This window comes from Amborella trichopoda, chromosome 9 (assembly GCF_054954075.1).
Source record: "Amborella trichopoda isolate Santa Cruz 75 chromosome 9, AtrichopodaSantaCruz75HAP2 v2.0, whole genome shotgun sequence".
Classification (NCBI taxonomy): Eukaryota; Viridiplantae; Streptophyta; class Magnoliopsida; order Amborellales; family Amborellaceae; genus Amborella; species Amborella trichopoda.
This window is the reverse complement of record NC_142344.1, coordinates 5,072,984-5,194,879: the sequence shown is the minus strand read 5'-3', so window position 1 is coordinate 5,194,879 and position 121,896 is coordinate 5,072,984. Positions and strand designations below refer to the sequence as shown.

Sequence of the window (121,896 nt, the reverse complement as noted above, 5' to 3'; positions counted from 1 at the left end):
GCCCCAGCTGCGTTTAAAAACATCAGCTGCATCGTAATATGGTTTTTTCGACAAAAATTGGGCAACTTTCGAAGGAAAAATCAGGCAAAAACATGTAAAAATTTCCAAAATTTGTCCTCCATGTTTAGTGGACGGTTGAGATTAAATAAAACTTTCTGATGCGCGCTATCTCAACCGTCTCCAACGCCCTATCCTGTATTTCAGTTAAGTGAGAAGGGTCTCCCTCCCCAAAAAGATAAGCAATGGCAATTGCTGCAACTGCATTCAACCCTAGAAAAACCATAATATCTACGAGCTTGCAGCTTCTCGGAGCGAATAAGAGAATAATTTGTCAGTCCTCTTCCTTTTGGTGTCCTAATTTCTGCAATTCTCGCGTTAAGGCTGGCTACGAATCTCGGGTTTTATCTGCTAAGCTTGCATCAGATGTCATAGTTCATGAACGAGTCTCTGAAACAGCTACAGGTTCTGATAATTTGTTAGGTCATCCATGAAATGTGCTTTATTTCTGTGAATTATGGTACTGTTGGCTCGTAAACTGTTAAATTCGATATCGAATTATTTAGTTCTGTAAATTCTCTATTCATTATTTCGTTTATTTGAACTGGTTGGTTTTGAGATGAGTACACTTGAGAGCACTATCAGCTACGTATTATGTGTTCATATGAATTAACATCTGTGAAATTCAGTCGTCCACAATGTTTTTTAACTCACCTTGGGCCTCGGAGTCAGCACTGGCCCGATGGGAGTAACTCGACCCTGGCCCGAGGGGAGTAATCCGGCTAAATCCAGTAAAGTACAGGGCCCAAATGCCCTAAAAGATAAAAAAATACAAAATTTGTTCAAAAATAAAATAAAAATTGTTCAAGTGAAACAAAACCAAAGGCAACATTAAAAGTCCAAACAACTAAAAAGAATTTAAACATGTATCCAAACAAAATTGATTTATGGTTGGAGAAATTTTAAAAAAATCCAAAAAAAAGAGGAAAATGTAAAAAAAAAAGGTACATGGCTAGAATAACTCATAAATCATTGTAAAAAATCCACATTGCATGTATTTTATATATTGATTCCACATTTTTATATATTTTTAAATTTTAAATTTTTTTAAGTGCCCTGAGTTGCGCCAAGTCCTCGGATTGGCAATGAGCAGAATATGAGTATCTTGGGCAAGTCCTAGTGGACTCGGCCAAGTTTTGAACCATTGCTGATGATATGCACAATAAACTGCTTGGGTAGTCAAATTTGTAGTGCCCATGTTTCTCTCAACCCAATATATGTGGGTCATAGAATTGTTGTTATTTTTTTGGGGGGGTTTTGACTCCTTTTCTTCATCTTCTTACTGAGTTTTAAAACTCTCTACTTGCTCACCTTCGTGATGCCGTAACATTGTTAGAGTTCTCAAGCATATTCCTTAATGAGCCGTAAATTAGGAAGGCAGTTTGTCAATTTTGGGAATCAGAGTCTGTTCTTTATTCTGAAATATGAGGGCTAATCTGAAAGCTTCAAGGTGATTGTCCAGTGGTCCCCTTTGCCATACATCGTTTTGAGCTTCAAGCGTTTGTCGATTCCCCTACATTCTCTCTGGAATAGTATTATTTCCATCGATACAAAGACATACTACGATGTATAAAACGGCTGCTATAACATGTAATACAGTAATAGGATCAACCATCCATTGTTCCTTGTTGCATACATGTTTCTCCTTTTGTATTCTCACTGGATGTTTACATCAATGCCTCACTTTTAATAAATTTATCATAGTGATGTAGTTGATATTGAACTTTATACACTCAGGTTGGAGAGAGTTTTGTGAAAATGTATCCGGTGAATGGGATGGGTATGGTGCTGATTTCTCTAGTGAAGGAGAACCCATAGAACTTCCAGAGTCCGTGGTTCCTGAAGCTTTTAGAGAGTGGGATGTAAAGGTTTTTGATTGGCAAACGCAGTGCCCAACCCTTGCTGAGACTGAAGAACCTAAACTTGTGTACAAACCGACCAAGTTACTCCCAACTGTTGGATGTGAAGCTGATGCAGCAACTCGTTATAGCATTGAGGAGAGATGGATAGGAGGCGGAAATAATGGGGCCTCTACCTTTTCATATCACCCTAGCGGTTGTTATGTAGCTGTTTGGCCAGTAGATAAACACGGTTTGCTTGAATTAGAGTATTGCTTAGTTGATCCTGGTAACCGAGAATCTCGAACAAGGATATCTCGAACAAGGATAATTCAGGTTGTCACTTTATTGTCCTTTGAGGTTTTTTTTGTTTTTTTGTTCCTTTTTTTTTTGCAACCGAAACAATAAGACAGACTGCAAAAAGGTTTCTAATAAATGGGTTGTCAAAATTCAGGTTGTAGAAGTGGAGAAAGATAATGGGGAGCAAAAGACTGTGATGAGGTTGAGGAATATAAAGGTTTTTAGTGAACAGTGGTATGGACCTTTCAGGAATGGAGAACAGCTGGGGGGATGTGCTATTAGTGGGTCTGGTTTTGCCACTACGGATGTTCTCAAAGACTCAGAAGTCACAGGCTCATGGGAGAGTCAAATATTTGTTGCCAGCTTCAAGAATTCTCAACATGTGAGTTTCTCTTGTCGAGCCGCTTTGCCAATTGATTCATTCTTGAAATCCATTTCAACTGCACTCTTCACGAGCAGTTTTAAGAACTTATGTTAGTTTCAAAATGTCTAGATTCTTTCCCTTTGTGTTTTCAATATTCAGTTGAATGCTTCCAAGTAAGTTTCAAGATAATTTTGAACTTGGAAATTTGGGCTTTCCCTTTCTATCTCTGTGTTTTATGTAGTTGGGTGACTGGGATGGGGACTGTGCCTGTATATGTGATACTAAAAGGCGAAAAGGGTGTACCTATTGGCAAAAACAAAGCAACACACTAACATGCGTAGAGACAAGCAAAATGTTTTAACATTTGTTGATACACAACCATTATCGCCTGCCCTTGAATGAGAGGTGGTTGGGCCTGCACAGTTCTTTGGGTTACTGAGTTTTCTGGTTTAGTAGATCCCTTCACATAACCTTACATTAAGGGTGGGGATCAGCCTCAAGAATAACAGATGTATGCTGTATTGCTAACTAGAGCTTTCACATTCAGGCTTGAAATATATTCCTTTCATTTTGGTACCATTGTCCCAGTAGTGTATATCACATTGTCTTATAAATTGAGGGTAACTAGGAAATATTTATTTTAAAAGCTTAAGATTCTGATCATTAGTTCCCACTTAATAATTGCCAAAATTATGGCTCTCTTAAATATACCTCTTATAACCACATATAAAAGAACAAGTACATATAGAATCCTGTTTAGTTACTTAAAATGTAAATGCTTTGTATTCCAAGTCTTCCAACACTTTTGTAGCAAAATTTCCAATGTTTTATGAACTTGCCTCCTGCTCTTTAAGTACAATGATGATATGATTTGTCCAGGAGTTATTTAGAGAACTTGTTGATCAAATGCCTCAAAAGGTGACTAGAGACCTGTGTGATCTAGTGTTACTGCCGAAGCAACTATGGTGTTCCTTGAAGGAAAATACAATTGGTGAAACTTGGGGAGAGGTTGGTTGTTTAGCTGGCCCTGGAAATGTGATTACATCTCGATGTGTCTTCTCCAAAAATGGCGTGTTACAGGTAATTGATCATTGCTGTATTCTATCCAATGTTTTTTTTGTGAAAGTATCGATGAGTTTTTTTGTGAAGGTGTCGATGTTTCTTTGATGGTTTGTCCACATGCTTTTCATTGATTGTTGGAAAGAGCTATCAGATGTCTTGCCTTTATTTAATCAACATGTTCCATGCTTCAAGTTGGTATGTCATTGTTTCAAATGTGTTCTGCCAATTATGAGGGTGATATATCTCAGACATTTATGTGTTGCTACTTCTTTAGAATTCCATGATTTCCATAAATTTGCTCCATCTGACATTTTCTACTGCATGTTAAAGCAAATTCTATATTCTTATGTTGCAACTTTCGTACTTTTAAGGAGAAAATCATCATGGACCTCACGGCACAGAGAGAGAGCTCCATTTTTACTTTAATTTCCAAGATATTTGTGGCCATTTGTGCGGCCTTAGATACATGAACTGCCTGTGCATATAAACGATTTGGCTATTTTCTTATGCTTCTCTTCTTCAGGAAATGGCTATAGGATATGAGAGCAGAAATTCAGAGATTGAAGAATAGTGCAGGGCCACACTGGGGAATATCAATGGCATGTTTCCTTAGTGGGTTACCTGCAGAATTGTATCATGTCGCTACCGAAAGGGTTGTCGCGTATTATAATTAAAAACCTGTGAATTCGTAATTTCTGAACAAAAAATACTAGAATTGTATAAATGTAAACCATATAGCATACAGTGGAAATGATTGGAGTGTATTGCTTATAAATGTGTAACGTTCCATTCAATCACACGCAGTGTTTCCAGTTCAAGAATGGTAATGGTCTGATACTTCAATCAACTGGCGAGACTTTCATTTGTGAACCATGTTTGACAAGTAAATTGATAGTCTTAATGAGCCAGCAAATTAGAAGGTACTTTTCAAGTAAGAAGCCCATTAAATCAAAGTCACATGAATGAATGAATGAATGAGAGAGAGAGAGAGACGCTCAAGGATGTCAATATAAATGAGCTAGAGAACCATGTATGAGAAGTAAATTTACTTAGTTTAATAAGCCAGCAACTTATAAGGTACTTGAACAAGAAACCCATTAAATCACATCACTTGTGCGTTTGTGAGAGAGAGAGTAGTTCAAGGATGTAAACAAGCAAGTGAGAGAGAGTAGCTTAAGGATGCCAATATAGAGAAAACTATTAATAATAAATAAGCAAGTGAGAGAGAGTAGCTTAAGGATGTCAATATAAAGAAAACTATTAATAATGCCCATAGACGAAAGTGTACAGTAATTTTGCCCCATGGTTGGCTCTCCACCCTTGAACTGTCACGGACCTATTTTGTCCATGACGCCACCACACTGGCTTTTATTAGAGCCCTTGCGGTCCACAACAGCTCTAAGAGAGCTAGTGCAGTGCCACATCTCCACTGTAGGCGAAAAATGAACGGCAGCATGCCCACTGTACAATTTCACCCATAGGCCTTGCAAAGTGCTTTCCCAATATAAATGAGCTATAGAGAGAGAGAGAGACTGAAGGTTGCCAACATCAATGAGCCAGTAAAAAAACACCCCTAAAAAAGTAACCAAAAAGTGTTTTAAGCTGTTAATTATAGTACTCTTGCGTCAATTAACTGGCCGAATTACAACATTAATGAGCCAGCAAAATAGCAACCCAAAAGTGCACAAACTCAACCAAATTCAGGCAAAAAAACAGGTACAGAGCGCAAGCCTTCATTAACTTAAATAATAAACAACCAAAACAGGGAACATGAAGAATGAAGAAACAAAAAGTAAAGAAGAGTCAGAAAGCACATAATTTAAAGGCCTCAAACTGATGAAAAGTTTTCAAATACTTATTTTCCTTTATCTCTCTAGCTTGGGTGGTGATGATCAATGGGAAGAGCAAATGCATGTGTAGAGCCACTCTCTACACTCATTCCTGTTTTGTAGATGGCTGAAATGGCAAGAGTAAGGGAGTCCCAAAAAGTCATTAAATCGGTTTCAAAAGGCCAATTTGATAGATGCCACCGGTCGCTATGTGTTCCAGTTCGTGCCTTCCTGTACAACCTGGAAATAAGAAAACGGTGAGCATTACGCATCGTACAAAACAAAAAAGAGAAAATACAATGTTTATGGCCAATATCTCATTTTCAGAATTCTTTGGGCATAACTTTCTATGTATGTTTCTTTTCTAGACATGTACGAGAATGCAAAGAAGTTACCAGTGATTGTTGCCACTTCTTCGAAAATGGCCAACAAATCCCACCCCCCTCTCTCTCTCTCTCTCTCTCTCTCTCTCTCTCTCTCTACAGATGACATTAATCACATTACTGGAAAAAATTCCAAAATGTAATACTGACCTATACAAGGGATGCATGAGGGACAAGAGATCAATGAGCACCAGGTGCATCTCGCATGCTCACATTAAGGCTGTTGCGCATAGTTCGTCTTCCAAGGCCCCCATTGCCCTTTAGCATCATGGCCACAAACTCATTGTAATCTATTCGTCCATCCTGCATAGAAACACAAAACATGAGAGAAAGAGAGAGAGATGTATGCCACAAAGAGAGAGAGAGAGAGAGAGAGAGAGAGAGAGAGAGAGAGATTGTTTTGCACACATTGTCTTGGTCGACTTCACGGATGATATCTTCAATGGGAACATCACTGATATTATGTTCAGAACACGCGTGCTGGAGTTCATCGACTGTTATGTAACCACTGCCATCCTTGTCAAAGTATGAAAAGGCAGCTACCAAGTGCTCTTCACGCTCCAGCTTATTCAAATGAACAGTTGCAGCAACGAACTCTCCATAATCAATAGTGCCACTATTGTCCACATCAGCCTGCAACAGATTCCTTCAAATTATCAAAAAATCCAATTTCTTGAATTATTAGGCACATTCCCAATGATCCAATTTTGAAATTTGGGGCAGTAAAACTAGGAAGCTCAAATTATAAACTGACAGAAGACTTGAATATTTCAAGAAATGTGCCATTCTACTCAAATGAGAAAAAAGATTAATTTTGAAATGATACAAGAGCAATATGTGAGAGACTCATCCACTGATTACAACAAAAATTAGCAAGAATAAGAACTGTTTATCTCCAAGTAGGGGAAAAAAGCAATCCTGAACATTCAATTCGATTATGCTACTAACCTATAAAAAACAACCTGAAATTTTTCTCCACCCACCCCTCACTCTAAAAGGAATTTGCATCACCAGTCTTGTGATGTCCTGTAAGAGGCTAATGAAAAATTAAATAAGCTAGCAAAGTTTGAAAGCTGCATAAAATATTGGGGTGGTGAATATTTATTTGTTCATAAGATTTGATGTGTGACCCAGCAGGGCTTGTTCTATCAGCATCATTAGGCTTCCTCACAATAAATGATGGTATGTCAAGATAAAAGATTAAAACAAAGTTATGATGCCTCTCCAAAGGGGCATATGTGCTATTCCCAGACCCATCCTGCATGATCTGCTCGGTTCTCTTTGGTATAACCTAGTTCGATGCCAACCTTTTTCGTTTTTTCTTTTTTTAGTGAAAAGTTGACCTATTATATCAATCATAATAGGAACAGCTTGGTGCCAACCTTACAACTCAATGTGTTTGGATTTTAAGCAAAATGAGGAGAATTCTCTAGAATCTTGAGACAACCCATAACCATTGGTTGTTGCCATAGAGAACAGATAAACAGGAAATCAAAGTCTGATATCTATAACTTGGGAAGATCCATTGGGGAAAGCACCTATCAGAATCTTTCAGTGTCTTATTTACTACTAGACTCTTACTTGTAATTTAGTAGAATTGCTATGAAGGAATTAAATTTAAGGAGAACCAGGTTAAGATTAGAGAAACATTATAACCAGATAGCAAAGTTATGATGCAAATTAAATAAATTAAAATGTGCATTGCTTCTTTTGCCATATAACAAAAAAGAAGTTTCAAGACAGAATGATAGAAGCAAATATTGATTGAATAGAAACAGAAAAGAATCAAATTCCAAGAATTATATTCTTTTGATGGGTTGAGTTGAAGTGTATTCCTTTGATAAGGAGAGTTGGAGTGCATCTGTATCATTCACAGAATAATTTACTACATAAAGGTGTCAAAAAATTTGATAAAACATACTCTACTTGACAGATCCAATTAGTTCATGGTTTTTACCAAAAAAAAGGAAAGAAACAAAGAAAGAAAGTACAAACAAATAAAATCAAGCCAATTTTCAGCACTAAATATGACTGGAAATCTAGATTATTCAACAAAAAGGGATTTTTTTTTTTAAAAGGAAAATCATATTGTCAACAGTGCAATAACTATCCACATGAGAGCCACAAAACTTTATCAATATCAACAAACAGATTCATACCGCATCCATAAGATCACGAATTTCTGACTCCTTCAAGTTGGACCCGTATCTTTTCAGACCAGCTTTAAGTTCATCAAATGTGATGGCACCACTATTATCAGTATCCATTGCCGTAAACATCTCTCTTAACCCAGCAATTTCCTCCTCCGACAAGCTTTCAGCTATCACCTGATAAAATAAATTCTTGTAAGGTATTCATGAATTAATCTCCTCAATGAAGGTAGAGTCAAGGTCCAGAAATAAAATATAGAAACTGCATAGAAACACTTAACTAATAATTTAAAATCCGGTGCATTATTATAGTACTGTATTATTATTATACAATATTATATAATGAACCCCATGAACAGAAGTTTTGGTATAAATTTCAGTAACTATGTATGGTTTGTCATCTCAAATCCCCCAAATCCCCAACCAAAAAGGGAAAATTACAATCTCCTTCAGGTCAATTTAAAAATATACAAGTAAAATAATAAAAAAAGATAGAACAAAAAGATGGCCATTCTCCTCTTCTTGGTTTATTAGTAAAGCCAGCCGAACTGTAACTTGAGTTAGGACAATAACCACAGCATTTGAAAGGCACATCCATCTCAAACGATTTTACTCATTTTTGAGCCACAAATTCCACGGGAAAAGTATACAAAGAGACCATTTACGTTTAATATAATGAGATCACAATCACTCGTGTCCGTCAGATTTCAAATTGGGTGGTTGTGAGCATGTCATTCACTAGACTCAAAAGTTAAAAAAAAAAAAATCTCAAACTTTGTGTGACACCCAAATCCATCCAATCTGAGACCTAATGGCTAGTAGCAATTGTGACCTCCTTGTAACATAAAAGGTTTCATAGTATACAATCCCAATCCTAAGTATGCATATGCCTTGTGGAAAATTGCCCGAGATAATGATACTAAATCTTCACTAAAAATTTTATCTTAATTAACGAAAACTTGTATTGGCTCAAGCCCAGAGTGTGGAATCCATAGATGTATTATGTTTTGCAAAAGATGTAATATTGTCACTTTTGAAAATTGGCAATGACTTGACCTGGATTCATACAATAATTTCAAATAATTCTTCACAAAATATTGAGTTTCTTTTTAAAGCTGAAAGCCAATGCACAACCCAACATATACGACAAGAACAATCTCAGATGAAGTATTAACAACTACAGGAAGGCATGTCTTTTGGCTATAATGTCAAGCGCATAAATTCCAATATTGCAGACTGGAAAGTCTCAATTAGATCCCAATCCCATAAGAAATATACAGAGTCCAAATCTATTTTCACGTGGCTGAAATTCAACCAGAAATTGCCTTAGCAAGCTTGTGAGTTGGGACCAATCGAGGAGCTTATAAAGACCACAAAAGCAATGGTGAAATAGCATAAAATATCGCCTTAACTAGGATACAAATGTCATACTAGATTTGGTAGAGGAGAGCCAAATTGTCTGGGTGATACATGTCCCACAGATAGCTCCATTGCCCTTCTGTAATCATGTGAATACTAGTGATGTGCATAATAAGGCAACACGCAATGCCTGGTTTTCACTTTTCTACAAGAAACAAACTATTTGTCGACTAATAAGGTACTTGTGATGCCGCACTAATATAACCATCTAAAAGTTCACCAATCAATAGATTTCTCATTGATGATACTCAAGCGTGATAGTCTCAGGAAATCAGATAGGAAACAGAAAGGTGACGACAATGAGTCTTTGGCTATTGAATCCATTACCAAAAGGAGCCAAAAGGAGAATCTAAATAAGGAGATGCTTCGAAGGTTTTGCTCCTTAATATCTAAGGAGATGCTTCGAAGGTTTTGCTCCTTAATATCTAGTCTAACCAGAGTTAACATTTCTTCAAAAAAAAAAAAAATATAGTCTAACCAGAAATTCACAAAACCCCAAAAGAAGTTGCAATTTAAGAGTTTTGACTTAAAAGACTACATATGGACTGGACAAATGATGGAGGAATTTTTTTACACCCGATTTGTGTCGTAGCACGCACCCGGATAAGTTTTCAAATATAGTTATTCAGAATAGGGTTGTCAAGAACAATAAAGGAGAAAATCACAGTATCTCCTATAGTAAGGAACCATGAGTGAGAAGCAGAGGCACTTCCATCCTAATATGTCAAGCTGTGCCTCTTCAAAAATTATCAAATTGAGCCATATAACATAACATTATCAAATTGAGCCATATAACATAACATTCTCTGCATAACTTTGTAGAGCAGTCCCCTGCTTCGATATTTTCCCATGAACTTGAGCGTCAAAATCTACTCCACCACAAAGTTGCAGAAGGTTGATAACCAACTGCTATTAATGAAACCATACATTACTAATCATAAAAAGCACACTACCAAAAAAAAAAAACAGATAAATCCCATAGGGATCAAGACCACAGACATTTCTCCCCATGCCGATAGAAAGATTGAAATTATTCCAAAATAAGTGTCAAGACCCAAAAAAAAGTAATTAAAGTTTTAAATCATGAGGAAAATTCAAAAGCAGATGACATTTCTCCCCATGCCGATAGAAAGATTGAAATTATTCCAAAATAAGTGTCAAGACCCAAAAACAAAGCAATTAAAGTTTTAAATCATGAGGAAAACACAGTAGTTGTTTGAACATATAATTAATATCCTTGATTACGTCTTCAAGTAGGCAAAAAGTTATCATAATCAATCATGTCACATGATTACCTAAATATGTTAAATAGCAACACAAACTTACTCGTAAAGCCATCTTCTTCAACTTATTCATTGCGGAAAATTGTTTAAGACGGGATAGCACAGCTGGATCCAATGGTCTGTCAGGAGCCACTCCATTTTCACATATCCAAGGATGACCTGACATATGACCAATTGCATAATTACTTCAAATAATGAAATAAGATAATATCAAGATGAAAACCACTTTTTATTCAACAAATAGACCGAGCAAAATTTAAGATAAAACAAAAATGAAATACTAGGATTATAGTGTAAGATTGCTAAACAATTTATATGAACTAAGTCGGAAGACATACATAGCACTTCATGGGCAGTCAAACGTTCTGAAGGACGCCAACAAAGCATCTTCTTAATGAGATCCTTGGCACTATCTGAGATAACAGGCCATGGATCTGTCTCGAAATCAATGACTCCTTTTAATACTGCATCGAAAATCCCTTGCTGTGTTTCTGGATATCATTAAGGACACTAAATCATTTTATCAAATGAACTAGACCAATCATTTATCAAAAAGAAAACTAAAAGAACCATACCAAGAAAACCCAATAAAAGTGCAGTAAGAGGAGATTCCAAACCTGCCCAAAATGGGGGCACCCCACTTAGCAATATATACAGTATAACCCCAGCTGTCCATACATCGGCCTCAGGTCCATAGTGTTTGCACAATACCTCAGGTGCGACATAGTACGGACTCCCAACCACGTCGGTGAAAACTTGGCCTGCACATATTTTACATCTTTTTTGTTCAACAGGAAGGTATGCGCACATAATTTCTAACTAAAAATAGGGTAAGAGAGACATTAAAAAAGGAAAAAGGGACCACGGAAAGAGTTCACATCATGGGTAAGTGTTGAGCTGGTAAACCCATTCACAATGACACTTATATCCAATAAAATCAACTGAGATGCAGGCAATCTTCATTTCAATAATTTACAGAACAAAAAAATATATTGATCGAGGAAGTGGGAACTATACTACTGAATAGTAAACAGCACTAAATACCAAAAAACAGTAACACTTAGGGTAATGCTTGTCTTTTTCTAATGAAAAACAACTAGGATATTTGATATTGAAAATTTACTCATTACAAAGTTATAGAAAAGCATATGAAATGTAGAGTAAAAAGAAAAGAAACTTGTTCTATCCGTTGTCTTAAACAGTATAAGTACTCTATTTCAATATGAAAAGTCCACAGCTTATGCAATACACAAAATGACATACAAATATGTTTGGCACACACCTGGCTTGAAGAAGACAGAGAGCCCAAAATCAATGGCTTTGAGAGAAGAGTCATCATCCTTGTTGACAAGCAAAAAGTTCTCAGGTTTCAAATCCCTGTGCATGACACCAAGCGAGTGGCAAGCCTCGACTACTCCCACTATGATTTTTGTCAACTCCGCTGCCTTTCTCTCACTATAGTGCCCCCTCTGAATTATCCTATCAAAAAGCTCACCACCCGAGCATAATTCCATCACTATATGAACAAATAACGAGTCTTCATAAGCCCCTTTTATTGTAACCACATTCTTATGACCCGAAAGGTGGTGCATAATTTGAATCTCTCTCCTCACATCCTCCACATCTTCTTTAGAGATTAGCTTCCTCTTAGAAATAGATTTGGAGGCATACTCCTTACCAGTAGCAATTTCAGTGCACAAATAAGTTGTCCCAAATTGACCCTGACCCAATTTCCTCCCTAATGTGTAAAGATCCCTTATATTCTCAGTCTTATGGCCTAAAACATAGTAAGTTTGGTTCTCACCTCCTCGCCTCATAATGTTATCTTTAGTAGAAAGGTCAAAGATATTGTTAGAGCCCGGGTTCCCTCTTTTTGAATTGTCTTTCGCAAATTCCTCGGCGATAACTTGAGAATTTAAGCTATGGGGTGAGTAATCAGAGTTGGATCGACCATCTACCGAACCGTTAGTCCTCCCCGATCGATCCGTGGGCTCTTTATAGCCCTGAATGACTGTGTTTCTAAAAGAACCCCGGCATGAATTGCCCATGAAACAAAGGATGGAACCCGATAACTAAACCCTTTTCCTCAAACAAATATACCCATAAATAGTACAGGAGACTTGGATCAAGGAGCCAAAGTTATGGATCAGAGCCATTTTCTATCCATGAGAGAACGATAAATTATTTGAATCTGTAATGAAAAGGAGGGAAGAATGTTAATACATGAAATATTTTTTTCGCCCGAAGCTCAAAAACATAAATTGCAATTTACAGTGCTAACATCTCAAAATAATCGATTAAAGGAAAGGAAATGACATCATAAACACTCTACAGGAAAACAAGAACAGCATAAATTTGGATTCGCATAAAACTAATAAATGAACATAAAAAAAAAAGAACACCAAAATATATAAACTAATTAGTACCCCTGAAAAAACCCAAAAATAGAAAGTTTCAGCTGACAATAATGATGAGGAAGTAACAACAACACCAAAAGACACAGCAGATAATCCCAAAAAATCAAAGCCGCCCCTCATTAAAAGAAAACCATGAATTCAAGAAACTAACATCAACAACAAAAAAAGAAGACAACTTTTAGATCAGAGCTACTTTTACAATTGCACCATTAATGAATAGTATAAACCTCACCACCTGATACATCCCCAAAAGATCCAAGCTTTCAAACTTATTCAAAAAATCATTCAAAACAAATACAAGCACCACCTCAAACTTCAAATGGACAGGATCAAATGATGGTTTCCAGAACTAAAAATAGTACTCGAATTACTCAACAAATTGAAACTATGACGAAAGCAGAGTCATCAAACAATATAACCATCCACATAAAAAGGTGGAAAATCCTTACTAGGAGAAAGGAGATGAAACGTTTAAAGGTGGTGGAGCTGGTTCAGGATCTTTCATGGACATTTCCGTGAGAAGGTCAGGATATTGTGGTAACCAAAGAAAATGTCTTATAGCAGTGGCTGTAATAAAAAAATGTTTTTGTTTTTTAAGTGACAATGACCATAATGGCCCAATCTTTTAGAAAAAGTCTATTTGCTGACAATAATTGCTTTTATACCCAAAAGGTCCTCCTATTGCGACAATGACCATATTGGCCCTCCCTGATTGTGCCTATAATCGGAATTCGGCAGGGTCTGATTCCAATTCCATGGCTGAACTGGAACATTCTTATCAAAAAAAAAAAAAAAAAGGTATAGAACTTAGGCAGTTTCAGTGTTTTTCAACCTAAAATTGTCGGCCTCACAATTCAATCTAACTCAAGGCGACTCTTGAGTCAAATAGGCGATTTTTAAATCACTGATGTAATTTTTTCCTCGAGACCAATGCTCAGCCTAATGGATTTCTAAACCTCTATTTTTCTCATTGAAAAACTTAGTTTGGTTTTAATATATGTTGTCACAAATTGAAATTTGGACTTGATTTTGTAGATATAATTGAGAAATTTTGATCTGATAATTGGTCAGAATAAAAAATTCAAGCAAAGTTTTATGAATATTTAATCATTTTATTTTCATTTTTGAAGCTATCGGCATTAGGGTTTCAATTGAATATGGGATATAATTGTCACTTTGGTGAAAATAAGTCACCTTTGGCATTTCAAAAAAATTAAGGGTATTATAGTTATTTCTTTAACATGGTGGGGACATTCTTGCCATTTATGAAAACATGATTGTCGGAATTGTAGTCAGTAAGGCGCCTGTTTGTTGACCAGCGGTTTCATATCGTGGGGAAGATCTATAATTCTTGCCTAATTACTAAAATACCACAAACATTTTTAGCAAATGACGCGCTTCCGAACAAATTCCGTTGATGGGTTCGAATCACGTTAACAATTTTGTTAGGGGCGTTTTAGTCATTTAGCATTTTAATTAAATTAATCTCTGGCTGCTGCGCGTAATAATGGGGGGACCTAGCGTTCCCCTCCTCTTTATCCCAATTTCTCGCCTAATAAAATTCCCGCGAAAATTTCAGGCAATGAAATTTCGGTGATAAATTTCGGGAACATCTGATTTTTCTTTATGGGATGTTAATCAAATTGCAGTTCAAGTATTTAATTTTTTTATACATTTTTTTTTTTTCTTTATGGGATGTTAATCAAATTGCAAATCAAGTATTTAATTTTTTTATACATTTTTTATTTAATTGAAAAGCTAAGACACTAATGATGAGTAATAATATTCGAAACTTAAGGTGTATTTTGATTGGGGTGAGGTAGATAAGGTGTCTTCCTTGTGGTGTGGAAGTAAGGCGGGCCTCCATATTTTGTCAACCTTTTTATGGCTTGTACAATTATTTTCATCTTTAATTAAAAAATTTAAATATATTAGTGATTGAGTATATGCTGCATATATTGTATAGAAGATACTTCTCATCCAGCCGTTCAATTTTGATCAAGTGAGTCACTGACTATTTGATCTAGATTTGACGCTTCATAGTACATTATTTTTCCCTACAAATTATATGAATATGAAATTTGATACATACCACCATCTCAATGGGGCGCACCTAAAAAATATTAAAAATATATTTTTGATAAAATAATGGCATTTTGATCATTTTATTTAATTGAAAATATTTTTTTTATTTTTTTTACATGTGTGAGTTTAAGAGAGGAGTGGACACACGAAATTTGGTGTAAAAATGTTATGTAGAAAAAATTAAAAGTAAAATAGTGTAAAGGCATGACCTTGTGATTTGAGTCATCTTCAGAATAAGGAGAAGTATATGAGTTTTATACACTAAGCGAAGTACAACAAGCTTACCTTGTCCTTTAATTATGTTAATCTTGAAAATAAATGGTCCAGATAATTTGTTACTAACACATGCTAATTTTAGAACTTGATATCTTCTATTTTTATATATATCTATACATCTTAAGGACGCGATAATCAATTTGATAGTTTACAATTATTAAAACACTCTCTTTTAAATGATTTTTTAGCTACACCTTGCTTCAATAGTATAATAATAAAGTTGATACCGTGTAAACAATCAAAAAAATGAAAATAAAAAATAAAATTGATACCATGTATAAACTTTTTCATGGATAAAATACGTACAACATGAAACAATTAGATACTTTGAGTGTGTTTTAAAAAATGGGAAAGCTTTCTATGTTCCCCTTACACCATATAAATTCTATGTTCCCCTTACACCATAGAAATTCTATGTTCCCCTTACCATCCAACCGTCCATTTTTTATCAAGAGAGCCACTCATCGTTTGATCTTAAATTCGACGTCTCAAATTATTTTATTTTTTATTTTTTTAATAGAATTTTTCTAAATATGAAATTTGGTACGTGCTATCTTTTCATTGGGGCGCACCTATAAAAAATATTAACAATAAATTATTGATAAAAATAATGACCAGAATACCTCTAGGAATTTTCAAAGTTATTTTGGTAATTTTATTTTATTAAAATTAATTTTTTTATATTTTTCGTTAGTGTAAGTTTAATATAAAAATGAAGGTTACAAATTTGGTGTCAAAATAATTTATAAATAAAAAATAAAAAATAAAAAAATATAGATACTGACGTTTTGATTGAGACAATCTTAACCCACCCATTCAAACATGAAAATTGGATAAGGGGGATGTAGAACTTATACGGTGTCAAGGTGGCATAAAAAAGCTTTCCCTTAAAACATTTCCTTTCCTCGGGACGTGGCAATTAAGCAGCAAACATGATGAAATACCAAAATAAAAGAAAAAGAGAGAGAGAGAGACGCTCTTCCTGGCGGTGCATTAAATGTTGAGTGAGTCGATGTATCCATTTTTAGGAAAGGCAAGTTACTTGTGTCGGGACTATAAAGTGCTTATAAAGCCTGGGCTTTATGAAAACAAAATAAAGTCTCATCTCAAATCTTTATTTGAAAAGCACTTTCACCAATAAAAATATTTATAATGGTTTTAAAATTAATTTTCAATACCGATAATAAAATTTAAAACTAAAAAAAAATATACATATCTTAATTTACTTTTTTAAGACGAGATAGACGGTCTAAATAATTTGTTACAATACTCATTTTTTAAAAACTTAAAATCGTAATTTTCTTTCGTAACCATGACACTCAAGCTGAGATGGATGGTGGATGTAGAGTTTTACGATACTTGAATTACAGTTTTTGTCGAGTTACGAGGTTGAAGTTTTATTTATTTATAGTAGGGGTGCAGCCGTATTGAATGAGGTTCCTAAACGATAAAGGCTGCCGTCCAAAGCAAGAGAGAGGGAACAGTGCAAGTGGAGAGAGAGAGAGAGGAAAAGAACGAGAGAGCAGACGTGGTTTCAAATATATCCAGGCTGTCATCGAAAGAGAGAGGTGGCAGACCATTTGGGTACGGTTCGGGGAAAACGCGGCTTCGCATTGCTGAAAAATGCTTCAATAATAATAATGGATACCCCCAATTTGTATTGGAAAAGTTTTTTGGTAGGTGAGCCTCGTAAACATCCATATTTAAGATGGGAATCTCCACACTCCTAAAGACTCCTATCTAATGGATATGGAAAAATTTTAAAATAATAAAATTTTATAATGGAAATCTATAATAAAAATAGATGTTAGAGGGAGCCTGCAAGATAATAGGATGAGTTAGTGGCGGTGTTTGTAAAATTAAATCGGGACGGTTAATCGGATATGGGCCCGGAAGCAGTTTAACCAATTTAACTGGTAAACCGGAATCGCTCTAACCTGGTAAGTCCCGGACGGTCAAACAATTGTTGAAAAAAATAAGAAAGATACAAAAAAAAATTATACTAAAAAATATAAAAGGCATATAGAAAAAGTTTATCTAAGGATGCAACCTTATATAGAAAAAGTTTATCTAAGGATGCAACCTTATAAAGTAGAAGTACGGATGCACCTCAAAAATCTATTGGAAAAAGGTAGTTTTAATGTTGAAAAACCCTTTGATTGATCATCTCGACATCGAGATGTAGGACCATGAAAAATAAAAAGATTTTAAGTCTCATAAATAGTGCATTTTACAACATATTATCTACACCATCCATTTTCAAGATTTCATATATTTATAGATCTTCTTGATTTTAACCAATTTTGAAATTTAAAATTTTATAATTAGATACAAAAATATATTTTGAGATAATCTTAAAAATATTTTACATCAAATTATATACCATGATAAATTTTAAAGGTGCACCTTACCTCTGCAGCTACTGATGCATCTGTATGCTAACTGCACCCTATAAAGAATGATTAAAACAAAACAAATTCAAATGAAGTTGAAAATTAATTAAAAAAATGGATTTTAATTAATTGATTTGTGCCTAGAGATATTTTTTAATTTTTTGAAAACGATGGGAAAATATAAAAGTGAGTATTAAAGATCAATTTTTTTTTTAATCTTTACCATAATATAATTAATATTAAAAAATACATTACAAAATAAATTCCTTATTTTTGGGAATATATATATATATATAGATTTTTTTTTTTTTAAATACAGGTCGATGTCCAAAACCGTCGAACCTGACGTTTGGCAGTTAGATCACTCGGTTTTGCCAACAATGGTCGGGGGAGTCATAAAAACGAGGTCCATTTGTATTTGGAAATAGTTTGATAGGGCTGCAGCCCTATCAAAATAAGTAATTCATCTCATAATTCATTGAAAATTTCAATTCAAGTATTTAAAAATATTTACATCGCTCATCTTAGCTTGAAAATTATAATTGTGGAAAAAAAATAGGATTTCAGGCTCTAAAAATAGTGTATATTATAACAAATTATTTGGACTGTTCATTTCTCGCTAAAAATAAGTGTTTATAGATCCGTAAGATCTGTATCAATTTTTTTAGTTCCAAATGTCATTCTCGATATTGGAAATTGATTTAAGAGTCCTTATGAAGATTTACGTTGCTGAGAGTGCTATGTAGATGACGATTTCGGGTGAGGCTTTCATTTGTTTTCATATCCTTTTACAAAAACCTCATCCTTTGTATTTTCTATGCATTCTTCCCCAACACTCTATACTGCTATTAAGACTCTCAACACTGTTTTTCATTTGCAACCATCCCTAGGTAAAAAAAAGAATATTTTTAGACTAAAATATATCTTCGTTTAATCCATGTTTCCAAAATATGACGCCCAACGTGCTTCGGTCCAGCACAAAAATATGTCTGACCGGCTTGTGTTTGGCACGAAATATAGAGCCAACCTGGTACAAAAAATGTATTGAATATAGAGCCAACCTGGTACAAAAAAATATTGAATATAGAGCCAACCTGGTACAAAAAATGTGTTGAACCAGTTGTACAGGTTGTAACCAGCACATCCAGCACAAAAATGTGAATATAGAGTAAGCTCTATATAAGTTGTGCCGGTCCAACACATTTTGTGTCAGATGGCTTAAAGAGAGAGTGGAAAACATTGTAAAAAAAATGAGTATTTTGGTCTAAAAAAAAGTCAATTTATATAAAAAAACAATATTAAAGTTAATAATATCGTATTAAAAGTGTTGGGGGCATACCTAAAAAGTACAAATTGGGGAATCCATAATTTTTTTTTATACAAATTGATCATTTCGACCTTAGATGTGAAAAAATATATAGATTTGTAAAAAAGTAATAGATAGGAGGCCTTGAAAATTGTCTATTTTGAAACAAATTTTTTCGATCCTTTATTTTTGGCATTCACATGTCTGCATTATTTTTTAGGCTTCCAATTTTGCAGTCAAGGGTAAAAGTGATTTTTTAGACTTCAAATTTCATAGTCAATGGCTTAGTGAGAATTATCATTAATGCTATATTTTTATCGAGAAATTTATTGGGATATTATCGATTGGGTCTTTTTTATCAGGTATTTATTAGATTTTTATCGAAAACTTAATATCTGAAAGTTATAGATTATGTGCAAAAATCATATGGTTTCTATGCAGATGTCATTTTTTTAGCGTTCCCAATTGAGCCAGGCCTCGTGCCGGGTTCTTGGCTCACCAGTCCGAAACAATTTTTGCACCGCTAGCCCAAGCCAAGCCTAAAAAGCTACCCTACCCATATTGTTGGTAGGGTTGCCAAATGGGCAGAACCCCAAACTGGGTTTGGAATACACCTGAAGGCTCTGGGCTCACTAGGCATGAAGAAGTTTAGGTTGCTAGCCCAGGCCAACTCTGAAATATTCTAACAGACACACACATCACCTAATACGATCCGAACTTGAGCCAATCCAATTCATGGATTGGAAAACCATGTTGGCCTAGATCTTGTAGAATGTTTGGAAAGAAAGAAACTTATGTATTTTAAAAGGTAGGTCAAGAGCTAAGGAGGAGCGTTGTCAAGCCATCCTATGTGATTGCTAATATTATCATCGCCAAATTGAATATACAATACATTAATATTATCATCGAAAGAGACTCAACTAATGTAATCGCTTGGTGTGAAGCCCTGGGGTTTCATTATAGATGATATCATATTTGCTCTCTGTGACAAAAAAGTGTCCTTCATCCATGCCAACCGAGAGAAAAATGGAGATACAGACGCCCTGCCCAAAGAAGCAACCTCTCATGCCTCTTCAATATCATTAATTAAAATTTGTTTTCCAACTTTTTGTATCTTTCTAAATAATAATAATAATAATAAAATTTATGTAACGGTGTCTTCTATATCATGAAACCTGGCCTTACATAATTTTCTTTAAATGAATATGACCCTTTTTTAATTAATATCTCTCCTCTGTTTGAGAGTAACACTGTACAAAACAAGATCGAGCAATCTCTATTATTTCATATTGAGAGAGCTTATCATGATCCATGAGACCACATGAAACATTCGATCATGCGGGCATCGCCATCCAATCAATAGATCGGACGAGGATTGGAGAGTGCAGTACCAAGGTGATGCTACACAATCTAGCCCGTTGAGCATATAGAGTGCTTACTTCATGTGGTCATGTGGACCACATTTACCTTCCCTTCGTGACTATGCCATTATATATGTGCCATAATCACAGTACATTCTCCTCGTTATTGTTGGGAAATGTATAATGTGATCCACATGGTTGTGATAAGAAGACGACGATAAGGATTATCACCGTCCAATCAATGGATTCGATATGTATGGAGGCAAGAGTGGAACATGCAAATGAATTAATGATTTTATTGGGAATCACTGTTCCCTCCATCAGAGCAGAGTGCAACCTGTTGATGAGACTGTGGATCGGTTGTTCAATTTCATACTGCATTTATGAATGTGTGTCTTTTGTTTTGGATAAGTTCCTAAAGCCACTCGGGCCAAGGAACATGGAACGGTATGGGCCGGATTACCTAAAGCAATTTGGACAATCGGCATTCACAGTAAATGGCAACATGTCGAGTTTTGGGTGTATATTTTTCTTTTCATTTTTACTTAAGAGCACCTAGATGAGGTGCACATTTAGCCAATTTTTAAGCTCTGATAGACTCATATAATCTTTCAAAAAGGAAAAAGTTTATATAAGATACTACCTTATAATGTAGAACTACGGATGGCCCCTCAAAAATCCATCAGAAAAGGTAATTTTAATGTTGAAAAACCCTTTGATTATTCATCGAGATGTATGATTATGAAAAATAAACAGATTTTAAGTCATTTTACAACATATTATCTACACCGTCCATTTTCAGGATTTTCATATATTTATAGATCTACTTGATTTTAACCATTTTTTAAATTTAAAATATTATAATTAGATATAAAAATAGATTTTGAGATAATCCCTGTAACATTTTACATCAAAGTTATATACCATACGGATGCATTGTATGCCAACTGCACCCTTTCAAAAAATATAATACTCAAGTCTCATCTATCCAAATCAATGAGACCCAATGAGAGCATGATAGAGGGAGGTGCACGAAGGTTTAACAAGGTTTCGAAACCCAATATTATGGATCGAGAATAATCACTGATCTAAAGGGGGAACTGGTCGGAGACAAGCACCATTCCAAAAACGTATCAATACCAGCCCGATCCCCACTCTGAACCCCACCCCAACATTTCTCTTGTCCCTCACAACATAATAGTTTTATTTGTTTTTTTATTAAGCTTATTTAGTGTTTCATGGGTGTGGCTTCTATAAGGTTGCAACCTTACTTGTAAAAATAAAGTTACGACATCTGACACCATCTATTTTAACTATGTGTACATTGGACACATCATTTAATACTATAAAAAATTGGCACATATTTAAAATAATGTCAAATATAGATTATTATAACTTTACTTCTATAGATAAGGTTGCAAGCTTATATAAAGTTTCCTAATTACCACCTAAATCTCTTATTCCATAGGCCTATATTTTATTTCTTTTGTTACTTTTTGTTTTTTATAGTTTTCAAATCACTAATTATGATCAATCAAATTATCCATATAAGCTGGACTACCCCCCTGGGCTTTGAAAGATTGGTTTAGCATGTGCACTGATAAGGTGGTCACGAAGAAATCAGGTCAAATAAGATAATGACTATTTCAAGGATGGAAACTATTTTTTGAAGATCTATTTGACTTAGTTTTATTATGTGTGTGTGGAATGAAAGAAATAGAAGAGTATTTGATAATATAAGTATAAATCTGTCTACATTAAAATTAAATGTTTTGGCAGTTGTAGTTGATTGGTTAATTACACGTAAAGATAGTGGTTTTATTCCTAAAAGTCTTATCATTAGCAATCCCTTGGTAATGATGACTATTGGTGTTACTACCAACATTCGTAGTGAGGTTGTTTGGATACTATTACTAGTGAGTTTCTTCAAACTTAATTTTGATGGAAGTTAACTTGGCAATCCAGGGCCAGTTGGTTATAGTGGACTCATCATAAATAATTTGGGTCACATTATATTGTTTTACTCGGGTCTTTGTGGTATCACAACAACAAATGAGGCGAAAGCACTAGGTTTATTAGAAGGTCTGAAATTGTCATGCACTTTGGAATAGGGCGGGATTATCGAATAAGACTCGGTGAATGTCATTGCCTGGAGTAAGAGAAATATCATATTCCTTGGAGATTAATTATTATTTTCGTTAAATTTGAGATATTTTGTCAACCTCTATGACAACGGTCCAACATTGTTATAGAGAGGCGAATGAAGATGTCGATATTCTTGCCACATGACGAGTCCATACTCCCTCTTTGTTGGTTATTTCATTTTAGTAATCTTGTGTCTTTGCTTGAACACCTTGTGTTTTACATTTGAATTAATGATAAGTTGCATGTTAACATTCAAAATAAATAAATACAATGAATACCACACTACATTTATATGCTCCCATGGGTGCGCGACATATTTTGACTAAGAAAAAGGCGTTCCATCAACATTCAATATTAAAAAGGGCTAGGCTTTGTGAAAACAAAATAAAACCTCATCTCAAATCTACGTCCATAAAGCCCATAAAGCACTCCGAAAATCTTCATGATGGCTTTAAAATTAATTTTCAATACCAAAAATAAAAATTGAAAGTAACTATTGAAGATCTAAAAACACTTATTTTTAGGAGGAAATGAATGGCTCAGATGATTTATTGCAATAGACACTGTTTTCAGAATTTGAAATCCTAAGTTTTTTACATAACCATAATATTTAAACTGAGATGATCGATTTAAAGGTTTTTCAACACTTGAATCGTAATTTTTGATGAGCTGCGATGTGAGGCTTTATTTTTATTTTTAGGGCTGCAGCCCCAACAAACTATTTTCCTTCAATCATCAATGGACTAAAGGGCAAGCTTTCTATGCTCCCCCTATAACATAGAAGTTATATCCTCCTCCTACCATCCAGCCGTCCAATTTTGATCAACAGAGTCACTCACCGTTTGATCTTAGATCCGACATCTCAAAATATTTTATTTTTAGTTTTTTTTATACAAATTGTATGAATATGAAATTTGGTATGTGTTATCTTTTTCATTGCGGCGTGTACCTATAAAAAATATTAAAAATAAATTTTCGATAAAATATAATGACAAAAAATATTTTATTAAAAATATTTTATTGATATTTTTCGTTAGTGCGAGTTTAATAGAGATATGGACGCTCAAAATTTGTTGTCAAAACAGTTTATAGAAAAAAAAAATTTAAAATACAATAGTGCAGATGTTGTGATTGGGGCAATCTTAGCACTCCATTCAAAATGAACGGTTGGATAAGGGGGAAGACGGAACTTCTAACCTGTCGGGGAAGCATAGAAACCTTTCCCTGGACTAAATACCATAGTCTTGAGTCTTTAGACATAATAAGTTAATAACGAGCTTCTCGATAGAGAAAGGAGTGTGGAGGACTGAGTTCAGAGGAGAAATAGAAATGGCGTTCATGAGAGGCAAGCCTCTGGTTGCCAAGCTCGCGAACATAGCGAAATTCGTGATTTTCCCAGCTGCCATGGCGGCCTCACTCTACTATAGCCCACCTCTACCCAAGAAAAAGAAATTAGAAAATCTCACCGATTGATCGGTACGGTCTTATGCAAATTAGGGTTTTAGTATTGACTTTGAATTCATCTACTTCTCGATTTCTAGGAAATAACTATCGGAAAGTGAATCGGTATGGTTTCTTCTGGTTATTTTTCCTCTGGTTTGGTAAGCGATTAGGGATAGACTCGATTATTGAGTAAACTGTTTACAATTAACATGGTTTTTTTTTTATATCAACGGGCATTTAAGGTTTAACTATTGACAGGTTATATGTTCTAAATTATCTCAGTGCAGTCTCTTTTGGCTAGACTAGTGATTGATGAGTGAATTTATTATGTTATCATTTGATTTTACCTGATTGATAATAGGTCTTATTTGTTGTTATTGGAACTTTAGGGCGCTTCATCTGACGATTTACAGTCTGATTTCTTTAGGTTTAGTTGAGTTTGAATGCAAGAGTAATCAAGGAGAATTTTTTTTAATGGGGTTTGGTTTATTGAAAAGGTTTTCTATGTAAAGTTTACTCATTTTGATTTGAAATTTAGGGTACATTTACCGGCAGATCAACCTTCTGGCTTCGTTAAATTCATTTTATCTCGTTTTTTATGGGTCTATCCTGTTTAGTTTATTTTAGTTTGGCGAGCAATTAAGGAGGACTTTGCCATATAGCTCTTTGATTTACACTAATATTGTTTCTAGGGCTCTTTATAATCACTGCTGTGAATGCGAATTAAGTACAGATTTCAGGGGAACTCGGGTTATTCCATTCTATTTATTTCTTAAAACCAAATACCTTACTCGTAGTCTTCCATTGGGTACATTGGAAATCTTTGACTACGCATGCTTTCAATTTCGCTTTGAAAGGAGTGAATTGATTCACTTTGGATTTGAAAGGAATGAATTGATTATTTGGTGCTAAGTATGGTAAGTTTGGGTCAACCTTTAATGGATAGCGTTATTAATGCTTTGATTATGGTTAAGGTGATCACCAAAGAAGTAGTTCCACTGGCCTGTGTTGATAAATGAATATACTTTCTTATGGTTGTGAACTTTTGATTCAGAGAGCAATATTTTCGTTGTATCAATTGATCTGGTAGCCTTATTGTGTTTTATATGTGGCCTCAGCATCATTGTTATCATATTAAGCTCGGGTTAACATGGGGGGAAGTTTGAAGTGGAATACCTTAATATGTGAAATAGTGTGATATAACGTTGTTTTTATTCATTAAGGGGTAGTCACTGTGTGCTTTTTTTAGATGGGGTGCCATACTACTCATGTGATGCTGATCTAGATGCATGGGGAAACAAACACACCTATGTAACTAGTGGTGTAATATTAACATGTCATGATGGTGGGGTGGTCCAGCGTAAGTGTCAAACCATGACACGTACCGATGGGAATCCTAGGGTTCTGAGATTTCAACAATTTAGATATACTGCCTCTCCAATAGTTTATAGAAGAATGCAATTATCCAACCTCAACTTATGATATGAATTTTACTTTCATGGAGGAGAGAGGATTTTACTGCAGTAGCCTTCCAGGAAGGAATAATAGATCAAGAAAAAGGTCGACAACACGGTTTTATGCATAGCGTGTGGGAGTTTTTTTCTCTCTTGTATAGACAGTTTCTTCATATTGGTGTGCTTCTTTTGTGTGGCTACAAAAGTGAATATTTGTGAATACATGCTTCCTTTTGTGATTGTTGTTTATGAATTGTATTTGTCCAACTTAAGATTCTTTTCTTTGTCTTTCTCCTTTTTCATCATTCCCAACCTAAGAGTATGTGAGCATTTTATTAAGGACATGCTCGTTTGTAATTTTTCATCCATAATTTGTTCCCCTTGGCACTATTGTGTGTTTGTGAAGAGATATTTGTGGATAGAAGTTTCAACTGGTTTTACTCTTGTCTTTGGAGGGAAAAAAATAGCTAAGATTGCTTTCATGATTCTCATTTAAGAGCCTTAGGTGCTGAATTTCACAGAGGAAAGAAAACTATACGAAGTCCTAAGTTTTGAATTTTTAAATTTCCAGAAACCTGATGGATAAAAGCACAGAAAACGGAAATAATGTGGAAATTTGAATGTTCTATTCTATAATTTGGGAGTTGTGCATTGAGTTCCAATTTGGTAGATTTGAATTTTTTTGAAGAGCTTTATAGTCTCTTCATTAACATGAGTCTATGCATGATGGTTAATGGAACTAGAAGCCATTGACTGAAGCTTGAAAATACAATCTACCGTAGGATGAGACCTGTTTGTAGAATCCTGAAATTAGGCTACATTCCTCCTACCAAAACAACTTACCTTGGAGGGCATATTTATGTATGTCTGGACATGTGTAACCATGTACTGATACATGCATGTGCTCATGCACAAACATGAGTTGTATTCATGTATGTCCATGTATGTCTATCTCTATGTTCTATACGCTTGTGAAATAAATGTTATGTAATCATTCCTTATATTCAATTGAAATTGTTCTCATGATATTATTGATATAAGGGAAAACAATGCATAAATAAATCTTATCTGATAAATCTTTCTGTACCTTTTGAGAATCTCTAATTTTCATGCATAGAAAATCGTAAAGGTTGCCACTTCTGCAAATGATTAGCTCAGAAGAAATAATCAGCAAACAAAATTATAGCTTATACCCTGACCTTATTCCATGTTTCTCTTTATTGGCTATATAATTTTTTATATGAAAATTTTTGGATTTTCCTGATGTAAGAAATGCCCGAATTTTTTGCAGGTCATTCGCTGGAGATGAATGTAAAAGTTTGCCCTTATGGAGATTTCTGGCATGCTGAAACCATGTCTGGAGTCTACTATTTGGCAGTAATAAATATGCCCTTGTGATTGTAATAGGAAAACATGGGTTATTTCCTACATTTAGATTGCTTTTGTATTTTTTGAGTCTGCTGCAAATTGGTTTTTTGGAAGTCAGGAATAGCTCAGTTTGCTTTGATGCTGTGCTGTGAAGAATGAACAGACACTATCTTAAAGGCTGATAAACATTGATTGAGGAATGTCATGGTAGAAATTATGGTTCATGAACTAATGCTACTTCTAAGCTATGTATGGTTGCAATTGAAGTGATTTGGACTGAAACTTGTGCGTACACCATGTGCGCACAAGTGATGCATGAAATTCACAAGGTGACGAGTTGAGAGAATTTCACGCATCACTTGGTAGAAGCATTAGTACTACTTCAGTTTTAAGCATTATTCTAGGAGCTCCCCAAACTATCAATGTCAATTAAGATATGTCTTCTTTGCTCAAGCAGATTTGTCTGTAGAGTGGGGGAGCTGAAAGTATTATGTTTCAAACAAAACATGTATTATATGACTAATTAGTATCATAACAAGATGGCTGAAACAAATTCGAAAATGAGGCGCAAGGAGCATTCCAACTTGTTCCAAACAAAGTTGGTTATGATGGGTGAATTTTGATAATTACCAGAAGTTAACGACTTTTGATAGTGGGAGGAACATACATTGCTTTCACATAAAAAGCTTCATTTTCCCCACCAATATACAGTGTTAGCATCCGGTTTAAATTTAGCATAACATGCTTGCAGCTCCAATACCATCAGGTTAGGACGATACCAGTTAGCCATCTATTGCTGATACCGGATGGTTATCAGAAAAGCTCCCCTTCTCTGGCTCATGTGGCTGTACTACAGTTCCATAGCTAATGAAGCTCAAGTAGGATCGACAGAAGCTCACCGAGGAACTATGGAAAATCAAGGATTACACAGGATCAGAAAAGCTCCCCTTCTCTGGCTTCATCAAGGATTACACAGGATCAGAAAAGCTCCCCTGCTCTGGCTCATGTGGTTGTACCATAGTTCCATAGCTAATGAAGCGCTCCCCTTCTCTGGCTTCTTCAAGGATTACACAGGATCAGAAAAGCTCCCCTTCTTTGGCTCATGTGGTTGTACCATAGTTCCATAGCTAATGAAGCGCTCCCCTTCTCTGGCTTCATCAAGGATTACACAGGATCAGAAAAGCTCCCCTTCTCTGGCTCATGTGGTTGTACCATAGTTCCATAGCTAATGAAGCGCTCCCCTTCTCGGGCTTCATCAAGGATTACACAGGATCAGAAAAGCTCCCCTTCTCTGGCTCATGTGGTTGTACCATAGTTCCATAGCTAATGAAGCGCAAGTAGGATCAGAAAAGCTCCCCTTCTTTGGCTCATGTGGCTGTACCATAGTTCCATAGCTAATGAAGCTCAAGTTTGAGCTTTGTTACAAAAACATGAACTGTTGCCATGTGAGGACCCAAAGTTGCAGAAAGGGATTCACAAAGTTTAGTAAAATAAGTTTAATCTACCCAAAGTGGCAGAAAGGGATTCACAAAGTTTAGTAAAATAAGTTTAACCTTATAGATTAAACTCTAGTCTCCGAAGAAAGATTAATGTTAAGAGGTGAGTGGATATGACTTGGTCATCCTTACTCGAAAGGAATATGGAGATCGATGGGTTGGCCGAAGTAACATTCAAACGAAAAAAAAAAAAGAAAAAGCAAAAAAATGGGTTGGCTGAAGTATTGAACTGCCAAACTGCAGGTGTATTTGATCCATTGAGGTAGAAATACATACTTAAAAAGTCTATAAATTATGTAAATTTGCACTCTCGTGCATTAAAAAAATATTAAAGATTGTATGCTAGGAGACTATTTATCTTTGTTACAAAGATGTTACAATTGTTTTTAGCCTCTAGATGTCAAATTGGATGGCTTAAAGTATGTTGAGAAGTAGGAATTTTTTTTTTTTAAACTTTGAGTTAAATCAGTAACACCTTCATAATCACTCAATTTTAAATCTGGCAAACATCAATGATTATTACTTCCTTCTATTCAAAATAGATGGTCTTTTTGTATACTTTATCAAAACATAAATGAAAAGCTCCGACTCCCCATTAAAAAAAATGAAAAAAAAAAAAAAAACTAGCATAGTTTATAACCTCTTCTAGATTTCAGATATTCAAAGCTCTCATTTCCTGAAAATAAAAAAAAATAAAAAAATGAAAAAAAAAAAAAAAAAGTACCACGTATCACCCTATTAATTAAGGGACTAAACCGTCATTTACGTCTTAATCCTGGTTAGTACAATATGATTAGAGCGAGTGGCATTCAGAAATTCATGAGAAACACAAAGGTTATTTTCATCGTCTCTCTCCCTATAAAAGGTTAGAAAAACCCCGCAACAGGGCTCGAACTCTTGCTTGTTCCCCCCATGGACATAGACGCCGAGTCTCTCTCTCTTATCCAAAGGAAACAGTCTCTCTATGTCTCTCAGGTAATATTATTCATATTATATTAGTAATATTATCCATTTCCATTTTCTCCCAATTTTTTTTGACATTATTCTTGGCCCAATAGATTATATTGGTTCATTTTCTCATTTTCCCTTTCAAAATTTGTAAATATTATTCTCTCCAATTTATAAAAATAATTCCATCTTTTTCTGTAATATTGGTGTTCACGTTATCTTCCATTCATTTCTCACGATTTACTCTCTCCATTCATTTCTCACGATTTACTCTCTCTAAAAGTTTTTATTTACCCCCTTCTCTCTCTAGGGAAACTGTTAGGTTTAAATTCTGTATACTTTTTGAATCAGTATCTCTAATTTTTACTCTTATTATTCTCTCACTAAGAATCTATAACTTCAGTTCGCTACTTCTAATGATGAAAAAAATGGCATTCTCCATTATACACAGGATGAGAGGTTTCTGCTTGGATTGCAGAAGTACAAGGGACAACAGTACAGTCACATATATTTTTTCCGCCTTTACAAAATGAGAGAGCAATTTCGATCGCTTATAAATCATCAGCACCCAAATTTGCCCGGTATCCTTTCGGAATTTCATTTCCTTTCAATAATTGATCATCAATAAGTGTTTCTTATTGAATTTGTATTTCTCATTGATGATAAACATTTGGAAAGGGGGGGATTTTTGTGCTTTTTCTGAATTTGGATGACAAGATTTTGCATTCTTGTCAGTGTAGAGCATTAGCATTAAAAACACTCGTTTTAGCTCAATATTAAGCATCATGAAGTGATATACTTCATCAATGGGCATCTTATTCCCACTACAGGTTAAAAATGGTGTAGCTATAACTTGGTTGTTCTTGACTTGACAACCTATGAGATCTTATTCTGTTATACTGTTCAGAAGTAACAACCTAGGTAGAAGAAGAGATTCAACCAATCTTTTCTCGAGTTTTGTGCATGATAGATATGGTATGGCTATATCCTTTCAAAATTTTCTTACGTTTTGCACATGATAAAAATGGTGCAGCTATTTTCTAGCTTCATCCTTCCTCATGCAGTAGATCTTGGAGTATAAAGTTTGTTACGGCTTGTTTGTATTTATTTCTGTATTTTGATCACAAATTAGTTGCTGTTTAAAGTTTGTTTCCACCTTTTCAAAAAAGTTTGGTTCCTTTTTTTTTTTCCTGATGATCATGTAATATGGCAACCTAGTATTATCTACTGATACAACCTCTGTAATTTGTTTTCTGGTAGTGTAAGAAGTAAAAAGAACATGCTTCATTGATGAAATGTGTAAAGTTCGTTTTGCTTTGGTTTGGTTAGTCTAAGGTGCTGTTTTAGGCCAGAATTAATGGAAGAGAGTTATATTGTCAGCCCAATTGATTCATTCTCTCTTTGACGCATGCCATTTTTATGCAGTTCACACGGTTTTAGGTCTTGAAGTAGGTAAACAGTGCATCATCGTGGGAACTTTATACAAACAAATGAAGTTAAAACCTTCTGTTCTTGATGAGTACTCTAAGGAGGTATGCTTATGGTGTTCTCTATTCTGCTGTACATGGGCCCATCCGTATATTCAAGATATCCAGTTGTGCATACATTCATTCATGCATATGCATCCCATTCTAAATTGTATAATCATGTAATCTGCATCAGTTTGTGTTGTCTTTTTATTTGCAGAGGTCTGCTGTTCCCCTTGTGAAACCTCATAATTTTCTTCACCCAGATGACCATCTCATTTTGGAAGATGAGAGTGGAAGAGTTAAACTTATAGGGGATGTGGTGAAACCATCTGACTATGTGACAGGTGTGTATATGAAGATATCAGACGAAGAAGAAGGGGAAACTATACTGAATGCTGATGAACTTATATGAAAACCATAGTCTGTTTTGTTCAGCAATGATTGATGTTGATGGAGAGAGTTAGTCTCATCATTGGGGTCATCTCCTGTTCTTGATAGCACTCTTCCCATCACCCTCCATCATTTCATTGGACAATGATGACCCATTGGACTGTGGCTTTCTATGGTGTCCTATAGTATATTATAGTTTTGAATCCACAGTATCTCTTACATATGCACACAATTCTCGACAAGCTAATGGAAAGTGCTGCCATGGTATATTGCTGCATTAATCTGGCACATATGATTGGAGCTTTTATGTTTTGGGTTCATTCTTGATTAGCAGGTGTTGTACTGGCAGTTCATGGGGAAGAAACCAGTGATGGTGATTTTCTGGTTCACAAGATTGTAGAAGCTGGATTACCACCACAGATAAAAATTCCACAAGAAGCAAGTATTATATCTAACTAATTTTACATCAGTTGCATGCTGTTATGACTTTCAATAACATGCCTATCATTCACCAGCTGGGTTTATGCCCCTCATTTGTCAGTATGTCTTTGTGAATGTCGAGTGCATTAATTTATCCAATGGAGGGGAATATGGAAATTAGCATAATATTATTCATTGGGGTCATCACCTTCCAATCAAAGGATGGATTGTGATGGATAGACTGTTGGGGTAATTTCCTATTCTGTGGTCTCTCTCCCCTCCCCCCAAAAAAAAAAAGAGAAAAAACAAAAAACCATTTACGATTGTTATTTCCCATCGCAAGTGTGCTTCACACATCTCTGATGATTCCAAATTAGTACTAGGATCACAAACATTTCTGTAATGAATGGGTATATTCATGGGTGAGGGCTTATAATAAACTCTAGTTCTTGAATTTGCAGTTGTTGCTGCTTCCTATATTGAATTTTTTTGTCTTTAGTCATAGTTGTCCTCGTGTGCTTGACAACAATTAAATTTTATCTTTTGATTAGCCAAAACATGGCATTCCTTGCACCAAAATATGGTTAACAAGTTCATTCTATGGCTGGAACTTACAGTACTTACCATACTGCATTTGAAATCGTAGGAAAAAAGAACATTGTGTCTGTGCATAATTTTCAAGAGTCTGAATCTTTTTTTTGGCTAGTTCAGAGAGGATGGGGTCCTCTACCATGGTAGGAATGGAAGTCAAGACATCATGTTATGATGCCCCACCACCTTGATCACCTAGCCTCAAGCCCATTCCTACAGGAGGCTGAATCTGTATTCTGTAATTGTGATTTGGCTGAACTGGATGAAGTCTTGGCAAAACTTATAAGTTTCTCTCTTTTTTTTTTAAACTAAATTCTATTTTTGTATGCCAAGTATCAGTTGCATTAAAGTCTGAAATCCAAACTATTGGTTTCAGCGCTCACCAAAATTATTACTACAAGGTTGAATATTGTCTAGAATTTAACTTAATCTTGAGGCCATGGAATTTTAATATCATAAATCATATTGAGTTGGCCTTTACTTATGTTTAGGTGGACACTCAACTTTTAGTCTTGGTAAAGCCTGTTTTCCATGTCTTTGGACATTACTATGTGGCTCTATAATCTTCTGTTTGTTGAAAGACAATTTTTGTTATTTCTCATGACGTTTGAAATTTGTGTAATTAACTTACAGAAGAAGATAAGTATGTGGCTTTTGTGTCTGGATTGAGTGTTGGGAGCATTAAGTCTAATCCTCTTCAGATTCAATTGCTGGTGGACCTTTTGACAGGACATCTAGGTGATGACAAGGTATGTTAGTTTCCTCATGGATTTATCTTTTAAGTAGCATTTTAAACTATATCTGCATCTTGTTATCTCATTGCACTGTCAACGATTGAAATTCCTAAAGTTTCCATTAAAACAGGAGCAAAATGTTGCATCTCAAATTACCCGTATTGTAATAGCTGGGAATTCTGTTGAACTTCAACAAGGACTCCTTGCAGGTCAGGTAATCTTATCTGCTTGGCTCGACATTTGTTGTACTCTTGTGCTCTTATGCAGTTTCTGTACTATTTTACATGCACAACAAATATATGTATACTATTCTTTCCAGTCATGGTTGTGGGGTTCTACTAGTGTTACTTCTTTCCAGATTGCTTATTTTTTCGTTGTTGCAGTCCTTGGCTTCAAAGGATCAATCCAAGCTCTCTGAACCGATTAAAGAGTTTGATCTTCTGTTAACTCAGGTTCTCAGTTGCAACTTTCGAGCTGTACAATGCATTTTAATATTCAATGAGTGCCCCCTCGCCCCTTTTTTCCCCCCCTCTTTTGATAGATAATTATGGGGTATTATTGGTTGGATTTTTTACTTGATTTCAATCATATTGTTGCATGTAGTATTCAAATATCATCACGAATGTCTTTGCAGCTTGCAGCAGCCATGCCTGTGGATATAATGCCAGGGCCTCATGACCCCGCAAACTACTCCTTGCCTCAGCAGGTTAGTGTTGCATAAATTTGAACATCCATCACTTATGAATATGCATTGCTGACATGTGTGGCACAAAAATAAAATAAAAGGATAGTGAGGATATTAAATTTTTTTGGAAAAAGACTCTGGCCTAACGGATTAAATGTATAAGAGAATCAAAGAGAGCATAATATATAAAAAAGGGTTATTTAGGCTACACCATTTGGTGGTGCAGACCCTTAAAGTGCTCAACATTTTTGGACACTAAAATACCCTTGAATTGTAATACAATTTTTTTCAAGTACGGGCATTTTTGGTCATTTAGAAGGGTAAAATGGATATTTTTATAAGAAAATAGTGGCATTTTATTAGTAGTTAAAAACAATTAATGCATCTTGTGGGTGATGTCACACACCATATCGGTGATGTCATTGTCCACTATTGTTAATAAATGTTTTTGTTTCTATTAAGAATTTCTTGTTTACCCTTGACTAATTACTTAAAATACCCCTAAACAAAAAGTTACTATACTATAGGATAAGGGTATCTAAATATCTAAAGATGTTGAGCACTTTAAGGGTCTACACCACAAGTGGTGTAGCCTAACAAAACCCTATAAAAAAAAAAGAAAAAACAAGCCAAAAAATTAGGAAGAATATTTCCATGACAAAATGCCTAAAAATAAAGTAGAAAGGAAAATAATGAAATAATGTGCAGAAAATAGAGTAAAAGAACTTAACAGAGGAAAGAAAAATATAAATTGGAAAGAGAAAAAGAAAGGTAGAATCTGAAGACTTAGAAGGAAAGAAAAAGAAAATAAAGAAAAATCTAGGACCAGAAAATAGAAAAAGGGAGTCGCCTAATCAACAAACATATCATTTTCCTAAGTGATTATTTTATTTCCACACTAACAGGGAAATGTAATGTAAAGTTATGCAAAAATTGGTTTCATAGTTATGGACTGGAAATTGCCAACACTTCCACATTTCTCGTCTGTCATGCCACAACTGACATGTATGTAAATGTGTATGTATGTTTGTGTGTGGCTCTATGCATGCATATGATGACCTCTCAACTGTAATCTTCTTATGTTTTGGTTCTATTTTCAGCCTTTGCATAAATGCCTCTTCCCTGGAGCTTCTGCATATAATACCTTCGTGTCCAGTCCTAATCCTCATTCATTCAACCTTGATGATGTCGGGTAAGTTCCATTATGACTTGAAGTGAACCCCCAATAGCCTAGTGGTTATTTTTTTTTTAACGTTAACTGTTAGTATGAGTTAGTAATTTTTGGAATCTATAGTAGTTTTCAAAAGGGATTAGCATTGGTAGGAATGGGAACCATGACCGGTAAGCTGAGTCACAGGTTGTGCTACCCCCTTGACCTCAACTCCATTCCTAATAGCCTAGTGGTTTGGAGATCTTGTTCTCATTCCTAAATTTGAGGGGTGAGACTCCATTTTACCAAAGAAGAGAAAGTATATTATTGTGGCTATGATTAAAATGAAGAAAAAGACACCTTTTCAAGATTTAAATGATAATGGACACAAGCATTATCAATGCTTTCAGGTTTCTAGGAACATCGGGTCAAAACATAGATGATCTTGCGAAGTATTCTGAAGCGAAAGAGAAACTTGATTTCATGGAGAGAACATTGAGATGGAGGCACTTGGCACCAACTGCCCCTGACACTCTCGGTATGTCATCACATTATGTCATTTCCCTAGCTTCTCCTTTTATATATTTTTTAGTGATCTCCTTTCCTGGCCCTTTTCTTAATTGGACTTTGCTTATATTCATATTGTACCAAACTTGATGTCTTTCTAGGGTGTTATCCCTTCACCGATCGAGACCCTTTTGTCGTTGAAAGCTGCCCTCATGTGTACTTTGTTGGGAACCAGAACAAATATGGTACTCAATTGTTGAAAGGTATTTTTTGCATGGAAAAAGTAAAGAGGCGAATGACATGGTCTCTCTGATGTGCCCAATCTGAGGAATTGATAGAAGCTCTTAATTTCATTGTCTTTAATGCTTCTTATGCAGGATCTGAGGGACAGTTGGCTAGACTGATCTGTATACCTAGATTTTGTGAGACCGGTGTTGCTGTCATGGTATGTATCTTGTTTTCAACTTGAACCTATATTTGGAAAAGTTTGGAAAATTGTTCCTTGGTGTCTTGTCAAAATGAGATGGAAACTATATATGAACATACACACATGCACAAATACATCACTTCTTTCGCGATTGGAATGTATCCTAGTGACTGATGGAACAGCCAGTCAGTTTTATTCTGCATGAGTTATGCACTGCACATGCAGATGATATTTTTTTCTTGAATGAAAATCCTTTATTACAGCCACCTATTTGCTGCATTTAGCACACAATCATGGATATATCTAGAGATGTAGAGAAAAAAAAAAAAGAAAGGTGTTTCTTTACTTTCTCTTACATAATTTGATGTTGTTTGTTGAGTATGTTTGTGCACATCTGCATGTGAGCTTTTGTTTTTTAATTCCTTTTTGTATGTTACTCTCCTTTTTATGTTTATTGGCAGTATTGTGTAATGTGCCTTTGGTATGCTTATGTTTTCTGTTTTGTCCTTCTTGTTTTACTTTGCATTTTCTTTCATAGCTTGATTCAGTTTTCTATAGTTTCCTTCCTTTTCTCTTCCATGGGTGCAGCTAAATTTTAGACATTTCATTCCTGATTGAAATGCATCTATTGACTGGTGGAACAGCCAGTCAGCTACATGCTGCATGAGTTGTGCACTGCATATGCAGAAGGCACTCTTTCTTGAATGGGAATTCTTTGTGACAACTACCTGTCTGCTGCATTTAGCAAACAATCAGGGATATTTCTAGAGACTCCAAAAAAAAAAAGAAAAAGAAAAGAAAAATTGGAGGGGTGTCTCTTTATTTTCTCTTGCATGACTTGATGTAGTTTGTGCTTATATTTGTGCACATCTGCAATTGAGTGTTATTTTATTGTCTTTTAATGCGATGCTCTCCCTTGTTTGTGTATTAATGGCATGCACATTTGGTGTGCGTGCGTTTTCTATCTTTTTCTTTCTAGCTTTGTTTTGCGTTTTATTTTATGGCTTCATTGTGTTTTCTTATAGTGCCCTTTATTTTCTCTTCCACGAGTGCAGCTAAATTTGAGAAATCTTGAATGTCACCCCTTAAGTTTTTCGTGTGAAACATGAAGCACGATGCTGACTCCAGCCAGGTAACTACTGCATTTTTAACGTCCTAAATGCTTGGCCATGTCAATTGTGTTTGTTATTATTTTACATATTAAGCCTCATATAGTAACGTGGTCTGGGAATTGGTGGTTAGGGGTGCAGATGCTTCACCATGACATCCTAGGCTCTGTTCCGGCACTTCCCCAAAAAAAAAAAAACAAAAACCATGGATAAGATTTTTACCTTAGAGAGAGAGTTTAGGGTACAATATCTATTAAGAGGACACTTAAAGGTAAGTTACCTCATTGGAAATTTAATCGGAAAACTATGATAGGAAATCTAATTCGAATCCTAATCCAATTCAAATAAGTACCTCATTGGAAATTTAATCGGAAATCTACGATAGGAAATCTAATTCGAAAAGGAAATTGTTATAATATATTTTTGGGAACTGTTATCCTCATGGGAAACCTAATCCTTAGGAAAATAACTTTCTTATACATTTTAAATGTCTATGCACGGCTATGGTTGATTTTACATTTGCTAGGGGGAATCTTGAGTCAAAAAGATATTCCAAATCATCTTCGCACAGGGACAACTAGCATTAACACCCATCTTTTGGGTGGCACAAATAAGAAATTCTGGGTGGATACATAAAACGTTGGTGACCTCCCTTCTTTCATATTGAAAGTCAGGTAGGGATGCCGTGACAATCTTGCATTTATTTAAGGGCATTTTGGTCCACTTTTGGGCTTTTATATTGAAAGGAGGGGGGGTGTGAAAAACTGTGGAGCACAATGGGATTCTTGTCATCCGTTATTTGTACCATTCCAAAATTAGGGTTTCGACGCTCGATTTCAAGACCAGCAGTCCAAAATCTAGGGTTTCAATGCTCTAATCCCCGGCTACATTTTGCTTCCATTCCTCCTTTTGAAGCTCATCTTAGGGTTTCGGCCTTCGGCTTTGGCTTGAGGTACTTGTATTATCTCTCTTATAAGTAAAAGAGTTTAATGTTGACTTTCCTTCATTGATACCATAGAGAGAGAGAGAGAGAGAGAGAGAGAGAGGGTGCTTGTTTTGTCAGTCTAGAGTACTCATTGAAGGGTGCTTGTTTTGTCAGTCTAGGGTACTCATTGAAGAGAGAGAGAGAGAGAGAGTGGGTGCTTGTTTTGACAGTCTAGGGTACTCGTTGAAAAACGAAGGGGTTTAGGGTTTTGCTGGTGCAATATCACCTCTCTAATATTGCTTGTGTTCTATTTGCCCTTCCAGTTTGGGATGTTTATGCTGCCTTACTTTTCCTGGCAGTGAAGTGCTACTTTTATTAAGATTTTTCCTTCCTTTTATTTGATAGCTGGACAAAATTATTTGAGAAAATTATAATTAAAGTTGTCAAATCATGCAAATTGGTCAATTGAAAAAGATCATCTCAATCAATAACCTACTCGACTATTTGCTAACAGTACCTAAGCTACCTCTAAGATTTGCGATCTTGTATGAGTAGTGTATTTTGGTAATTTGCAATGATTCGGAACCAAGTGAGTTGGGCCAGGTCCGGGTCCTTGTATTTTGGGCCGCTCAAGCCAAATAAAAGGTCGTAACCAAGTGCTGGTCCACCTACACAAGGTCTTGGGAGGGGTGAGCTAGGAAATGGTCATGACTTTTGACTTTTTATGCGTGGCTTCAAACCTATGCTCTTGCGTTGGCCACCCAAGCCCATGCCCTTGTCACCCGAGCCTTTTACCACCATAGTTGGCCCCTAAATAACTAAATAAAATCACCCATCTCTACTTATTTCTCGTCTTTTTCCTCTAAGTTTGGAACCTAAAACAAGTAGGATTGTTATATTATTTGGCTCAGTGGCCTAGATGAAACTACCTGCAATATATTATAAGTTCCAAAGATGGAACATGTAAATTTTTATTAAAATTCTAGTCTAGAATTCAAAACAAGAGGAAACGTTTTGATAATTTGGCTATGTAAACTATTTGTGGATTCCAAACCCACAAGTGGTTTTTTTTAATAAACATGAGAAACTACTTGGTGAAATGATCTTATCAAACGAATTGATGGATTTGTTGATATTACTTGTTTCTTTCTAATGTGTTGTGATTACTTAATGAGAATATCTTGATCCATATATTGTTGAGCTTATAAAGAAAAAAATAAAGCCTCATCTTGAAACCACATCTAGAAAACACTTTGCACATGAGAAATCTCTACGATGGCTCAAAAATTAATTTTCAATTGATTAGGAAATTTGTAGCTCAAAAAATGATGCAGATCTTACCGATACATAAACACTTGAAAATGGATGGTCAAAATAATTTATTGTTATAGACACTGTTTTAGGGCTCAAAATCTTAATAATTTCCACAACGTCAAGGTTGAGATGATTGATTTGAAGGTTCGCTAAATCCATGACTTTAATTTATTTATTTATTTTGTTAGTTTTGAGGTGCGGCTTCAGTTATTTTACTAGGCTGCAGCCCTAATACTTAACGATACTTAGTAGCCAACCCCCATCCCCACTGTGTTTTTGTTCTTTGGCTCCTACGGGCTCTTTTATTGGTAGTTTGGTATTGGTAGTTTGGTATCTTTGTTTAATCGAGTGCTTAAACATTAATTCATGAATTCTACATTAATGATAACTTTTTTACCCAAAACATACATATAAATTTCCACTATTAATCCATCAAAACACAAACCAGTATTCTTTAAACCAAATGATGGTTGGAGAAATGAGGAACGTGTCATTTCATTGCAAGTTCAAATGTTGTGTTTTCCATCACCTCCTCATTTCATTGAAAACCATATGATTAAAATCAACCATGCGATTAGTGTTCCCATGAAATACCCATCCTTATTTATAGTATAAAATTAACAAATATTTGCTTTGTTTGAAGCTTGATCTTGTAAATTTTTTCCTAAGCTTGAAAATAATTTGAACTAAGATTAATCTTGTACATGTTTCCACACTCCAGAGCTACTACTTTGGAACATAGGAGATCTCATAATATCAGGACTGCCCATATCATATGCGCTTTGGGCAATGGTCCTGATAGTGAAGGTGACAAAGGAAAAAGTGGAGGCAGCCAAATTCAGGCAAAGCAAGAAACTGATAGTGAAGCGGGGCCACCTTTGTCGACTATTTTGGCAGGGGTCTTTGTTTTCCTCTTGTTTCTTTGGATTGTGGGTTCCATAGTTATTTGGATATTTAGGCTCTTTATTAGATGATATTAGTTTTCTATGTTTCTTTTGAATTGTAGTGTTATTTATGTATGAGAAACTAGGACTGCAATGTTCCCCAATATGTTTTTCAGTTTCCTTTTGCTTTGCTCTTATCCACTGAAGGAACCATTATTTTGGGTGAGAGCTCATTGAAAGAACCATACGAGTTGCCAAAGTTGTGCTTTTATGTCTCATATGTATTCTTTGGCACTGTTTCGGAATTGGTTTTTGACTCACCAGGAATTTGATTCGGAGTTACTATCAACTTGGGCAATTCTTGTCAGATTGGGCTATATATTTAATGAAGAAATTCAAAACAAAGCCAGCTGAACCTGAGCTGATGGGTGATTCTAGTCTTCTAAAGCCCAAATCAAGTGGGTGGACAGGTCATCCAGGAAACTGGTCCGGATTGGTGAATTGCCGGTCCAAATCGATGATCCAACTGATTTGCTTGGTTCTCTAATAGAGTTGGCAAGGGAACTCGGTTTGTTTCCACCGATTCTCATTTTGGATCGTTGTTTTTTTTAACATTGGATGATTCCAAGTTTCTTAGGTATTTGCAAGACATTATTGTCTTGTTATTGGAAGGCGAGGTTTTATAGTGTGACCACAATTAACTTAGCAAATTGAGGTGATTGAAGTCTCCATCGAAAATATGGCTCATGTTTAAACACCAGTATAAATGTTCGCAATAATTGAATGATTAGAAAGAGCACAAAGGCCTCTCTCTCTCTCTCTCTGAATGCAACAGCAACAGTATGGCTCTTTAAAACCTGTGTGAACATGGCTGTATTGAAAGCTTGCTGGTTGATACTGTTCCTTGAAATACTTTCACTGCATTTGTTGGAGTCTGTAACATGCAGAACTCAGGCATGTGTTGGTTTTGGACCCCCTAAATTCTGCCAGGCATGTCATTTAAAGTCATGACAGCACTAATGAAAACTATGATAAGAGTAAGCTCCAATTATGCCACTGGTTTTTCGTTTACAAGAAGGCCAATGCTTGAAACGCTTAATAAATTAACCTGTACATATCTGTTTCAAATCTACTTCTAATAAAAGCACACACCAACACCAAATTCTTAGAAAGTAAAGAAGAAAGAATAGTGGTTACTTCATGGAGGCAAACTTTACCATCGCCATAAATTCTAGAGGTCTCTTGGAACGACGGCAAGAATGCTCCTGGCCGTCCATGTCTCCTTGCTAAGGTGTTCTAACGGTTCCATCATTTCTTTGACAAACACCAAAAGCAAACTCTGACAATCTGCAATGATCACCATAAACAAGGAGAATTAGTTTTAATAAATTATAGTCCACTGTAAAGTAGGTCTCCTTGGAAACAGATGATCTCACCCAAATTGGGTAAAAGCCCTTAAGTTCAGACCAGTCCTCTTCAAAGTGGAATTAAGCGGTTTCAACCTGGTCATGGTAGTAGGGGTGCGATGTGGATCTAGGGGAGCTCAGAATAGCTCAATTCACCTGCTTCTTTTTTGGTATCTGTATCCCGGCCCGAATTGGACAATTCGCCCAATTCAGACTGGCAAATCGGAACAGGTTCCCTAACGATCCAGTGTCTGCTTCCACTTACACACTAGTTCAAGAACGTCCATTCGAATGATTTCAAATTTGAAATGATTATTAAGGCCACAATGAGGATCAATTATTGTTCTTGCAAAGGAAACATACATCGATTTCAAATTTGAAATGATTATTAAGGCCACAATGAGGATCAATTATTGTTCTTGCAAAGGAAAGATACATCGCGATCCAGTGTCTGCTTCCACTTACACACTGGTTCAAGAACGTCCATTCGAATGATTTCAAATTTGAAATGATTATTAAAGGCCACAATGAGGATCAATTATTGTTCTTGCGAAGGAAAGATGCATCAGGCAGTAGGGATCTGTGTCCTTGTGATATCTTAGATTGGGATTTTAGTTATATTTGCAAACTTTTCTTTCAGTATTCTGTCTTTTCTTATATTCATGACCGGAAAATATACTATGATCTATATCACTTGGGAAATGGTATGGCTGCAGGTGACTATCATCAGCATAAGATTGGTTCATCATTGGTTTGAGCAGTACTGATTGCATAGTTGGTCCCAACAAAAACTACTCACCATCACTTTCCAACCCATTGATGGGACCTGATAACCCCATGACCATACTATTTCCATGAACATGTCTCATAGTATTACGAACTACTCATGACAAAAATGCATTGCCAATGCGTTTTATAGTTACAATCATTTGTATTGCAAAACTGATCATACCTGGATTATCTAAGAAATATGCTACAGAGAGAGAAGCAAGAACTTGGTCTTCCACCCGTTTTCCGTTCTCCAAGCTGCTTTTCAAACACGGCGCCAAAACTGAGAATGCTGATAACAAGAGCTCAGAATCATGCAATGAGGCAAGGGCACGCGTGATCCAAGCGACAGTGACCAGGCCCACACTGGACAACTGTGGAACCTCCTTTAATATACATTTAGAGAGTGAATCTAGGAATGGCTTCCGATCACGTAAAAGGGAAATGGCCATATTCTTTGAGTACTCTTCCCATGCCTTTTCCTCTTCAGCCTGGGAAGTAGTACAAATGAGTCATCATAATCTGATCATCAAAATTTCATCTTATTCATGAAGTGTAGTATATTTTCCTTTTTAATGTAATCATTAACAAAAAATGATGCATACCTTCTGCATGGTGTCATCAATTGGCAGAAGCTCATGAATGTCCTTTCTTGACTTTAAGTAGTCAGAACTGAAACCTGCTTGCTTCAACAACCAAGCTTCAATGGATGCTTCACCCAAGTAAGAAAAGCGACCTCCCAAGATTAGAAGAGCTCTGCATAACTGTGGCCGAACATTCTCGTCATTTAAACTGCAATTCAAAGCTGCAACAATGCCATTGATTGCCTCCTCTCTGTATATGCTATACCTTCTAGGCTCTCCCTGCAAGGCATGGAAAGCTTCTGATCAATGTAATACTAAATAGCCAATCTCTGTCTATTAATTGTTTTCGTAGTTTTATTCTTCTCAAAATAGTTGGTAATCAAACAACCCATGGTCGGGAAGGTAAACTGCCTGATGTTGTTGAACTCTGATAGATCATTTTTTAGGTTCAATCAAGGGCGTAGTGCCTTTGCAGAGATGATGGACAGGAATGGATATAATTTCTAAGTTCAATTTTCTTTTTAAAACTTGAAAGACCTGAGATGAGAAAGGATGTCCCAACTGGGCCCATTCCAATTTGTCTCCACAAGAAACCCCGTACATATTTGAAAGTTCACAATGTTCTGTCTCATAAAAAATGATAAAAAAACTCATAGGACTATATTTTTCAACTAAATCTTACGAGGGTATTTCTTTTTATAACATCAGAATTTTAATGGACTGGAACTTTCAGGACTTCGACAGGCAACCTAAGTTCAAACATTAGGCCACAGCATAAAACAGCTTGAAGACTTTGAATTCCATGAAGACCACCTTTTCCCTACAGACGTATCACTCTCAAGAGTATTCCAATTCAGGAGTAACAACTGTAGATGCCCTACCCAAAATCTTGAGAATATATGCAAACAGTCGATAAATATAAAACAGTATCCTTAAATTCTCCAATGTTTACAAGATATTTGAAATCAGCATTTACTGATTCGTATCTTTATAACATAACATTACATTGGTCATTGCATGAGGTTCATAAAACTTATTTGGAACTTGGAAGTATACCAGAAGATCAAGTTGCAAGAGAAGTGTTGCTACTAAAGGTCTTTGTTCAAGTGGGGATGTCTGGAGATAAACCAACAAAATATGCGTTGTATTTGGGACCCCCTCATTTTGGAAGCCCCTTAGAAAGGCTGTGATCACTGTCCTCCTGTCACATTTAGAGTAGCTAAGTGAAAGCTCGGGAAAGATTTAAACAAATATCACAGGGAGCTAAATGACTCGAAAAGTGTTTGCATGCAAAATATAGCGTAGACATTTCTGCATAAAATATATTGATAATCTTTTCAACAAATGAAATTTACAAAGGGAATAACAACATTAACTTGAATTCTTGTATATCAAAGTCAGCAAGATCATCTGTTTTAGAAAGCTCCATCACACTTTGCATTCTTCTACATCAAATGTCAAAATTAATAAATACTAATAATAATAATAATAAAGTACATCATTGTTTGGTATATGGATTACTCGGAGGCTATCTAAATCTTGGATAGGATATTCTCATGAAAAATGGGTATCAAGAGCATTAATTTAATCCATTGAATTGTAGTCATGATTTTCCAGTATATCACATTGCCCCCTTATCTTCAATTTTAATTAAACTAATTGGAAAAGTTTTCAATAATAAAATAAGATATTTCATAGGAGCATTACTGAGGATTGTATATTTGCAAAACTCAAGATCAATGTTATTAGATTCGCTTCGGGGGGTCTCTTCCTTTCAGCCAGAATAGGGAAGTGCTCTGGCTCTTTGGCAGATACGGGGGAAGCCTTAGAGTGTATCTTTTGAATTTAAAGAAAGCCTTTTTGAAAATTTCCATACATGAGGTATATTTTCCCAAATTTTGAATATCTCTGAAGCACTTTTCTTAAACTTTTAATATTTTAGAGTACTTTTATCAAATTTGAACTTTGGAACATTTTGGAAAATTTATAAATATTTCCATTTTTAACAGGGACTAGTTTGCTTCGTTTCTTTTCAGGGCCTGAAGCCGCAGTCTTTGGTCATCGGCCAAAGAGAAGAGCATCTGATAAATTGCTAAATATATACAGAAAAAAAATTGAAAAAAAAAACACTTAGTTATACAAATGGACGATCATCAATCATCCCATACCCATAGGAAGGCTTTCCTTTTTTGTGTGTGATAGGAATGCATAAAGTTACTGTAAGTTCTATGATCTGAAAGAAGAACTGTGGCATGCACCAAATGCCAAGTCTTGCAATCTGAAGCAATTTTGTTTCAACAAGAGGTTCAAGTATGAGTCTGCAGTTACGAAACCTCCACAAGGAAATAGGAAAAACACTGTAGCATATTTTATGCTTCCAATCTGCAAAGATTGGTGCAGATGACATGTGGCATGCACCAAATGCCAGGTCTTGCAATCTGAAGCAATTTTGTTTCAACAAGAGGTACAAGTATGAGTCTGCAGTTATGAAAACCTGACAAGGAAATAAGAAAACACTGTAGCATATTTTAGCTTCCAATCTGCAAAGATAGGCTTTTCACCAATTAAGGTGTCAAACACAACATGGAACAACAGAAAGCAAAAAAAATATAACCCACGTATACATCTAGATCTCAAGTTTATACATTTTGAAATGCCAATCAAATTAACACATCAATTATTTTCTCTTAGCAAGGACAATGGTTAAGCAATGATAATGGATAGCTATCAATGGAAAAAACAATGCTAGATTCAATATCTAATAATAATAAGCTGTAACTCACCTGTGAAGGCAAATCAGTTCAGTCAGCAGGGACACAACAATCGCTCTAGATCGGCTCTGCTTGCTCTGCAGAAGCTCTAGAATTAGTGAACCAGTAATGTTCTTGACCAAGTAGTCCCTGCAGCCTCCATCAGCCTTTATGCAACAGCAGAAAAGATATGCTATGATTGTTTTTTCTTCCAAATCACCGAATTCAAACCTTTCAATCAAAAACTCCAACCCCCCAAGAGAGATAAGGTGTTTGGCATTGTCAATGCTTTCTTCTCGGTTGGATCCGGTAAGAAGCTGTTCTATCACATGTACCGCCTCTGTATCCTTGGATTCTTGATTGTGCATTGACAAGTTTACTGATGGTTCGGTAACGCAGGTTATGTATCTATAATGTTCCAACTTCCAAGCATCTAAAACACGCTTCAAAACAAAGTTTGTACTGGGAACTGTTAGATATTCTAAGGCCTGCTTGGTTGTTGGGCACATTTTGTTTCCACGCCTCAGCCATTCCTCTATGGCGGAACGCTCAAACGTTTGCCCAGTCTCTAGAGTCACAGGATCCTCAAACAGCTGCCCTGTTAGTGGACAGATAAAATCCTTTGGTGTACTTTGAAAGAATGATCTGCACCCAAAATGTTTGCTTTTTGTAAAGCTGGACAATGAAATAGAAATACAACCACTAATCTCCATAGGAAGATAGAAACAAATAACTGGTTCTTAGCCAAATGTACCTAAAGCTTGCCTTGTTTGTATCAAAATTTGAGGACTCAGATGCGGATTCTGTTCCGCAGAGTTCAGATCTTGAATCAAATCTTATGTCCCTCTGCACCTCTCAAACAAAGATGAAATTTGAAGTTTTCAATGTTAATGTTAGATATCATAAATCATCATGAAGAAGTTATACGCTTTAGTATACCATATCACAATACCTTTGTTTCTATATCAGGCACATTGATAGGTGCCAAGGAATCCATTGTTTCATCGCTGTCTCGCATTTGAAATACATCTTTGGCTAACTTCTTTAGAATAAACTGATGAGGAGAAATGGCACCTTCAGTGGCAGCACTGCAACCTGGGATATTGTCCTCTTCTTCCTCGAGTTCTTTAATTACCCTAGGTGATCCCCAAGCTTTCAGAGGATTTCTTGATTGAGAATCAGCCTACAGTATTAAGAATAAAATCCCGAACTTTACAAATTCGACATTGAAGTCAAGTTTGATGTACTCAACTAGGTTACCATATGTAACTTGAGATGCTTGAATTTCTTTAAGTAGGCTAGAATCAGTTGATAAATTCATGGACGAGTGAGAGAAGAGAGATTATTACCCACCACCAAGCACAAGGACTCCACATGCAGTTAATATGCATTTGGTCCCATGTACACATATCAAGTTGAAACCATCTCCATATCAATGTTAAAAAACTCGGCCTGGGCTCAGGCAGCCCCTGCCCGAGCCTAGTAACTCAAGTAAGTCCAAGTGGACTGGCCTGAGTCCTGTTTGAGCCCAAACATCACCAAAGAAAATAAAAAAACTTTAAAATAATTGAAAACCATAAGCAAAATAAGTTATAAACACTAGTAGAAGTCTATAAAAGATGAGAAAAAGTAGATAAGATGGATTATAAAAATTTTGATTTAAAGATTGAAACAATTCAGAAAAATCCGAAAAAAGGAAACATAGAAAATTAGAGCATTTAATAAGAAATATTAATCACCATAAAAAATAAAAATTATCTTAGGCATATTTTTCTATCATTTATTAGTAATTAAACAAACTTTTATTTTTTAATTAAATTTAAGAAACCCAAGTTTGTCTCAGAAACTCTCCTTGCCAGGTGCCGAGGCCGAGTTAATAGGCTGAGTCATAGTCGACTGGGCATTACACGTCATAGGCTGAAACACTGCTCTAGATAGGAAAATAAGCTATATCATTACACAAACAACTCACATCATGAGATGCATTCTCTGGTGTATTTCTAGCAGGTTGTTCCTCTAAAATGTCTCCCAAATCTGATGCAAGCTTTGCATGTTCACTTTGAATTCTCTCATCATCCTCTGCAGGAACAGTAGTAGCACATGTAGAATGGCCATCCAAATCACCATCGCCTTTTCCATTGTTGACTTCACCAAGCCCATCTATGTTATTCAGACTGCCAAAAACGGCTTTATACCTGCAAAAAGTAAAATGCTCTACATCATGAACACAAATATTAAATAATTTCTTAAAGGAATAACACTTGATCATATTCTTCTTTAAAAGATTAATTTGAGCTAGACACAAATTAGTGAGGGAGACATCCTGCTTCAGAAGCAAGCTATCATTTTCAAAACAAAAAAAGAAGAATGAGACATGAAATCCTAGTTACATATTTTAGACAATATTTTGAGCACCACAAAACTGCCAACTTTGGTAGGTCCCTATAGAGGATGCCTAGGTAAATCACCCTCGCCTTGTCTTTAAAAAGGAGACCATGTTTATACAAAAAAACAAGTTCATGCCCCTTTTAACCAGTCTGAGGCCTTGCTGGACCTCCTAGGGTCTACAGCTCGCGTAAGAACCAGGTGAGTCAGTCCAGATATTATTGTTCTTCTTCTTTTTTAAGAACCAAAATTAGCTGTCCACAAAAATTTTTAGCAGGCATAGTTTTTCTTTTTTTCCTAGATGAACCACAAAAGTTTGTTAAAGCTATTACAATCAGCTGGCCCCCGAGAACTTAGGAGATCCAGTACAGTCCGGCTTTATTGAACAAAAAAAAATCAACAATGAATACTTACAAGCTTTTTCTGATCACTGGCTGCTCAGAATTCGATATAATTGGGCTTGAATCTTGCTTTGGGGAAGGCCCATGTGAACTTTCACGTGAACTTCCGTATACAGAGCTCGAAGGTATAGAAACACAAGGAATAGGAGGAGCCTCAGCGCCCTCTTTTAGCCACTCCTCATAATAAACTGCGAATTGATAAGTGCCACTATCCAATTGTTCCCCATATAGCTTGTCCAAAAGCTTCATTCTTGAAGACCCAGAAGAGCTCTTCAGTATAAACTCAGCTTCCTGGCTATACCAAACCTTCAAATGCGAAAGATGGGGAAGAAAGAAATGTTCCCATAGGTCTGAAACCAAAGTTACCCGAGCTTGAAAGGGAGAATCACAAAAGACTTGCAAAAGGTGCCTAGCAGAAGCCCTATCCTTCTTCTGAAGCCTGTAAATAACACTCAGATAGAGATGAGCACATGCTGCTAAATGGGAATTAGGGATACCTGAAGTGTGCCCTTCCTTTAAATCCTTTGAATTTAAACCTGCAACTATACTCAACTGTAGTGCTGCTTTCTTCAATTCCTTATGGTTTTTTAAATCCCCAACCACTCCCTCGACACATTGAACTGCTTCTTTAAGATTGGCAACAATCCCCTTTTCATTGTATTGGGCATCATTCCATCTTTTTAAACCTATGCAGGAGAGGCAATTTTGAGATAAAGACAGCCGAAAATTCTTGTCTTTGATGAATCGCCCAATGTAACTTGTGAGAATTGAAATCACAGCTCGAATGGCGGCTTCATCAAGTGCAGGTTGGTGTTTTTCCTTCACTTGTTCAATGCTGAGCTTAGAATATGACTTGTCTACTTTCATATCCTCTCTACTGTTATATCTGAGCTTCTCATTTTCATGCAAATGCCTCACGGGTTTATCTTTGAAATTCTCATTTTCTCGATAATCTATTTTGTACCGACCTCTAGGGCTCTCATTATAATGGAAATCTTCATTACATGCATCTTTATACTTCTCACTCTCTGTTGAACTGTTATTCGATCTGCATACACTTCTTTTATTTTCATTCTTATCTCTCTGATATTTATCTTCAAATTTCTCATTTCCACTAAAGTAGCGCTTAAATTTATCTTCCAAATTTTCAGTTTCCCCCATATAAACACCGGATTTGCCTTTGAGGTTCACAATCTCTATATTATCATGTCTATTTTTGTCATGAAAAGTCTCCTTTTCCCCGTCCTTCTCATGTCTATCTTGGAAGTCCTCAATTACCTGCAAGTCTTTATTGAAGTTACCATTGAATTTCTCATTTCCAGGCACAAACAACCTATGTACATCTTTGATTTCCTCTTTACCCCACAAATCTTTACTTGATCTACCTCTAATCCTCTCACTGTCACATGAATCTTTCCTATGATAATCCTTACCAAACTTTGATTTCTCCTGAAAATCTGCACTTAATCTTTCACGGAACCTCTCATTTTCTCGCAATCCTTTCCTGTAAATCTCCCTAATTTTCTCATTATTCGGAGATTTTTTAGTACCTTTATGCCTAGAAACATCAGATATGGTCCTTCCAAGCCTGATTTTACCCTCCTGCCCAGAACCAGGAGCATTCCTTTCATTACAAATATACATTGGTAAGCTCACCTCAATCGATCGAGAAGAAACCTTAGACCTACACTTCATGTGTTTCTCTGAAGCTATCTCAGTTGATTTTCGTCCTAGAAACCCATCCTCAGCAAGAAGCTGTTCTAGAGACGCCATTTCTGAAACTTGCAAGCTCTTTAGATGGCTCTGCAATCGAAACAAAATACAGAAGTTTCGGTCCTGAGCTATTTATTAGCAACCTCGCCGCTTCTAAACTCTTACTTAGTGTCTCCGTTTCAACTTTCACACTCTTTTGAGAACTCAAACAGAGAAATGGGGTTTGTAAATCAACCCACACGATCGTTACTCAATCTCCCTCTCATACACCGTTCCTCCACAAGAACCTCCTTGATCTACATCATTTCTGCAACTTTTCAGAAAGAAACCAGACAAGTAGGGGTACTTCAGGCAATCTTCAGCCTCTAAACCCCTGCTTATAGAGAATCTCCTCCAAGCCCGCCACGTCCGCACACTTCCAACTACCTTGAAAGCTCCAAAACAGAGAATTAGGGTTTCACGATGGAAAAACCATTTCTGATTCCTTTGAGTTCCTTTAATGGCTCCGCAACAGAACTCTGGGCTTGAAAATTGAGCTCTTTTAGTGGCTATAAAGAAGTGAGGTGATTTGTGACCGGATAGGGCATCTTTTCTAGAGTCAATGATGAGCTCGAAGGCCATTTTCATGGCGGCCTGGAACCAGACCGAGCAACAAACAAAAGCCACAAGGCAGGCGAACATCAAACGAAGACAAGGGAGAGCGGACAAAACCCTAAGCGGACCAAGTCCGAGGCCCAACCAATTCAAACAAACGGGGCTGTTAAAACGACTCTTTTACTAAGATGACCTTTCTCATAAGATGACAAGTTTAGATCATTTGTAACAATATTCTCTATTTTTAGATCCTAAAATTCTAATTTATTTTTATGGAAAATTGCACGTATCCCCCTTATTCCCCACCTTGACTTTGTAGACAACCTCCCCCAATCAATTTTGGTTTCGAAACTTTTACCCTAGGACAAACTTCTCCAACAAAGCCCCCACCAATTGAAAAATAAAAGACCAAAATGCTCTCCCCTTAGTTAAAACGCCTCTCTCTCCCACAATCGAGTTTTTTTAAAAAAAAATGGGTCCGACGCTTTATAAAGGCGGTCCGACACTAATTGTTTATGGATAACTAAAGGGTTCGGAAATTCTTAAATATGGTCATGCAATAGGGGTTCTGAAAAATATTGGGTTCGACATATTGTACATGCGGTCCGGCACATTTCAATTCTCGCATATTTCAGGTCCGACAAAATGTTAAAGGCGAGCCGGCATGTATTATATCGGTGTAGCATATCCTTTTCTCGGTCCAGCAGGTCGATGTGATTTGCCCATGGCCGGCACACAAACCACAAGGTCCGGCAATATATTCATGTGGTCTGGCATAACCATGTCCGGGTTCGGCAATATTGACCTAAAGTTGTCTTCACGCGAGTTTCTTTCTTTTTTCTCTAAGTCCGACACTATGTTTGTGAGTCCACACCATGTCTGGCCCAACATAATTTATTATGTATAGAAAAAGGCATTTTCATTATTTTTTACTTGAGGGTATTTGCTATAAAAATTTATTTTGTGGTAAAAATTGTAAAAAAAAATTGAATGGAGGGATGTTATTTAAAAAGTCAACTTTTAACGGGATTTCTCCCTTCACTTCTTCCTTAATACAAGTATTTTAATACTTTTGAGAAGTAAAAAAATTTCAAACTTACTCTATATAATTAAGATGCTTGATATTATATACCGAGAATATCAAAATTTCGGATGATTAGATACAAGAGAATGATATGCGCCGATGAAAATTTTGTTTCCTTACGAGTATTATCAGCTTCCTGCTGATAATTCGATAGCATGACAGGAAAGATAAAGTTTACGATGAGATATCCTATTAATTGTTTTAAAGGACATCTAATAAAGCTATTTACCCTTGGCCATCCATGTGAAAGGGTAGGCTGGGGGTGTCCCATTGACCTGGTTAAAAGTTCAAATTTGACATTTTTAATTCACCGAGCTATCAGATGTCTCAGATTTCACATTTAATTGGTACGAGTGACTTTAACTTCTTGATACAAAAAATAAAAGATACATAATTACAGTCTATAATCCTTAGTTCTTTTAGATTTATGGACTCAGTACATTATTGACATCATCAGAGAGGTTGGTTTAATTGTCGATCACACTGATTGGATTAGATTTAAAAAAAAATAAAACAAAATATAAAAATAGTAGTTTAAAAACATAAAATATATTCTAAAATATAAATTCAACTTTGTTTAACCCATCCGATCGGTAATAACTGACAATACATACCATGACCACTTAAACATCATTTCTAACCAATTTCAAATAAACTTAATTTTTATTACGAACCATACATCAATTAGTTGTCTCATGAATTGGACCAGGAGGCCCGGTCCAGTCATCATAATAACAGTTATCACCAAGAAGGAAGAATACCATCCTAGAACTAGTTCGGTTGTGATTTTTAAAAGGACAAAAAAACTCTAGATAAGTTTTAAAAATATATAAAAAAAGAGTTTTAGGAAAACTAAGCCATGATTAATACCAATCTTAGAACTAGTTCAGTCGTGACCAATTCCCATGTAAATCGACAATCCAAATAAAAAAGGGTGTGGTTTGTATAAAGCCGAGGCTCTAAACAATCAAAGTAAATCCCATCTTCAAATAGTGATAAGAAATATGGTTTCAGCACTGAAAATCTTTGTGACAGCCTTAAAATATATTTTCATCTCTAATTATAAAATTTAAAAACTTTAAAAAATAGTGTAGATCAAGCCAATCTATGAAAATTTGAAAATATTGAAAATTGATCGACAAAAAATATATTACAAGATGCATTATTTTCAAACCTTAAAATCCATATTCTTTCATGTCCATGCATCTTAATATTGAGATGATCAATTCGACGGTATTTGAACATTAAAACAAACTCTTCTAATAAAAATTTTGAAGTAGAATCTAATTTGATTGCTTATTGCCTAGGCTCTATATAAACTTTTCCCAATAAAAAATGGCCTGGCTTTAAAACATTGAGCTACACAAAACCTTCTGATATTTTAACATAGTTCGCTTCATATGACAGTAACCTCTCCAAATTTTAAACGTCGTAGACAAGAAAGCTTTTTGTCAAGAAGAATCTCCACCGCTCATACAAAGTTTTGAGGGGTATATCAGTAAATAAAGTTATGAAGGGCAATTAGAAATTGCCATGTGTTTTTGAGGGCTTTTTCGATTATGAATCCTTCCAAGCCCTTTGTTTGATTCTGTTTGTTGGAAAGCGACCCAACCTGAATTGGTTATTGGCTCTATTCCTTTTGAATATTTTTTTGTTTGAAATCACGAGGTGGCAATTCGGATCCACCTATGCTTTAGACTGTTTTTAAACTTTAGAAATAATTTATATAAGTTTTTTTTTTTTGTTTTTGGTAATTCAATGGGGATTACAAGTTAGTACCCAGTTTTTTAAATCGCTAGTGGTTTTTTAATGAGATATGCGACAATGAAAGCTTAGACTTTAGCTGGGGCATAAGTAGTGCTACCACCACGACTCCAACACCATTTTCAAAATTATATAAGGTTGTAATTTTATAAATGCACTTCAAATATCTAGTATAAAATAATATTATGAAGTTAGAAAATCTTTCAATTAATCATTTTGATCCAGAGATGTATGGGTATAAAAAATAAAAAAATTAAAAATTAAAAATAAAAAAAATTCAAGTCTTAAAATTAGTGCGTCTTATAACAAGTTATATGAGCAGTCTATTTTCAAGATTTTCAAATATTTATAGGTCAGCTTAATCTATATTATTTTGAAAATCTTAAATTTCATAATTAAGATTGAATATCGATTTTCAAGCCATCATAATGTTTTGGACACTAGAACTATATCTACTTGCAAATGTGAGGAGCGCCTTACTTGTACAGTGTAAGTTGAGCACATTATACAAACCTCACCATTTAAACTTTAATAGAGTTCGATAATAAAGACGAGCAACTGCATATTGTGTGTCCGGCATGACCAAATTGTACATTTGGTGCTGCAGGTAAGATACCATAATTAAGGATTTTCTATCTACTCCACTTCTCCGAGTTATATCTGATTCACCTTGTGATAGCTGTAGAAATAAAAATTGGTTCTGAGGGTTTAAAACCCCAGTCTTTTTCATCGGATGGTGGAGAGTTTCTGAGATCAATTGTGGTGGGGTATTAACTTTGAGCATTTTGGGAGCTCCAATTTGTTTTTTAATTGCCAGGAAGCAGTTCTCGATGTGAAAGAGAAATTTTAAACTGGGAAATGAAAGGTGTTCTTGGAGGTTAAAGAAGCCTTGACAGCATGAACAAATGAATAATTTGGTCCTGCAACACCAAGAATCTTTTCCATTGAAGTTGTCAACTTTGTAGACAAAGATCTTATAGCTGGCCAATGTCCAGCAAATACCACGTTTCGTTACCAAAGGTACTGTATTACCTTTTGTATTAGTTATGCATAAAATGTTATGCTGTTTTGGAAGTCACTGCTTTCTCATCACCATACCCATCTCAGACGTCTTGTCTTTAACACTCACTACCTTATCTGCTTTCTCACCACATACGCATCTCAGACGTCCTATCTTTAACACTCACTACCCTATCCATTGCCGAAACCTAGTGTGCTCTCTCTTAACCTCACCGAAACTTCGGGCCCCTCTCTCTCACAAATGATTTTCCATATGCTCTTCCAAAAATGATTTTCATCCTCTTCCCAAAAGGCCAAAACTACACCTTTGTCATATCAGCGATTGCCATAAAAATCAACATTCAACACCCAATTTGGGTATTATCTTAAAAAATAAACTGATGGCAACAGTACATTAATCGACATCGTCTGACTGGCGTATTGGGTCGGGAGTCGGGACTAAGATGCTCCTACCAAATTAGCTAAGTCAAGAAAAATAATAGAGAGAAAAAAACAAAAAACAAACATGTGAGGCTTCTAACAAAGAGGAAAAAGAGCAATTCTCACGGACGATATTTAAATGTAGCCAAAAGAAAATCTACTCCCTCGGGAGTATACTGTCCACTTACTTCTTCAGGTAAAACCCCACCTAGAACTGGTTTTAGGACCCCAAATTTTGGGGATATAACCTCTTTGACATATAGATTAACCTCAATAAAAAAAAATCTTAATTGTACCTTTTAAACACGAAAAAAATAATGTCTTAAGATTTAATAGAAACCGTCGAATTGTTTAGAGGGTGAGATCCAAGTGTTAGAAAACTCTTTTTCTTTTTCTTTTTTGAGAATAATCATCTAATAATTTTAAAGTGATTGCCAAAATTTCAAATTGAAAAAATCCCCGCAATTAGATCATCTAACCAAAGGAGTAGAAGTAAACTATGCTCGAAGGAGTATAAGATACATGCTCTCAAATGTATATTTAATAAGTGTTACCCAATACCCAACAAGGCATTGCTTATGAAAAAGTAAGCACAGATCAGACCAACAAGACCCAGCCAAAAGCATCAAATAAAAGGCACACTTTAAAGCACTTGCAAATAAAGCCAACAAAAAATTATACATTTATGCCTTCCAACATATTGTTAGCTTTTGAGCAATGGTAGCTTTGCCATTTGCTAAACAAATATCAAATTACTATTCAAAGCGCGGATCTTTTAGTGGCTGACACATTCAATTCCCCCATTTAGGCCGCCATCATAGTCAGAACAAGCACCCCATTTAGGCCGCCATCATAGTCCGAACAAGCACCCCCATTCAATGCCCATCATCTTTCGCTTGACACAATTATGATTTGAGACTTTTCGCTTGACACAATTATGATTTGAGACGTTTGACATTTTAAAGACTTAGACATTTCTTTTTAAACCTCCTTTGATCAAATACCATTTAAAAGCAAATAAATGACATAAAATTCTACTTCCCACCATCTCTAATGATATACAGAACTGCCATGTCTAATAACAATTTTGGGGTTGACATTTTTTATACTGGTATACATAGTTGGTGTCTTTGTAACGAAAAACATCCCGTCTTTGCACGGAGCTTACATATTTGCCCCTGGAAAGTTACTAAATTAAACACCACCCAAAATGATTTACAACAAGCCGCACGTGTAAAGTATCATACAAACAAGTTAAACAGACAAAAACCAAGTCCACTATATGAAAAATATGTTGGCAAATCCCCAAGAAAATTATTGTATTTTAGGGGAATTTATCAAATTGCACTAAACTTATCAACTACTTAGCCTTTTACCCATTTTCAACTATTTCAACTCATGTCATGTGTATTTTGATGAGATTTCTGAAAATAAATTAAAAAAAATGGGTAAATGTCCAATAGTTCATCTCTTAGTCACATTTTTTATGAATTACCCTATATTTCAATAAGGACATACATAATCACAACACAATTAATGCCTAGAAATAGGATATAAAACCAAACGGCCCAGTTTTAAGAATTCAGTCGATCTTCACGTATGTTCTGAGGCCTCTGTTGAGAAAGAGTGTCGCTCCTCAGAAGTGGCGGTGATAACTGGCATCCATAGATCAGCAGTATTACTTAACAAAGCACCGACTTGTGGGTCTTGAGCCATGGCTGAAGATATCATCTCCTCAACATTATCCAACTTGGCTGATAAATTATCCAATTCCCTTGCTATCTCTAGCTGCACCCATTATTGTATCATCAGTGAGCCATTTGGGCACAAAAATCAATTTCAAATAAATAATGAGTATGTTCATCACCCATAATCTGACCCTTATAAGCCCTAAAAATATAAACTGATAGCAGCAGTGTTCATATACCCAACTGATGAGAAGGCAAAAAAAAAAAAGCTACTTGTCTCTATATATATATATACTTTGGGAAAGAAAAAATCAATTTCAATACCTCATCAATATGCTCAGCAGGCTTTGATGGCACTTTCCTGACCTCTAACCCAAGAGCTTCAATCTTTGCACGCAGTTCAACTTCTTCTTGGTTGCTTTCTGCCTCTACCTAAAATAAACCGTATCGTCAGTTGACAATAGTTTGGCTTCTTCCCTTTTTCTGTCCTCCAGGGAAAACGTCAATACTTGGAAAATCAAGGGGCAACCAATGTAGCATATATATAAAATTCCTGCTAACAACTTTAACATTGAATATCAAATGTATCAATATAAGAGTTTCTTCATCTTCAAAGTCCATAATACCAACTAATTTGTAGTGCAAAATCAATCAAAATAGGACATATTGACCTAGTAAGAGTCAAGGAAAACTGAATTATCACCAAGAAAAAAAAAACATAAGGTACAGGACTAAGAGCTCCAGAACAAGATTTGGTAGCCTGAGAATTCAATAATGCTGCATGTTAGCTCTACAAATACCTCAATCATCACTGTGAAGATTTTGTTGGAGTTCCAAGAATGATGGATAAAAGAAAAGAAAACCTATGATGCAAACATCAGTTTGTTGTGACAATGACAGAGTACTATGCACCGAAATCCCAACCATTTATACTAGACCTTGCAGAGAGAAGAAGAGGAAGGGCTCACACCATTTCGAGATGTAGAAGCACAAATGCTCCATGCTGAATCATTTCACATACACACACAAAGATAGTCTCTGTGTATGCGTATTTGTAATACTTTAAGGCCTAAGGCCTAGGTCCACCATCCATTAAATGGACAGCGGCCTGTTCTCACCAACCATGGCAGACTAATTTTCTCCCTTTGTTCTGGGCAAATTCATTCTTTTTTTTTGGTCGACTAAATGTGATGAGCATTTGTGCAATTAGCCCCCCCCCCCCCCCCCCCCCCCCTTCCCCCACCCCCCACCAAAAATGAAAAAGAAAAAAGTGGACTTGGCATAGTACATTAATCATCAACATCATCACCACCCAAGCCTTATCCCAACTATTTGGGGTCGACTAGACAAATCTTATTCTGTCATTCTGCTCTATCATGTTGGGATATGGATATCTTGGATTCACATTGATATACATCATTATGGATATATATGTATATATCTCTTGATAAAGTTAGGTATCTAGAAGATAGAGACCAAATTACTTGGTCATCAAGTTATCATACCATAATTATCTCTTCTAACTGTGTGATTATCCTCTATATATAGACGTACTTCTTGATGTAAACATTCATCCAAAATAGTGAAGATGTAGCCAGATGGGGCTTTGGATCCGTGGATGTAAGGCTTTGGCCTGAACCACGTAAACATTGTATTTTCTCTTCTTCTCTCTCCATTCTCCATTATATGCTACCACAAATTCTCTTATTCTCTCTCTATTCTCCATTCTATGCTCCCACGAATTCTAATATGGTATCAGAGCGAGATCAATTATGTCTTTGCCCCATTCCGTCTTTGCCCGAGTTATCAATCCATCTTTCTCGCCGCATTAGATCCTCTAGAAAGCAAAAACTCATTGTTGTTGCCTCGTCGTGTAACTTGAGGAAGATATTTTTCCTCGATTGCTTGGATGGTTTACTTTACGTTAACACAAAATATCGTGAGGTCGATATAAATTTGATGGCATGTGTGCTTGGTGCATTCGTAAATACTGTGCATGCTCTTGATGGCGGTGATCAACAAGATGGGATGCTACTATGGCTTGAAGAATTTGCTAGGCGCTTGCAAAGTGGGGAGAACAATGCTAGAAGTATATCTCTATATCAAGAGACACCACCATTGTGCTCCGCTGCAGTGACCTGAGGAGTTCAAGTTCGGGCCTCTGCTGTGTTTGTCTCGGAGTTGAGCAATTTTCACCAGCCAATGGACAAGTATTTATTTTCCTATTCTATTCAAACGCGCTTGCTCCCCCTCAGACTTTTCAGTGCAGAATGTTCCACCTATTCGTGGTGGAGTTGGCTTGGCCACCAACAAAAAATAAAATAATAAAAAAAATTGAAATAGTAGAGAAGAAAAAAAAAAAAAAAATGTAATATTTTTTTAAGATGTGGGCTATTGTCTAGAAGCCCAATTTCATTGGCATTTTTTTTATATGATTGTACTCAAAAGAGAAAAAGAAAAAAATTGTATTTTGCAAGTTGGGTGTTTCTTCGCATCCACACCCAAGTTGCGGGGGAGAGTATAGGAGATATGGAGATGAGATGAGTAGAGATGAAGTCAACATCTCTAATGTAACCGCTAAAGAAAATCCAGATTCTGGCTCAGTCCAACTACTATGCAAAGGGAAGTTATGGTCATATTGATTCAAGAGTTCCAGTCTTATGGTCATATTGATTCAAGAGTTCCAGTCTCCAGATGATGAGATGAAGATGATCGAATTTCTCGATCCTGGTTGATGATCAAGAATTCCGTCTCCAGATGAGGAGATGAAGATGATCGAATTTCTCAATCCTGGTTGATGATCAAGTTTTCCGTTCCTTGATCTTGTTTGCTGATGGAGTTTTCTGTTGGTCCATCCTGTGTGATGATCGTCGAGTTTTTCGTTACTCGATCTCGGATCTTCCGAAGAGAGAGAAAGAAAAATCTTTTTCTTTTAGAGAGAGAAAGCCTCTAGAAAGAAAAGAAGCCTATGAAGAGAGAGATCTTCAGAGAAGCCTCTGAAGAGAGAGATCTTCATATAAGAAAGTAGAGAGCCTAAGAAAGGTTGTTTCTTGGAAGACCATGGTAACATGTGATTTTTTTATTTTTTTTGGCAACTTAATATTGTTCAAACTCGAGCTGTTTTGTGTCAAAGTATCTTGAGTTTGAGGGGGAGTGTTGGGATATGGATATCTTGGGTTCATATTGATATACATCATTATGGATGTATATGTATATATCTCTTGATAAAGTTAGGTATTTAGAAGATAGAGACCAAATTACTTGGTCATCAAGTAATCATACCATAATTATCTCTTCTAATTGTGTGATTAGAAGATAGAGACCAAATTACTTGGTCATCAAGTTATCATACTATAATTATCTCTTCTAATTGTGTGATTGTCCTCTATATATAGACGTACTTCTAGATGTAAACATTCATCCAAAATAGTGAAGATGTAGGCGGATGGGACTTTGGATCTGTGGAAGTAAGGCTTCAGCCTGAACCACGTAAACATTGTATTCTCTCTTCTTCTCTCTCCATTCTCCATTCTATGCTCCCACAAATTCTCTTCTTCTCTCTCTATTCTCCATTCTATGCTCCCACGAATTCTAACATATCAAGTGCTATACCCTCAGTCAAACCATAAATCACCATATCTCTTCTCATTACTTCCATCCATCTCCTTTTAGGCCTTCCCCTTGCCCTTTAGAGCCTTTTCACTTGAAGCAAATAGCCATTCTAAACCGGTGTTGTATTAGATCTACGCTGCATATGGCCAGTCCACCTCAATCTACTTTCTCTCATCTTATCGCCTATTGGAGCCACCCCTGGATCACCTCAAATATGTATTCATTCTAAATTCTATCCTTTCTTTCTTGCCACTCATCCATCTCAACATCCTCATCTTAGCTACACCCATCTTATGGATATGTTGTTTCTTTACATACTACATTAATACTTATGTATCTTTACATAATGAGCTTGGTGGTATAAACAAGATCAGAAATGACAGCTATATCTCTTTGTGTACAAAACCGAATACATGTGCCTAGTTACCTTGGTATTCTTTTGGGGTGGGCCTACCATGTACAATTCATACCAGTCATGGAACTGATACAAAACATTTCAATCCACGTTAAAATAATTCAAATCCCTATTAAGTTGGTAGCTGTATCAAATTAAAAGAAAGGTAAACTATTACCAAGACAAAAGAATTGGTTCAGTGAGGGGAGAGAGAGAGAGAGAGAGAAGTGGTTCAGTGAGGGGAGAGAGAGAGAGAGACTGGTTCAGAGAGAGAGAGAGAGAGAGGGAGGGAGGAGAGAGAGATACCCTTCTAGAGAAAAAGAGGAAGAGATAAATGACTTCTGTATTAAATATGAATCTCTCAAAGAGACCACTCAATAATATCAATATAAACTTATCAATTACATAGAACCCTCTCCTCTATAAATCGAACCAACTCACCGATAGATATTGATCTATAAAAACGTATCAGAAACAATTTTCACCCTCGTGTACCGGTACCAGTAGCAGTACTTCGTACCCATACCAGTCCCCTACCACTACCTGGCAACGATGACTTATACATACTATGCACTCTGCTTACACCAACCATCAAAGAAAACGTTACTGAACAACCAGGTCAAGTTATGGGATAAAATAGCTGAATTGTCGACGAAGTATTACGATATTAGTAGGTTGGCTTAATGCCCATGCAGGTCTTTTGAACCAAGACCGAAATAAGAGTTGAGTGTAATGTATATTCATAGTCAATGCATCACAGCTTTGTAGATCAGATGAAATACTGCTCCTAACCATGTGAATCTTAAACTTGAAAGAAATCTCAGTGAGTAAGCAAAAAGGGAAATAATCATTAATAAAATTGCTAGAGAGGACAACAATACTTCATTAGTCTAAAAATAATCAATCAGGTGTTATGAGAAGCAGACCATTTTCTTAACTAAATCATATAAAGTGGTGTCTGATGGCCTTCATTTGGGAAGTGTAAAGAGTAAAAAACGCTTTAAAGGAGAAGGACAATGAGGTTAACAGTAAAAAAATGCAAAAAGGTGAGCATCTAATAATGGGTTCTAGTTAGATGGGTGATTAGAAAGGAAAGGATCCAGTTCAAAAATGAAGAACGCAGATGGTGCTTATAAGTGGAACTTCTGTTAGCGTTTATCAGTGGAACTTGGTATTAAATGTTTATATAGAGGTGTCCAATGATGGGGCCTTTGTTTTTTGGGTGACTTAAATGATGGGAGCCTTGAGAAAAACTTTGATACAAACTTTACAAGTCCTGCTAGGTTAGAGGATTATGAAAGCATATGTGAGGCCATTTTAGAAGAAAACTCCATGGAGACATAAGCCTATTAATAGAATTCTACACTAGCCATTAGAAGTCAAGGGGGAGCTTTTAACGTGACAAGATGAATGAGCAGGTTGTCCCATAGATCATTTTTGTTTGGTAATTCATCTGTAAGACCATTACTAGAATTTACATGTATGTGTTTAAATTTGGGTGCTGTACTTTTCTGTTTAATTATTTCATATTTGATTCCTTTCTTGGGGGACTGCTCTCCCACACATCGTTTCCTCCCCACCCCACTCCCAATTTCTTCCAAGTGAACAAACATAAAACACATGTACAGCATGTCTAAGGCGGGGCATAAATGAAAGGGCATCTCAATAAACCAGTGACTGATTGCCCAGCAGGGCAATGAAGCCCTCGCCCATGACCCAGGCTAATGAAGGAGGGCTAGCACAACTAGGAAGCAGCAATATCAAGAAAACCAAAGGGAGCATGCAGATGACATTAATTTCCAAAAAGCCCATTGCAGGTAAATATACCACCAATGTTGTGGACTTTGAGAGAGTATAATCTCATACATTGATCTTTACTAAACTGAAAATTATCCATATATCGATCAGTTAAGTTTCAATTACCAATGAGTTAGTTTTCAACTGGTTAAAGGAAGACATAAGCAACACACATCTGATTAAAGCAAGACATAAGCAATACACATGCACCACCATTACTTGAGCATTGAAAGACATGACAAAGAGTGATGCTTCTACAACTATGATTGAGGGCCATTCAAAGTTGTTGATCCTTGGCCTTTACAACTAAACCCTCATCTAGACAGTTAAAGATGAGTCATTCTATGTCAATATTGCATAAATTGATGACAATCAAAGCACTCGATAGATGCATGGAAAAATTTTCATTGATTGGCTTGCTATCAACTCATGCAATAGATACAGTGTCCACCGTTAGCTAATGGAGGTAAAACACAGCTCATTCTGCCATCCAAAGTTGTCTATGAATGAATACCTTCAATGACTTCTTAGATTTCAAGGAGTTGTTACATTCAAGTACATAGGATTCAGGCTGGAGTTTATTGATCAAGGGGTTGACGCTGCAACTGCTAGGTCTCAAGTTCGCATCCTACCACTTGAGTCTCCAAACGTCATCATCACTATCAAACCCTTTTCCCAACTAACTATTTGGGGTCTCCAAATGTGTGAGGTTCAAATTCATCTCCTAAGAGAGAACATTGTAGCTATTGCTTTGACCTTAAAGAGAAAAGAATATCCAGCAACTTCAGGTCCCTAGAAGCTAGCTCTTAAATTTTTAAAATCACACCCAACACTCTCTCTCTCTCTCTCTCTCTCTCTCTCTCTACCCCAGCGGTATCACAGCAATTCATCAAAAATTACTGGAAGCTACTTTTTTTCATCAATAAGGATCTCATTAATGAGAGTCCTTTTCTTGATATGGAAAAAAAAAGTTTCAAAAATATATGCACAAGCATGGTAAGAAGACCCATCAAAAGATTTGGCCAGATAAGGAAGACAAGCCATACTACAGATAAAAAAAATAGAGATCATTTCGAATTCCAACTTAAATCTGCCATTTCAAGGAGAAAATTCTTTAAAACTCGACATTGGCAATTCCACGAAATCCATCATCCACAAATTTCAGTCAACATTTTACGTTTTATCTTAGTATTATAGCAGAGAGTTCTGGGCAATCTTTCCAAAACCTTTAGCTGATTGTACTCCTCCCTCTCTATTCCTCCTGTGAACCCATGTCACTGTGTTAGAGAATTGCACGTTCCCTACTTAGAGCCTCAGCCATTAGCCATTAGAAAAATAATATTATAGCATGAAAATTAGGATTTCAATGATGAAAACACTCAATTCAATAATCAATTCTACTGTTTCGCGATATCGCATATTCAAATTTAAGAATTACATAAAACCCGATTCTCCAATTGATTCCAACATCCTAGAAATGATGACGAATAACAATTCAACCATACAAATCGAATGACGAATAACAATTCAATCCATCCAAATCGAATATTCGTGAAGTTAAAACGACCGAGCTTAAGGTTGCAAGCAATTAACGACTTAGCGATACTGGGATTATGAAATTGGATGAAATGGGGGAAGAGAGAGAGGGAACCTGTTGCAGGAGATGAGTGAGGAGGTGAAAAAGCTGAGTATCTGGTTTCTCCGCCATGGAAGTAGCCCTTTCCCTGATCACCTGCAAATTACGAGGTGAACAGGTCCTAAGTTTCGAAAGTAACTGTTTTATGCGACCTGAACCGCATTTCTACAATATGCGGTCCAGAAGTATAAACCATCGATCTTGATCTTAAAGAGGGATGCAAATAGGTCCTCCATCTAAAAATAATAGTAACTAAAGGCCCAAATGTTTTTTAATATAATTATTATTTTAATTTTTAAATTATTTTTATGTTTTGATGTTCATGATCTATATTATATATTATCCAAAAATTAAGATCAAATTATACTTAAAAAAAATATTTATTGCCAAACATGCATTTCTACATTATCGAGGCTACATTATCCAGGCTGCATGCTAACCGCGTTCTTTAAAAAAAAAATGTTAAGAACAATTGTTTCATGTGGGTTGGACCGCATTTCTACAATATGCGGTCTAAAACTGCGGGCTAGAGGTTTAAAGCATCCATCCACAATCCATAAATATTAAAATATCCATCTTAAAAGTGAATGCAAATAGGTGGTCCATCTAAAACCAATTATAACTAACTGTCTAAATATTTTTGTAATATAATTATTATTTTTTATATTCATGATCGTCATGTTAAAGATTATATATTCTCTAAAACTTAGGATCAAATTTTATTTAAATAATATATCTATTGCCAAGCCTGTATTTCTACATGTGCATGCTTCGCTGCATGCTAACCGTGTCCATTAATTTTCAAATATTTAAAATAATACATCTTGTAACACATTTTTTAGATCGTTGATTTTCAAAATTTTAAAACATATATAGATCTGATCGATCTATACTATTTTTAAGCTTTAAATTTAATAAATAGAGAACAAAATAATTTTTCAGATATCACAAAGGTTTTCCATTCTGAAACATCTTTCCATGCTAGTTGAAAGTGCTCCTTGATTGTTTGGATCCTTATTATACAAACCACACCCAATTTGGGAATATTCATTTCTTAGCGGTAAAGACTACAACGGCGCCTTTATATTTTAAATAATGTAACAGTCTGTTCCCGTAACAATATACATAGGTAACGATATAGGTAGAAAGATTCTGTAAATAAAACAACGGATTGTACTGTGCGATATATGCAATGGCTTAAATGACAATGAAAAAGGGTTTCCAATTTTTATTGTAGAAAAATGTTATGTGGTTTTGTGTGTGTATATATTATAGGGTGCGGCTTCTATAAGGTTGCAACCATAAACAATCCAATTAAAGCGCACCTCCAAAATTTTATCATAACATGTAATTTTGCTGTAAAACTTTTTTAGGATTATCTTAAAATCTATTTTTATATCCAATTATAAAATTTTAAACTCTAAAAATAGTTAAAATCAAGGAGATCCATAAACATATGAAAATCTTGAAAATGGACGACCTAGATAATATGTTACAAGATGCACTATTTCTGATACTCAAAAACTTTTTTTTTTGTATTCATACGTCTTGATGTCCAGATGATCAAATAGTGAGTTTTTCCACATTAAAAAGCTTTATGATAGATTTTTAAGGTGCATATGCATTCAACCTTATATAAACTTTTCCCTATATTATATATAACGGCCTTTACAATAAAAATGAAGGAGACAAGGAAACACACCATTTCACACAAAAAAATAAAAAGAGATAAACTTTTTGAGATTGTGACTTCTCATTTTGCCCTTAATTTCATTTTCTAACTTCATATTTTGGTCTCATCTTGGTAAAACGGCATTTTTTTTGGCTTTACAACGGTTGTCACTTACATAGAACTAGAGTTTAAAAAACCGTTGAACCGGATCGAGAATCTGGGGCTCGTCCGGTTCTCCCAATGGGTGGGGAATCGGTCGGTTCCCCTTAAAACCCGGTTGATCCAGTGGCGAGTGTGAGCGAGGAAAAGGGTGCACTTTATATAAAGCAATATATTTATAGAAAGGTATATAATGAGACTATTTACCTTTGGTACCAGGTGGACACAATTAATCTTGACCATTGGATGTAAAATTGGGTGATTGCATTTATTCCATTAACCAAGCTCAAAGTTCAAAATAAAATTTCTCGAACTTTATGACACATCTGAATCATAAGATTTCACATTGAATGATTATAAGTAATTGTGACCTTTTTGTATCCAAGATTAATGATCTCACTCTATATTTATTTGTAAAATTAAGACTGCAATGTTTTACTAAAAACATCTTCCAATGATTATTGCATTTGTGGAAAGTAGGGATGTTATGAGCTTCATTTTTTTTGTAGCCTACAATGGTGAATAGCAAAAAAAAATTGATATGTGAAGGGGTGGGCGATTAGAGAGAGATACATTTGAGATCTTCAGAGAGAGCAATGTCTCTAAGAAACAAAGAGGGGGAGGATGGTGATGGGGTTTGGCTATTCGGGGGATCAGGGAAGACGAAAAGTATTGAAATTATTTTAAGGTTGGGGCTTTTGCTTTTGGGTAAACTAAAAATTCAAATCTGGGTACCCGTCAGTATAGCATGACTCATACCCAGACTCGGGACTATCCAAGTGTCGCTCATTGGACCCGAACCCTACCCGTGGATCCAAATCTTAAACCCATACTTGGACCATTCTCGGATAAACTTGGCGGGAATGGGTCGGGTCCGGTCCATTGCCAACGCTACGCGGATGCCATCGCCGCTCCCTTCTTTTCCCCAACGGATATATTGCACGTTCTCTCTCTCGCAATCCAAGCCGGTAAAAGGACACGCTCCCTTAATCACAACCGTCCATTGGCTTTGTTTTTTCCAAAAACCCAACGGTCACCTGCAATTCCTTGCTCCACCAGCATCTACAAAGAATCCCGAATCCTCCTCTAAATCCCAAACGTGGGGCTTAACAATCTATCTCTCTAAAACCGGAACTTCGGGATTTTACTCTCTCTCTCTTATCTGCAAATCCGTATTAGGGATTCTGCTTAACAACCTCGCGCAAACTCAGGGCATTGCTCTCTCTCTCAGAATCAACTCCGATTCTGGAAGTGTCATCTCTCTCTCGTTCTCTCTCTCTTTCTCTCATGGCGGATCAGAGAGTGCAGCACGTGAGCAAGGCATCCTCTGATAAGCTCCTGAACAAATTTGCAGATATGGGGTCAGATTCCGGCTTTCTGTCTGCCGGAAAGATTATTCAGCGTAAGCCCTGTAGTCGTAAAAGAGGCAGAGAGTTGAGGATGGAGATGAAGAACGGGGGAGTGGTGGAATTGAGTTCTCTGTTGATCCCAGGAAGCAAGAGGAAGACCAATCTCTTCTCTCATTTGAGGCTTGTTCGCTCTGATCACGACTGGTTTCTTGTAGCGGCTTTTGAAAAGGTGAGAATCAATGGCTCATTCTTGGTTTGTTTTGTTTGATTATGGATTCCATTTTCTGTAACTCCCCAATTTTTATTTTATAGAGTCCATTATAGACTTGTTCTATTTCTTCTTACTACTATTCTTTTAAAGTAAGAATCAGTGAAAAGCAGAAAAAGTTGCGGACATCTTTAAAGTCTAATGGAAAAACGTATATAAAAGATGGATAATGGAACATATGATTCATGGCTTCAAACAATTTAGGAAAATCCAAAAAAAAGGAAAAACAGAAAATTAGAGCACAATAAGAAAGATTCACAAAACATTATATAAAATATAAAATTTATATAGGAACATATTTATCTATTAGTGATTTAGTAACACACATTTTTTATTTATTAAGTAATTTTAACAAATCCCTGTTTGTCTCAAGAATTTGCCTCTCAGGGTGCAGAGGCCGAGTTATTCAGTCAAGTTGGAGTCCACTTAGACTAGTATTTAAACGCTGATTTGCATGAATTACCTTTAATGATGTGCTTTTGGGGTTTTTGTTCTTGGTTTATTGATTGGGTTCGATATGAATCCAAATAAAAATGCGGCTTCTCCAAAGAATTTTCGCTGTGGATTTGATAATAGACCCCAGCTTTCCTGATTTGAAAGTGGAGAAGAAATGCTATTTTTCTTTTTCACTTCCCGCTCCTGACTAGTGGGAATTCCTGATATTATTTTGACTTGGTGGGACTAGCATGATCTTTCTTTCTTGAAACTGATAAGAATCGGGACGTTTTTCTTGGGATTGTATAACTTATATGGTCGCATAAGTCCACTCGGACTCGACCAGGTTAGTGGGTCTTGCCTGTGGGTGAGGCCGAGTACCTTTGAGTCGTGTGACACCTCAGGGCATTTTTAAAAAATAAAGATTATAAATAATGAAATTATATTATACAAATTTTCTTACATGATTTAAATATATTTGGCAAAGATTGATGAGTGGTTTTTGCCATAGTCATACTTTTATATATTTTTTAGATTTTTTTAAAATATCCCATTGTAGATTGTGTTTTTTAAATCCATATTCTCTCTATTTTTTTAACCTTGTTTTAAGCTTTTAAAGGTGTTTTAGGTTTGAAAGTTTGAATATACTTTTGAAACATGTCTTTTATTTTCTAAGTTTTTTTTTTATGGCCTTTTGGCCCTCTGCCGAGCTCAACCAAGTCAGCCCAGCCAAGTAACTCGCCTCAGCCAGGGGAATCCCCTGGTGTTTCTGTACAGTGCACATATTATTCTAGTTGCAGTGCTTATCTGCCTCCACCATTGATTGGACGGTGAATTACCAGTGAATTTATATGAGGCTACTGTTACCATGTTCATTTGGGTTATGAATTTATGATATACCTGTATATTTTGCTTTTAGTAAAGGAAGATGGAAGAAAAATATTGGGTGGTCATGTGATTGAGAATGTTACAAAATTTTAGCTGATTATTGTCATGGGTGACCTGCTGCTCAATTATAGCGAAGAAATAACACTGCAGTAAAAAACTCAATGGTATCATTGTTCAGATTGGCTGGACCAAATTGGATAAACACGGGCTGAAAATCACCTGAGTCTCTTTTTTCGGCATATTTATATTTTTTTTCATCTGAAAAGCTTCTGACTCGAACTCACCCAATTTGCACTTCAGGATCCAAACCCTCCATTACATCGTATTCTTTTGATGTCAAATTTCTCATTCCTCATATTTCCCCTTTTAATGGTTTTCATTCTTACCTCTCCAGAGGAATGAATCATTTTTAGGGAAAAAAAACTACATTTTTAGAAACATGGGTCCACACGTAAATATCATTGCAGTAAATGATATAATATATTTGTTTCGGTTGTTTCAGACTTGGCGTAGAACCATGGAAGGAGCTTCGAAGATGTTCGTTCACAAGTATTGCAGGCAGCAGCATCATGTACGGCTAATGAATGAGGTTGAGATTGTTTAGCTGATAAGTCGAATTGGGCGTGGGCTTGAGTGGTTAGCAATTGACGTCAAGCAATGCTATATCTCAAATTCAGTTCCTACTACTGCTGAACTACCAAAAAAGAAAAGTCTCACTTTTTTTCTTTTTTTTTGAATGTTGTTTTCTCTCAATTTTTTAACTTGTGAGAGTAAAAAGAAGAAAATTTGTTTGTTAGTTGTTGATTTAAGATGCGATTGGCATCTTCATGTTGTGGCTTCAAATGAAAAATAAAAAAGGAATTGATTTGATTCCTTGAAAGATATCTCATCTTTAGTATTACTCTTTTTTTTTTAATTACTTTTTGGGATGAGAATATCTCAGCCTCATTATAGTTTACAGATTACTGTGATTTTTGGTGAAAAATCCTTCTCATAAGAAAATGGGACACCATTTTGCTTTGTTTATTTCTGATTCATCTCATCGTGGACTCGATTACTAGCAATGGAGTCTCAGTATTTTATCAGGAATAGGTAATTTAACCAAAATTACCTATTCCTGATGAATTATGAATTATGACTAATTACCTTACAAAAAGTATCCAATAAAGCCGAGGGAATGACCTTAGGCTCGGGCGGTCAGAGTGGAATGGTGCCACAACATGAAGTTTAGAACTTCAATTCTACAGAGGTCCCAAGTTAACATTTTTTAAAAAAAAGTCGTCCCCATATACAAACCTGCTCATATCCTGCTAAAAAGCTAGATGCTTGAAACTTTGCAAATCTGCCATTTTTGCTTCGATCAACATGGTTAAAAAAGTGAAAAAAATGACTTCAACCCCATAATTGGCATTTTTTATCGGACGTTAGTGTAAAACTGACATGTTCCAACACTTTTCAAGTCTTTATATGCCAATTACTCATGCTATATATTCAAAAACCAGAGGCAGCATTGCTCGAGCTCAACACTTTTCATACACTGAGACCATTTACTTTTGGTGTAAGTAGGTCACAGTCATTAGAAATTGTTGGATGTGAAATCATGTGATTGGGGATAAAGTCATTAACTCGGGGGTCTCACTATTTTCCAATGCCTGGACTCTGGATATGAGCTTTTTGGCGGGGTTAAAGGCTGTTGGGTTTCTTTGTTTTTTGGGTAAGTTAAGGTTGTTGGGTTTCAAATAAGGAAATGTATACTTTTGTTATGAGGAGGTCACCATAATTATTCACCATTAGATGCGAAATCATGTGGTTGGAAATGTATCATTGGCCTAGGCATTAAGGTCCAAATTAGATTTTTTTTAATGTTGTGACATATTTCAATTTGTCGGATTTGCTAAGAATGATTGTGATCTCTTTTCTACCAAAAGTGAATGTTCTTAAAGCATTTGTTGATCAAACCAGACAATATCAATCAAATATTAGTTTTGACGTATTTTAAACCGAACATGGTTTTGCTTTGGACCTGACCATCCGAGGAACCACTAGTGGTTAGCTATCCGACCAATCGGTCCGGCGATCCAATCTTAATAACCATGCAAGATGAGGAACTTACTGACTTAGGTATATGTCGAGGGAAATTTATGTACAGATCATGATAAATTTATGGAATTATCCTTCGTCCATAATTTTCTAAATCTTATGATGAGGCCTTTCTTTTTCTCTTTTTTCTTAATTTTTTTTTTTTTTAGTTTTGCTATTGCTTTGATGTTGCCATATTTTTTTCCCTAATATTCAGGGCATCGGTGGATGGGCCCATCTTTTGGGCAGTTCCATATTGAAAACAACAGACTAGTTTAATATTCTGTATGGTGTTTGCAACCATGAACTTTTTAAACTATCAAGATGAATAAAAAAAATTATTGGGTTGTCCGATATTACTAACATTCAACCGCCCAATAATTAAACTTTTTGACTCTATGCTAGTTTTAGTATATTTCCTTAATCTATGCTTGTTGTAGTCATAGATTTAGACATTTAAACTTGGCGTTTTCATACATTTCATGGTGTTTTCATGTGGTGGTTGAAAGTTATGGAAAACAATATTCCACAAATATAGAATATATTTAAAAAAAATGGAGCTTCAATCTCCCTCTCAAACAAACAAAAAAATATTTAACGAATTTGAGCTTCTATCTCTATTTATTTCCTTGCTCATTTCCCTACAGTCTTATTGTCATTTGTCCGTCTCTCACTCACTTTTACTTCTCCATTTGCTTACACTCTTATGGTCTTATTGCCATTTGTAAGAGTCTCTCACTGATACTCTTTTCATTTGAAAAAACTCTCGACATTTTTCTGTAACTCAGAGAGAATTTGAAGCCTCGATTTGTGAATATTGCAGCTGCTTCACCATTTCACTACTTATCATTAATCAATCATTGCATACATATTCTGATTCCATTGTAGTGTAATTTACAGACGATGCCAATTTACTTCAATAAATATCATTATTCAACAAGCCAAAAATTCCATCTAGGCACATTTGGTAATAGTACACTTTTGGTGCAATTTTGAGAAGGGATCATCAAGAATATGTCAGAGGAAAGTCTAAAATAGATATTTATCAACAAGTTTTTTAGAATTTAGCATCATCGTTCATAATATTAAAGTCTTTGATAGGTACGCAGCCGGTGTAAAATTTTGCTAAAACTTCTCATGAATCCTGAATTTACAGCACATCACATATTCAATATATCACCAATTCGGAGGTACGAGTTATTTTTAGCGGAAGGCTAAATAAAATACTAGGGGTAAGCTCAAAAGGATGTGGTTGATAAAATATACGGGAATTTATGGCTTCTCTGAGAGTATGACCGTTGATAGAGCCGATGGACCGGGATTCGTGTAGTCTTAAATATTTGAAAAAAAAACTTTTGATGATGATGAAAAAAGTAGCATTCTTAGAATGGGAACAATAGACACCATTGGATCTCTAATGGTCAAAGAATTGGAGTACATGAAGCTCTCCAACCCCACCAAATTCAATGCCCAACGTAAGAAAGTTCCCAACAAACCCAATATCCGTCATTTGGGTTTAGTTGGATACAAAAAAAACAACCTCTAAAACCAGACACCAGCCATGGAAGCAATCAAAGAAGCCCACTGCATGAAATCCTCAAAAACCCCAACCGGAAAACCCAAAAGTCTCCCAAAAACAACTAAAAAACAAAGCATCACATCCAATGCTTGGATCTAATACTGTAATAGATTCACAGTTATAGAAAGAAATCAAACCGAAAAACTTTGGTTTCAACGTCTGCTTCGGATTTGGCTTCATCATCAATAAAAGAGACATTCCTTCTAGACCACTCCTCTTCCTCAAAACACATCAGAAAACCAAAAATTAAAACAATAATTATAATACAAGACGAAAAAGCTTTCAAATTGTTCTTTTCCTCCTTTCTCTCTCTAAAATAACCCCAATATTTACTTTTAAAATGCCTCTCTCTCTCTTTGAGGCCAACTTTCATATGAAAACTGTTACATATGACCAGTGTTTGAAAAGTCGACTGGGGCAGACTACTCAATCCATTCCCCAGCCAAGTACTCGCCGAATCCTAGCCCTAAGGCAGAGTACTATAGCAGCTGAAAACTATTAAAAATGTAAAAAAATCTAACAAAAAAAAAAATTATATTCAAAGTAAAATTGAACAAAATGCAACTAATTGGGGTTAAAAGGTAGCAAAAAAAATATAAAATATATATTTTATAAAATGAGTTTGTGATTGGGGGTATTTTGGAATTTTTTTAAAAAAAATGTAAAAAATATAAAAACAAGTATTCATGATCAAAATACTTCCCAATCTTTACCAATATGATAGAAAACCAACATAAAAAATATGCTAAAATATATCACTTATTTTTTTAAAAAAATTTACATTTATTTTAATTTGTTTTTAAGATATCCGAGTCGAGCCTCCAAAAACCAAAATAAAAAATATGTTACAAATATATTACTTATTTTTTTGAAAAATTTTTCATTTATTTTAATTTATTTTTAAGATCCCCAAATTGGACCTCCAATTCGGAACACAACAAGGACCCGAATCCGACTAACTCCACCAAGTCGACAACTCGACCGATTTAAGTATGATTATTTTCATCAGAACCAAAGGTACCCTAATGGTGTGTAACTTTGCAGGGGGCAGGCTCACCAAATCATGGATCACTACATTGCCATTGGGACTTGTCTTAGGAAATATGTTTAGATGGAGAAAGATGCGTTTTGATGGTGCATTGAATTGGAAGGGAAGGATTAAGGATATGTTGAATGCCACTATCGTGGGCTCCACCACCATTTCACAAATGGATCCCAAACTTTGGATTATTCATGTAAAAAGAAAAAGTAACATGACATAATTTCGGTTCTTCCCCGCAATGATGAAAGGTCCAACCTCAAAAGGGATCTCCATCAATTATTTCAAAATTATAGAGAATCCTTGGAGGACCACTCCATTTTCTCTCTCTTAAATAAACGAGAGAGATATATATATATGCAATAGGATTCTCCGCAAAATGGTCCTAGTCCTTCGTACATGAGGAAAAAGTATATAATGAAACTATTTATTTTTGGTATGAAGTTGTCACAATTAATTTTGACCGTTGAATGTGAAATTAGGTAGCTACATTTATTTCATTGGTTAAGCTTAAAGTTTAAAATAATTTTTTTAAAACTTTGTGACACACTCAAACTATCACGTGTCATATTAGATGGTTATAAGTAATTGAGACGTCTTTATGAAGGAAAATGGTCTCATTGTGTACAATCCGGGTACAAAAATGCAGCTTTTTTAACTCCATAGCCAACGTTTCTAATTCCCAAATTTAATATTTTGAACTCTGGCTGGATAAACAAACATGGAGAAAGTATGTACAAAGATAAGTATTTTTTTTTTCCGAGGTATAAGCACCTTCAACCGTTATATGTAAAATTTAGAGGTTGGAGATGTGCTTTTGCCTAGACTTAAAGTCCCAAATCATCTCCATGAGCTTTCAAAGCTGTTGAATTTCACATTTTTCAATTTTAACATTAATTACGATTTTCTTGTGCCAAATATAAATTGTCTTATAATATATAATAAAAAAATTTACTTATTGGTAACTTATGATGTATTTTTCTTCAAATACATACTTATTGGTAGCCCTTTTTGTGCTAAAATATAAATGGTCATATAATAAACAATCACATAAAAAATACTCATCGGTTTCTCACAAAATACTCATTTCCCATCCAGTGCTGGATAGGGCCTATATGGAAGTGCTCTTATGGAGTACCATGCACCATCCACTACAACTTTTTGTAAAAACTTCATTACAGATTTCATCATTTTTTAAATATTTTGCATAATCTATCACTGTGGACATAAGGGGCTTACCTATGACATCCAAGGTTCAAACCCTAACCTAACTACAAATGCAAAATCTAAAGGGACAAGATTTATGTGAATCTCATACTTTTATGTAGAAATATTTGCCCTTCTAAAATTTTATTTTTTAGATGGATTTTGAAACTATTTTTATAGGAATATATATCTTCTCCATAATGGAGATCATTAATATGAAAAAAAAAAATAATAGTTTAATGAAAATATTTAAAATATTCATTGTACCTTTTTTGGAGGCACCGTCCATTACAAAACGAAAACAGGACACGTGACTTGCAGAGCCACATTTGGATTTTGGTGGATGGCACAGATTTAAAGGCCGAACATCCACCAGAATATCCGAACCGTCCAATTGATGAGTCATGCATTTGTAACGTTCTTCCCCCAATAAATTAATAAATGTCAAAAAAATATCAATGGAATGTGTAAAAAAGGAGAAGATAAAAAGCGAGTGACCTGTAACACACTAGTGTAAAAAGTTGGACATAAATAAGATGTCAAAAGGTAACATGCTCCTTTGCGGGTCTACTGTCTCAGAGGTAAAAAACTTTATCCAATAAATGCCAAAGTGTTTCCTTCTCCCGAGGTAGTAACTTATCGGCTACACCCTCGGTGAAAACTCATTAATCTATAATTATTATTAGGACTTTAAAATTTGAGAATATAACATCTTAAAGTTAACTCAACAAAGTAGTTTATAAATTTTATTATCTATGGGCTCGGAAAAAGTAATGCTAAATGAACTGTCTAATTTTATACGGGTGAGATTTGAGTGCCACAAAACTAAAAATTTAAATTATTTAATTTGAATATAATCATCTAGTGAGTTTTAGGTAGTTTCTAAAATTTCGGATCAAAAAAATTTGCATGAGTTGGTCTTCTGTCCAGGGAGAAAGTGTATAGTACCATAAACAATCCTAAGTAAAATTTCGGGATATGTAACTCCACAATCTGGTTTTCAATTTCAACAAAAAAACTACATGCACTTTGTGCCTGCAAAATAATTTCCATATAGATAATGGGGTTAGGGTCGTCGCGGTAACACGATATGTACCACAACTAAAATCTAGGTTTCAGTTCTCACGTAACATATTAAAAAACAATTAACGATTTAAAAAACAGGTAGGGTCTCATCATCTCCACTGAATTTCTCAAAAAAAAATGTCCAGGATTATTTCATAGAAAATACACATAGAGTAGCTCATATAATTTTAAATTGACAAAAAATGTACAAGTCAAATTTATATATAAAAAAATGCATCTAAGAGGTGACCTATTTAACAATGTATTCAATCATCGTGCTTAATTTTGTTGATATAACTTCAAAAAACCCATTAAAATTCACGTGATTGTGAGTTTAAATAGTTGAAAATAGTAAAATATTTAAATTTGATCTAAATAATATAGTAGTTGCATATAATTATCAAGAATACATTTTTTAAAGTAGATAATACTAATTTTTCATCAAGAGAATAAGTATACAGCGTGCTCCTGCCAAAAGTCCATTCAAATGGATCGCTAGAGGGGCGTGAGTAGACACACACAAATTCGCAATGCCCAAACATCCTCTCAATATTTAATGGAAAAAGTTTATATAAGGATGCAACTTTAAAATGTAGAACTATGGATGCAACTAAAAAATCCATTTGGAAAAATGTTGTTTTAATGTTGAAAACTTTATAATTGATTATCTCTATATCGAGATGTATGACTATGAAAAAACAAATGATTTTGAGTTTTATAAATAATCACTGTCTTACAACACATTATCTAAACCGTCAATTTTCAAGATTTTCATATGTTTATAGATCTACTTGATTTTAACTATTTTTTTACCTTAAATTTTTATAATTAGATATGAAAATAGATTTTAAGATAATGATAATAATATTTTACATCAAAAATATATGTTATGATAAAATTTGAAGATGCACCTTAATTGGGGTGTTTAAGGTTTCAACCTTATGGAAACCACACCCATATTTCATTTGCTTCATTTAGTACGGGAATGCATAGTTTATCAGAAAAAATAGAATAATTTGGCAAATCTCCTTAGATATTTTGTTTAGATATTGATCATGAAAGAGAGAGAAAGAGAGACCCGCCAAATCTTCAATACGCCTAGAATTTGTTCGAATTTGGACTATTTGGAATTCTTTGGTTTAGGACAATGTTGTTATTTGTTATCGAGAGAAAGAGAGCAATAAACGTGCAACAAGGGTTGAAGTAATATTTTATAATATTGGTTAGGCAAATCATTCACCTTTTTATTCGTGTCGGATTGTTAGATCGATGATTGATATTGAATATAGATTGGCCAAATTGATTGTCTAAAAAATATTAAATACTATATATAAATAAAATTAAAACTAAAATATAATTTATATCATATAAATTTAGATATGATTTTTTTAAAAATATTAAAAAATAATAAAAATAGGGTTTTAGAGAGAGCTGGGCTAAGACCTATACCATAATAGAATTGGTTTAATCCAGACGGACTTTCATATAAATCGACGGTCTGGATCGAAATTCCTTGGGTTTTAATACACAAGAGTGATGGAGAGATAGGCGTGTATTATGATACCGCTCTTTCTATGAGGATTTTGATTTTTTTTGTTTTTTTTTCGATAATTACGGTTGTAAGATTTTGAATGGTAAAAAAAAAAAACTCACGAAATTTTATACTTTTTTCTTTTACGATTTTGGTTTTTTGAATAATGAAAAAAATCACTTGGAGACATTGCCGCAGATAGTAACGGCTAGACTTTTTGGAAACGTAAAAATGTCGAAATTACTCTTTTCCAAAGAGGACCATTTTACCCAAACACATTGCACTAAAGACAAAAATATCTGGCAAGTGAAGAGGAGTGAATTTTCAGTTTACAGGAATGAGGCCGTCTAAGAACTAAGAGGGCATTTTGGACATTTTCTTTGCTTCATCGAGAATCAAAAAGGCACTCGATCACCCGGAAAACTGCTCTCATCGGACACGTCGACATCACTTTCTTTTAATCCATACATTCCATTAAATTAATGGACTCTACCGAAATGACCCTGATAGTTCACCAAATAACTGAAATGTCCATTCCGTTTGTCCAATTTTGGAAGTGACCAAACCACTACGTGGCTGAAATAGTGTCCCACAATGATCCTTGCAGTGGCATTAACAACGTGAACACGTGGTTTATCACCGACCACTAAAGTTGTTAAATGGTGATGGATAGAAAATTAGGTCAATACATGATTGTTATTTATTTTTATTTTTTTTGACATATTAATAGTTGGAATGTAAGATGTTGAGGCATCGACCCCCCTAACTAATGATGCCCTAACTCGATTCCCGATTATTTTTCTTTACTTCGGTCGTGGGGACAAAACTCTAGACGTCATGATGTAGCATATTACACCGTTGACCATCAAGTTAGAGGTCATCGTAGGCTCAGTCCGTGATCAAGTCTAGAAACAACACAATGATAACAATGGAAAATATATAATAGGATCATTTACCTTTTGTACAAGATGGTCATAATTGATCTGAACCTTTGGATGTGAAATTAAGTGGTTGCATTTATTCTATTTACTAAACACAAAGTTCAAAAAAAAGATTTCTCGAATTTTGTGATACACTCAAGCTATCAAATTTCACACATCAAATTAATAAATTGTGGTATCCTTGTACGATACTTAAAAAGTCTCATTGTATAGTTTTTCCAAAATATAAATTACTCGGTGGAAAATGTTTATATAAGGGTGAGGCCCTAACAATCAAATTAAAGCGCACGTAAAAAATTTAGTATAAGAGATTGTTTTGATACTCCAAAATTCTCAAATCGATTATCTCGATCTTAAGATGTATGGACATGAGAATAAATGATTTCAAGCTTTGGAAATAATACATCTTGTAATGCTTTTTTTGGACTGTTAATTTTAAAGATTTTTACGTGTTCATAGATTTACTCGATCTATACTATTTTTTAAGCTTTAAATTTTATAATTAGAGATAAATTAAAATTTCAAATTATCATAAAGATTTTCAATACTAAGAAAATATCTGTCAACATTAGTTCTAGGTGTCTTACTTTGTTTGTTTAAGGCCTAGGCCCTATAGAAACCACACCCCAACATAGTGTACCATCAAGAACTGTAATGAGATAACTAAAGGAACAAAAGAGATGGAACACACACATATATGTTTGTCAGTGTGTGTGGAAAAATCTAGGTTAGCCACCGACCTAACGCCATGATATAACATCTCAAACGTTTCTTATGTTAGGGATTTATGTTAAACATTGTTTTTCACACACGTTGCTAGTCACATAGGCAAACTCCATGAAAAACATGGAAAAACAAACCTAGCTCATAACCTCGGTGAACTCGAGGAAAATATCTTAAAAAACTTAAAAATAGTTTCCCTACGAGAGTAAAATTGGTTTATCGGTTACTCTAAAAGGCTGTGGTTGGAAGTAATGAAAAAAGATATAAAGACTTATAGCCTCACCGAAAGTATGGCCCTTAATAGAGTATAATGTTTGACTATGATTCATGTAGCCAGACCCCAAATAGTTAAGAAAAGGCCATGATAATGATGATGATGATATGCTATTCCTAAATGGGTGTGGTTTGTATAGAGTCGATGCTCTAAACAATCGAAATAAGACCCACCTTCAAATAGTGTTGAGAAATGCATTTTTAATGCTGTAAATCTTTGTGATGGCTTTAAAATATATTTTCATCTTTAATTATAAAATTTTAAACTTAAAAAATAATGTAGATCGAGCAAATATGTCAAAACTTTAAACTTGGCGGTCAAAAAATGTGTTACAAGAAACACTATTTTTAAAACTTGAAATCCATTTTTTTTCACATGTCCATACATCTTAATGTCGAGATGATCAATTTTAAGATATTTGGGCATCAAAACAACATATTGTAGTGAACATATTGTAGTGAAATTTTTGAGGTGGGTTCTAATTTAATTGTTTAGAGCCTCAACTCTATATAAACTCTTTCCTTTTTAAATATGCTGGCAAATATTTATTTAAGTTGTTTATCTAGTAGGCTTAAGACCATCCATGAATCTAGAGGTCAATTAAAGGCTGTATGGTCTGGTCTTTAGGGTGACCTGCCTCACAACGCCCAAAAAATAAACTAAATATTCTCTTTATATATAAGGGTGCGGTTTGTATAGAGCCTAGGCTCTAAACAATCAAATTAGAGTCTACCTTCAAATGGTATCAATAAATGTGGTTTCAATATTGGAAATCTTTGTGATAGCCTTCAAATATTTTTTTATATTTATTTATAAATTTCAAAGCTTAAAACATAGTGTAGATCGACAGATCCATGAAAACTTGAAAATATTAAAAATTGACAAATGTGTTACAAAATACACTATTTTCAAAACTTGAAATCTATTTTTTTTCTCATGTCCATGCTTCTTGATGCCAAGATGATCAATTTGAATATATTTGAACATCAAAACAACATCTTCTAGTGAAAATTTTGAGATAAGCTCAAATTTGATTTTTTAGAGCCTCGGTTATATATAAACTTTTCCTTATATAAATATAGGGGCACGTTTGGTTCGCGTGAAATAGTTTTATTGTAGGAAATTAATTTCTTAGGAAATGGATTTTTTAGATTTAGATTTCACTTTTTTTTTCTCTCATGTTTGGTAATACCAATGGTTTAAAAACCGGATCGGTGACCCGGATCGGGCTTTTCAAAAACCGATCCGGATCGGCGAATCGGCGATCGGGATCGGAATCGGGTGAATCGGTCAGAATAAAGCTTCAAAAAAATCCGAAAAAATTATTAAAACTCATTATAAATATTGGTTTTTAGGAATTCAATAAAAAATGAGGGTACTCCATTAAGAATTTTCATGTTTTTGAATGAATATGCGAATATTTATATGTTATTTCCCTGCATGAACCGCCATTCAGCATTTAATTTACAGTATTTCGTGCTCATCCCTACACTGTTGCTGTTGGGACTCGATATGTGAATAATATGGCTGGGATAGGGTGGCTTCAGAATCATCATCTCTCTCGTTTTCTCTTTGAATAATATGGATTAAAAAAAAAAAAAAACAAATTTTCAAAAAAATCGATCATGGATTAAAAAAAAAATCACAAATTTTCAAAAAATTCTATCATGGATTACAAAAAAAAATTCGATCATGGATTAAACAAAAAAAATCACAAATTTTCAAAAAATTCAATCATGGATTACAAAAAAATAGTTCGATCATGGATTACAAAAAATTCAATCATGGATTACAAAAAACTCTATCATGGGTTACAAAAAAAGCAAAAAACAAAAAATTCAATCATGGATTAAAAAAAAACAAACAAACATTTCGATCATGGATTACAAAAAAAAAACAAACATTTCGATCATATATTACAAAACATTCGATCATGGATTACAAAAAATTCTATCATGGGTTACAAAAAAAAAAAAAAAAACAAAAAAATCGATCATGGATTACAAGAAAAGAAAACAAACATTTCGATCATGGATTACAAAAAATTCTATTATGGATTACAAAAAACCAAAAAATTCGATCATGGATTACAAAAAAATCTATCATGGATTACAAAAAAAAAAAAAAAAAAAAAAAAAAAAAAAAAAAAAAAAAAAAAAACCGTACGGAATCGCCGATTCAATGTTCGGACTCGCCGATTCCGTACAGTGAATCGGCGATTCACTGTACAGAATCGTCCGGTTCTCTCTAGAACCGGACGATTTCCGATTTTTTGGCGATCCGGTTCCTTTTTCACTATTTCCGAGTCGAACCGGGCGAGTCCGGTTCGACTCGGCGTTTTTTAAAACGCTGGATAATACTATCTAGATTTCTTATGAAAGTGTTTTCTTTCGTTTGGTAAACTGTGGGAATCTACCCGTTTGGAATTTGGAATGTTAGCTATTCTCTCACTCTAAAAATTCAATCTCTCTTGCTCTCTCTAAAAATCCAATTGCTCCCTCCAAAACCGATAATCTCTCTCTATAAAGACTCAATATCTCTTTTTCTATCTAAAAACCAATTATCTCTCTTTAGAAACCCAATCTTTCTTGCCCTTTCTAAAAATATGTTATCTTTCTCTCTCTAAAAATCCATTATATCTCTTTAGAAACTCAATATCTCTCTCTTTATCTCTTTCTAAAAACCCATTATCTCTTTCCCTCTCTAAAAACCCGATATATATTTCTCTCTAAAATGCTATTCGCTCTCTAGAAATTCAATATCTATCTAAAAACCTATTATCTCTCTAAAAATCTAATATACATTTATCTCTCTAAAATTCCAATCTCTCTTTCTTTGTCTAAAAACTAATTCCCTATATTTCTCTCTCTAAAACCTCATCCTCTATCTAGAAACCCAATCTCTATTTCTTTATCTAAAAACTGATTCTCTCTCTAGAAACCCAATATATATTTCTCTCTCTAGAAAACCGAATCTCTTTATAAAAACCCATTTGCTCTCTAGAAAACCAATCTCTCTCTAAAAACCCGCTCTATCTAGAAACTCAATCTCTATTTCTCTCTCCAAAAACGCATTCTCTCGCTCTAGAATTCCAATATATATTTCTCTCTCTTAAAATATATTATCTTTACAAATCCAATATCTCTCTCTAGAAACCCATATCTCTCTAAAACACATTTTATCTATCTAAAAACCCAATATCTCTTTCCCTTTCTAAAAAACTAATATGTTTTTCTCTCTAAAAAACCAATATCTCTTTATCTCTCTAAAAATTATTATATCTCTCTAAAAATCCATCCCATCGCTCTAGAAATCCAATCTCTCATTATCTCTAAAAAATAACTCTCTCTAGAAACCCAATATCTCTTTCTCTATTTTAAATCCTATTGTATCTTTATCTCTCCAAAATTCATTATCTCTAAAAATCCAACCTATATGTCTCCCTAAAAACACATTATCTCTCTCTAGAAACCCAATATCGATTTCTTTCTCTAACAATCCATCACTGCTCTAGAAATCAATCTCTCTCTAAAAACCCATTATCTATTTATAAACCCAATCTGTATTGCTATCTTAAAAATCCATTCTCTCTCTAGATACCCAATATCATTATCTCTCTAAAAACCCATTATCTCTCTAGAAACTCGATATCTCATTATCTATCTAAAAAACATCTCTCTTTAGAAACCCAATCTCTCATTCTCTCTAGAAATCCAAACTCTCATTCTCTCTTGAAATCCAACCTATTTGTTCTCTCTCTAGAAATCAATATATTTATTTATCTACAAATCCAATCTATAGTTTTCTCTCTAGAAATCAATATATTTCTCTATCTAAAAACCCAATATATCATCTCTATCTAAAAACTAATTATCTCTCTCTAGAAACCAATATATATTACTTTCTCTAAAATCCTAATATCATTCTCTCTCTAAAAAAACCCAATATATCTTTCTCTCTCTAGAAACCCAAATTTTAAAAAATTCTCTTAACACAATTTTTGGCTTATTACAAACAAGAATAATTTGAAGAATGAAATAAAAAGAATAAAAAGGGGGGACTTCTTAATGGGTCGAGCTAGGCCTAGGCCCAATATATTATTTTCGAGTTGGGTTGGGCTGGGCCAAGCTTTGATGATACATATTCAGGGGAGGGGTAGGATTTTTTGTGAACGTTTCCGACAGAGCCTCAGCGGGGCTAGTCAACGTATTTTCGGGCTTTGCAGAGCATTGGCCCAGCCCGGCCCGGTGGCAGCCCTACTTACCTCCCCCCCCCCAATTATTTTGAAAGAAAATGGATTTATACCGGCATAGGTATGATTTAAATTTTTTAGATTTTGGACAATTTTTATGGAAATTAATTTCATGGGTAAAAGGATTTATTACTCTTGAGATGGACCAAAAGTGAGAAATTAGTTATTTTTTAATAAAATAATTTATAAACAATCATTGTCATACGAACCAAACATGCCCTAGAGAAAAAAAATACCTATTACAGGAACCAATCATGATAATAAAAGAATTTAACTTTGATATAAAGAGGCCACAATTATTATTCATTGGTAACTTGAAATTAGATGATTGAGGGTGATTTATTAACCAACAACAAATAAAAAAATAAATAAAAATTCTCGAACTTTACACCATGCTATTAAATTTGATATTTGTTGGCAACGGGTTATTCTAACCTCATCTTAGTCTTACAGCATACAATCCTAGTAAAAAAACTAAGAAATCAAGTATAAACAAAAAAAAGAAGTAAATATCTCTTATCCAAAGACAGTAAAAAGGTAGGAAAGAAACCTACATAAAAGAAAGTTAAAAATAAAGAAAAAGAAAAAGTAAGTCCGCCGACTTGTACCATATGGGCCGCCATTTAAACTATTTTAGAAATTTTTAATTTAAAATTTTAAAGATTCATTATCTAAGTTAAGATGACCATAACCATAAATAAATAAGTAATAAAATAATATTAAAAATATGAGTTTTTTTGAATTTTGTTTACACTGTGTAAACCTTACAAGTTACAACGTCCATTTTAAGATGGTCTTGGTGAGTCAGCAGGCTCTTGCAGCTTGACTCATGAAATTTAAAAAAAAGACCAAAAAAAAAAATCTTAAATTAAAAAAAAAAGTTTATATAAGGTTGTAACTTTAAAATGTAGAATCATAAATACACCTCAAAACTTCATAAGAAAAAATTATTTTAATGTTTAAAAACTTTCTAATTGACCATCTCAATATTAAGATGTATGAATATGAAAAAAAAAAAGAGATTTTGAGTCTAAAAGACAGTGTATCTTGCAACACATTATTTAGACAGTTCATTTTTAAAATTTTTATAAATTTAATTAATTTTAAAATTTTAAAGTTTATAATTAAATATAAAAATAAGTTTTCAAATAATCTGAATGTTTTTTTACATCAAAATCACATGTTAAGATAAATTTGAAGGTGCGCTTTAATTGGATGGTTTAAAGTTGCAACCATATAAAAACCGCACCCTAAATTAAAAAGAGAGAACTACGAATGGGGTTAAATGCCCGCCACAAGCGTCATATTTCTCAAAGATAGGAGTATTATCGTAACCTTTTTAAAAGTTGGAGGGCAGTCTTGTACCTTTTAAAAAAAATCAAATTCACGCACCTGACGAGTGGGCCCTTCTCAGTGAGCATCTACTGAGGTGTTTCGTCACACACCCCACTACCCCAAAACTCTCTCTCTCTCTCTCTCTCTCTCTCTTTTCGGCCTCTAACTTAGCGGAGAGCACACTCTCCCCCTATTCTCTCTCTTCTCTCTGCGTAACATTTCTGCAACCTGTTTCCAGCTAGGGTTTCTTCTCCTTGCTCGAATAACCGTGCAGCGCATTTCGCCTATATCCGAAAACACCCATTCCTCTCTGTACATTGATCGCTCCACTGTGGATTGCTTCTTGCTCTCTGCTTTGTTTCTTTAAGACGGTACTCAGTGCCGTGATCTCATTCAAGCTCTCCGAGAAACTGTAAGTGTTTCGCTGCTTTGTTGTTGATTTTAATGGCTAACTGGAAATCATTTGCCTGATTAGAAAAAAGTGGATTTTTTGAGTTCTGTAGCGACTATTTTCATTTATGTGACAGTTATACGGCCGAATGGATCCGCATGCTTATTGAGGCATGTGTTTCTGGTTCCTTGAAGTTTGATTACTGTGTACAAGTCTGCATTTTTTTGGTTTTGTTTTAGGGGAGAGAGAGAGAGAGAGAGAGTTCTGAACTCTACTCTTTGACTCTAAATGCAGCATGTAGAGTGAGTTCATTCGTCCCTGTTAGTCCTGTTTTTTCTCAGCTTTTGCTTTCCCCCCTTTTCTAGGGCTTAGTGGGAGAGCGGGAGAAATAAAGCTTGCATGCGTTTCCTCTAGAGAGAGAAAACAATGTCGGGGAGACGAGGAGAGCCGCCACAGCGGCGCCTACCACGAACACAAACAGCCGGTAACTTGGGGGAATCTGCTTTTGATAGTGAGGTTGTCCCCTCCTCTCTCGTTTCAATTGCACCAATTCTTCGTGTTGCCAATGAGCTTGAGGCCAAGCACCCTCGTGTCGCTTATCTATGTAAGATTTATCTGCATTTTCTGCATTATCACATTTCTTCATCTATTTGATAAAATTATCATATTGGATTTGTTTATCATTTCTATTCCTTTCGGAGTATCTGTGTAGTTTTGTGAGTACCAAAAATTAATTTTGTTGAGCACGCTCGTGCAAAGAAAAACAGTAGTAACTAGGCACAATATTTGATCCTATTGAAGAAATTGGGCATATTACACATGAATGAATGTGTGAAGCCCTTGAAGTAATTAATTCCATGCATTGGAAGATAATTCGGCAGTATGCTTCAGGTGGGTGCATCAAGGTACCCACCTAGGCGGCATTAAAGGCGGACGCCTAGGCACCGCTTTGAACAATCGAGACCAAGGGTGGAAAATGCCCGTAGGCCATTGGGTAGTTCCATCATTCCCCCCTCTAAAAAGGGGGTAAAAGAGTTTTGGGGGCCATCTTTGCCCCTCAAAACTTTTTTAGTGAGGTTTAGGGTGAGAAAAACCTTAAAAAAACCAAGATTTTAAGATCTGTAGAGGGATCAAAATTTTTTCAACCTCCTCAAATGCTCACGTAATTGAAGGATATTCATCCCCAATCTTTTTGAGGCTTATAGGGATTACAGAAGAGGAGATCTGGGAACCAAAACTTTCCGGTTTGGGAGGTCCAACGATCCGCAAGGATCTGCCCCTTCCCCATTGAAGGCCGCCTTGGTGTCTGGGCGCCCGCTCAGGTGCCTAGGTGGCCGCATCCACCTTCTTGAACATTGATTGCACATGAATGCCTGGATTCCATAGAATACTAGGAACAATAACTTCTATGACCCCTATTAAACAGGAATGTACTATTTATGGGTCCATAGACCTTACATAGGAACTGGAGACCACGATTGCTTGTATAAGTATATATTGAGAAGGCTTATGACCACATAGCTTAGACTTCCTTCGACTAGTTCACGGGACTCGAGGGTTTTGGTACAACTGTGAAGTGGAGGATGTTTACATGGAAGTTCATTTCCAAATTTTCCGTTGTTTATTTTTGGTTATGATTGGTGGCTCACCTAAAGGTCTCATGAGTACCCATTACATTTGGAAAGGTGAGCTATAATCTTTTTTCTTTTCACCCTAGTTGCAGAGGTCTATGGAAGAAAGGTCAATAGAACAGCTGATTTGGGATCATATGTGAGATTTAGGCTACGTTGTATTGACTGGAAGAAGAAATCAGAGTGAGTCTAAGTGACACAGTTATAACATATATTCTATTTGCTATTGATAAAATTGTGTCTTTTTATGTGAATGAGGATATATGCAAGACAAGTAGGTCTTAATCTTGCCTCAAAAACAAAAAAGAAAAATAAGAAAAAAAGGGCCTTGGATGGCTTATGTTGGAGAGAAGGTAAAACCTATCGAATCCTTCTGTTATGGGGTTATGGGTGGACAAACATTCATCATGTGAGTGCAGCCTATTTTCATTGACGTATCAATGCATTATAAAAATCTTGTACAGACATCTAGTTAATTTTCTTATTCCGTTACAGCATTAAAGCCTTAGTCCCTTGCTTGCTTTCTCTTTTTGATTTGTATTTGAAATATAGCTGTTCTTGTTTGGTTAAGCGTTGAATTTATTTATTTAGAGAAAGACAATCTGAATCATCTTTCTTGGATTTGTTGCCTATCTTTGGTTTCATCTACTCGTAACTTTTCTATTTGTGACAGGCCGATTTTATGCTTTTGAGAAGGCCCACCGGTTGGATCCCACCTCTAGTGGTCGTGGTGTTCGCCAATTCAAAACTGCTCTTCTGCAAAGACTGGAGAGGGTAATTTGTTGTATGCCTTTCTCTATTTAATCCTTTATATGTATGGGTTTGAGGTATCATTTATACCGCTGGATATCAAGTTGCATTTTTTATGTGCTATTTATCAAGTAAGCAAAAGTTTAGCATAAGGTAGTGGCTTTCTAAAGCCGCATCTCAAATCTCGCTGAAAATTTATGTTCTGGTGCAGGAAAGCATTAAAATATTGATCTGAATAAAAAGTGGATTTCAAGCCCTAAAAATAGTATCTTGTAACATATCATTTGGACATCCATTTTCAAGTGATGTTAGATCTGCCACATTTGCACCATTTTTTGGGGCTTCAAAGATCGTATAATTCAATGGTGAAAATAGATTTTTGGGCCTTATTGCAGTTTTGAGCACTGGAATTGCATTTTTTGGCGGGTTTTTGGGGTGCGGCTTTGCTTTTTCCCTTTAAGCCTAGGCCTTATGCTAACGACACCCATTAAGTAATGGCTGAGTGTTGTATGTAGTTGTTTACATGTTTTAATTTCTAGAGGCTTTTGTTTCAGCATTAAAAAATGAGAGTGCTTATTCCTCTGTTATTATATTGAGTTCAACTCTTTTAGAATCCTTTTATGCACAAATAACGTAATAGCTAAAAGCAAAAATGAAGATGTGAACCTAGTTTAGGGTTTGTCTGATGATCCTTTTACGAGTACCTGTGAAAACCTCTCGTATAACGTAATTTGCCTCCTCTTCCTCCTCTCTCTTATGGACCTCACTCATAAATGGATTGTGAGGTTATGTGATCTGAAATTGATATTTATTATATAAACTTCACAATGAAATTCCTAGCTATTGACCTCTTTTGTTATTTGATTGTTACCTGAATTTTATTGTTACAGTACCGGGGAGTGACTTCTACATTCAATTTAATCTGTCTGAATCCATGCTGCATACAGTCATATCTTCCATTCTTATGTCTGTTTACAAACAACAATGTTCCTCATGAACATAATTTAACATATAAATCATAGGCTTGTGGCAACCCATCCTTTTTTTGAATTAGTTACATATGTTACCCCTGTAAATAAAATTTAGGAAACTTCAATTGATTCCTAAAAGTTTTGGCAAGTTGGACAAAACTTGACTTGTTAAAAACTGTACTGTATGTCTATATGTGCCCCCGGACATGGCCATAAAAAAGTCCCTATAGAGTTATCCAAAATGTCCATAAGAATCACTAGGATGGTCATTGTCTTCTATGAGGATCAAGAGATTTTGCTCACATGAAAAAAAAAATCATGCGAATGCCTTAATATGAAGGCTGCTTCTTGGATGATCTCATGTTTTCCTAGGATGAATAAACTATTACTACTTTGATAACAAGTAAATCACTATCATGCTCTCTGCAAGGCCATTTCTGAAAGCTGAAAAACCCAGGAGCATTGTTGTTTGTTCTTGTGTAAAATACGTTTTATTGGGCTCGTGGATGACCATGCAATTTGATTTGTCTGATGTTTGCGTGGTCTACTGTTCAAGTAATAGTCTGGAGCACCTTATGGTTTAGTTGGGTTTAGTTCTAAGGTATACAATGTCCAACCTTGGCGAGAGAGACCTTGCACAACCTGTACTCTGCTAAGGAGCTCTTTGAGTGTACTGCAAGACACATCTTGCCGTGGAGTCTATCTGAAATTTATGGTGAGGGATCCACTTGTGTGTTGTCAGTTCTCTCTGGCACAATATCACGTGTGAGCGAGGTTAGCCTTGGAAAGTTCTTAATCATACTCCATAGACTTTATGAATCTTGTTCTTATAGTATGATTCTAATTCTGATATACGGGATTCAATTCCTTTGGCCGATTCCTACACCAGTTATCAACTTGTGAACATCAGAATACATGTAAAAATAACGTGGATCCATGGTACAGGCATTCCCTCTATGCCTTGGTGGTTTGGGTGGCAAGGGTTGACAACACAACATCTTGAGTTCCTTTCTGACCGAGATGCAAGTTTACATATAAACAACAAAATGGACCAGTTATCAACTCGTGAACATCAGAATACATGTAGAAATAACATGGATCATGATACAGGAATTTCCTCTATGCCTTGGTGGTTTGGGTGGCAAGGGTTGACAACACAATACCTTGAGTTCCTTTCCGACCGAGATGCAAGTTTACATATAAACAACATAAATGGACCATCATATACCTGAGAGCACCAGCAGAATTGGAAACAAGAATGTTGTTCATATAGCAGCCCAAATGGCATGAGGCAAGTTTATAGAGCAAAAGAAATGTTTCCGCATGCCACTTTTCATGTAGTTTTTCCAAGTTGTCTGTTTGTACAGCTGGTATAGGTGCCTTGAGTGGATTTCATTTGTTGTTTTGGTTGATAGTCTGCAGATAAGGGACTATGCATTTATTTCTTTCTCTGTAAGATTAAGAGATTAAACTCATACACCAGAAGTAAATGGACTGTGCTATTTTATATTGATCTAGGGGCTTGCTGGGTTGTGATCATATATGTCATTATTGTGCCTCATTTGTGCTGAATTTCTCCGCAAGCTATGATCCCTCGAACACAGCTTTTCTCTGCTTGGTTGAACTGTTCAGCATCTTATGTTTTGCTCCTACTTTGGTCTTCTCGGTATCTCTTCTTTCGTTGAGTCAGGTAATCTGGGTGTTCAAATCTGAACCTCGCGGTTGAGTCAAGGAGAGAATTTTTTTGCATATAGTTCTTGGCATTGATAATTTTTCATTGCTCGAACCCCTCCCTTCTCCTATTTTTCATACATTGGTTAGGCTGTCAGGGTACCTGATGGTTCAAACCTGAACCTTATGGTTGCGGCAAGGATCTCCATACCACCAGAATGTGGTGCTAGTCCTCACAAATATGATATCATGGCATATCCTGAGCCAAGACTCTTGTGAAACTGAAACTAAGAACATCCAGGCAAACTCCACACAAACTAGCAAGCCATATTTATTTTTCATGGATGCATGCTTGCGCTAATCGAAATTCATCATTTCCTGGTTTCACCCTTCTATTTTTTAACTATAGTTCTTTGTTTGTTGATTTGTTTTATTGCGTTTTATGGTCCTCTGACCTTTTTCAACAATATTCTTTCTTGGATTTACTGAATGCAGGATGATGAGCCCTCTCGAATGGGCAGATCAAAAAGTAGTGATGCGCGTGAAATGCAGAGCTTCTATCAGAAGTACTACCAAGAGTATGTTCGAGCATTGGATAGGGCTGCTGATAAGACTGATCGGTAAGTCATATGTGAGATGGAAAGATTCATCTTTTGTATGTTTGGAGCACTCTAGAATATGCCTTTAGCATTGAATAGGGCTGCTGGTAAGACTGATGGGTAAGTTATAGGTGAAATGGAAAGATGCATTTTTTGTATGTTAGGAGCACTATAGAATATGCATTTTGTACCTTCTGGATATGACTTCTTTGCTAAACTTTTATCTGAATGCTGTTCAGTGCACAATTGGCAAAAGCCTATCAAACTGCTGCTGTCCTTTTTGAGGTTCTGAAGGCTCTCAGCCAGAGTGCCTCTGTTGTAGTAGAAGATGAGGTAAAGTTAGACTGAGGGTTTCTCAGAATTGTTTTTTTTAAAGGTTGTAATATGTAATTCTCTATAAATTTTGGTTACTGGGTAATTAACAATGGCCAATTTTGAGTATAATCTAAGCTAAAAATTATCCTGGAAGTGATATTGTCTTGGCTTTTGTCTGTATCATTTTATTGCTAAAATATTTGCATGTTTAAGCTATTTTGTGACTTTGTTTTGTTAGATTTTAGAAGCTGGCAATGAAGTTGTTAAGAAGACAGCAATTTTTGTGCCTTACAATATTCTTCCCCTTGATCGTGGTAGTGCAAATCTGGCAATTATGCAGCTACCCGAGGTTTGTTTCTGGTCTCTTATGGGTAACAGTCATTAGAGTCACTCGTTCAGATAATATACCTGCTACAATTACTATGACTGCAAAAGATTTTGCTATTACTCTTACTGTAAAAATGACATCAATATCTTTGTTTTTCATTTTGTATTTTACTATTTATATTAATTTCAATTGATATTTTATGTGAACCAATGCTTGATACTGTTAATAGTACTTTGGAACTCTAGGAGAAGTAGCTGACTTTGTTTTTTGAACTTGTAGATAACTGCTGCAGTTAATGCACTTCGAAATACACGGGGTTTACCATGGCCCCGTGACTATAAAAGGAAGCCAGATGAGGACCTTCTTGACTGGCTTCAGGTTATGTTTGGGTTTCAGGTACTGTTCTCAAAGAGTAGACTGTTTTGATTTCATCTTTTTTGTCCCTTGGGATTCTTTTTGCAGGATCTTTTTAAAGCTTCGCTTCATAATATCTAAATATTGTAGCTGTTGAAGTCATGCACAACTCACTTGTTCTTGTAATGCACAATTTCAGAAGGACAATGTGGCTAATCAAAGGGAGCACTTGATATTGCTGCTTGCAAATGTGCACATTCGGAAAATTAATAAGCCTGACCAGCAGCAGCAGCCAAAGGTTGTCCTTTTTCCCACCAATTTTAATCATGCATGAGTTTGATGTTATCTCTTTAGTTGCTGGATACTAACTTAATTGAATCTGTTGATTACTTAGTTGGATGAACATGCTTTGAATGATGTCATGAAGAAGCTATTCAAGAATTACAAGAAGTGGTGCAAATATTTAGATCGGAAGAGTAGCCTATGGTAGGCATTCCAAATCTTCCTTTCTGTGTTTGTATTGTGCCTAAAGAAAAATTTCTTGTTTCCCATGCTTCTCTGTGTTATGCATGATACTTGAACCTAAAATTTGATAGCTTCTATTTAGTTTTTGGCATGCCTTCTATTACATTAACGGACCATTGTTATTTTGCTGCAGGTTACCAAATATACAGCAGGAAGTGCAACAGCGTAAGCTGTTGTACATGGGTCTTTATCTTCTTATCTGGGGAGAGGCTGCAAACTTGCGGTTCATGCCAGAGTGTCTCTGTTATATATATCATCATGTATGAGTTGTCATCAGAACTTTTTCTTTATTGAAGATTGGTTTATTCTTTTGTTTGCAAATTAAATTCTTTTTTATATATGTTGTGTACATGGAGCTATCTGAATTCTAAGAAATGGGAAATAGACCTTCCCCTGTCTGAAGACACTATTGAGCGGACTCTATGTCAACAACTCTCATATTGGGACTGACATCTGTCTATTTTTCTGGGAATCTTTCTTTTGATTGGAAGTCATTGTTTTCTGTAGTTCTTATAATCACTTTGTTCGTTTGGTTCAACTGTCCTCATGTGGGCATTTATGACATGTAGATGGCCTTTGAGTTGTATGGCATGCTGGCTGGAAATGTGAGTCCTATGACGGGCGAAAACATTAAACCTGCCTATGGAGGAGATGAAGAAGCTTTTCTCCGAAAAGTTGTAACACCAATATATCAGACAATTGCAAAGGTGGTGTATGTTGCTTGTTTTCTAAAGGCTTTTCATTGTCAGCACCATAGTTATTCAGCGAAACATCTTTGCTTTTGGATGTGCTTCAACATATGTAAAGGGACTCTTCTTTTACTGTAGGAAGCAGAAAGGAGCAGAAGAGGAAAATCAAAGCACTCCCAATGGAGGAACTACGATGATTTGAATGAGTACTTCTGGTATGCTAAGTATAATCTGTTTTCTTTGTAATTTGCTGCTCATTTGTTTACCATTTGCATACTGATGAAGTGAGTTACTTGAACTTCTTATTTGCAGGTCAGTTGATTGTTTCCGCTTGGGGTGGCCCATGCGTGCTGATGCTGATTTCTTTTATCGGCCATTCTCTGAGTTCCGTTCAGATAAGAACGATGTTAGTATTTTTTTTGGCCCTGAAATAGTTTAGTTTTTCTGAATTTCTCATGTCAGTAGATGCACACGCACACATATACATAACAGCCACTGGTAAATTTGATTGCGCATTTCAGATACATGGCACACTTGCACTGACATGTAATGATTTCCTCTATATATCTTCTTTGTTCGATTTGTAAGCTTAGGACTGCTATGTTATTTTAGAATCAAAGTTTGACCTAAAATGATATTTGAACTCCCAAATACCTAATTGTCCTACTTTTTAGAAGTTTGATATTTATGTTGGCGAAAAGAAGTGATATACCTCTTGAAGTACTTTTTGCAAGGATGGAATGGATATTGGTTTGATCCATCCCATTTGTGTCATGACTGAAGTGAAACTGCAAAGCATGCCCTTGGGACATAGACAGACCGCCTACTTGTCTTTTCTATTGATGCCAGAGTTCCCTTTTGCCAACATAAGGGTCATTAAGGATTGAGAAACAAAACTTCGAGCTCTAACAAGTGGGTCAGTTTCCCTAAAACAAACCACAAAAGAAGAAGAAGAAGAAGAAGAAGAAGAAGAAGAAAGTGGGACTTTGACCCATTTAACATAGACAAACCCCTCACCAGTATTGGACCCACAAAAGCCATTTTTGTTCTCAGAAGTGTCATTTATAGAGACTCCCAACATGGGACAGGCTGTGATGGTCCCGTTAATATTGAAGTCCACACAATGTTGTGGAGATCACTGCTCAGAAATTAAATGTAAACCACAGCTGTCAGTTCTAGATTGTTCCTACAAAGTCCTTGTGAGCTAGGATCCTTGAGCTAACAATATCCCTTGACAAATTTAATGAACAACCTGGCTGACTTGGCAAATGTCAATACAAGGGCGACTAATAAAAGAGGCTACCCATGGTCTTTATGCAATGTCTTCATTGAGATTCCTGACATCATGAACCTTACTCTATCTTTCCAACATCTTTGGGGAGATGCCAACATAGTGGTGGATTAAATTGCTGAGGGTTGAGGTCCATGGATTATCTCTTACGATCTCTAGTACTCTGCATTTCATGTTTTTTGAGGCCCAACTTTCTTGGGGGCTCAATTATTTGTACAGGCTATGGACTTTTTCTTGAGAAAGCTTAATTGTGTATTATTGTAGCATAGCTGTAGATGATACAGAAATGGCACCACTCTCTCTGGGTACACCTAGACAAAAATCACAACCCACATGTCAGGAACTTAAACAGTACATCAAGAACACAGAAACTGGGCTGGTCCACCATCAGCAAAAAATTGGGGTAGGTGCCTCTTTGGTGCAGCATTCAAGAAGTTGCTTGCTGCTACCTAATCGGTCTCGCATGCCACTTGAGCATGCTCTTTTGCAGGAGCATTGGCAGTCATGTTGGCATCCTGCCAGGTGTGCTTGAAAGTGACTCAAGGAGGCCTGCAAATGTAAAAAATATTGTCTTTAAGGGGTTCATCTTGGGCTAATTTGGAAGCCCATCATATCACATTTTTTGAATTCGCTTCCACTATATGTTAGGTGCCCCAGGTTGGGTCAAATCCCTTCAAACCTTTAACCGAAGTGATACACTCGGCCATTGTTCAGCCAACAATTCCTAAAGCCCACCATATCACATTTGCTGAATTCACCTTCCAATTAAGGGAGTTGCCTCTGGTTGGGTTGAACCTCTTCAAACCTTTAACCAAAGTGATAGACTCGGTCATCGTTGAATCAACAATTCCTATGTGCTCTGAGAAAGATAGTGGAGTGTAGCCTTAAGCATTCCAAAAGATACCGCCGCCCAGCATTTTCCTGGTTTCCAAGGGTGTGTCCATCTATGTTTGTGTTTGACGGACTCTAGAATCTAGATCAGGTAGTCTCAATGAGTTCAATTTGGGGATTGTTGGTCTGAAAGATCCTATGGCCTGCCAGTTCATCTAGAGTCCGCTACTGAGAAGGAATCTTTACAACATTAACCAAAAGATTGTTAGTGGTTTGATGCAGTCTGTGATGGCATGTATGCTTTTTTCCTTTCCTCCTCTCGAGCCAGATATCCCCAATGGTTGCCATCGCTGAGGCTCTGTACAAGAATAGAGTAGCCTTGGCGTATGGTGGGGAATAAAAAGCATTAAAGAGTTGCTGTAACAATTGTGGCGTCACCCAAGTCCAATGGTAACCATTGTTGGCTGGACGCTGGGCAAGCAAAAACAGGTGTTAACTAGTTTCTTTTGCAGTTTGCACGTTATGCATCAGTTCAGGAGGTAGAATCAATCCTTTGTACTTGGTCAACTGTGTGTCCTCTATTGAACAACTCTTATCCATTGAATGCTTGGACTTTTGGTGGGATAGGGTTAGCCATGCTGGCAGACCTAGTAGCTTGGAGTTAGGGTTTAGCAAAGAGGAAGTTAGGGAAGATCCAAAATTGGACAATGATTCAAAAACCTGTGATTAAAGGAGCACTTGTTGCTCTAGGGTTTTGACTAAAGTCCATAACTAGATGGTGCATTATGCTTGGGCACATCTCTTATATAAGAAAACCCTAAATGGCCATTTATTATAAAAGACTGGAAGTGAATAAAAAGACATAAAAGACTCTAGAAATTGCTATTTATGTCCCTAAGTGAATAAAATGATTCTAGAAATAAGTAGACATAAAGGGCACTTTCAATGACTATTTTGCCCTTCTGCAGTTCCTCTTGTAAACTTTAAGCTCGTCTCTCTTATCTAGATCCTTGAGAATAGTATTCTAGGCTGCATCACATGCTCTATTCATGATGGCTGGGATAGGGGGGCTTGGGATTAACGGGTGGTAAAAGGATGAGGCCGAGAACTTACCAGACTTATTTCGTGCCCTCACACAATTTGTGTAAATGAATTTGAGTTACCAATGAATATAATAAAAAATGTTTGCTCTCTTGCTCACATAAAATATCTTACGGTTTTGTATACAATAGGTGCAGTGATGGCTATGTCGGAAACATAGCTGTCCCTTGTTGGCATCTGATGGTTGGGGTAACTTCACTGTTTGTGTTGAACATATATATTTCTAAATCTTATTATTCCTGTATGACCAAATACTCTACAAGATTGTGAGAAGTTTCGCCATGTCTGTTCTTTGATTTGTATATGAGCTTTTCCCTAATTGTTTTGTTATTTGGTTGTTGATGCCTGCTAATACTGGGTTGTGAATTGTGCTGTGTTATTCCACTTCTGTTATATGGATCTAGAACTTCTTCTAGCTATTTCTTGCTAGAATCTAAATGTTTTTCGACCTTCTTAGCTGATATTAGTGTCATTGGACCATCGTTTTCTCCATTTAGTGCTATGTGGTGATCACCAGATTGTTTTCCCCTTTGGTGAAATGGCTTACAGATTGTTATCTTGTTTTTTTCGCCATTGTTTAACTTCAACCGTTTATATTCATGACGGTAGGTTGGGTTCGGCAGTGCTGTACTTAACATGGTTGGTTTGGTCCATGCAGTGTCCCATTGCTGGGTTAGGTTATTAAACTGGTCTAATTCTGTACCTTTTAGTGTTTCTCAACTGGGTTTTATTATTTTGCTTAATGCTTGACTCTTGCGCATAAGATGCACGATTTGGGTGTGATTGAGCATCAATTATTATAGGCTCATATCTTCGAGATGTAATTTTTTCTAAAGAATTGTGACTTGATTGCAAATTTCTTGGTCCCATGCATGTAACTTCATTTCTTTCTAGGTTCAGGGTAATATGTATCATGAAATATGTTCAAATATGCATATTTATTTGTCTACAGAGCAATCGACCGGCGGGTAGAGATAAATGGGCGGGCAAGGTGAATTTCGTTGAGATACGATCATTTTGGCATATTTTCAGAAGTTTTGACAGAATGTGGAGCTTCTTTATCTTGGCATTACAGGTAAATGTTGAAATTCCACTGTTATTACTTCTGTTTTTTTTTTCTTTGGTTATTGGGGGGTTTCTTAATCAATAGTTGGTTTATTCAAAGGCAATGGTTATAGTTGCATGGAATGGTTCTGGCGAACCTAGTGGAATTTTTGATGGTGGTGTTTTCAAGAAGGTCTTGAGTATATTCATCACTGCTGCTGTGTTGAAGCTTGTGCAAGGTATGTGATCCACATTTACACATGGTCTTGTATGTGAATATGGTCAGGCTATTCATGATCCTTAGTGAGCCTATCATCTGCAGTCAATTCTTGTATGTGAATGTGGATGGGCTATTTTTTGTATGTCCTGTGTAATCAACTCAGGCTTTGACATTTTGAGGCCCACAGTGACTAGATATCGAGTTGTCTTGATTGTGATATTTCTTTTGCACTTTATGTGTTACTGATGGCATAATACTGAGGCGTCTGTCCTTTCATGTTCAAGTATTTAATTGTTCCTTGGCTACATAATATGTGGTAAATATGTGCTGAGGGATCTATGTCAAGTAACTGCTGCTTTGAATTGTGGAGCAGCATGTGCTGCCCCCCTTTCTCTTGCACTCAGTCACTTTCTCCATATTCTTGAATCTGCTTTAGTCCATCTGGTTAAAATGATCTCCTAAGTCATTTGTGATGTTCAGATTTTGTCATCAACTGATCCCACAATAAAGTTCTGCTATTGAACTTTCAATTCCCTTAAAATTAGTTCATTTGTCATAATGTGATCATGTAATTTCATCTTAAGCTTTATGTAGTTTGCTTTCTTTTTCTTACCTCCTTGGTATTTAGTTATACATTTCTCCTACATCTGTTCATGTCAGAATTCAAGGCCCTGGCTCCATTATAACGAACTTGTACTTGAATATTGATGTGCTAAGTTTGAGCTAAGATTACCTATCTATGAAAAAGGTGAAAAGGGGAAAAAAACTCCATGCCTTTTTTAGGATGACATAAAAGAAACAGAAAATGAATCTTTACTTTGTGCTTGTTATGTTTAAAAATATTATTTTACGTTTTATAAGTTCAGCCCTTTCTTTCTTCTTTCTGTGTTCTTGCTTTCTGTAATTGATTTGTAACTTACAGATACGTGAATTCTTGTCTTTCGTTCCTTCTATGACTTTGTTAACTGTTAGGTCTGTAGGAGGTTGGTAGTGTAATGGAATGGGATTATTGCTTCTTTTTTTGATCAGTATATTTCTTTTTCAGCTGTTGCGGATCTAATTTTGAGCTGGAAAGCTATGAGGCGCATGAATTTTTGGGATATCCTGAGATACATCTTGAAGATTGTTTCTGCTGCTGTATGGGTGATCGTTCTGCCCGTATCATATGCCTACACCTGGGAAAATCCATCGGGGCTTGGAAAGACCATCAAGAACTTGTTTGGGAACAGTAGGAAAACCCCTTCGTTATACATTTCAGCTGTTGTTGTGTACTTATCACCTAATATACTTGCCACTGTGCTTTTCTTGTTCCCTTGGGTACGACGAGTTCTAGAAAGATCGAACTGGAAGATCGTGACCTTCATGATGTGGTGGGCCCAGGTAAGGCAGATTGTCATGGTCAAATTGAGCTCACTATAATCTGTGTTTTTATTTCTTTCTGCTGTATTCACTTCTGCAGCTGATCTTCTTGTTATGGTTTTTGACCTATTGTTTTAGTTGTTCTTCATTTTTCTTTCTATTTCTTTCCGTATATGCTCTCTCGCTCTTATGTGGCATGCCTCCTTTTTAGTGCTACTTGATGTGCTGTCAATTATTAAAAGTAAAATGTTGTACATGAGTAGTAAATTAATTTAAAACTTTATAAAAAAAAATTGTTGGACATGGGTTGAGAGTTTTTTGTATTTTGTGTAAGTTTTGCATACATGTCAGATATGATTTCCAAATGGTCTGCGCTGGTTGTACATTGCCTGTTTTCTGATGTTATTCACACTGTTCATACTTGTTATACTTTATGTGGCAGCCTCGGCTCTATGTAAGCAGGGGAATGCATGAAAATACATGTTCCCTTTTCAAGTAAGATGGAGTATTCTGCTGATATTTTTTTTAAGATTATTTTGTGGTGCTTTTCTGTATGAATTATTAATGTTCAGTTTCAGGCCTTTGAGGTGATGTATATGTTTCCTTTTGTGATTTCAATATTCAGGTACACAATGTTCTGGGTTCTTCTTATTATATCAAAGTTGGCGTTCAGTTACTATGTTGAGGTATGAGTTTTGACATTCATCTCATTCAAGTTCTAGTTTCTTATTAAACCTAGGGAATGTCATTGTATTGGGTTTTTTTGATGTACTTAATTTTTTTTGACGGTCTGCCATTAGATTTGTTTTATTTTATGATATTTTTGTCCATTTTTTGGTCGTTTTAAGTTCTTCTTAGTTTCTAAGTTTTAGTTTAATGGTTCTGAATTTCTTGGATGCTTATTTGCTTCAGATAAAGCCCCTGGTGGAACCAACTAAGGAAATTATGGCTATGCAAGTTGGGAATTTTGAATGGCATGAATTCTTTCCACGAGGTAGTATCAGTGGATCATAAATGCTAGTGCCATGAGTAGAAAAATCGATCACTCATGATATGCTTTGCTGTGATTGCAGCCAAGAACAACATCGGTGTTGTGATTGCATTATGGGCTCCTATTATTCTTGTAAGCTTTGCATAGCTTGATTTGCAAGTTATCATTTTGTCTTCTTGTTTCTGGAATATTGGGTAATGTGTTGATCCTTCTTCAGGTCTATTTCATGGATACCCAAATATGGTATGCTATTTTCTCTACTCTATTTGGAGGTATCTATGGAGCCTTCCGCCGTCTTGGTGAGGTCTGTGCTATGGCTTTTGTTATGTGTCTTTATTTCCTAGATGCTGACAATTTGGTGATTTCTGTTTTGCAAAAAAGAGGGGAAAAAAGAAGAAGAGTAGATTTGTTATTCTTTTGCTGTTTGTTGCACTTATCTGCTTTTCTGGGTTCTCTTTTAAAAACTTTTTCTTGTGGATACCATATTTAATTTTCTGTTGTTTTACATTTGCATATTCCAGATTCGCACATTAGGTATGTTGAGATCTCGGTTTCAATCTTTACCTGGTGCTTTCAATGGCTGCTTAGTGCCAAAGGAGAAGAGTGATGAGAAGCAGAAAGGATTCAAGGCCACCTTTTCACGAAAATATGAAAAGATTGAGGTTCTATCTCTTGCTTTTATCATTATTATTTTTTATTTCAAATCTGTGAAAATTCTCAGTAATTTCTTATCCTTATTGTGGAATATTACTGGTGATTCCAGCTTGAAACTGGGAATTTGCTCGAGGCTGCGAAATTCTCTCAACTTTGGAATGAAGTTATTAGTAGTTTCAGAGAGGAAGATATTATTAGTGACAAGTAAGAACTAACAAGAACGGCTGATGTGTAGTTCTTATTGTAATTCAAAATGCTATGGATAGCATGCTGTAACAGTCTTCCTTCCACACTTAATCTGTAGTTTGTAATTTTTATCCTGTGGGTGATCACCACATTGTGTTGATTCATATATAATTTCAGGGAAAGGGACTTACTGCTTGTCCCATATTGGTCTGATCCTGATTTGGACCTTATTCAGTGGCCTCCTTTCTTACTTGCTAGCAAGGTACGGCTTGACTGGTATTCTTGTAGAATGAAAATGTGCGATTAGTTTTTGACATTATTGTGTTGTATTGTTGCTTTCTAGATACCGATTGCATTAGACATGGCAAAAGACAGCGATGATAAAGACCGTGAACTGATGAAGAGAGTTCTAAGGGATAATTATATGCTTTGGGCTGTTCGAGAGTGCTATGCATCATTTAAGAGTATTATGAAGCATTTAGTTGTTAGGCAATGGGAGAAAAAGTAAGCAAACCTTTGGGATGAACATTTATTCTTTTTGGTTCCTTCGTATGTACATTTATGATGTGTTTTTGCTGAATAATGATGTTTTTTTCTCTTTGTAATGAAAAGTAATCTCTTATGACTGTCAACTTTTCATTTAGACGGATTGACTCATCGCATATTCTGTTTGCAAATGATATTTGCAGGGTTGTTGAGCACCTTCTAGAAAAAGTTGACAAAGCCATTGAAAACAACGAATTGACAAAACAGTTTAACATGAGTTATCTTCTAGTCCTCTACAAGCACTTTGTGAAGCTAATTGAGTTCTTGGTAAAGCTGAAACTTTTTATAATTTATTGTTTTTGTCTGCTGCTCTGTTTTTTGTATTGATTGTGTGTTTTCATTTTGGTAGAAAGAAAATAATAAAGAGAACAGGGGTCAAGTTGTCATAGTTTTCCAAGACATGCTGGAAGTTGTGATTAGAGACATAATGGATGAGTCCATTGCAAGGTTGTTCAGCTTTAGATTTGTGTGTCTATTCTAAGATTCCAGTTATCATTGCCTTCTAATCTAGTTTCAATAAACTTTGCAGTATATTAGATTCTTTGCATGGCTCCGATGCCAGAGAGGAAGTTATGGCTCTGGAAGAGAAGACCCAATTATTTGCATCAGCAGGAGCAATCAAGTTTCCTATACCTAATACAGATGCCTGGAAAGAGAAGGTCAGTTTTGTTTTATATGATGATCATTGTGTTTTGATGTTCCTTAGGTGTCGACATCGCTTGGAGGTCTTACTGTTCCAATTTCTCAGATCAAAAGGCTTCATCTACTGTTGACCGAGAAGGAATCTGCCATGGATGTGCCTTCCAACTTAGAAGCAAAAAGGCGAATTACTTTCTTCACTAACTCTTTATTTATGTACATGCCACCTGCACCCAAAGTTCGTAACATGCTCTCGTTTAGGTATGTTGTGTTAAAGAGGATGTGGAACAGGTTCTTCTGTAAATGTTTTGTATTTGTTGTGTTTTTCATATGCGTTATACATGTGTTCTAGTATGATATTATGACAGGGATTTTTAGTAACTTTGTAGGAAGGGGCCTGTCGTCAAAACTCTAAGATTTTACCCAAATGGATATTTGTGTCCCTATTGCTTTTGAACAGTAGGAGATGTCCTGATAATGTGTCTTTCTGGAGCAGTGTTTTAACCCCATATTACACAGAAGATGTCCTTTTCTCTATACCTGCTCTCAAAGAGCCTAATGAAGATGGTGTTTCTATCCTTTTCTACCTGCAAAAAATTTATCCAGGTTTGATATACATTAAGCATCTGAGAAAATTTGATGCATTTGCTGACTGTTTTGTTTTAGGACTTATTTATCCATCTGTCCTTTGCTTTTTTATTGTTCAGATGAATGGACCAATTTTCTTGAGCGAGTGGGATGCAAATCTGAAGAAGAACTTAGGAATACTGAGGGCCTTGAGGAGGAGCTCAGATTGTGGGCATCCTACAGGGGCCAAACATTGACGAAAACAGGTATCAATATTCAATTCACTTGATTTGGAAACATGGCAATTCTTGCTTGTGTACAAATAGTACAGATGGTGCATATTGTGGTCTTCGCACTCGTTGCTAAGCTATGTTGTTATCACGTTTGGCAGTTAGGGGAATGATGTATTATCGAAAGGCTCTGGAGCTGCAATCTTTTCTGGATACAGCCAAAAAAGAAGGTCAGCAAATGCGCTATGGGATGTGGGTTTTTTATTAGATAAGCATATTATAGTGTAACAGACTGGATCATTCATAGTTCTTGGGGTCATGACCATTCGATCAATGGATGGACGATAATGGCGAAAATGTGAGGCCCACCAATGGGTCATGTCATATACCTGTGGGTCCCACTTTCTGCATCACTGTTTGATGATTGGAAAGTTGTGTTCAGTTAGACTATGGTTTTTCCTTGTCTGTCAGATTAGAATGTATTTTTTCATAATGTTGATCTGTAAGCATGTGCAGCTTCTGAAGGGTACATATTACATGCTCTAAATAATATTTTTGCTGCCAGATATTTTGGAAGGTTACAAGGCAGTTGAACCAGAAGAACAAAAAAACATTGGACGCTCGTTGTGGGCACACTGTCTTGCTGTTGCCGATATGAAGTTCACTTACGTGGTTTCATGCCAGCAATATGGAATTCAAAAGCGTTCTGGTGACCCACGTGCACAGGATATTCTAAGGCTTATGGTGAAGTGCGTCTTTTGAAAACCCTTAGAAACTATATTTGAAAATTCCTTTGCATGATCTTTTATTCATTATTATTTTTTGATTAGTGGCTTTATTATTATATTGAAATTTCATGTACAAGATCTTTGTAGTTGTCGAATTTATACACACAAAAGAAAACCACAAAAGTGGAAATAGTGTTTGTAGAGTGGATGCGCTATAAATGGTGCCAGCCTATGTATCCTCTCAGCTAATGAATCAGCCTATACTGTTTAGTTCTCTCTATGCACAAAAATGATTATTAAGCCTCGTCATATTTCAAAAATATCATAAAAAGGAGCTAATTGCCACAATATGGACGACTCTTGCTTTGCCGTTGTTCATGATTATTTTCAACTATGTGGGGCTTTGCTTTTGTCTAGATATCCAGCCCTCCGTGTAGCTTACATTGATGAAGTTGAAGAACCTTGCCCCGGTAAATCCAAGACAGCTACCGAGAAGGTCTATTACTCGGCTTTAGTGAAGGCCGTACCCTCTCAGGACCAGGAGCAACAGTTGGACCAGGTAAATGCAGTTTCACTTGTTAGATGTTAAGACCTACAAAGTTCTATTCTTCACTGATTTATCAGTTGAATGAATACAAAGTTTAATTATATGTAGTGAATGTGTTATACCAATGATTTTATTCTATGACTGGTGAACTCTTGGAAAGAAACCAGTATAAGTTGAAAACTATAACTTTTGGCTAGTTTTGATGAGATATAGGTCGGCCCTTCATTGTAAAAAGCACACTTGGAATAAAGAGTCCGAGTAAAGAGATTTTATTAGGTTTTCTTTATTCCACTATTAAATAACATAGGCTAGGAGAAGTGTTTTGTGTGGCAGACCCATTCTAAGGTGCTTGCAATTCATTGTCTGTCGACCACTGCATCATTTTAACCATGAAAGAGAAATAATGCCTTGGAAGCACTTCCCATATGCAGTATAAGTTTAATAAGAACAGAATGATGGGCATCACCACGTGTAGGGGACCAGATTTAGAAAATCTAGTTGGATGTCATGCACTGCATTTTTGTATGTGGTATTTTCCAAAGCTAATTGCTATGGATATTAATTATCTTGTACAGGTGATCTATCGCATTAAGCTTCCAGGCCCTGCTATGATTGGTGAAGGAAAGCCAGAAAACCAGAATCATGCTATTATTTTCACACGTGGTGAAGGTTTGCAAACCATTGATATGAATCAGGTCTGAAATTGTGCCATGATCTTCTCTTTTTGAATATGAACACATTTTCATATCTCTTAATGGAATGTATTTTAATAGCGATTCTGTTTCGTGCCTACTCTACTACAGGATAACTACTTGGAGGAAGCCTTCAAAATGAGAAATTTATTGGAAGAATTTCTGAAACATCATGGTGTGAGACAACCAACCATCCTTGGGCTTAGGGAGCATATATTTACTGGAAGGTTTTTTTTGTTTTTACCCTCTGTATTTGGGTTCAGTTGATAGCTTAATGGTTTTGGTCAGCAATTGAATTTGTCAGATGGTATAATCACATGGAAAATACTACATGACCTTTGGAATCCTGTGGTCATGAGGGTCATCACCGTCAAATTGATGGGTTGGATGGTGATGGAGACACAGTGGTCCCCTCTTTGAAGTCATGTCATGTTCTTGTTGGTTCCACTCTCTATTATAATCAAATCTATGAATTGGACTGTGATGTCTGTCTTGACCATGGACTTCTCATAACTGTGGACTTCATGGGCCATGATGCATATAGTATTTTTTCTCAAAACTAAAAAAAATGAAATACAGTTTCCTTATTAGATACAATATGGCTTATTGTTCGTTTTGTGACTTCTGCAGTGTTTCTTCACTTGCCTGGTTCATGTCAAATCAAGAGACCAGTTTTGTTACTATTGGACAAAGATTGCTAGCAAACCCATTGAAGTAAGCTCTTGAGTTTTAACACTTGCGATAATGATATACTGGTGACCTGCCTGCCTCCGGAAATATTTTGAAGATATGGAATTGTGGTTTACAATATGTTTCCTTGTTTATCAGCCTTGCAAAATGGATGTACTGTTCTAATTTTCCAAAATTATTGTCCTGTAATTCCACCTGATAGTAAGAGGGACAAATATATGATTGCAGAACTAAAATTCTCCTATTCGTCGGTGAGAACTGATTCTATACTTTCTACTAATATTCGGGTACTCCTACTAATGTAGGAGAACTTGAAGAAACCTAGAAAAATCAGCAAGAAGCACAAAATTTTGGAGAAATCCTAGGGTTTTCTCCTATCTAGGGCTCAACCCTTAGGCTTCTTTTACAAGACAAAGTCTTTCGTTTTTTAAGGACGAATACATGAATGACTCTCCAGCTCATCCATGCCCTTATTTGTATTGAAAAAGTATTGTTTTGGACAATATTTGTCCATACAATTTAACTTTTGACCAAAAGGTCATTTAAACATAACTTGAAACTAAACTCCCTAACTTTAATAAAAATATCTAAAAGGTCCTTAATTGTTCCAGTGATGAAATAAATACATAAAAACATATGAAATAGCCTCAAATAACTAAAGAGAAACACCCATAATATTTCTTGCTCGTCTTGTTCTTCTTGAAAGCCCACCTAGGGTTTTCATCCTCTAAATATGAGCGAAAATTAGGAGGAATATGTCGCTCCAAAAGAAGATACTTGTGGCTACTTGTTTTGTTATGATCTTCATCATTCTCCCTTGGTTGAGGAGAATTCGCCCTCGAGTTCATATCTTCATCTTCATGCACCTCCATACCATGATACTCTGACAGATCAACAATGTTGAAGATGTCTGAAGTCTCCATGTGTGAAGGCAAAGCGACTTTGTAAGCATTGCTGTCCATCTTCTTCAAAATCTTGGATGGTCTTGCCTTGCGATCATTCAGCTTGCTGTATTTTCCTATCGGATGTCATTCCTTCCTTAGATACGCCATTACCCAATCTCCCACGTTAAACTCCTTGAAACGGCAATGCTTATCCGCTGCGTCCTTGTATTTGGACGTATTGGTTTTTCATGCACTTCTAGACTAGCACACAATTGTTCATGCACTTCTTTCATTTGTTCAACCAAGTCCTCAACAGTAGCATGATCCTCCCCATTGGCTTGGACAGGAACCAAGTCAAGCGAATGAGTAGGGTTTTTCCTATATTCCACCTCGAAAGGACTCTTACCAGTAGATCTATTGCGAACACTGTAGTATTTAAACTCCACCAATACTATGGTTTTGTCTTGACCAAAATGTCCACCAAGACCTCCCCCATGAAGCTCTGCTAGTAGGGTTTCTCTAAGGGAACCCGCAGGAATACAAAGATTGTTTCCCTTGAAGAGCAATCCATCTTGAATGAGAAAATCCCCACGAACTCCACTGTAACACCGGTCCCATATCTCCCTTAAGTCGTCGTCATCTACATAAAGATCCTTCATAAATTCGAACCCAATAATAGTAATCGCCATGGTAGTTAATAGAGTTGACCTTCTACTCAAAGCATCTGCCACTCTATTCTGAATGCCTTCCTTGTGCCGAATAACAAAAGTAAACTCCTGCAAATAGGCTCCCCATCGAGCATGTCGTTAATTTAGTTTATGTTGCCCTTATTATATTTCAATGCTTCATGATATGAGAACAAAATAAATTCCCGTTGAATCAGGTAATGGCGTCAAAATGCCTTAAGGCTTGAATAATAGCATAGAACTCCACATCATAAGTAGAATAGCATCGGCGGGTATCATTCAAATTCTCGCTGAAGAAGGCAATAGGGCGACCATCTTGGCTCAACACTACACTGATTCCAACATGCGAAGCATCACAATCCAACTCCAAGCCTTTATCAAAGTCCGGAAGAGCCAACATGGGTGCCTCAGTCATCTTCTGCTTCACCAACTGAAAATTTTTCTCTGCTTCAGCAGTCCATACAAATCCCCCCTTCTTCAGACAATCTGTGATGGGTGCTATGATCGAACTGAAGCCTTTGACAAACTTCCTATAAAAAGTAGCGAACCAATGAAAACTGCGAACATCATGAACTATAGTAGGGGTAGGCTAGTCCCTGATAACTGCTAACTCCTTGGTCAACCTTGATTTCCCCAGCTGAAAGAACATAGCCAAGAGAGATGAGGCTATCTGTCATGAATTCACATTTTTTATGATACAAATACAATTATTGTTCCCATAGCGAGTCAAACACCACCCACAAGTGCTCCATATGCACTTGCTCACCAATGCTGTACACTAGAATATTATCAAAGTATGCCACTACGAATTTTCCAATAAAAGGCTTGAACACTTGATTCATCTCACCCTCATAAAAGTATTGGGCGCATTGGAGAGACCAAATGGCATCACCAACTACTCATAAAGGCCCTCTCGTGTTTTGAATGCAGTCTTCCACTCATCGCCAGGTCGAATGAAGATCTGATAGTACCCACTCCTCAAATTTGTCTTTGAAATACATTAGCACCAACCAACATATCTAACATATCATCTAGGCGTGGATTTGGGAAGCAGTACTTGATTGTGATCTTGTTAATGGCCCTACTATCCACACACATGTGCCAAGTCCTATCCTTTTTAGGCATCAACAAAGCCAAGACATCACAAGGGCTCATATTCTCTCGTATGAACCCCTTATTTAGAAGCTCTGTGATCTCTCTCTCCTTTGGGCTCTGTTTGATAGGCTAGGCCCAGGAATGAGGTCGATGTGATGTTAGATGTCCCTCATGGGTGGTAAACCCTCTGGTAGCTCATATGGAGTGATATCACTATAGTCCCTCATTAAGGGCTCTAACTGTGGTGGAACCGAACTAATAGGCTGCTCCTCCACTGGAACCACTGCAAACACCATCCTTGACTCTTCCAATCCCTCCATAAACTCAGCCAAAGAAAGAAGGCTAGCACACCCTTCATCTGATTTGGAAGCACTTTCCTTCTTAGATGCCTAAAACCGCTTTTATCTCATCTTTGACAAAGGAATAAGTGTTTTTAAATCCATTGTGTATGGTATGTCTATCATACTGCCATGGTCTACCCAATAATAATGACATGCATCCATAGGCACAACATCACCCCACACCTCATCTTTATAATGCTTTCCAATAGAAAAAGAAAATAGACAGCGCTTAGAAACTATTACCTCATTTCCCTTTTTGAACCAAGCTATCTTGTATTGTTTTGGATGGCTCTCTATCTTCAACTTTAGCTTGTCTGCATCTCCTGAGAAACAATATTTTCACAGCTGCCCCCATCAATGATAAGATTGTAAACCTTCCCATAGGCCGTGCATCTAGTGTGGAAAATATCAGTGCGCAACCAATCTATCTCATCTACAACCTTGGGTGTCACCATGCTGCGTCGGATCACCAAAGCCTCCCCATGGTTACTAAAGGTTACTTCAGGCTCTTCTCCTTGGGCTTTTCATCATAAATAAGGTCCCCATCAAAAGATAGTTTGCTGTCCTCGAACACCTGCTCAGCAAGGGCCACAAATTTTCTATTCGGGCACTGAGAAGAGACATGTCCAATCCCCGAACACTTCAAGCATTTTATGGTGCTGTTGTTTGGGCAACTAGAACCAGCCCGAACCACAATTTCCTATTGTTTTGATAGACCAGCAGGACGTGAGGTCTGTCCACCCACAAAACTTTCACCTTTTCTCTTAAATTCTCCTCCACGGCCACTTGGGCCACCCTAGCTTACAGCCCACCTTGATGATGGACACCTCAGTTGAGCTTCAACCTTAATTGCGAGGTTGTGAGCCTCATCTAAGGTCCAATACCGCTGTAAAACCACTACATCTTGTATAGACGATCTTAGTCCACCAACATAACGAACTAAGGATTGTTCTTCCCTTTCAACCACATCACTGCGAGCCATCAACTCATAAAATTCATCGGTATACTCTTCTACACTCTTTTCACCTTGATGAAGATTCTTCATCTTGTGATAGAGGGATTGTAAATAATTTTCAGGCAGGTATTTTTCTTTTAATTTCTTTTTCATCTTCTCCCATGTATTCCCATCCTCTCGCTTCTAGCCCTACGTTGTGCCCACCATGCCGAAGCACCTTTTTTCAATTTTATGGCAATAATGTTTACCCTTTTATTTTCAGGTGCCTCCTTGTAATAAAAAACCCTTTCTACTGTATTTAACCTATCTATAAACTCCTCGATTTGAGGCTTACTGTCAAAATCAGGTATATCCACCTTCAAATTGACATTCCTAGAGTGACGCTCCTCACGTCTTGGTCTCCGGTAGCTATCTTCATCACTCGACTCCACACGTGAAGTGTGATGGTGAAAAGAGTTGTATTCGAGATCCTCTTGGGCTGAAAGATGAACGTTTTGCCCAATTATTGAGGATCGCGGATTGTTGTGTCAACTGCTGAACTTGTCTTTCAAGTTCTTCAATTCTCTGATCGCTAGGATCATGGAGCGGGTCCACGAAAATCCCCTTCTACCGCCCCTCCTTGCTGCCATGGGTTCACGAAATCACAAACCCTAGGCAACTAATCAACAAAAGTGGTTGAAATCAGCAAGATTTAGGTTGTTTTTGGCAAAACTTCGACCGAAATCTGCTAACCCTAGAGCCAACTGTAATTTCCCCTCTTTTTTGTTGACCTAGTGCACCAAAAAAAATGGTTCTAAAGTAAATTCCGTACTGCTACAGAAACTGCCGTACCTGCTACATTACTTTTGTACTTGCTACAGTACTTCGTGTGGATCGCAAGCTTTGATACCATTGATGTAGGAGAACTTGAAGAAACTTAGAAAAATTAATAAGAGGCACACAATTTTGGAGAAACCCTAGGGTTTTCTCCTATCTAGGGCTCAAGCCTTAGGCTTCTTTTACAAGACAAAGTCTTTCTTTTCTTAAAGACGAATACATGAATGACTCTCCAGCTCATCCATGTCATTATTTATATTGAAAAATTGTTGTTTTAGACAGTATTTGTCTATACAATTTAGCTTTTGAACAAAAGGTCCTAACTTAAGCATAACTTAAACTAAACTCCCTAACTTTAATTAAAATATCTAAAAGGTCCCTAACTGTTCTAACAATGAAATAAATACATAAAAACATCCAAAATAGCCTCAAATAACTAAAAAGAAATACCCATACTATTTCTTGCTCTTCTTGGAAGCCTTCCTCGGGTTTTCATTCTCCAAATATGAGCTAGAATTAGGAAGAATATGTCACTCCAAAAGAAGATACTCGTGGCTACTTCTTGTGCTATGATCTTCATCACCTACTCAGCATCCAACATCCATACTTATCAAGGGCAGTGGTGTTAACTTTTCACGGTAAGAAATAGGTTGGCTTTAAAAATAGCAACCATTGGACTTGGATAAACATAGACAATGAGATGTTGGATATGAGTAGAAAAAAAGAGGATGTTGGATCCGAGTACTCTACTCTATACTTGCACTGGGTATGAAAAATTTCTTTTCATTGATTTTCGAAGTTATTGAATCCTAAAGAAATTTGATGGAAGTCAATTGACTTTCACTGCCGTCAAGTGCCCTAATGTTTTCAAGGTGCATTATAAGTTCTGCTGGAAATCTGGCTTACTCCTGTCGCCTATGCACAATATTCAGTGTCGTGGCTCAAATGTTGTTTTGCTGGTTTTGCTTCCAATATTCTGTGTGAAATGTATCGTAGATCATAACTTTCACTGCCGTCAAGTGCTCTAACATATATACAAGGTGCATTATAGGTTCTTTTGGAAATCTGGCTTATTCCTGTTGCCTATAGACAAATTCACTGTCATGGCTGAAATTTTGTTTTGGTGGTATTGCTTCCTATAATCTATGTGAAATGTATCATATATCTAAATCTATGACTAAACAAGCTTAAGCATTTTAGTTTGAGTGGCATTGGAGATTTTTTTTTTTTTTGAAAAATAAAAAATGGTCCCTAGGGAAATTCCTCAAAAATAAAGCCATCGACTCATTCTATGGAATCACTTGATCCTTATGTATCGTAAGCGTTTTAGTTCAAGTGGAAAAGGATAATTTGTTTTTTTGACAAATAAAAAATGATGGTCCCTAGCAAAATTCCCCAAAAATAAAGCCATCCACTCATTCAATGGAATTACTTGATCCTTAACCTTTATCCATTTGTTTTATTTTTATTGCAAGTCATTCATCCAACTTGTTTCATTTACCACTTAACCATTCTTATTTATGTAATGAAAATTATAAATCATAACCATTCAAAACCATATTCAGAACTAAAAGAAAATTCATGGATATGATGAAGTTTAAGAAGTCTGTATTCTAGTGGATTAGTACTACAATATAATGTAGTATAATCATAGCTGCTGATATGATAAAAAAAATGTTCAAGTTGCTTTCTTGAACTTAAGGAACTTTTATTTTTGAACTTAAAGGTTATTAGAGTTGATAAAATTGTAGGTAATCTGACACTGTATACATCTTGTTTTTTGCTTAGGGTGCGATTTCACTATGGTCATCCAGATGTCTTCGATAGATTGTTTCATCTCACAAGGGGAGGAGTGAGCAAAGCCTCAAAAACCATCAACCTGAGTGAAGACATTTTTGCAGGTACGTTCTTGGTTTTGAGCTGTAGTCTTTCTGGTAGATTTTCTCTTATCTTGTTCAAATTTAATGTCATGTATTTTAGCTTTCCTTGAGGGAAAGTATATTGTAAATCCAGTGGACCATGGTTTTCATTATCTATTGGAAAACCATAGTCCAATGTGATCTCTGACAGATAGGAAGGTGGAAGCCACCATTAGGGTCCATGTCATGTTCTGGTGAATCTTACTATCTCCATCATTTCACGGAACAGTAATAGCTCAGGTGGACTGTGGTTTTCCACTGTCTATTGTGTATATTTATGCTTACGATTTGTTTTTTGATAGTAATCTTTATATAATTTACTCATTTGTGACTTATACAGGCTTCAATTCAACACTCCGTGAAGGCAATGTAACTCATCATGAATACATGCAAGTTGGCAAAGGGCGAGATGTGGGTCTGAATCAGATCTCTATGTTTGAGGCAAAGATAGCCAATGGAAATGGTGAGCAGACCCTGAGCCGGGATATATATCGTCTAGGACACCGTTTCGATTTCTTCCGGATGCTCTCATGTTATTTCACCACTGTGGGCTTCTACTTTAGTACTCTGGTACAGTGCCTGCTGACCCTCTTTTCTGATGGTTACCAACTTGAAGAATATATTATGGGATTGTATATGCTATAACACTAATACTCTATTTACTTTTGGTACAAAGAGGTCACAATCACTTTTATCCATTGGATGTGAAATCCGACTGATTGAAGTGTGTCACAACATTTGAGAAATTTTATTTTGGACTTTGTGCCCAGTCAATGATACATCTCCAGCCACCCGATTTTGCATCTTACGGTAAAAAATGATTGAGACCTTGTAATACCAAAAAGAAATGGTCTTATTGTATGCATTTCCATATATTGTGCACGAATTTTATATTTGCTGCACCGCTGGGCATTTACTGTCCATTCACACGATACTTGCTGGAGATGAGTTGTAGTTTCATGGTGATTGTCCTCACGTGGTTCATGTCCATTTTGGTCTTGAGAAGGGTCATTATGGATGCTCTACCTGTGTAATGCAAACCATAGGCAGTACGATATCCTATTCCAATCGTTTTGAGCATCAGTACTTGGGATATCTAACTCGGGTTCTTGTTTCAACTCTCAGATTACGGTGCTCACTGTCTATGCCTTCTTGTATGGTCGCCTTTATCTTGTTCTTAGTGGGCTTGAAAAGGCAATGATCAGGCAAGCGTCTGCACAAAGTAGCACGTCTGTTCAAGTGGCCCTTGCTTCTCAGTCCTTTGTGCAGCTAGGGTTTTTGATGGCGTTGCCCATGATGATGGAGATTGGGTTAGAGAGGGGCTTCCGAAATGCTTTGAGCGATTTTGTGTTGATGCAACTGCAATTGGCACCTGTGTTTTTTACATTCTCCCTGGGGACTAAAACCCATTATTATGGAAGGACCTTGCTTCATGGAGGTGCCAAGTATAGAGCAACAGGCCGTGGCTTTGTGGTCTTCCATGCCAAGTTTGCAGAAAACTACAGGTTCTAGCACCATCTTTGTGATTTCTTATATGTTGTTGTAGTAGGCTAGTGTAATGCCGTACAATGGACTGTGTTGTATGGTATTTCATGCTACATCCAACTTTACTTTCCACTGGTGGATTGTTGGATGTTAACTTGGTGGACCTAGGGGACTTCCAACTGGATATAGTTAATCTCCAACCATTGACTATGAGGATGACGAAGATGTGGATGTAGCTTGGAGTGCCATACACAAGTCTGCCATGTTTTCCCACGATTGTGACGTAAATGTATGGTTTGTAACTTAGATTGTTATAACTTAGTGTATACCAATTGTAATTATATTGTTTTTAAGTTCGTGAATTATTTGGAATATACATTGATGTAAGTTGTAACTTATTTGTCTGGAAAGAGGGCAATGGTTGGAGTATGACATATGGTACACCAAGCGGCATCAATTGTCCATTCCTGATGACAGGTGTGGATACTATCATACTGGGCCCACTGGGACATTCATCCTAAATCACGTGGTCTCTGCCTCCTGTCATCGAAAAGATGAAAACTGACAATTGGTGCATATTTGGAGGACAATTGGTGCATATTTGGTGGAGTAGCATATACCATACTATATTGGATTGTGGTAACTGTTAATCCTTGAATAAATGTTACAAATGAAATAAGTTTCTTGAATGACATTGCTTCACATGGGCTGCAGAATAGTTTATAACATGTATTAATGAAGCTGAGATTAATTTGTAACACAATCTTGTAACTTAAAGCCTGTTTGGATGCTTTTCAAAGTAGTGTGCCACTGGGTTGCCTTAATAGCCATGGAGGCAAAGCACATGCCTTTAGTATTGCCTCCGCCACTAATAAGTTGAGTTCTCCATACGAGTTGGCGGATATTGGCCCTCACCAAATGCTAAAGAGAGTGGGGCCCGCATACATATTGGTCCTTTAAGGCTGTCCTGTAGTGTGTTTTCTCAATGTGGAAGAAATTTTGACTTACAAAAAGAAAAAAATTTGCAGGTTGTACTCCCGAAGCCACTTTGTCAAAGGGATTGAGCTGCTGATCTTGCTTCTTGTGTACGAAATCTTTGGTGCATCATATCATAGCACAGTGGCATACATCTTGATCACATTCTCTATGTGGTTTATGGTTGGCACCTGGCTCTTTGCTCCCTTCCTCTTTAACCCTTCTGGGTTTGAGTGGCAAAAGATTGTGGATGATTGGACTGATTGGAAGAAGTGGATCAACAACCGAGGTGGTATTGGGGTGCCTACTGAGAAGAGTTGGGAATCATGGTGGGATAGTGAGCAGGAGCATCTGAGGGATTCAGGGATTCGCGGGCTTGCTACTGAAATTATTTTATCTCTGCGCTTCTTTCTCTACCAGTATGGGCTTGTTTATCACCTAAACATAACCAAGAATACAAGAAATGTTTTGGTATGTGCTGTATAACTGTGTTTAGTATTTGTTTACCATTTCTCTTATCTTTGTCCTGATACTTAGAACACCTGCATTGGGACCTGTTTTTGTTCTTGAAGTTCACAATATGAAAACATGCCTGCACCTGTTGGTTTTTTTATCAATGTCGTTTTAGCTTCTCTTGCTTTTTAGTTTCAAGGTTTTGGACCATCTTTGTAAGCTATCCAGATACTATGGATATTCTTCTTACGTATGTTTATTTTTTGGGGAAGGATGGATGGTATTTGTTGCTCCAAAGGGGCATCTGCTGTTGGTTCCCAGTGATGGGCAGTAGGGAGTAATTTTACCTTTGTGAATCTCCTTGTTGGGCCCACTGACTTAATCTCTGCTGCGGATCAGTTGTTGAGAATGGAGTAATGACAGCTGTGCTTGGATTACCTCTACCGTACATCATTGGAATATGATATTGTTTCTTTTTTGTTATAAGGTCCATTAGAGAAAAGCTTCTTTTCTTTGGTTTTTCACTTCTTACATTTCATAGTGTTGAAATTCTTCCGAAAAAAATCTTGGGGTAATAATTTGTAGGATACTATTAAATTTGTGTTTTTTCTCACAAGTGTCTCCAATAAATAAAAATGGAAAGGTTTCAAGTGTAATTTAATCAAATAATATCTCATAAGTAAATCAGTATGCTAATACTTTGTATTGGATTAAGGTTTATTTGATGTGGTCTGGTTTGATTAGGGTGCACTTGGCAAGGTTCTTTTCACTTATTATTAATGCACTTTCCTTTAATTTGCAGGTTTATGTTGGTTCATGGCTTGTGATCATTGGGATATTGTTAGGGATGAAGGTAATAAATCTCTTATCTGTTCCCTACATTCCCCCTATGCATGTGCATGCGGGCACATGCAGGCATGTCTCAATATGATAGGCTTATGGCATACATTGTAAAGCATGATTGCAAAGATAACTGTAGTCACACCCTGGAGCATTACAGAAACTACCTTTGAACCTCCATCGGCATGTATGACACAAGACAGCACTTGGAATTATAGAACATAAAAATTATCAAATGAACGGAAGCTAGAAGATCCTCTAATGTGATTTGCTGTAGAATTTATAGAGGTAGCAGCACTTTAAATTATATGGTGCTCAGGTTGACCTTATATGCATATGTTTCCAAATGCCCACCTGCACTTAGGACAACGAAATGCAGAAGCTGCTTGTCTGCATGAATGAGGGAGAGAGTAGGAGGGAATGAGCCTACCGTTATCTATAGGTTCGGCAGGCTTTGTCATCTTGTTTTGTTATCTATGTTAACAAGATTCATTGGTTTTGTTGTGCAGACTGTGTCAGTCGGACGGCGGAGGTTCAGTGCAGAGTTTCAGCTGATATTCAGACTGATAAAGTTCTTTATCTTCATGACCTTCCTCACCATCCTCATTACCCTAATACTCATCCCCCACATGACTTTCCAAGACATTTTCGTCTGCTTCCTTGCCTTCATGCCCAGTGGGTGGGGCTTACTCTTGGTATGCAAGAAACTGTTACACCTTCCATTACTGCACGCACATGTGCACATGCACGTGCACATCACACAAGCTCATGCACGAGCAATCTGGTACATTTTATAGAAATGTTAAACATTGATTAATACGTTCTTATCTAACAACCTAGGAAATATGACTGTTAATCAATCTGTTTTTCTTTCAACGAAGTGTATTTTGACAGTTGTTTTTTGAAGAATGTATTTTGACAATTGTTATGTAGTTGATTAGCTGCGGTACTCTCTTCTTTCAATCTAGTATTGTATGTTGTTGGTTATTGAGTAGCTCCACTCAGTATAATATGACAATTATTGAAACAGTTGATTTGCTTTTGTGCTCTCTCTCGATCTAGTACTGTACGGTATGGGTTGTTGAGCAGCTGATGAAATCTCTCTCTCTCTCTCTCTCTCTCTCTCTCTCTCACAGATTGCGCAAGCACTCAAGCCACTCGTGGTCAGAGCGGGGTTCTGGGGGTCAGTGCGCACGCTTGCTCGTGGATATGAGATTGTGATAGGTCTGCTCCTTTTCACTCCCATTGCCTTCCTCGCCTGGTTCCCATTTGTATCCGAGTTCCAAACCCGTATGCTCTTCAACCAAGCTTTCAGCAGAGGCTTGCAAATCTCTCGTATTCTTGGTGGTCAAAAGAAGGACCGTTCTTCTGACAACAAAGAGTGAAAAGAGTAGTTCTCTACCATGTAGTGGTAACCTGCTGGTGATTTATACACCCCTAGTGTTTGCCGTGTTACAGTTATGGAACCCCCATTTCAGTCTGTCTCGTGTATATAGAAACGGTGTATTTTTATGTTCCATTTTGCTGGGGCTGAACAATGAGGGGGAGGGCATTTTCTTCATTCTTGTGCAATTACCTGACCTGGTAGAAGTTTCTTTTAATTTAAAATGTGATTAAACAATCTCTATTACTGTGTTAAATGTATCCATTGTATTTGGCTTATTGCTTGGTGGGATGACTTCTTGTGCCCCTTATAATTTTAAATGTGATTAAACAATTTTTATTACTCTGTTAAATGTTTCTATTGTATTGGCGTATTGCTTGGTGGGATGACTTCTTGTGGCCCCCGTCTTTTCCCCAATAGTTTGAGTTGGACTCTGTTCTAACCAGGGTATGACCATTTTGTTGGTTTTATTTTGGTTTTGCGCTAGCTAGCTTTAATCTATCTTTCCTGTCGGTTCTCTCACGGGTAGATCCCATATTGAAACTGCTTTTGTGCCGTGCCCCTATTTCGTAGATGGCGATGTAAGCCCTATCCTATTCAAACTTCATGCGCAGATTTTGCCCTGCAAGACGGGCCGAAAAATGCCTCTGAAGACCTGAAATACGGAACTGGAGAACTCCTGTGTTGACGTCTCTGAAGACCTGAATTAGGAACATGAGAACTTCTGTGTTGACGTTTGTTGTATATGGTTGAATTTTGTATCAGTTTTGAGGTGCTACTATATATGGAAAATTGTTTCATGCGGGCTGGACTGTATTTCTACAATATGCGGTTCAGAGGTATAAAACATCAATTTTAAAGATGGATGTAAATGGGTGGTCCATTTAAAAACAACTGTAACTAACGGTCCATATATTTTTTTAATATAATTATTATTTATAGTTTTTTTTTTTCATATTCATAGTCTCCATGTTAAATATTATATGTTCTCTAAAAATTAAAATCAAATTATATTTAAAAAATATATTTATTGTAAGCCCGTATTTCGTATTTCTACAATATGTGGGCTGGCTGCATAGAAACCGCGTCCATTGCACATTGCTAGGGCTTTCCCCATATATATTTATATAACTGATACAAACAATCTCTAGGATCAATTAAAGTTGGCTACTAATATGGATTAATATGCAATCAAATTTAAATCAATTAAAGTTGGCTATTAATATGGATTAATATGTAATCAAATTTAAATCAAGTTCACACTTTATATCTCACTTAAATATATAGTTAAACACGTCCAATGTATATATTTTCAATCATATGATAAGCATAAACATGTATTTTTAACAAAAGTTAATCAAATCAATTTGGATATTCAATCTATTATCATCAATTTCATACGTTATTTTAGTAAAAAATCATATTAAGTTGAGTAAAATAAAGTATGGAACGAACTCACTAAAGTGCTCAAGATAGGACTTGTATAGAACAAGTACATCCACCTTTAAGAGCATCATAAACAACCCAAACTTTGTTGAAAATCTGGATTAAGAAGATATTAATAGTTTTGTAGCGAGAGAAAAACAATAAAACTGGAGCGAGATGGTTTCACAATAGATAATTTGGGTGTCCCTTGCAAGGCTATAGATACACACTTGGGTTGAAAGAGCCTCTAAATGCTGAGTGAAAGAGAGAGGGAACAATGATGTTGAGAGAAAATGAGAAGTGCATCATACCTAACTTCCCAAACCCTTCTTTAATGTATATGACTCCCTTGTTTCAACAGTTAGAAAGGGAAATAGTTGATGAGCCTTTGGAAACATGGAAAAATATGGGCCAAGTGAAAATTGAGTTATTTTGGTGATTAAATAAAAATAAATAAAATAGTTATCTTAATTTCAAAACTGCTCCTAAATGCATGAAAAAAACCCACGGTTAACATTCACACACTGTTTTCAACGTGGTTTTGACTTTAATAAAACATCCATCTATTGAAGCAAGGAGGTCAATCGTGGTCCCTTGAGCTGGACGATCGATTTATCGACACATACTAGCCACTCACTCTATGACATCAACCACACACTTTCCCACACTCATCATAGTCGTGACGCATTGTGTGATCATCAGCCACTTCATGAACTTTATGTCTGTCTCTAGATCTACATAATTTCTCTACCACGTATCCAGAAACAAATAGTAATGAAGACCCTCTACTGTTATGCCATACATGCACCCATCACATGTGGTGGCATTCCAACGGTGCAGAGAGTCCCCACAAAATCTCACAAAGAGATGCATCTCACTAAGAGATTCTCAATTGCCCGGATAACCACTAGCACATCACTTCCCTCTAATTGGGGATAGTAGCAAAACATGTGCAGATGCATGCTAGCTGGCGGTGGTTTGTGGCTACATCCCTCTGAGGGATTTTCGTTACATAATAAACCACTAAAGGTCAAATGACCTAACCTTTCTACCATCGGAGGCTCAAACATATGCCACAAAGGCATCCATGCCACAACGGCGGGTAATATCATAAAGAAAAAAGTTTGTATACGGATGCAACCTTATACTGTGGAGCTACGGATGCCCCTAAAAAATCATAGAAAAGGTAGTTTTAATATTAAAATTTTTTTTGATTGATCATCTCGACATCAAGATGTATGACGAAGAAAAATAAAAAAAATTTAAGCCTCAGAAATAATGCATTTTACAACATATTATCTACACCGTCCATTTCCAATATTTTCATATGTTTATAGATCTACTTGATTTTGACCAGTTTTGAAATTTAAAATTTTATAATTAGATATAAACATAGATTTTGAGATAGTCCAAACAATATTTTACATCAAAATTATGTACCATAATCAAATTTGTAGGTGCACCGTACCTCAACACCTACAAATGCATCCGTATGCAAACTGCACCCTATCATAAAAGCTATAATCATCACAGTGCCGCATAGGCTACCCATGAAATCTCATAGTCACAAAGACTTATCAACTAGCTCATAAATGCTCTAACATGCCACTAAGGCATCAATTATGATAGTCTATAAATTCGTTTAAGTCCCATGGCAGCCACACTCCTTTCAAATGAGTCAATATTAATACCCTTTGTTGGATCAACAACCATCAATTGTGTAGGAAGATAGTTAACTTCTACCTCCTTATTTGCTACAAATTCTACAGAGTGATATTTCCTCTTAATATGCTTTGATTTTCCATGATACATTGGGTATTTTGAAATGGCTATTGCCGCTTGATTATCACAATATATAATTGTACGCTCATACCCATATTTGGCTAGTGTCATTTCACTAAGAAATTGCCTTAAGAAGATTCTCTTTTGAAGCATGATGCAATACAATATACTCTACTTCCATAATAGAGTGTGAGATACACTTTTGTTTCATACTACCCCATGAGACACATGTCCCACCCAAAGTAAATAACCATCTAGAAGTTGATCTATATTCATTAACATCACCTCCTAGATTAACATCGTTATATCCTTCAAGGATTAAATCCTTAGTACTATAATATAAGCCATAATCATGTGTCCATTTAAGATATCTAAATATTCTTTTAACTAGTTTCCAATGCTCAATAGCAGCATTATCATATGTCTACTAGCAACCCCAACTGCATAAGCTATATCAGGTCTAACACAATTTATCAAATAATTAAGTGACCATACAGCCTGTGCATAAGGACAATCCTACATGATTTCCTTCTCTTTATTAATCGTAGGACATATTCCTTTTGTTAATTTACAACTTTTATCAATTGGGGTAGCCATGGGTTTAGAATTCACCATTCTAAATTTTTTTAGTACTTTAAGATTATATTGCTCTTGGTAAAGATATAATAATTTTTTATTTCTGTTTCTAGAAACTTTAATTCTTAGAACCTAATTAACATGTCCCATATATTTCATCTCAAACTTAGAAGACAACCACATCTTACCTTCCTCAATGACTTTTCAATCATTTTATGTTATGATTATATTATCAACATATAGAACCAAAATTAAATGAATACCCCCACTGTTCTTAGTGTATACACAATAATCTGTAATGATATTCTTAAATCCATATTCTCTAAGTGTACGTGAGAATATCAAATGCTATTGTCTTGAGGATTGTTTTAAACCATATAATGATTTAATTAACTTGCATACTTTATTTTCTTGATCTTCACATTCAAAATCTTCAGGTTGAGATATATAAATTTCTTCTTCTAATTTTGCACTTAGAAAAGCAGTTTTAACATCCATTTGATTAATCTTAAAAGCATAATGATTAGCTATGGTTAATATTATTCTAATGGAAGGTTTCCTAGCTACAGGTGAAAAAAGTCTCTTTGTAGTCAATGCCTTCTTTTTTTACTAAACCATTTAGTCAACAATCTTGCTTTATATCTATTAACAATTCCATCATAATTAAGCTCATTTGAATATACCCATTTACAATCAATTGTTTTTCTATTTGTAAGTAACTTGCTAATAGCCATGTTTTATTATTTATTAAAGACTCATATTCAATCCTCATAGCTTCCATCCAACTCACTGCTTCAAATGAACTAATAGCATTCTTAAAATTACATGGTACTTCATTATAATATACATAATCATCTAAATAACTAAGTCTTTTAATCTCCCTAGTACTTCTTCTCGGCTCAAATGATCTAGTGTAATCAATTTGAGAAGAGCTTCCTACATTAAAT

General features: G+C 35.9%; 7 protein-coding genes and 2 long non-coding RNA genes across 16 annotated transcripts; 6 read left to right on the top strand and 3 right to left on the bottom strand.

The window, feature by feature from the left end:
• Positions 1 to 241: 241 nt before the first annotated feature.
• LOC18445439 (glycerol kinase) lies at positions 242 to 4,418 on the top strand. The gene is made up of 5 exons (XM_006855577.4): positions 242 to 462; positions 1,795 to 2,231; positions 2,350 to 2,577; positions 3,439 to 3,639; positions 4,145 to 4,418. Exons 1-5 carry the CDS (start codon positions 243 to 245, stop codon positions 4,190 to 4,192), a joined length of 1,134 nt encoding a protein of 377 aa, XP_006855639.1. The 5' UTR covers position 242; the 3' UTR covers positions 4,193 to 4,418.
• Positions 4,419 to 5,203: 785 nt separating this feature from the next.
• Positions 5,204 to 13,628, bottom strand: CPK6 (Calcium-dependent protein kinase family protein). Of its 3 annotated transcripts, none has more exons than XM_020674299.2 (9): positions 13,335 to 13,628; positions 11,968 to 12,876; positions 11,303 to 11,446; positions 11,024 to 11,176; positions 10,729 to 10,844; positions 7,993 to 8,160; positions 6,242 to 6,466; positions 5,984 to 6,136; positions 5,204 to 5,690 (listed from the first exon to the last, which is right to left on the bottom strand). In XM_020674299.2, exons 2-8 carry the CDS (start codon positions 12,731 to 12,733, stop codon positions 6,014 to 6,016), a joined length of 1,695 nt encoding a protein of 564 aa, XP_020529958.1. In that variant the 5' UTR covers positions 12,734 to 12,876; positions 13,335 to 13,628; the 3' UTR covers positions 5,204 to 5,690; positions 5,984 to 6,013. The 3 variants fall into 3 exon arrangements, with proteins under 3 accessions (XP_020529958.1, XP_020529959.1, XP_006855638.1); XM_020674300.2 differs by having other exon boundaries at positions 13,338 to 13,628; XM_006855576.3 differs by having other exon boundaries at positions 13,552 to 13,628.
• Positions 13,629 to 23,971: 10,343 nt separating this feature from the next.
• LOC148780322 (uncharacterized) lies at positions 23,972 to 27,165 on the top strand. The gene is made up of 2 exons (XR_016041094.1): positions 23,972 to 24,144; positions 26,857 to 27,165. It is a non-coding gene; the product is annotated as an uncharacterized LOC148780322 (long non-coding RNA).
• A 572-nt stretch (positions 27,166 to 27,737) lies between these two features.
• Positions 27,738 to 39,920, top strand: POLD2 (DNA polymerase delta small subunit). 4 transcript variants are annotated; one of them, XM_020674289.2, is made up of 15 exons: positions 27,738 to 29,404; positions 29,829 to 29,958; positions 30,803 to 30,909; positions 31,064 to 31,190; positions 31,571 to 31,678; positions 32,881 to 32,996; positions 33,112 to 33,195; positions 33,365 to 33,433; positions 33,616 to 33,687; positions 34,767 to 34,858; positions 35,227 to 35,354; positions 35,485 to 35,586; positions 35,701 to 35,768; positions 36,806 to 36,882; positions 39,820 to 39,920. In XM_020674289.2, the coding sequence occupies exons 1-14, from the start codon at positions 29,342 to 29,344 to the stop codon at positions 36,857 to 36,859; spliced, it is 1,320 nt and encodes a 439-aa protein (XP_020529948.2). In that variant the 5' UTR covers positions 27,738 to 29,341; the 3' UTR covers positions 36,860 to 36,882; positions 39,820 to 39,920. The 4 variants fall into 4 exon arrangements, 2 of the variants coding, with proteins under 2 accessions (XP_020529948.2, XP_088703439.1); XM_088847313.1 differs by having other exon boundaries at positions 27,899 to 29,404; positions 31,040 to 31,190; XR_016041093.1 differs by lacking the exons at positions 36,806 to 36,882; positions 39,820 to 39,920 and having other exon boundaries at positions 33,112 to 33,190.
• A 789-nt stretch (positions 39,921 to 40,709) lies between these two features.
• LOC18445436 (putative E3 ubiquitin-protein ligase LIN-2) lies at positions 40,710 to 50,991 on the bottom strand. Of its 3 annotated transcripts, none has more exons than XR_016041091.1 (10): positions 48,290 to 50,991; positions 47,463 to 47,685; positions 46,443 to 46,673; positions 46,245 to 46,336; positions 45,524 to 46,135; positions 43,797 to 43,941; positions 42,762 to 43,019; positions 42,341 to 42,678; positions 41,200 to 41,329; positions 40,710 to 40,965 (listed from the first exon to the last, which is right to left on the bottom strand). XR_016041091.1 is itself a non-coding variant. In XM_011629205.3 (10 exons), exons 1-9 carry the CDS (start codon positions 50,047 to 50,049, stop codon positions 41,214 to 41,216), a joined length of 3,744 nt encoding a protein of 1,247 aa, XP_011627507.1. In that variant the 5' UTR covers positions 50,050 to 50,991; the 3' UTR covers positions 40,710 to 40,965; positions 41,200 to 41,213. The 3 variants fall into 3 exon arrangements, 1 of the variants encoding a protein (XP_011627507.1); XM_011629205.3 differs by having other exon boundaries at positions 42,341 to 42,647; XR_016041090.1 differs by lacking the exon at positions 40,710 to 40,965 and having other exon boundaries at positions 41,003 to 41,329.
• Positions 48,968 to 62,321, top strand: LOC148780321 (uncharacterized). Its single transcript, XR_016041095.1, has 2 exons — positions 48,968 to 49,082; positions 62,194 to 62,321. It is a non-coding gene; the product is annotated as an uncharacterized LOC148780321 (long non-coding RNA).
• On the bottom strand, positions 56,282 to 64,096 carry LOC18445435 (ecotropic viral integration site protein). The gene is made up of 3 exons (XM_011629204.3): positions 64,014 to 64,096; positions 56,884 to 56,991; positions 56,282 to 56,659 (listed from the first exon to the last, which is right to left on the bottom strand). Exons 1-3 carry the CDS (start codon positions 64,068 to 64,070, stop codon positions 56,465 to 56,467), a joined length of 360 nt encoding a protein of 119 aa, XP_011627506.1. The 5' UTR covers positions 64,071 to 64,096; the 3' UTR covers positions 56,282 to 56,464.
• Positions 64,097 to 66,791: 2,695 nt separating this feature from the next.
• On the top strand, positions 66,792 to 69,651 carry LOC18445434 (uncharacterized). The gene is made up of 2 exons (XM_006855572.4): positions 66,792 to 67,407; positions 69,272 to 69,651. Exons 1-2 carry the CDS (start codon positions 67,117 to 67,119, stop codon positions 69,371 to 69,373), a joined length of 393 nt encoding a protein of 130 aa, XP_006855634.1. The 5' UTR covers positions 66,792 to 67,116; the 3' UTR covers positions 69,374 to 69,651.
• A 15,299-nt stretch (positions 69,652 to 84,950) lies between these two features.
• Positions 84,951 to 117,518, top strand: LOC18445433 (callose synthase 3). Its single transcript, XM_006855571.4, has 44 exons — positions 84,951 to 85,205; positions 85,550 to 85,788; positions 87,489 to 87,589; positions 90,703 to 90,827; positions 91,046 to 91,139; positions 91,360 to 91,470; positions 91,729 to 91,845; positions 92,003 to 92,101; positions 92,198 to 92,289; positions 92,462 to 92,588; positions 92,898 to 93,035; positions 93,156 to 93,232; positions 93,330 to 93,423; positions 97,193 to 97,315; positions 97,406 to 97,523; positions 98,550 to 98,884; positions 99,306 to 99,358; positions 99,489 to 99,549; positions 99,776 to 99,857; positions 99,937 to 99,986; positions 100,072 to 100,158; positions 100,376 to 100,516; positions 100,618 to 100,712; positions 100,872 to 100,956; positions 101,038 to 101,198; positions 101,384 to 101,507; positions 101,590 to 101,687; positions 101,770 to 101,899; positions 101,989 to 102,140; positions 102,376 to 102,485; positions 102,587 to 102,712; positions 102,838 to 102,906; positions 103,242 to 103,425; positions 103,822 to 103,963; positions 104,527 to 104,646; positions 104,755 to 104,870; positions 105,274 to 105,357; positions 111,899 to 112,011; positions 112,370 to 112,599; positions 113,155 to 113,534; positions 114,543 to 114,960; positions 115,745 to 115,795; positions 116,292 to 116,477; positions 116,919 to 117,518. Exons 2-44 carry the CDS (start codon positions 85,611 to 85,613, stop codon positions 117,165 to 117,167), a joined length of 5,826 nt encoding a protein of 1,941 aa, XP_006855633.2. The 5' UTR covers positions 84,951 to 85,205; positions 85,550 to 85,610; the 3' UTR covers positions 117,168 to 117,518.
• The last annotated feature ends 4,378 nt before the right edge of the window (positions 117,519 to 121,896 follow it).

Excerpts from the sequence above, each read along its gene's own strand:
- CPK6 (XM_020674299.2), bottom strand. The coding sequence starts at position 12,733 with ATGGGCAATTCATGCCGGGGTTCTTTTAGAAACACAGTCATTCAGGGC. Across the intron at positions 8,161-10,728 it reads TGAAGAAGATGGCTTTACGA|GTGATAGCTGAAAGCTTGTC; the intron begins GTAAGTTTGTGT and ends TTATTTTATCAG. Across the intron at positions 6,467-7,992 it reads TTCGTGATCTTATGGATGCG|GCTGATGTGGACAATAGTGG; the intron begins GTATGAATCTGT and ends AATCTGTTGCAG.
- LOC18445434 (XM_006855572.4), top strand. The coding sequence starts at position 67,117 with ATGGCGGATCAGAGAGTGCAGCACGTGAGCAAGGCATCCTCTGATAAG. Across the intron at positions 67,408-69,271 it reads TTGTAGCGGCTTTTGAAAAG|ACTTGGCGTAGAACCATGGA; the intron begins GTGAGAATCAAT and ends CGGTTGTTTCAG.
- LOC18445436 (XM_011629205.3), bottom strand. The coding sequence starts at position 50,049 with ATGGCGTCTCTAGAACAGCTTCTTGCTGAGGATGGGTTTCTAGGACGA. Across the intron at positions 43,942-45,523 it reads GAACTGATTTGCCTTCACAG|GAGGACAGTGATCACAGCCT; the intron begins GTGAGTTACAGC and ends TAAATGTGACAG. Across the intron at positions 43,020-43,796 it reads TCTTGCAACTTGATCTTCTG|GGAGAGCCTAGAAGGTATAG; the intron begins GTATACTTCCAA and ends CATGCCTTGCAG.
- LOC18445435 (XM_011629204.3), bottom strand. The coding sequence starts at position 64,070 with ATGGCGGAGAAACCAGATACTCAGCTTTTTCACCTCCTCACTCATCTC. Across the intron at positions 56,992-64,013 it reads TCACTCATCTCCTGCAACAG|GTAGAGGCAGAAAGCAACCA; the intron begins GTTCCCTCTCTC and ends GGTTTATTTTAG. Across the intron at positions 56,660-56,883 it reads CTGCTGAGCATATTGATGAG|CTAGAGATAGCAAGGGAATT; the intron begins GTATTGAAATTG and ends TAATGGGTGCAG.
- LOC18445433 (XM_006855571.4), top strand. The coding sequence starts at position 85,611 with ATGTCGGGGAGACGAGGAGAGCCGCCACAGCGGCGCCTACCACGAACA. Across the intron at positions 103,426-103,821 it reads ATTCTAAGGCTTATGGTGAA|ATATCCAGCCCTCCGTGTAG; the intron begins GTGCGTCTTTTG and ends GCTTTTGTCTAG. Across the intron at positions 114,961-115,744 it reads AGAATACAAGAAATGTTTTG|GTTTATGTTGGTTCATGGCT; the intron begins GTATGTGCTGTA and ends TTTAATTTGCAG.
- LOC18445439 (XM_006855577.4), top strand. The coding sequence starts at position 243 with ATGGCAATTGCTGCAACTGCATTCAACCCTAGAAAAACCATAATATCT. Across the intron at positions 2,232-2,349 it reads CTCGAACAAGGATAATTCAG|GTTGTAGAAGTGGAGAAAGA; the intron begins GTTGTCACTTTA and ends GTCAAAATTCAG. Across the intron at positions 2,578-3,438 it reads GCTTCAAGAATTCTCAACAT|GAGTTATTTAGAGAACTTGT; the intron begins GTGAGTTTCTCT and ends TGATTTGTCCAG.
- POLD2 (XM_088847313.1), top strand. The coding sequence starts at position 29,342 with ATGGACATAGACGCCGAGTCTCTCTCTCTTATCCAAAGGAAACAGTCT. Across the intron at positions 29,405-29,828 it reads AGTCTCTCTATGTCTCTCAG|GATGAGAGGTTTCTGCTTGG; the intron begins GTAATATTATTC and ends CATTATACACAG. Across the intron at positions 35,587-35,700 it reads TGGTACTCAATTGTTGAAAG|GATCTGAGGGACAGTTGGCT; the intron begins GTATTTTTTGCA and ends CTTCTTATGCAG.